Source organism: Dendrobates tinctorius, unplaced genomic scaffold, assembly GCF_039654945.1.
Source record: "Dendrobates tinctorius isolate UK_male_01 unplaced genomic scaffold, ASM3965494v1 ptg000027l, whole genome shotgun sequence".
NCBI lineage: Eukaryota > Metazoa > Chordata > Amphibia > Anura > Dendrobatidae > Dendrobates > Dendrobates tinctorius.
In genome coordinates this window covers 5,854,491-5,976,386 of record NW_027361695.1, presented here as the reverse complement: position 1 = coordinate 5,976,386, position 121,896 = coordinate 5,854,491, and the positions used below count along the sequence as shown (strand labels likewise).

General features: G+C 42.0%; 1 protein-coding gene across 1 annotated transcript; it reads right to left on the bottom strand.

Annotated features, from left to right (window-relative positions):
* Positions 1-13,846: 13,846 nt before the first annotated feature.
* Positions 13,847-79,293, bottom strand: MDFIC2 (MyoD family inhibitor domain containing 2). Its single transcript, XM_073569587.1, has 4 exons — positions 79,266-79,293; positions 79,044-79,119; positions 25,905-26,129; positions 13,847-14,106 (listed from the first exon to the last, which is right to left on the bottom strand). Exons 2-4 carry the CDS (start codon positions 79,117-79,119, stop codon positions 13,847-13,849), a joined length of 561 nt encoding a protein of 186 aa, XP_073425688.1. The 5' UTR covers positions 79,266-79,293.
* Between the last annotated feature and the right edge of the window lie 42,603 nt (positions 79,294-121,896).

The window sequence follows — 121,896 nt, the reverse complement described above, 5'->3', positions numbered from 1 at the left end:
ACCTATATAGTTGTGCCAATACCCAAACATTTACAAAATAGCAGTGAAAAGAATGGAGGAGGAAGAAAACAGAAGCCTACGCCATGGATTCAACACTGTAAATGAATGTAAGATTAGTTAGTATATTATATGCGTTGTTAGGTTCCGTTTCTTCCTTTATACTGTAAGGGGCTGGGTGGTGGAATCACTGTGCCAAAGCCGATGAAAGACCTGGAGGGGAGTGAGTAGGAGCCTCACCCAATCGGACCAAGGACACGCAGCAGCTAATGACACTGAGGTCCGTGGAGAGACAAGAGAGGTGATCCAGGTGCCACTTGGGTAGATGACGGCTGACCCCTAGGAGTGGATAGCTGGAATGGCCAAGGGGAATGTCCAACAGATGCAGGCAGGCAGCAAAGATGACAGGAACCGCAGGTGCAGACAGGACAGCCTAACAGAGAAATGAGCGCTGGCGGTGCAGCTGGCTCGGCTGCCGTTGAGGTGAGCACTGGTGCATGCAGCTGGCTCGGCTGCCGTTGAAGGAAAGCACTGGCATGTGCAACAGACTCAGACTCAAGTACAGGGACCTTAGAACTGACAAGTGTGTTAGGGACAAACTCATAACATTGCCCAGGCACCTCCATGTTGGAGGAGGCGCTTTAAATAGTAAGTGACCTCCAGCTATTGGCTATTGGACACTTTAGAGCACAGTGCCTGGAGACCTGCAAAGAGTGTATGCACCACAGGCAGGAGCAGACCCGGTAAGAGCAGGATGGGAGCCTCGACGGTGAGTGCGCTGATATCTCTGCAGGGAGAGGGGGACTGCAGGCAGAGATGTGGGCGCTGCATATACATTTATCTCTTCAGGAATTTTCCTGTTGTGAAGTCTTCAAGCGATTCAGTTTGAGAACAATTACCTGATTCTGGAATTCGGCCATGTATTGACAAACAATCAATTTGATGAACCATCCATTTCAAGTTTCCTATGTTAGAGTTATTTTTCCATTAGGCATTGCTGAGAAACAATTAGTGTGTGAGCCGGGTGCTAGGAATATCCTAAGATCTGTGCCCGGAGAGATAAAAAGACTCAATACCCAGTAGACAATTACAGAAATATAGAAATGTGGAATTCACCAGAGCACCTAATATTTCAAACATTTTTTATTTTTTATGTTATATAGGGAGACATTGCTGATAAGAGAGAACCTGCTCCAGCTCTGACGACCAACCAACCAACTAATGCTGCCAGATATTATTTTTCACCTAAGTAATCTTTTAGGTTGCCATCCAGAAATATGAAACGTGGTGTGAGGGACTCCATAGCAAAATCCAAAATGGACATTTTCCACTTGCTGCCTTGATATCTTAAGATTACAGGTCTCCAAAGCTGGTCACTGGAACCATATTGAGCAGATTGAGGGATCCTTCTGGGCCAACCCAATCGTTACTACAACTTTTGCACCTACTGTAGATACACCACCAATTTCTCTGTCAATTGGGTCATCCCATGAACAACGTTCATCACCTATCTTTAGGGATCTTACGGGTAACGTTTCTCTCTTGTGAAGAGTGACAAGCCAGGCATGGCATGCCAGTATAAGAAGGCTCATAAGCCATGCAATGCTCCTCTAAGAAATTAAAAATGCAAATTGGCTCTTAAGAGAGAAAGAGGACACGATCTCTAGTCAGGGGCGGACACTGACAGCTTGGTGCCCCTGTGCAAGAAATGTGTCTGGGCCCCTCTCCTTTTATGACGACATAGCTACATATATATATATAGTCACACACACATACATGTATATATTACATAGTCTCCTTTATTATGCATATTGCCGTCCCCTATTATACAGTGCCCTCTCTTGTTATGCACAGGTCCGTCCCTTACATATTGAATTATACAGAGCCCTGTTTTTTATTACATACCGTCCACTCTTGTTAGATATACACTCACTGGCCACTTTATTAGGTACACCATGCTATTAAGGGGTTGGACCCCCTTTTGCCTTCAGAACTGCCTCAATTCTTCGTGGCAGAGATTCAACAAGGTGCTGGAAGCATTCCTCAGAGATTTTGGACCATATTGACATGATGGCATCACACAGTTGGCGCAGATTTGTCGGCTGCACATCCCTGATGCGAATCTCCCGTTCCACCACATCCCAAAGATGCTCTATTGGATTGAGATCTGGTGACTGAGGAGGCCATTTGAGTACAGTAAACTCATTGTCATGTTCAAGAAACCAATCTGAGATGATTCGAGCTTTATGACATGGCGCATTATCCTGCTGAAAGTAGCCATCAGATGTTGGGTACATTGTGGTCATAAAGGGATGGACATGGTCAGCAACAATACTCAGGTAGGCTGTGGCGTTGCAACGATGCTCAATTGGTACCAAGGGGCCCAAAGAGTGCCCAGAAAAAATTCCCCACACCATGACACCACCACCACCAGCCTGAACCGTTGATACAAGGCAGGATGGATCCATGCTTTCATGTTGTTTACGCCAAATTCTGACCCTACCATCCGAATGTCGCAGCAGAAATCGAGACTCATCAGACCAGGCAACGTTTTTCCAATCTTCTACTGTCCAATTTCGATGAGCTTGTGCAAATTGTAGCCTCAGTTTCCTGTTCTTAGCTGAGAGGAGTGGTACCCAGTGTGGTCTTCTGCTGCTGTAGCCCATCTGCCTCAAAGTTCGACGCACTGTGCGTTCAGAGATGCTCTTCTGCCTACCTTGGTTGTAACGGGTGGCAATTTGAGTCACTGTTGCCTTTCTATCAGCTCGAACCAGTCTGCCCATTCTCCTCTGACCTCTGGCATCAACATGGCATTTCCGGCCACAGAACTGCCGCTCACTGGATTTTTTTTCTTTTTCGGACCATTCTCTGTAAATCCTAGAGATGGTTGTGCGTGAAAATCCCAGTAGATCAGCAGTTTCTGAAATTCTCAGACCAGCCCTTCTGGCACCAACAATCATGCCACGTTCAAAGGCACTCAAATCACCTTTCTTCCCCATACTGATGCTCGGTTTGAACTGCAGGAGATTGTCTTGACCATGTCTACATGCCTAAATGCACTGAGTTGCCGCCATGTGATTGGCTGATTAGAAATTAAGTCTTAACACACAGTTGGACAGGTGTACCTAATAAAGTGGCCAGTGAGTGTATATATGCAATAATGGCTGATGGAGCATAGGAAATTTGTTATCTGCTGGAGGAGCTGATGGACTGGTCGTCTGATCACCGGCTCCAAAATCAGCAGTCATTTTATAACTAAAAAGAGAGGGGACTATGTAATAAAAGAGGGCACTCTGAATAATGAAATTAACAAGAATACACTATTTAAGAGACAGCACTGTACATAACAGCAGAGGAAGCTATATAATAAGGGACGGGACCATATATAACTAGAGAGGATGGTGCATAATAAGGGACGGTGTTATACATAATAAAAGAGGAAACTATGTAAATAAGGATGGTGTTATAGAGAATTAGTGAGCACACTGTATACTAAGGGACTGTGTTATACATAATAAGTGAATACACTGTATACTAAGGGATTGTGTTAGACATTATAAGTGAGTACACTATATACTAAGGGACTGTGTTATACATAATAAGCAATAATTATGTCTTCTTCCACCTCCCCCAGTTCCTAAGTCCATTATAAGTCCACCTTCCTTCCATCCCAATCCCCCACACCCCTCATTGTCCCCCCCTGCATCTCATTATTGTCCTCTTCCCCACTCCATCATTGCTCTCTTCACCACCTCCGTCATTGCCTTCTCCACCACCATTATCATTGCTTTCTCCCCTACCACCCCATCATTCCCCATTCCACCACCTCCATCATTTCCTCCTCCCCCACCAACCCCATCATTGTCTCTCCCCCCACCACTCCCATCATTGCCCATTCCATCACCTCCATCATTTCCTCCTCCCCCACCACCCCCATTATTGCCCTTTCCACCACCACCATCATTGCATTCTCCCCCACCACATCATCATCATCATTGCTTTTTCTCCCACCACCCCATCATCGCCCTTTTCCTCCACCACCCCATCATTACCTCCTTCCCCATCACTCCCATCATTGTCTTTTTCACTACCACCACCACATCCATCATCATTGCTTTTTCCCTCATCACCCCATCATTGTCCTTTCCACCACCTCCATCATAGCCTGTTTCACCATCTCCATCATTGCCTTCTCCCCATTTCGTCATTGCCCTTCCCACCACTTCCATCATTTCCTCCTCCCCCACCATCCCCATCATTGCCTTCTCCATCACCCCATCATTGCCTTCTCCCCATCACCCCCATCATTGCCTTCTCCCCATCACCCCCATCATTGCCCTCTACATCACCCACATCATTGCCTTCTCCCGATCACCCCCATCATGGCCTTCTCCATTAGCCCCATCGTTCCCATCACCTCCATCATGGCCTTCTCCCATCACCCCTATCATGGCCTTCTCCCCATCATCCCCATCATTGCCTTCTCCCCATCACTCCATCATTGCCTTCTTCATCACCCCATCACGGCTTTCTCCCCATCACTCCATCATGGCCTTCTCCCCATCACCTCCATTATGGCCTTCTCCCCATCACCTCCATCATGGCCTTCTCCCCATCACCCCCATCATGGCCTTCTCCCCATCACCCCTATCATTGCTTTCTCCCCATCACCCCCATCATTGCCCTCTCCATCCCCCCATCATTGCCCTCTCCATCACCCCCATCATGGCCTTCTCCCCATCACCCCTATCATTGCCTTCTCCCCATCACCCCCATCATTGCCCTCCCCATCCCCCCATCATTGCCCTCTCCATCACCCCCATCATGGCCTTCTCCCCATCACCCCCATCATGGCCTTCTCCCCATCACCCCCATCATGGCCTTCTCCCCATTACCCCCATCATGGCCTTCTCCCCATCACCCTCATCATTTCATTCTCCCCATCTCCACCATCATTGCCTTCTCCCCATCACCTCCATCATGGTCTTCTCCCCATCACCTCCATCATGGCCTTCTTCTCATCACCTCCATCATTGCCTTCTCCCCATCACCCCCATCATGGCCTTCTCCCCATCACCTCCATCATGACCTTCTCCCCATCACCCCATCATTGCCTTCTCCCCATTACCCCCATCATGGCCTTCTCCATAACCCCCTTCATGGCCTTCTCCCCATCACCCCATCATTGTCTTCTCCTCATCACCTCCATCATAGCCTTCTCCCCCATCACCTAATCATGGCCTTCTCCATCACCCCCATCATGACCTTCTCCTCCACCTACACACATACAACAACATTCACCTGTCTGCACATTCCCCCGCATTCCCGCAGCACTACACATGCACGCACACCCACACACACCACCACTCATCTCTACACACACACAGCACCTCCCACCTGTCCGCACTGCAGGCACTCCCGCAGCATCACCGGCACCCGCGCTTCCTCTCTCTGCCACAACCGGCCACTGAATTACATCATCCAGTGGCGCTGCTGTCTATGTGAGAGGAAGTGTGGGCGCCGTCCAGGACAGATCGCTGCAGCTCCGCTGCTATTTTCTCTTGTAGGCAGCAGAGCTGCAGGGATTGCTTCCTGCCCGTCGAACATGAGGCCAGGGGCCGCTCGGGGCCGGATACACAGGCCAGATTGCCCTCATTAGCTGCCCTGCAGGGACCCCCCTCTACCTCCGGACCCCCGGTGCAGCTGCACAGGCTGCACAGGCGGTATGTCCACTCATGACTCTAGTGTAACTTATTGGAACTAACAATCCTAAAAGTCACTATTGACCCTTTGACGAGCCTTGCCATATGACTTAGGATAAAAGCCAAACCAAAATCTCAATCTGCAGACACATGTTTAGGGGTGTTTGCCCTTCCTCATCGCAAAGCAAGAGATCTGATCCTTGTCCGGCATCAACGTCAGAGGTGGACATAACCATTGGTGCAACCTGAGTTTAAGCAGTAAGGGGGTTCACTGTTTCCATCTCTGGTCCATGCTGGTACTCTGAGACAGTTGTGTCCAGGGTTTTGCTATCATCCTTGGCTGATACTTAAATTTCGGCACCCTGGTTGTTAACAGAGCTCCCGTGACTTTGTGGAGCGGTGCATATCCTGACATCACATGAGACTAAAGAAATAAAAATTACGGATCTTGTGTGCATTGCCAAGGTTGGGTATACCTGATGAAGGATTAAGTCAGTCTCAGTTTCCAGTTCTGCCCTCATGTGTCCAGGAACCAGCAGCCATACGGAGGAATAAACCCAAATTGGTGCTTGCATTGCAGAACCGGACTAGGTGAGAGATTTAGCCTCTATCTACTGAATCCTTAATCTGATCCACACAAGGAACGCTCTTTCTCTTGTCTTTTTTTACTGATGCCATAACATCGCCAGGGTCTTGTAGATGCTAAAGGCCCCCAGGCTCTCAGGCATTGAGCGCTAGCTAAGGACCCTTGTACCGATATGGGTCCTGCAAATGTTTTTGCTTGTCCCTAGCCACAGTAGTTTCCTAATAGCAACCCTCGACATCCTCGAAGGCAATGGATTATCCATCCAATCTCTGCCATTGCGTTTAGGTAGGGGGCCGTATAATTACATAAGGTAAGACTTGTTGGAAATCTTCCCAGACATGGTCAGACTCAGACACTTGTAACTTTGTCTGCAAATAGTTGCTAATGCTTAACTTGTATTTAAAAGTTATTAATAGACCATAAAAGTCCCAGTTATATCAGGTTATATCAAGTATTAAATTACACTCATGCTTATTTGAAGCAACACGTCTTCTACCAGGCGGAATCCGAGGCCAGCGGAACGCACCTGGTAATTATATAGTTTGTGCATATGCAACTTGCCAAAAGTTAAGTCTTATAAATAAACTTGCATCGACGTTCTCGCAGAGCGACTGTAAAAAAATGCTTGGCACGCGGAGCAGCCGCACATTTCTGCACTTTCCTAGGTATTTGGAGATTTTTTTTTTTTGCACCGCTTCCAAAGCTTCTGGCTTGCTGTGACCTTCTTACTGTAAAGGTTTAACTAAACTTAGAGAGCCGACGAGCCTGAAGTCAATCCCCCCCACCCGTTGAGTTATGGCGGAATCGACTATAGTTGCAGAATGGACGACGCAGAGTTAAAATCTCCCATGAATATCTGCAGGTACACAATAATAATTTATTAGGTGGGACGTTTTGTATGGGGCTGAAATAATCCACCATTAGTTTTCCACAATTACCTCCCCCCAAAAAAGAGCAACTATGATAATTTTACTTTAGCCGGTTTACTTTGTGGGCCTTAAAAAAATATCTAAAATTTTCTCCGTGGAATTCTTGCTTGAGTTCCAACCTTTAATGGCATATTCACCTAAATTCATCTAAATTGGCTCTCCCTGCCCCCTTCACAACAGAGATGGCTACGGGCATTGCGTGTGCTCTGCCCAGTCACTTCTATCGGAGATATGGACGCATCAAAGTCATCTGTATACACACGTGTACAATTAGCTCCCTCTAGTGGTAGCAGCAGTCAAGCAGAAATATGTCACTGGACTTTATGTTTGTGTTCAGTCACTACACTGATGGTAATCTGTGATTTTGGACTACCTTTTCTTGCTTTAGATCAGGACCATTGGCCTCCTTGACATCATAAACCATGAGAAATATTAAGTGATAGCCACTAAAGCAATGTTAAGCCAAAGAATATTACTAACATATAGACATCCTAGACCAGCATGGATGATAGATATCAATGGTAATCACTTTATAACCCCACACCATCAGGGAAAATGGATAGCAAAATGAATCCCTATATAACCCTAGACCACCAGGGAAAGTGATTAGCAATATTAATCCCTTTTTAACCCTAGGTCACCATGTATGTCAATATTAATCTTTTTTATAACACTAGCTCACCAGGGCTAATGGATATCAATATTAATCATTTTATAACGCTTCCTTCAGAGGATCTTCAACCCAATTTTGAGTAAAAGGGTTGTATAGCCAAAGAACCAAGTATATCTGATGTTGACGGTCGTGAAAACCCTGTTGTACTGACCGGGGTCAGTGAGAAAGAGACTGTGGATTGCTGTAGGGTGCCTCTGCGGATAAGAGGTAACCGAGGGCCTGTGTGGCTGACACAGGTAACGGACTGGTGTTCATGTGGTACTGACCTGGGTCAGTGGGAAAGACTGTGTTCCTGGAGGGTTCAGTGAGCAAGGTCCAGGAGGGTCAGTGTTGGGAGGATCCCTGGAGCACGTGGTATGACCTTGGACCTGGTGAGGCGTGAGTGTTGGGCAGTCTCAGGTTGAGACGGATGTCCTGAAGAGCAACAGCCATGAGGAAACCCTGATGTGGGTGAGATAATGAGCAGGCTGAAGAGCCTGTGTATGCTGGACATTGCTAACAGAGGGAAACTCTGTAATGGACGCTATGCTGTTGAAATGAACTGCATGTTATTGGTCACGGTTTATGCTGCATAATAAACCGCATGGACTGCTATGTTATGATGGAAAACCTGTGCCGGATGTGATTTGTTCACTGCCTAGCGAGAATCCCCTAACTGAATAACAACGCTACCTCACAGCAGAAAATAAAATTTTTTATAAAAGACAATAAAAACGTATTTAAAAAAAACACACAACGCGTTTTGACTTTGTAGTCCTTCGTGTGTCAGGAGAGGTTTTCTTTTGATGACTCTTCCATGAAGACCATATTTGTGCAGGTGTCTCTGAACAGTACAACAATGTACCACAACTACAGAGTCTGCTAAATCTTTCTGAAGTTTTTTTGCAGTCAAGCGGGGGTTCTGATTTGCCTCTAGCAATCCTAGAAGCAACTCTCACTACAATTTTGCTTGGTCTTCCAGACCTTATCTTGACCTCCACTGTTCTAGGTAACTGTCATTTCTTAATCACATTTCCAACTGAGGTAATAGATAGATAGACAGATAGATAGATAGATATCCTGTAGATATATACAGTTGTGGCCAAAAGTATTGACACCCCTGCAATTTTGTCAGATAATACTCAGTTTCTTCCTGAAAATGATTGCACACACAAATTCTTTGGTATTATTATCTTCATTTAATTTGTCTTAAATGAAAAAACACAAAAAGAATTGTCCTAAAGCTAAATTGGATATAATTCCACACCAAACATAACAAAGAGGGTGGACAAAAGTATTGGCACTGTGCGAAAAATCATGTGATGCTTCTCTAATTTGTGCAATTAACAGCAGCTGTAACTTACCTGTGGCACCTAACAGGTGTTGGCAATAACTAAATCACACTTGCAGCCAGTTGACATGGATTAAAGTTGACTCAACCTCTGTCCTGTGTCCTTGTGTGTACCACATTGAGCATAGAGAAAAGAAAGAAGACCAAAGAACTGTCTGAGGACTTGAGAAACCAAATTGTGAGGAAGCATGAGCAATCTCAAGGCTACAAGTCCATCTCCAAAGACCTGAATGTTCCTGTGTCTACCGTGCGCAGTGTCATCAAGAAGTTTAAAGCCCATGGCACTGTGGCTAACCTCCCTAGATGTGGACAGAAAAGAAAAATTGACAAGAGATTTCAACGCAAGATTGTGCAGATGTTGGATAAAGAACCTCGACTAACATCCAAACAAGTTCAAGCTGCCCTGCAGTCCGAGGGTACAACAGTGTCAACCCGTACTATCCGTCGGCATCTGAATGAAAAGGGACTGTATGGTAGGAGACCCAGGAAGACCCCACTTCTTACCCCGAGACATAAAAAAGCCAGGCTGGAGTTTGCCAAAACTTACCTGAAAAAGCCTAAAACGTTTTCGAAGAATGTTCTCTGGTCAGATGAGACAAAAGTAGAGCTTTTTGGGCAAAGGCATCAACATAGAGTTTACAGGAGAAAAAAGAGGCATTGAAAGAAAAAAACACGGTCCCTACAGTCAAACATGGCGGAGGTTCCCTGATGTTTTGAGGTTGCTTTGCTGCCTCTGGCACTGGACTGCTTGACCGTGTGCATGGCATTATGAAGTCTGAAGACTACCAACAAATTTTGCAGCATAATGTAGGGCCCAGTGTGAGAAAGCTGGGTCTCCCGCAGAGGTCATGTGTCTTCCAGCAGGACAATGACCCAAAACACACTTCAAAAAGCATTAGAAAATGGTTTGAGAGAAAGCACTGGAGACTTCTAAGGTGGCCAGCAATGAGTCCAGACCTGAATCTCATAGAACACCTGTGGAGAGATCTAAAAATGGCAGTTTGGAGAAGGCACCCTTCAAATATCAGGGACCTGGAACAGTTTGCCAAAGAAGAATGGTCTAAAATTCCAGCAGAGCATTGTAAGAAACTCATTGGTGGTTACCGGAAGCGGTTGGTTGCAGTTATTTTGGCTAAAGGTTGTGCAACCAAGTATTAGGCTGAGGGTGCCAATACTTTTGTCTGGCCCATTTTTGGTGTTTTGTGTGAAATGATCAATGTTTTGCTTTTTGCTTCATTCTCTTTTGTGTTTTTTGCATTTAAGACAAATTAAATGAAGATAATAATACCAAAGAATTTGTGTTTGCAATCATTTTCAGTAAGAGTATTATCTGACAAAATTGCAGGGGTGTCAATACTTTTGGCCACAACTGTAATTTCCGTAATTTTAACCATGGTTACCCAAACTTTTACATGCCACTGTAGCCTTTAGACCACCAGAAATGTCAACCGTTAACCACCAAACCACTCATCAGGGATATCTGTTACTTATAGCTACGCTACCCTACATCATGATTCATAACGGATATTATTAGTCATTCCTTGATCACCTAGACCACCATAGGTAATGAATCTCACATTAATCTCTTCGTCACCCTAGACCACCACGGATAATGGAAATCGAATAAAAATTTCTTAATCATCCTGTATAATAGATATTAAAATTACATATCAAAATTATTTCCTTTTATACACTTGATAACCATGGATAATGCATAGTAATAATAATAATTTCTCTATCACCCTAGACCAGGGTCCCCCAACTCCAGTCCTCATGGCCCACCAACAGATCATGTTTTTAGGATTTCCTTTGTATTGTACAGGTGATGCAATTATCACCTGAGCAATACTAAGGAAATCCTGAAAACACGATCTGTTAGTGGGCCTTGAGGACTGGAGTTAAGGAACCCTGCCCTAGACCACCAGGGATGATACCTATCAGCCACTAATTACAAGGAATTGATCATTAAACCACCCTTGACTTCTGCAAAAAAATGCAGCAAATTTATTCAACTGGATTAACTATTTATAAAAAAAAAAAAAAACCTCTAGGCAACCAGGAATATTAGAATATTTTTTAATATTCCATATTATTTCATGTATTTGTCTAGTAAGATGGAGCTATAATTAGCAGTTTTTATCATTTTTTTTCCCCTTTTTCCTATTTATTATTTGCCAAACACTCTGAATATATTTATTAGTAATCTAAAGCTTCTCGGGGCTTTTGATGAAGCCATCTGATTATCTAAGCAAGAATAATTACAAGTGCCATCCATTTACACAGCCTGTGAATTCCAAACCCACGAGAGATGTTTTAAGGAACATCTGCTGAAATCTCCAATAACACGATTTCTAATGCATTACATTTATTTGCTTTGCCAGAGCTGGATGCGTTAAGAGAGAGAGTGACTATAAATGTTTTATCAAGAAGTGTTGCTGATTGCTTTATTAAAGGGGACCTTTTGCGTATGTAGAGCCGAGGTTGCCATTTTTATTTGGCCTCTGTCAATAGACAAGGAAATTTTTTTTCTTTACTAGGTAAACTTGGCTTGGTATAGTCAGTGCATTCTCAGAAACCATAGGACCCCAGTGCAAAATGGACCTTTTTACTATAATTTCACCTGCAAATGAAAAAAAAAAATTGTGCTACCTGCTGCCACCACCAGAGGGCGCTAACTGCATTTGGATGTATACAGTTACAATTATTCCAAAAGGAACAGTGGAAATCAATGCAGTGAGCGCCCCCTTATGGTGATTGCACTGCAGTGGGTGGCGGTACTTGTGCTGCAAAAGATATTTTCTATTTAATTTTGTAGAGCCAAATTTTGCAATACAGACAGGTATTATGTTATCAGTGTGGTCATACAAAAATAAATTTAATGTGTAATCAGATTTTTATTTTAAATGTATTTTTTTTTACATTTGTGTATTTTTTTATTTTTCATATTACAATTTGTATTAAAAAAACATTAGAAATCTTGCAATTCTCACAAAGACCACTGGGGTTATTATATGTTCCTACCTTCAGTTGTTTCAGATAACAACACTTGTGCATTAGCAGCAACAGATTCAGACCCTAATGTTTGTACTGAAGCATCTAATCAGCAGGTGCAAAGGTCATTGTGAAGGGAGGGGGAGGAGGAGACATCAAGTATTGTGAATGGTGGATCCTGTGTTAACTACTGTATATAGAGGTATAAGTGATTGTACAGGAGGGGGAGGAGGTGAGCTGTGACATCACCTATTGTGAATGAAGGATCCTGTGTTATCTACTGTATATAGAGATGTTATCAGTCATTGTACAGGAGGAGGAGGTGAGCTGTGATATTAGCTATTGTGAATGGTGGATCCTGTGTTATCTACTGTATATAGAGATGTTATCAGTCATTGTACAGGAGGAGGAGGTGAGCTGTGATATCACCTATTGTGAATGGTGGATCCTGTGTTATCTGCTGTATATAGAGGTGTGATCAGACATTGTACAGGAGGAGGAGGTGAGCTGTGATATCACCTATTGTGAATGGTGGATCCTGTGTTATCTGCTGTATGTAGAGGTGTGATCAGACATTGTACAGGAGGAGGAGGTGAGTTGTGATATCACCTATTGTGAATGGTGAATCCTGTGTTATCTGCTGTATGAAGAGGTGTGATCAGTCATTGCACAGGAGGAGGAGTTGAGCTGTGATATCACCTATTGTGAATGGTGGATCCTGTGTTATCTGCTGTATATAGAAATGTTCTCAGTTATTGTACAGGAGGAGGCGGTGAGCTGTGATATCACCTATTGTGAATGGTGGATCCTGTGTTATCTGCTGTATATAGAGGTGTGATCAGACAATGTACAAAAGGAGGAGGAAGTGAGCTGTGATATCACCTATTGTGAATGGTGGATCCTGTGTTATCTGCTGTATGTAGATGTGTGATCAGTCATTGTGCAGGAGGAGAAGGAGGTGAGCTGTGACATCACCTATTGGCATTGGTGGATCCTGTGTTATCAGCTGTGGATAGAGGCGTTAATTGTCCATGTAATCCTGCCTGTGATGATAATGAGACTCTTGAAAAGACTTATGTAAACTACAGGAGGTATGAGGTTAAAATAGCCCTGGTGTGAATGTTGCAAGATTTCTATTTTTTGTTTGTTTATTTTTTAATACATATTGTGAATTGTGATATGAAAAATGGCAAAAAAAATGTAAAAAACATATTGAAAGCAAAACCTGATTTGTCATTTTCTTGTGATACTTTCTCTTGAAAGCTAAAGACCATTCTTGAACTCCAATTTGCTTTTACTGTACATAGGTTCAGAATTCTGTACTAATTAATATATATTTATAACTCTCCATTTTTCTAATATACTGTAGAGCTCCAAATTCTCACCTAAAGCTACCTGCGACCACCACTAGAGGGAGCTTAGGAGCATAGTGCATACACAGAATATAACGCTCCCTCTAGTGGCGGGGTTTAGGTAACAACAATCCAATCTGATTTTTTATTCTCTGTATTAAAGGTAACCAGCGTGTAATAAGACCCAAAAATGAAATACAAATCATCCAAACAGGAAGTGAGGAGGATAAAAAAAGGAAACGTTTAATAATCAAATACATTTTCAAATGGATTTATGACAAGTCAATTAGTGATAACAAACTTCCGAAATCTCCATGGCGAGTTCCAAACATTCGCTTGATTCTTGGCAAATGTCGAATATTCCGCAGTCAAAGTCACAGCTGCAGTTGCAGTCGTTATTAGGTTGCTCATCGTCGGTGGTGTGGTAGTACCTGTTAGATGGGCAGCACAGGGTGGTCACCATATTCTCGCACACTTTAGGTAACATAAGCAGGAAATCACAGAAGTGGCAGAACAAGCAGGCCAGGATTAGAGATGCACATTCCCCTGTAAGGAATAGCATACAACTACATGTATTAAAGGTGATGTCACACGGTTATCGCATACAGAAGATATTTAAAGGGAATCATAACACATGCGTACACTAGGTGGCGGTAATGAGTTACATTGGCCTAAAAAGTAGAAAAACTCTTTTTCATTGAGGTTTTACTTTCCTAGCTATTCATGACACGTTCAGAGGCCAAGTCCTAAATAACTTTAGGGGTCTCACCGTATAAAAAAAAAATATTTTGACTTGCTTTGGCCCATTAAAATGAATGGAGGGTCGGTCAATCTTGTGCTTGGCTCTCTCCATTGAAATCTATGGGAGTTATGGAACAAGACCCTCATTCTCTGATAACACACACACCTAAGTGATAGAGATGAGCAAATATTGAAAAATTCAAAACTGGCAGATCGGGATCAAATTCTGACAGGAAATTTGATTTACATCGAATTCGTTCAATTGCCGTCAATAATAGCTTGTCATCATGCTCGGAGGGCGCTCCTTTCCAACCTGCTGGATTTGCGCAAATTGATATATAGAGATATTATCAGTCATTGTACAGGAGGAGGTGAGCTGTGATATCACCTATTGTGAATGGTGGATCCTGTGTTATCTACTGTATATAGAGGTGTTATCAGTCATTGTGCAGGAGGAGGTGAGCTGTGACATCACTTATTGTGAATGGTGGATCCTGTGTTATTTACTATATATAGAGGTATTATCAGTCATTGTACAGGATGAGGAGGAAGTGAGCTGTGATATCACCTATTGTGAATGGTGGATCCTGTGTTATCTACTGTATATAGAGGTATTATCAGTCATTGTACAGGAGGAGGAGGTGAGCTGTGATATCACCGATTGTGAATGGTGGATCCTGTGTTATCTACTGTATATAGAGGTGTTATCAGTCATTGTACAGGAGGTGGAGGAGGTGAGCTGTGATATCACCTATTGTGAATGGTGGATCTTGTGTTATCTCATGTATATAGAGATGTTATCTGTCATTGTACAGGAGGAGGAGGTGATCTGTGACATCACCTATTGTGAATAGTGGATCCTGTGTTATCTACTGTATATAGAGGTGTTATCAGTCATTGTACAGCCGGAGGAGGAAGTGAACTGTGACACTTATTGTGAATGGTGGATCCTGTGTCATCTACTGTATATGAGGTGTTATCAGTCAAAGTATTCCTGCCTCTGATGATAAAGAGCATGCTGAAAACTCTTCATAAAAGGACAGGAAATATGAGTCTAAACCCCCCAGTTGCCAGTGTAAAAATAACATTACTATTATTTAGAATGATTGTAATATGAAACAAAACCAAACATAGCCAAATTGAAAAAAAATGTAACACAAGAACCTGATTTAAACATCAGGTCATTTTCTGATAATAGCTTCCTTTTAAATGCACAAAATGGGAATATCCCTTTAAAAGGGTTTCCAGGTATTAGGATAGATCATCAATATCAGAATGACGGGAACTGATGTGACCCAAGCACTCTGACACTGTCCAAACAGCGCAGCCGGTGTACAGGGACCCGCCTTTGTGACTAGGGGAAGGGTAAATGTATCCATACCTTTCCAGGAGGACTAAGGGTGGACGTTTCTCCTTGTGGACAGAGCCAAGCTGGCATAAGCAGATTTACGAGCCGGTAATTTACATATGAGATGTTATTTGCATATTCATATTTCCAGGAGGAATAACAGAGGGAAGCAACAAACACTGAATTCTAAGAGAACATGTTCCGGAATCGTTTTATCATATGGAATGCAGGTATTTGTTTACAGAAGAGGTGACGGGTCCATTTTAGGATCAAAAGAAGAACTTTGAAGGTGAGATATCTGCAGGTTCTATTATTCATATACATTTTTGCATTAAATTTTGATGTCCCTGTCCCCTGGGAATCTGAGGTAGAATAGATCATCTTAAGATTTGACGTTTTTATTTTGCATCGGGACCCTCCAACGAGGCTCAATGTTTTAATAATAGCATTGCGGCGCGCAGAGTTGTGATGGGTTGCAGAGATGCTTTTAAACCCTCATCAAGCCATACAGCATGAACTTTCCTAATGGAGGCAGCGCGTTCTATGAAATCTGCATATGTGGGCCTTTTTAGCTTGTTTTTAGAGTGGAAGTCGAGATAAATAATTGATCACGACAATTAGGCATCTATGCATTTCCATATCTGGTGAGAAAATAAGTTTACCGCAAAGAGTAATAAAAAAACTGGTAAAGTTCACAATCTTCTCCTTTCTCTTAAAAGCGACTTTTACAACTGAGAAATTTGGGTTATTGGTTTTGAAAAATGCAATAAGCGCAATGTATATAAGAAAATTTAGAGGTGTAGCTACAGAAGGTGCTCGGGAGTTCAGAATTTTCCATGTAAATTCGACCTAAAGCCACATTAGATTTTCACAAACAAGATAACAAGAAAGGAATCATCATAACGTTAGACTTTTCCATGACAATTTTCTACGAGTGGCAAGGCAAAATTCTGTGAATCTGCAGCAATACCGGATAATTTTGAAAATTAAATTAGAGTCTGGTGTTTTCAATCAATGGGATGACAATCAGGTGTGAGTGGGCGACCTGTTTGATTTAAAGAACAGGACTCCATCGAAGTCTGATCTTCACAGCACATGTTTGTAGAAGTGTATCGGTGCACAAGCAAAGGAGATTTCTGAAGACCTCTGAAGAAGAGTTGCTGTCAGGCTGAAAAAGGTTGCAAAACCTTCTCTAAAGAGTTTGGACTCCAACAATCAGAGTTAGATGAATTGTGTACAAATGGATGATATTCAATACCCTTATTTCCCTTCCCCTAAGAGATGTTGCTCGTGTATAATAGTCCTTAATGTTACAAAGGAACCCAAGGTAACTTCTAAGCAACTAAAGGTCTCTCTCACATTAGTGAATTAGCCATCAGGAGTGTGCATGCCAGAAGAAAACCACTGCCCTCCAAAAATAACTTTCCTGCCCATCTGCTGTTTGCTAAAGATCACATTGACAAGCCAAAAGGCTTTTGGAACAATGTTTTGAGGATGGATGAGACCAAATAGTGGTGGTATCATATTTTGGGCTTGATTTGCTGCATCGGGGCCATGTCGGCTGCTATCCACGATGGAACAGTGAATTCTGAATTCTATCAGCAAATTGTAAAAGAAAATGTCAGACAATCTGTGCATGAGCTGATGACCGATTCTTTGGATAGGTTTGGGGTGCTAGATTTTGTACTTTCAATCATCTGATTTTGATGACCGCTCGAGGATTGGTCATTAATATTATAGCTTTGGATAACCCCTTTAGGTTACACCTCGCTATGGTCCCAAACACTACTTTCAAGGGTTTCAGTAGTTTCTAACGTCTAGAAAGAAAAACTATAGCTGCATGTTTCTGAGAGATCATTAGTGATTGTGAAAACAAGCTACAGATCACTGCAGTCCTTGATCCACTCCTTTTTCTGCAGACATCTTCTCTCCACTCAGATTACACTTTTTTTGTGTTTTTTTGAAAGAACTGAACAAAGGGATTGTCATCGCTGCGACCACTGATTGGCTGCAGTGGTTACACATCATCCCAGCTAGAAGAGGAAGCGAGGAGATGGACGAGAAACCTGAACAGTGGAGCAAAGGAATGACAGGAGTATAGAAGATGAGTATATGTAATTTTTTTTTCTTTATAATGGAGGACCTTTCTTTTAGCTCAGATGCTAGCCCATAGAGATGCAGGAATCTGGCAAAATTTAAATATGTCAGATTTGCTCTAGTTTAGCCCAAAAATTCAATTCATATGGAATTTATTTTATGTAAATGCAATTTGCCTTACATTGCTTAGAGGACTCTCCACATTCAGAGGTAGAGTTATTTTTGTAATAGAATACATATTCCCGGCTTCCAGTCCTTACCTCTTCTAGGTGGCACCAATTCTAGGCACCAGCAGTTCTAGGTGCTGCCAGTCCTATTGTAGGTACCACCAGTCCTCTTCTAGGTGCCTCCTATCCTTTACTAGGTGCCACCCATCCTCTAGGTACCTTCTGTCCTCTTCTAGGTGCCACCAGTCCTCTTCAAGGCACCTCCAATCGTCTTTTATATTCAGTGTGGGCTTCGACACATATGGCGCTGACTAGGCTATATGATGACATGAATTAGCCACCAATATTATTTAATTTCAAGGTGTAGTCAACATCGTAGGCTCTAAAGACCACTGTGAACATAGTAGAAGAGCAGAGGCACCTAGCAGAGAACAGAAGGCAGCTAGAAGAGGACTGAAGGCACTTAGAAGAGGACAGGGGGCACCTAAAAGAGGATTGGAGGCTCCTAGAAAAGAACAGTAGGCACTTAGAAGAGTATCGGAGGCACCAAGAAGAGAACAGTAGGCACCTAGAAGAGGACTGAAGGCACTTAGAAGAGAACAGTAGGCACTTAGAAGAGGACTGGAGGCACCTAGAAGAGAACAGTAGGCACCTAGAAGAGGACTGAAGGCACCTAGAAGAGAACAGTAGGCACCTAGAAGAGGACTGAAGGCACCTAGAAAAGAACAGTAGGCACTTAGAAGAGGACTGGAGGCACCTAGAAGAGAACAGAAGGCAACTAGAAGAGGACTGGAGGCACCTAGAAGAGAACAGTAGGCACCTAGAAGAGGACTGGAGGCACCTAGAAGAGAACAGAAGGCAACTAGAAAAGGACTGGAGGCACCTAGAAGAGAACAGAAGGCAACTAGAAGAGGACTGGAGGCACCAAGAAGAGAACAGTAAGCACCTAGAAGAGGACTGAAGGCACCTAGAAGAGAACAGTAGGCACTTAGAAGAGGACTGGAGGCACCTAGAAGAGAACAGTAGGCACCTAGAAGAGGACTGAAGGCACCTAGAAGAGAACAGTAGGCACCTAGAAGAGGACTGAAGGCACCTAGAAAAGAACAGTAGGCACTTAGAAGAGGACTGGAGGCACCTAGAAGAGAACAGTAGGCACCTAGAAGAGGACTGGAGTCACCTAGAAGAGAACAGAAGGCAACTAGAAAAGGACTGGAGGCACCTAGAAGAGAACAGAAGGCAACTAGAAGAGGACCGAAGGCACTTAGAAGGGGACATAAGGCACCTAGAAGAGGATTGGAGGCATCTAGAAGAGAACAGAAGACACCTGGAAGAGGACCAAAGGCACTTAGAAGAGGACTGCAGGCAACTAGAAGAGGATTTTAGGCACCAAGTAGAGGACAGGTGGACTTTCTTTTTAGGTTACACCCTACTTTCAAATTCCTTATTAGAGTATTCTGTACAGTAAACTATGGCTGCACATTTCTGAGATATCAGTAGTGATTGGAAAAATAAACTACAAAGCATGTAGGTCATTGCTCCTCCACTCCTTTTCCTGCAGACATCTATTTTGCACTCGAAGAGAAGCAAGTGAAATCCCTCAGATTATACTGTTTATCTAGCCCTTTAATAAAGAAATCTCCACACTGTGACCACTGATTGGCTGCAGTGGTTACACATCATCTCATCTTGAAGAGGATACGAAGACTCTGATGTGAAACCTAAGCACAGAGGAATGACAGGTGACTGAAAGGTGAGTATATATTTTTTATACCATGCAGTGCCTTTTTGATTTTTATATTTTTGAGTTCAGTTGCCAGCCAATAGAAATGAGCAAATCTGGCAAAATTTAAATTTGGCAGATGTGCTAGAATTCTGTCAGGATTCAATTCACATGGTATTTTTCATTCTTTGCTTTGAGGTCTCTCCACATCCAGATGTATAGTTTTTTTAATAGTAAAATATATACTCTTCTTTCCACAGTCCTTACCTCTCCTAGGTGCCACCAGTCCTCTTCTAGATGCCTTCTCTCCTATTCTAGGTGCCCCTTCTAGATGCCTCCTATACTCTTCCAGCTTTCATGAGTCCTCTTCCAGGGGCCACTAATCCTCTTTTATGTGCCTCAGGTCCTCTTTTGTCTTCAAAATGATCTTTGACATCTCTGGAGCTGGCAAGGCCTTACGATGTCATGAGTTGGGCTCCAACGTCATGATATTGGAAAGTCTAGTCAACACCATAGGCGCATAAGACTACTGTGAACATCAAGGAGGATCGGAGCTACATACAGTGGCATGTAGAAGTTTTGACATCCCTGGTCAAAATTACTGTTATTGGGAACAATTAAGCAAGTTGAAGATGAAATGATTTCTAAAAGGCCTAAAGGTAAAGATGACACATTACCTTTGCATTTTACGCAAAAAAATAAAAATAATTAAAAAGTTTGGGCACCTTGTATAATTAGTACCTATATTAACCTTTTTCGGGTTAAAGGGTTCCCCAAAAAAATTAAGATATCCATGAATTATTTTAAAATTGCAATAATTTTTATTAAGGCACATTAAAAAACAACACCAAAAATAATAAAAAACAGGGACAAGTGGGCGAACTGAACCTCATGAATATCCAAAGGCTTTCCGGAAATCCAACTCAAATATAAATACACCAATATTTTAATTCTAGGAGCCAAGTGGGTATGGTGCAAAATAATATGTCAGTGTAGTAGTATTTTAAGCCGAGATGCCCAGGAAGGCCACGCTAAGTGGTTTTTTTTAAGTTAATACCAAAAACAATTTACAGTCAATGAAAGGACAAAAAGTTAAAAAATAGAAAGTACAATGACAATAGTCCTTTGGGATTAATGCAGGGGCAGAAAAATGGTATAATACATACAGTGGGGAAAAAAAGTATTTAGTCAGTCAGCAATAGTGCAAGTTCCACCACTTAAAAAGATGAGAGGCGTCTGTAATTTACATCATAGGTAGACCTCAACTATGGGAGACAAACTGGGAAAAAAAAATCCAGAAAATCACATTGTCTGTTTTTTTTTCATTTTATTTGCATATTATGGTGGAAAATAAGTATTTGGTCAGAAACAAAATTTCATCTCAATACTTTGTGATATATCCTTTGTTGGCAATGACAGAGGTCAAACGTTTTCTGTAAGTCTTCACAAGGTTGCCACACACTGTTGTTGGTATGTTGGCCCATTCCTCCATGCAGATCTCCTCTAGAGCAGTGATGTTTTTGGCTTTTCGCTTGGCAACACGGACTTTCAACTCCCTCCAAAGGTTTTCTATAGGGTTGAGATCTGGAGACTGGCTACGCCACTCCAGGACCTTGAAATGCTTCTTACGAAGCCACTCCTTCGTTGCCCTGGCGGTGTGCTTTGGATCATTGTCATGTTGAAAGACCCAGCCACTTTTCATCTTCAATGCCCTTGCTGATGGAAGGAGGTTTGCACTCAAAATCTCACGATACATGGCCCCATTCATTCTTTCATGTACCCGGATCAGTCATCCTGGCCCCTTTGCAGAGAAACAGCCCCAAAGCATGATGTTTCCACCACCATGCTTTACAGTAGGTATGGTGTTTGATGGATGCAACTCAGTATTCTTTTTCCTCCAAACACGACAAGTTGTGTTTCTACCAAACAGTTCCAGTTTGGTTTCATCAGACCATAGGACATTCTCCCAATACTCCTCTGGATCATCCAAATGCTCTCTAGCAAACTTCAGACGGGCCCGGACATGTACAGGCTTAAGCAGTGGGACACGTCTGGCACTGCAGGATCTGAGTCCATGGTGGCGTAGTGTGTTACTTATGGTAGGCCTTGTTACATTGGTCCCAGCTCTCTGCAGTTCATTCACTAGGTACCCCCGCGTGGTTCTGGGATTTTTGCTCACCGTTCTTGTGATCATTCTGACCCCACAGGGTGGGATTTTGCGTGGAGCACCAGATCGAGGGAGATTATCAGTGGTCTCGTATGTCTTCCATTTTCTAATTATTGCTCCCACAGTTGATTTCTTCACTCCAAGCTGGTTGGCTATTGCAGATTCAGTCTTCCCAGCCTGGTGCAGGGCTACAATTTTGTTTCTGGTGTCCTTTGACAGCTCTTTGGTCTTCACCATAGTGGAGTTCGGAGTCAGACTGTTTGAGGGTGTGCACAGGTGTCTTTTTATACTGATAACAAGTTTAAACAGGTGCCATTACTACAGGTAATGAGTGGAGGAAAGAGGAGACTCTTAAAGAAGAAGTTACAGGTCTGTGAGAGCCAGAAATCTTGATTGCTTGTTTCTGACCAAATACTTATTTTCCACCATAATATGCAAATAAAATGAAAAAAAACCAGACAATGTGATTTTCTGGATTTTTTTTTCTCAGTTTGTCTCCCTTAGTTGAGGTCTACCTATGATGTAAATTACAGACGCCTCTCATCTTTTTAAGTGGTGGAACTTGCACTATTGCTGACTGACTAAATACTTTTTTTCCCCACTGTATGACTTTTGTAAGCAGTGTTAATTAAATAAATGCTCAAAAAGTGGGATTTTAGCAGACTAATGGAAAAAAAATCCATATTTGCTGTATCCAGAGAGCATATATATATGGCACACTGCCCAAATCAACTTAATTCAGCCACTAAAAATGGATAGATATAATATTGGATACCTATCCTTCACGGATAGGACATAAAATAAGCAATGACAGTGGGGCTGATATCAGACGAGAAGGCTAAAACACAAAAAACACTTATTACCTGTGACGGTAGCACACAGGACCACAAGAGATATAAATGCTGTGTCCATTGAAAGTTACGATGGTTTAACATTTTTAAAAACCGCTTGGCCTGCTACAGTTCACAACATTTTTTGTTCCAAAAATTGACTATTGTCAACCATACAGTTTAACATGCTTTGTGTAACATTATGGTGGTTTGAAACATAAAAAAAACGCTTGGCCTGCTACATACAGGTGACCACATTTTTTTTAATTCAAAATTTGTTATTTCAATTAATCAAGGAAACTTGGTTTCCAGTTACCTAGCAATTACAAAATGCGTAAAGCATGTGGTAAGGGAAGGGAGAGTGGAAGTGCTGATGATGGTGCACACAGACGCCGAGGACATGGGGCAGATGAGACTGCGCCTGTTCCTGGAGCGCAAGTAACATGCCCATCCATGACTCATAGCTTCCTGTACCACTTTGCAGGGAGGCACAGGACACCACTTCTGAAACCACACCAGTGCGAACAGGTGGTCAGTTGGATAGCAGATAATAATTCCAGCATGCTGGCCAGCACCACCCAGTCTTCCACACGGTTCAGTCTCACCTCCCAAGAGTCTGGATCACTTAATCTTCACCCTGATCCTCCGCTGTCTTACCAGGAAGAGTCCCAGGAGACCAGTGATCTGACACTAGGACACTTCGAGGAGCTCTTTTCATCATCATTTCTTGATTGTGACCTCTCACCCTGTATGTTCCAAGGGGGACAAGAGCACATGCTGATTAGTGATGCACAAAACTTAGAGCAGCCACGGTCACAAGAAGATGATAGTGGGGATTGGCAAATTTTACCTAAGGAGGTAGACGATGATGAGCATCCAAGCATTAGGAATTGCCCTGTTTAAGTAACGAGAATCTAAGCACTTTAGTGCTCGCTCATCCCTATTGATAACTAATGGTTAGTACCTAGTAGCACTTCCTTTTTCAAGTATCACTTTTTGTAGCCATCCTAGAGTCTTTAAATTCTTGTTTAAGGGATTTTCATCCATTCTTTCTTGGAAAATTCTTCCAGTACTTTGAGATTCCTGGTACATCTTCCATGCACTGCTATTTTGAGGTCTAGCCACAGATTTACAATGATATTCAGATCAGGGGACTGTGAGGGCCATTATAAAACCTTCAGCTTGCACCTTTTGAGGTCATCTATTGTGGATTGTGATGTGTGTTTAGGATCATTTTCCATTTATAGAAGTCATCCTCTTTTAACTTCAGCTTTTTTACAGATGGTGTTACGTTTGCCTCAAGAATTTGCTGAAATTTCATTGAATCTTCCCATGCCATTGGCTGAAACGCAAACCCAAAGCAACCCCAAAGCATGATTGATCCACCCCCATCCTTAATGGTTGGCGAAATGTTCTTTTCCTTAACTTCTGTGCCCTTCTTTCTCCACACATACCATTGATCATTCTGGCCAAAAAGTTCTATTTTAACCTCATCAGTCCACAGGACTTGTTTCCACAATGCATAAGGCTTGTTTTGATGTTCTTTTGCATACTTCTGATGTTGAATTTTATGGTGAGGACACAGGAGAAGTTTTCTTCTGATGACACTTGCACGAAGGCCATATTTGTGCAGGTGTCTCTGAACAGTAGAAGAATGTACCACAAATCCAGAGTAAAAGAACAGATTAATCCAGCTCACCGCACTGCCTTGCTGGTAGGATCCAAATCCTGCGCACGGATTTGACTAGGCAGTCAATCAATAATAGAAAAAAGGGAAGAAAGTTCCAGCGCTAGGAATGGAAAATTAAAAATCCATTTTATTGTGCCAATGCATATTAAAATTCCAGCAGGTACAGCATATCAGTCGGATGACTGCAGAACAACGCGTTTCGACGCCTCAGGTCTTAATCATGTTCTCAAATCCAGAGTCTGCTAAATCTTTCTGAAGGTCTTTTGCAGTCACGCAAGCTTTTTAATTTGCCTCTCTAGTAATCCTACAAGCAGATCTTACTAAAATTTTGCTTAGTCTTCCAGACCTTATCTTGACCTCCATTGCTCCTGATTACTGCCGTTTCTTAATTACATTTCGAACTGAGGAAAGGCCAACTTGAAAACGCTTTGCTATCCTCTAACAGCCTTCTCCTTGTTTGTGGGCATCCACCATTATCATTTTCAGAGTACTAGACAGCTGCTTAGAAGAACCCATGGCTGCTGCTTTTGTCACAAGGTTAGAAGAGGCTGGATTTTTATAAAGTTGGAAAAGTTGCATCACCTGGCCTTTCCTAACGATGATAGTGAACAAGCCATAACCCTAACAGGCTAATTAAGGTCTGAAACCTTGGTGAAAGTTATCTGAGCAAACAAATCTCCAAGGGTGCTCAAACTTTTGCCTCGGCACATTTTCCTTTTTGCAATTTGCAAAATCTGAAAAAATGACTATATATATATATATATATATATATATATATATATATATATATATATATATTTTTTGCTTAAAATACAAAGGAAATATGTCATCTTTACCTTTAGGCCTTTTAGAGATAATTTCATCTTCAATCTGCTTAACTGTTCACAATAACAGCAATTTTGACCAGGTGTGCCCAAACTTTTACATGCCACCATGCAAGAGGACAGAAGGCACTTCGAAAAGGACTCATAGCACCAATAACAAGACAGGAGGACTGGGTTAGGAGCTGGGCATAAAAGAGAGTCAGAAACAGTTGAGAATATTGTAATTTAAACAATTTATTTTTCTTCTCTTTCCCGACATTTTAGAATTGGATGGCCAACATTATGCCCAATTTGCTATAAGCAAATCGTAACAAAAAAAATTGGATTTTGGCAAATCCACTTTTTTTTGTAAAATTTGAAACAAGTTTGATCTACCTCTAATCTATTTGCTCATCTCTAATGGCGAACTATCTTTTGGAGGACATCAGGGTTCTGGAAAGTATGAACTGTTACATAACAGTACAGTATGACAGAAATTAGATAATATGAAGCCGATCACCTGGAAAAATAATCCTAATTAAACTTTGAAAGGATTTGTCAAGGATTAGAAAGCCATAGCTCTTTCCTACTAAAAACAGCACCACTCCTACGCACAGGCTGATTATGGTACTGCAGCTAATCACCGTTTCATTCAATGGGACGGAGATACAATACCAGTCACAACCCCTATAAAGATGAGATGGGGTACGTTTTTCTAATCCCATCTAATAAACCAGAAGAAGGTGAGAATTATCTGTGATCACATCATATTGGTGCGTACCTTCATTATTTGCTTGGTGAGTTGTCATCTGTTTTGCCTCTTTGTAGGAGAGAATTTTGCTACACTCTTCATTTGAAGAATATATAACCAGCTGCTTTCTTGGATGGTTGCTTTCTTGGAAGGACTCATCTCCCGTGTCGGGACTTGGTGGTGGTTTATGTTTTGGAGACAACTTTTCTTTAGATGTAGATCGGTCTTCTCGGCTTCCACTGGCAATATTCTTTTCTGAAATAGAGAACTGTGGGTGGTCAAATCAACATTTATTGATGTGGAAGAACATAACATGGTTCTGTAAATGGTCCCTGTGTTTTTAGACAACTTGATCTCAGGTTGCTGTCCTGTGCCTGTTCTCAGGTCTAATCCACCTTTAGCAGTAAAAATGCCAGGAGATATTTTACCTCTCTACATGAAGTGAGTGGCAGTCTTTGTCTCTCTACAGGAAATGAGGTTGGGTCTTTGTCTTTCTACAGGAAGTGAGGTTGGGTCTTTGTCTTTCTACAGGAAGTGAGGTTGGGTCTTTGTCTTTCTACAGGAAGTGATTGCCGTTTTTTCTTTCTCTACAGGAAGTGGAATAGGTCTTTAGCTCTCTACAGGATGTGGCGGTCCATCCTATGTCTCTGCATAAAGTGAAGGTATGTCTTTGGCAACAGAAAGTAGGGGTAAGTTTTTGTCCCTCTGCAGGAAGTTTAGGGACTTTATGTCTCTCTATGAGGAGTATCTTTATCTCTCTACAGGAAATTAAGGGCCAGGTTTTGACTTTGTACAGGAAGTGGATGGATTTTTGTCTCTCAACAGTGAGAGCCTGTTATTTTTTCTTTTCACAGGAAGGGGAGGCAAGTTTTTCCTTCTCTACATGAAATGAAGGGTCTTTGTCTCTAAATAGGAAGGGGAGAGACAGTCTGTCTCTCTCTACAGGAAGTGGGGGTAGGTCTCATATTTCTACAAGAAGGTGAAGAGGGTCTTTGTCTCCCTACAGAAAATGAGGGACAGTCTTTGTTTCTCTACAGGAAGTAAGGGTGGATCTTTATCTCTCTACATAAATTTTGGACTTGTCTTTTACTCTATACAGGAAGTGGAAAGGTCTTTGTCTACAGAAATTGAAGGTCAGTCTTTGTCTTTCCACAGGAAATGGAGGAGGTTCTTTATCTACAGAAATTTTACAAAAATTGAGGGCTGATCTTGACTCTCTACAGGAAGTGAGGGTGGGTCTTTATCTCTCTACAAGAAGTGAGGGAGGGTCTTTGTCTCTCTACAGGAAGTGAGGGTGAGTCTTTATCTCTCTACAGTTAGTGAGGGTGGGTCTTTGTCTCTCTACAGGAAGTGAGGGTGGGTCTTTATCTCTATACAGGAAGTGAGGGGGGTCTTTGTCTCTGTACAGGAAGTGAGGGTGGGTCTTTGTCTCTGTACAGGAAGTGAGGGTGGGTCTTTGTCTCTCTTCACAGGAAGTGGGGGTGGGTCTTTGTCTCTGTACAGGAAGTGAGGGTGGGTCTTTATCTCTCTACAGGAAGTGAGGGTGGGTCTTTGTCTCTACATTAAGTGAGGGTGGGTCTTTGTCTCTGTACAGGAAGTGAGGGTAGGTCTTTGTCTGTCTACAGGAACTAAGGGCCAGTCTTAGTTTCTTTACAGGAAGTTAAATCAGTTCTTTTTCTCATTATAGAAATTTGGGGAAGATCTTGGTCTCTTTATAGGAAGTTGGGGAAGGTCTTTGTCTCTCTCCCCTTTCTCTGCTGTCTTTCAATTTGTATAATATCAATAATACAGACTTATTGTTCATGGCAGGCAAGTCATTAGATAATGGCTGGAGCAATAAATATCTGGAAGTGAGGGATACAAAAGTTCTAGCACCAGTAGTGCTGGCAGAATGTTAATTAAGCGGAGCAGCGTCTTGTCTTTTGGGCTTATTTTCTATAAGATCTTTCACAAAAATCTATTAGATTTTTTTTTAATGATTTGTCTTGTGTACCCAAAGATATTACTAAAGTTAACATGTTTTGTATGGAATTATTCAGAATTATTCAGAATTAAAAAAAATGAAGACAAAATAAAAGGAGAATGTGTCAAAGCATTTTCAACATTTGTCACAAACCTTTTATGCCAAAATTGTACAACTTTTGGCTATTTCACTCTGCTTTTGGCATTTTTTAAAAGTGGATGTAAAATTGGGTGTGGTTAGCGGTGCAAATAAGATTAACTTTTTTGAAAAAGAGGACGGGTGGAGTAAAAAGTAGAAAAAGAGTTTTAGCCGGGAATGTTATATTTAAAGATGTGCTGAACTTATCATCAACCACTCACTGTGTGGCAAATAATGTCAACGCCGCCACAAGCAAAGCTGACTTCTAAATGCCTCTCATGATAACAAAGCTAACCTCTTCTAAGAAGTTATTGGTTTCTCTGATTTTATTTGGTCCTATGGATTTCTAAAGCGTTAAACACTAAACCACCATTTAACCACCAAGTTGTCTCAGAGCATGCTCACAAGGGTTGGTCATACATTTTGACAATCCAACACCTGTTTAACCGCAAGATTGGAGTCATCCTGGTGGCCAATCTCTGGTTGCACCATTTCACCACTCTTGCATGTAAATGCTCTAGCTCAGTGAGTGGCTTTAGCACTTACGTTCACGGATGACTGCTCTCGTCACAGCACCAGGGATATTTTTAACCCAATAGCTCCTCATTTCCACTTGCTTTGGAGTTGGTAATGACCCTCTTACCTCTTGGGCCCCAGTGCGGTTGCACCATTGATATTTCCGCCCCTGCTCTGCACCATTTAGCTCCTACTTCCAACCACCAATATTTCTCATGAATCTTTCCCTCTTCCTTCCTCCATATTGGACAATCACGTTCCGAGCGTATGACTGATAATAAATTATATAAAACCCGGAATAATGCCGTATGTCCAAGGGTACTCAAGATTAGTGCTATCTTATGTAGGATAAGCAGCCTCCAATTACAGAAACCTTAAAGTAAATAAAAAGGATTAAACACCGCGTGAACCGGCAATGTCCATCTCCGTCCCGAAAATTGCATATTTCAGTTTTCTGACATACGAGCGCAAGGGTCAAGTTAGACACAGAACATAAATGTTTTTACTTCTTCGGCAAAGTGATAGAACCGAATGACCTTTGATAAAACACTATGCAAAATAAGCTTCCTTCTTCCATCGATATTTGCAAATTATAGCTTTCCCAAGAATTTAAATTGACTCAAATACTTGAAAATCAATGGTCGGCTGATATCCCCGTAATGAAAAAAAAAAGCATTTCTTAATGTACACAAGATGAAGACATTAAAAATGTACATAATTTAGAAGATACGGTTCCGTCTCAGTCAGATTCTATTCCGAGAGATAATTATATGTGCATATAAATATATACATTTATAATCAACACGTTAACATCAAGGAACGGTTAATGGAAACATTTACCAAATACTGTTGCCCGACGACATGGGGACGTGACCATTTCCACCAACGCGTGATATGTGGGGGAATCCGAATGTGATTACAATCATAAACAGGTTTGACTATAAAAACATGCTCAAGTGTTGTTTTTTTTATATACCTAAGAAAGCAATAGCATATCGCAAGAATTTGGGGGGGAATCAAGAAATCCAAGCATCTTTGGCATTTTTTCTTCAGCACAAAGCCAGGCTTGATGAGACACTGTGTGAAGAACAGACGCGTGGACAGGAAAGTTGTTGAGAGTTTTGAATAACAATGTCTTAAAATATGTTGGTCATTTAAAAGGGTAGACCCATCTTAAAACATATCCGCAGGAAAAAAAATCCATAAATACCTGATAGGTGCAGCAGGTTCTACATCTCTGACGCTTACCTGCCAAAATTGGAATCTAGTAATAGACTAAAAATAAGTTTTGTTTTACATGGATTTTTGTTAATTTAAAAACAAAATTAGTAAAATTGCAATTTTCACTGGCACTTTTTTAAATTCATAATTCCAGTCCTTTCAGGAAAAATTTACAGAAGTTTCTTTATCATTAGAGGCAGGATTACAATGATTGATAACACCTCTATATACAGTAGATAATACAGGATCCACCATTCACAATAGATGCTGTCACAGCTCACCTCCTCCTCCTCCTGTACAATGACAGATAACACCTCTATATACAGTACATAACACAGGATCCTCCATTCACAATAGGTGATGTCACAGCTCACCTCCTCCTCCTGTACAATGACAGATAACACCTCTATATACAGTACATAACACAGGATCCACTGTTATGATGAGTCACCGAAGGAGGAAAAAATAAAATACCAGCTAAGTCCAGAAAAACCAGAGAGGTTGGCAGCTATCGGATTGCAGACCCCTGAACCTATCCACAACAACTAGCAGTAGCCGTGGGGGGTTCCTACGGTGCCCTAGACCCCTCGATCATAGTCGGAGAACTATATAGCCTAAAGACAGAAAGGGGAAAAACTAAACTGCCCCAGAGCAGACCCCAAAGCAATAGGCAGCCCCCAACATATAATGACGGTGAAGCAAGATGAAAACACTAACACAGATAGAAAGATAGGTTGAGCAAATGATGGGGCCCAAGCTAACTACATAGAACAGGATAGGAAAGCTGCTGTCTGCCATCCGCAAAAACCCTATCAAAATGAGCCAACCGACTGATAGGAAAAACAGGCCCCGAAGTCGCTAGGCTTCAAAAGACTATATCAGCACTCAGGTATATTCTGAAGACAGAGCAAAATATCAACAGAACAGAGACAAAAATGGAGTTCAGCTCACCCCCGGCCAGGGATGGCAGAACTCCCAAAAAACAAGGCAAAACAAAAACAAAACTGAAGAGTACAAAGCAGAGCAGAAAAACTTAGCTTTGAGAAGCAGGAATCAGACTGGTCTCCAAGAATCCAGCAGGAAAATCACCAGCCAGGAAGAAGGGCGTCGGCAGCCTTATATCCAGTCCTCAGTTCCAGCCACCCAGTCATCATCTAGCTGCCCATGTGTTTGGTAATCAGCCTCACTACCTTCCTTCACCAGAGGAGGGAGTTCATCAGACCTCAATGGGAAAAATGAACTCACAACAATCCACCATTCACAATAGGTGAAGTCACAGCTCACCTCCTCCTCCCCCTCCTGTACAATGACTGATAACCCTTTGATATATACAGTAGATAACACAGGATCCACCATTCACAATAGGTGATTATTATTATTAATATTATTATTTATTTATATAGCACCATTGATTCCATGGTGCTGTACATGAGAAGGGTTTACATACAAATTACAGATATCACTTACAGTAAACAAATTAACAATGACAGACTGATACAGAGTGGAGAGAGGACCCTGCCCTTTCGGGCTTACATGCTACAGGATGGTGGGGAAGGAGACAGTAGGTTGATGGGTTGCAGCAGTTCCGGTGTTGGTTGAGGTGAAATCTCCGGTAGTGGTGAGGAGACAGCGGGGGCATTGCAGGCTGTAGGCTTTCTTGAAGAGGTGGGTTTTCAGGTTACGTCCGGTGATGTCACAGCTCACCTCCTCCTCCTGTACAATGACTGATAACACCTCTATATACAGTAGATAACACAGGATACACCATTCAAAATAGGTGATATCACAGCTCACCTCCTCCTCCTGTACAATGACTGATAACACCTCTTTTTACAGTAGATAACACATGTTCCACCATTCACAATAGGTGATGTCACAGCTCACCTCCTCCTCCAGATTACTACATGAAGTGGATACAATGCAATATAGGCAATCAAAAAGGAATTGAAGCAACATTTAATGTGAAGATGCCAGACTACCGCAGACAGTGTCACATAGTATAGGTTGAATAAAGTGCTAGTGCAATAAACATAATAGTGGCATAGATAACCCATGTAGGCGCAGCGCACAGCTGACCGACACAGACACAGCCCATTGGTTGCGCTGATACATAAAAATCCAGGGATCTACTCACTCACTATACAACCCTTTGTGAGGAATCATTGATGTGAAACGCACGTCAGGGGGTCTATTTAGGTAATTATCATGTGTTTATTTGAAAAAGATCATTATTGCTTTCTCATGGAGTTTTTTCATTTTGGCTAGTTCAATCTTTTAATCAATAGTGCCAAGGGAGAACATGTGGGAGCAGAAGTATACTATGAAGCGCCTGGCCTTCTTTCGTGACTAGAGACACTTCCGACCTTCTCAAGCTTCAAGGATCACGGCTGCTACCTCTGCATCCTCTATAGTCACACTCCCATGAATGTAATATTAACTAGGACAATGGATGGGGGTTTAGTAATGATAGTTAGGAGTTGTTTCTGGCAAAAGCTAAAAGGACAAAGTGGTTTTGGTCATGGATGGTGTTGGGTAAGTTGTTGACTATGGGTTAGGTAGATAGATCTAATTTTTTAGAATGGTCCGGTAAACCTATGGGTCTGTGGACAGATCAGAGGTGTAACTTGAAGGTCCCGGGCTCTTATACTAAATCTGTAAATGGGTCCACGCGTTGGTTGTGCCATTTATAAAACTGGTAACTTCCTATGTTTCAGAGAAGCTTCTAGGAAGCCTCAAACATTGAGGTTCCGTGATCGTTTCCCACCTCATCACCCAATATTGTAACGGCCATGGGCATAATATGGGTCAATATCATGTTCAAGCCAAGATTAGATCTGAGTCAGGGTCGGAATGGCCAGAACCTCCAATAATCAGAAGATCCAAATAATAATGCTGCCAACTTACAAAGTTTTTCATTCATTCCTAAAGTGTCTTAAGGTCATCAAAGAAGCACCACTGAAATATTCGGAGATTTGTTGTAAAATATTAACTTTTATATAAGTTCTAAATCAGATTCTCCTTTAAATCAATGTTTTATTTTTTAGTGTCTTTCTTGAGGATTTTAGTTAAAATGACAAATGTGAATCTGCTGAAAGAAAAGCGTCTGGCGGTGATTGGTCTGCAGGTGTCGTCTCGTCTTCTTGTGTCCATATATTAAATAGATGGGCAGGAAGGGTTGACAGATAGGAAATCTTTGATGATTATGGAGATTGCGGAGCTATTTACTTGCAGAGTTAATTAACAATCAATCCAAATTATCACTCGGAGACCAGACTGCGCCGTCACTCCAGCTCCTCCTGAAGAATTTCTATAGAACGGAAGAAGAGCGTGTAAGACAAAAGAGCGACTTTAACACTGAGATGTAAAAAAAAAAACAAAGCTAGTCAGCATCTTCTAGTCTAATGAAATGGATGAAATATGCGGACGGAGCAGATTGTAGATTAACAAGAATACTTAGTAATTCAAGGAGTAGATTTAGGTTGTGTTCACATGCCATGGTCACAGTGCGTTTTTGCCCCATTTTTCTGGAAAATTGCCACAAGTTAGCAAACATTGTTTTTAAAAAAATGCACTTTGAATACCCCAGAAATGATGAGAGACAGAGTCTAACAAATACCTGAGGTGTCATCAGTCATTGTAGAGGAGGAGGAGGTGAGCTGTGATATCACCTATTGTGTAAGGTGGATCATGTGTTATTTACTGTATATAGAGGTATCAGTCATTGTACAGGAGGAGAAGGTGAGCTGTGACATCACCTATAGTGAATGGTAGGTCCAGTCTTATCTACTGTATATAGAGGTGTTATCAGTCATTGTACAGGAGGAAGAGGTGAGCTGTGACAGCATCTATTGTAAATGGTGGATCCTGTGTTATTTACTGTATAAAGAGGTGTTATCAGTAGTGTTGAGCATTCCGATACCGCAAGTATCGGGTATCGGCCGATACTTGCTGTATCGGAATTCCGATACCGACTTCCGATATTTTTTCAATATCGGAATTCGGCATCGGAATCGGAAGTTCAGTTGATTGACGGCCTGACGTCATCATGATGCGCGGTGTGTGCGCATCATGATGCGCCGTCATTTCGGGCCTTCCGGGGGTCTCTGCCGGCCTGCCGGGGGGCTGTGCCGGCCTGCCGGGGGGCTGTGTGGACTGCCCGGGGTCTGTACCGGCCTGCCGGGGGGCTGTGCCGGCCTGCCGGTGGTCTGTGCACCCTGTGGGGGTCTGTACCGGCCTGCCGGGGGGCTGTGCCGGCCTGCCGGGGGGCTGTGCTGATGTCCGGGGGTCTGTGCAAGCATCGTCCGATGGGACTACAAGTCCCATCGGGCGATGCCTGCTACCATGACAGTGATTGACACATTAGCCAATGATGGGACAGTAGTAGTCCCATCATCCGGCTAATGTGTTAAATGTTAAAAAAAAAAAAAAAAAAAAATAAAAATAAAAAAATACTACATACATACTACATGCATGCTACATACATACTACATGCTACATACATACTACATACATGCTACATACATACTACATACATGCTACATACATACTACATGCATGCTACATACATACTACATACATACTACATGCATGCTACATACATACTACATATATACTACATACATACTACATACATGCTACATACATACTGCATGCTACATACATACTACATACATACTACATACATACTACATGCATGCTACATACATACTACATACATACTACATGCATGCTACATACATACTACATGCTACATACATACTACATACATGCTACATACATACTACATACATGCTACATACATACTACATGCATGCTACATACATACTACATGCTACATACATACTACATGCATGCTACATACATACTACATATATACTACATACATACTACATACATGCTACATACATACTGCATGCTACATACATACTACATACATACTACATGCATGCTACATACATACTACATATATACTACATGCATGCTACATACATACTACATGCTACATACATACTACATATATACTACATACATACTACATACATGCTACATACATACTGCATGCTACATACATGCTACATATATACTACATGCATGCTACATACTACATACATACTACATACATACTACATACATACTACATGCATGCTACATACATACTACATACATACTACATGCATGCTACATACATACTACATATATACTACATGCATGCTACATACTACATACATACTACATACATACTACATGCATGCTACATACATACTACATATATACTACATGCATGCTACATACATACTACATGCTACATACATACTACATATATACTACATACATACTACATACATGCTACATACATACTGCATGCTACATACATGCTACATATATACTACATTCATACTACATACCACATACATACTACATACATACTACATACATACTACATGCTACATACATACTACATATATACTACATGCATGCTACATACATACTACATGCTACATACATACTACATACATACTACATACATACTACATGCTACATACATACTACATATATACTACATGCATGCTACATACATACTACATGCTACATACATACCACATACATACTACATACATGCTACATATATACTACATGCATGCTACATACATACTACATATATACTACATGCATGCTACATACATACTACATGCTACATGCATGCTACATACATACTACATACATACTACATGCTACATACATACCACATATATACTACATACATACAATACATTCATACAATACATACATAGACATACAGTACATATAACATAGAGTAACATACTTACCAATACTTGTCACATTGTTCCCCGAAGCCATTGTCTTTTCCGGAATAAATATTGAATAAGACAATGGCTTCGGGGAACAATGTGACAAGTATTGGTAAGTATGTTACTCTATGTTATATGTACTGTATGTCTATGTATGTATTGTATGAATGTATTGTATGTATGTAGTATATATGTGGTATGTATGTAGTATGTATGTAGTATGTATGCAGCATGCATGTAGCATGTAGTATGTATGTAGCATGCATGTAGTATATATGTAGTATGTATGTAGCATGCATGTAGTATATATGTAGCATGTATGTAGTATGTATGTGGTATGTATGTAGCATGTAGTATGTATGTAGCATGCATGTAGTATATATGTAGTATGTATGTAGCATGTAGTATGTATGTAGTATGTATGTAGTATGTATGTAGTATGTATGTAGCATGCAGTATGTATGTAGTATATATGTAGTATGTATGTAGCATGTAGTATGTATGTAGCATGCATGTAGTATATATGTAGTATGTATGTAGCATGCATGTAGTATGTATGTAGTATGTATGTAGTATGTATGTAGCATGCAGTATGTATGTAGCATGTATGTAGTATGTATGTAGTATATATGTAGTATGTATGTAGCATGCATGTAGTATGTATGTAGTATGCATGTAGCATGCATGTAGTATGTATGTAGCATGCATGTAGTATGTATGTATGTAGTATGTATGTAGCATGTATGTAGTATGTATGTAGTATGTATGTAGTATGTATGTAGCATGCAGTATGTATGTAGCATGTATGTAGTATGTATGTAGTATATATGTAGTATGTATGTAGTATATATGTAGTATGTATGTAGCATGTAGTATGTATGTAGCATGCATGTAGTATATATGTAGTATGTATGTAGAATGTAGTATGTATGTAGCATGCATGTAGTATATATGTAGTATGTATGTAGCATGTAGTATGTATGTAGCATGCATGTAGTATGTATGTAGTATGTATGTAGTATTTTTTTTTTTTTTTTTTAACATTTAACACATTAGCCGGATGATGGGACTACTACTGTCCCATCATTGGCTAATGTGTCAATCACTGTCATGGTAGCAGGCATCGCCAGATGGGACTTGTAGTCCCATCGGACGATGCTTGCACAGACCCCCGGACATCAGCACAGCCCCCCGGAAGGCCGGCACAGCCCCCCGGCAGGCCGGTACAGACCCCCACAGGGTGCACAGACCTGTATTCCTCCGCCACTAAAAAAAAAAAAAGTCCCTAGTCTCACTTTATGCCATTGCTGCGTGGGAAATTCCCACACAGCAATGGCATAAAGTGAGACTAGGGACTTTTTTTTTTTTAAGTGGCGGAGGAATACAGTGCGGAAGGATACCTACCTTCCGTCATTGGATTCCTGCAGCCCGTAGAGAACGGCAGCAACAGCTGATGCTGCAGTTCTCTACCCAAGATCGTCGTGGGACACACTCGTGGACTGCTTCGGATCGTGGGTGAGTATTTTTGTGGTTTGTTATGTTAATATTTATTCCGGAAAAGACAATGGCTTCGGGGAACAATGTGACAAGTATTGGTAAGTATGTTACTCTATGTTATATGTACTGTATGTCTATGTATGTATTGTATGAATGTATTGTATGTATGTAGTATATATGTGGTATGTATGTAGCATGTAGTATGTATGTAGTATGTATGTAGCATGCATGTGGCATGCAGTATGTAGCATGCATGTAGTATATATGTAGTATGTATGTGGTATGTATGTAGCATGTAGTATGTATGTAGCATGCATGTAGTATATATGTAGTATGTATGTAGCATGTAGTATGTAGCATGCATGTAGTATATATGTAGTATGTATGTAGCATGTAGTATGTATGTAGCATGCATGTAGTATATATGTAGTATGTATGTAGCATGTAGTATGTATGTAGCATGCATGTAGTATGTATGTAGCATGCATGTAGTATGTATATGGTATGTATGTAGCATGTAGTATGTATGTAGCATGCATGTAGTATATATGTGTTATGTATGTGGTATGTATGTAGCATGCATGTAGCATGCATGTAGTATGTATGTAGTATGTATGTAGTATATATGTAGTATGTATGTAGCATGTAGTATGTATGTAGTATGTATGTAGCATGCATGTAGCATGCAGTATGTATGTAGCATGCATGTAGTATATATGTAGTATGTATGTAGCATGTAGTATGTAGCATGCATGTAGTATATATGTAGTATGTAGCATGTAGTATGTATGTAGCATGCATGTAGTATATATGTGTTATGTATGTAGCATGTAGCATGCATGTAGCATGCATGTAGTATGTATGTAGTATATATGTGGTATGTATGTAGCATGCAGTATGTATGTAGCATGCATGTAGTATATATGTAGTATGTATGTTGCATGTAGTATTTATGTAGTATGAATGTAGCATGTATGTAGTATGTAGTATGAATGTAGCATGTATGTAGTATGCATGTTGTATGTATGTAGCATGTAATTTTTTTTTTTTTTTTTACATTTAACACATTAGTCGGATGATGGGACTACTACTGTCCCATCATTGGCTAATGTGTCAATCACTGTCATGGTAGCAGGCATCGCCCGATGGGACTTGTAGTCCCATCGGACGATGCCTGCACAGACCCCCGGAGCCTGCACAGACCACCGGCAGGCCGGCACAGCCCCCCGGCAGGCCGGCACAGCCCCCCGGCAGGCCGGCACAGCCCCCCGGAGCCTGCACAGCCCCCCGGCAGGCCGGCACAGCCCCCCGGCAGGCCGGCACAGCCCCCCGGAGCCTGCACAGACCACCGGCAGGCCGGCACAGACCACCGGAGCCTGCACAGACCCCCTGGCAGGCCGGCACAGCCCCCCGAAAGGCCCGTACAGACCCCAGAGAGGCTGTACAAGGGCAGGAAAGGGTTTTTCTTATTCCGATACCGGAAGTCCCATAGACTTGAATGGGACTTCCGGTATCGGAATCGGCGATACCGATACTTTTTTTAAAGATCGGCCGATACCATCCGATACGATACTTTGAAGTATCGGACGGTATCGCTCAACTCTAGTTATCAGTCATTGTAATCCTGCCTCTAATGATAAAGAAACTTCTGTAAATTTTGTGTATGGTGGATCCTGTATTATCTACTGTATATAGAGGTATCAGTCATTGTACAGGAGAAGGTGAGTTGTGATATCAACTATTCTGAATGGTGCATCTTGTGTTATCATCTATACATACAGGAGTTATCAGTCATTGTACAGGAGGAAGAGGTGAGCTGTGACATCACCAATTGTGTATGGTGGATCCTGTGTTATCTACTGTATATAGAGGTATCAGTCATTGTACAGGAAGAGAAGGTGAGCTGTGACATCACCTATAGTGAATGGTAGGTCCAGTCTTATCTACTGTATATAGAGGTGTTATCAGTCAATGTACAGGAGGAAGAGGTGAGCTGTGACAGCATCTATTGTAAATGGTGGATCCTGTATTATCTACTGTATATAGAGGTGTTATCAGTCATTGTAATCCTGCCTCTAATGATAAAGAAACTTCTGTAAATTTTGTGTATGGTGGATCCTGTATTATCTACTGTATATAGAGGTGTTATCAATATTTGTAATCCTGCCTCTAATTATAAAGAAACTTCTGTAAATTTTGTGTATGGTGGATCCTGTGTTATCTACTGTATATAGAGGTATCAGTCATTGTACAGGAGAAGGTGAGTTGTGATATCAACTATTCTGAATGGTGCATCTTGTGTTATCATCTATACATACAGGAGTTATCAGTCATTGTACAGGAGGAAGAGGTGAGCTGTGACATCACCAATTGTGTATGGTGGATCCTGTGTTATCTACTGTATATAGAGGTATCAGTCATTGTACAGGAGGAGAAGGTGAGTTGTGATATCAACTATTCTGAATGGTGGATCTTGTGTTATCATCTATACATACAGGTGTTATCAGTCATTGTACAGGAGGAAGAGGTTAGCTGTGACATCACCTATTGTGTATGGTGAATCCTGTGTTATCTACTGTATATAGAGGTGCTATCAGTCATTGTACAGAAGGAGGAAGAGGTGAGCTGTGATATCACCTAGTGTTAACTGATGGATGCTGTGTTATCAACTATATATAGCGGTGTTATCAGTCATTGTAATTCTGTCTCTGATGATAAAGAAACTGCTGTAAACTGTTCCTGAAACTTCAGAAAGTTTGAGTCTAAAATAGCCCCACTGGACAGTATAAAAATTGCAGGATTACTAATTTCATTTCCTAATAAATAGATAACACAATCCCTTTAATGATGCCACTTATAATCTTTTTTCATTCTAAAAATGACTTTATTCATCAAAACTGGCTATTATTTAATTAATTCTCCATTTCCTGATGGGTATCGTAGTATTTGATGGTTTGTATGAAGCCTCCATATTGCATCTCATCAATTAAGGCCTGTTTCACACATCCGATTGTCTCCATCAGTCAAAATCCGCCATTTTGCAAAAAAAAAAAAAACCGGATCCGCCCTTTTTCTTGGCGGATCCGTTTTTTCCCCCATTGACTTGCATTAACGGCGGATCTTGACGGATGGTCATCCGTTGTTTTACGGATCCGCCAAAATTTTGGCGTCCGCTGACATGACAGGACCGACAATGAAACGTTTTTTTGCTGGCCGGATCCGCAAGAATTGCCTTTGCCGGAAATTTAACCCTAAATTCCGGTCTGGCGGCTGAGAAATTCTCTCTCTGATTTTTTCCGGGCACGGGTTCCTTTAAAATTTAGCGGTCGCCGGATCCGTCTGAACAACGGTCCGCTGCCACCCGTTTCTCTCAGTCCGCCGACGGATCCGTTTTCCGACATTTTGGCGGATAGCAACTGATCTGAAAGACGGATGTGTGAAACAGGCCTAACAGGAAAGTGTGCGCCTCTGATGGCGTAGAAACCCGATCGATCCTCAGCCTATCTCATCCTTCCGCCTTCCCTCCTGTGCAGTTACGGTATTTCCAGATGAGTTTTGTGGCTTTGTCTGCAATCCCCTATGAATGCAATGCAGGATTTGATTGTCTGGAGAGGTGGAGAGCTTCGGCTTGTCCCGTGTAATGAGTGGTTAACATCCTTTATTTTATTTCAGCCTGCGCTCCATGGATTAATAATGGCCCAAGTGCTTGGAAACACAAACGAAGCCAAATAGGCTTTTAACGAAGCATTATGTACAAATTGAAAACATTTAGTGTCAATGTTATATATGAAGCTGAAAAATAACGGCGTAATTACAAGGGAGGCTGAATGTGTCCTTACAGCGGCGACAAACACTATCAATGGTCGGCGCGCTAGCGCTACCGGCGTGCCACCAATTAAGAACACTTTAATCTTTCGGCTTGGTACGGACGTGATCGCTCTAATTTTAACCCCTTTTCCAAGGTTATGTTAGTTCTGATAATTTTTGTTCACTATTTCATGTCTTTATCAGAAAGGGATTGTTTATTATATAAGGTTCATCATTACTCGTAGTGAGACCCTTCAACTTTCTGCACAAGAAACTTCTTCATTTGCATTATTCCAAAATATCTGTATTTTCTTTAGCGGGTTTTGCATTAGGGGTTTTCTTAAAAAAAGGAAAGGTGAAAAATGCTTAATCAAAGAGAGCGCACTGCCTAGACCAGGGGTGGGGTGATGACGGGGTCAAGTTCTCCTTTTACCTGATTTTCTACAAAAAGAGTTTTGAATGGAGTGACCAGTTATGAAAGTGATGGAGCAGCCAAGTGTTGTGCGTTGTTGCTTCACTTATATTCAGGACTCCCTTGTGGTTATCTGTGGGGGCTCCATTGGTTAAATTGATCATGAACTGATAAATAAGTGAGAGGGATGAAAGTTTACGGTGGTTGAAACCATAACCACACAAGGTGACCAATGGATGAACAACTGTGCCATTGGCTACCGCATGGGCGCTACTGCAGCGTGATGACTCAACTAACAGTGGTTGGCCGGTACCATACTTTTTTTTACCAATATGTCATCCGGAGAGAAATATCTGATACTGACACCCCTGCTGTTCATCAGTCACCAGCACTGTAAAAAAGTTTGCCGATAAACAACAGCTTCATCATAACTACCGTAGCCGCGGCCAGATATTACCGATCCACCTTCTATTCTTTTGAATAGAGGGTGGACGTGCAGTACTGTAGATATGACAGATCTGATGTGTTCTGGCAATATCTGAAACCGTCCGGCCAGCCCTAGTAACAGCAGATTGGTGGGGTGTTAGGTATCGCACTCCCACCGATGAAGCATTGATAGCCTATCTTAGCCATTGGCCATCAATAAAAAAGCAAAGTTTGGTCAGAAATCTCCTTTAAGTACATTAACAGTCCATCAGCTCTAATGTAAAATTCCCAGAAAACGTTAAACTAAAATTTCAGATATGTTGTATTATGTAGCACAAGAAAAGATATGAGGCAGAGAAAAGGTTGTTTATACTAATCCCCCAGAAAGTTACAGCCAGAGAAGACAAAGTGGGCTGACAATTTCCATTGTCTTCAACATTCTTATTAGCTTTGCTGTGCAGACTGGGACAAAACCAGCAGAGGCATCTCATTGCAGTTAGAATTTAAATGGGTATTTCACATATATCAACTCTGTAAATCTTCTGTAGAATGCTGAAAGTAACACTAAATATACAATATAAGGCTTCATATACAGAGCTCATGCCCTCCCTCATGTCTGTGGGAGGGGGCTGTGAGCCTTCTCAACCTGGAGACTGTAATGGCCAATTATTATTTCCCCTATATTTTAGTATAAATTAGAAAACTTTGACAGCTGACAAAAGAAAATTTTAAAAAGTAGCCAAACGCCAATTTGAGATTCCTTTCCCCTTCCTCCTGCTTTCTGCCTCCTACACTCCTTGTTCCTCAGTCCCACCCTCCTGAATACGTTTGCATGACAGGGTGCTGTCAATTTGTAACACACAATTTGCATGTCTGGTTTCAGGTTTCCCTACACCCTAGTCTGCTAAACTTTCTGATAAGACTTTTAATTTTTCTGTGCAAAGTTCATGTCTAGAGTCTCCAAGATGGCTGTCTGTGGCTTCCAGTCCCTGAGTTACCTGTCTACGGTTTCCAGTAACAATGCTACCTTTATGTGGTCTCCAGGATGTCTTCTGTCTGTAAGCGGCTTATAGGAAACTCTGCTACCTGTCTTAAGACTCCAGGACTTCTCCTGTCTGCCTGCGGCTTCCAGTAAGTCTGCTACCTTTCAACGGCCTCCAGGATGTCTCCTGTCTGCCTGCGGCTTCCAGTATCTCTGCTACCTGTTTCCCGCATGCTACATCTGCCTTTTACACTGACGCCTATGGACTGTGTGTCCACCCAGACCTTGGCCTTTGAGGATCCACCTTACTATTGAGCCCTTTTGTGACATTAGTGACAGAACATCATGATGTCTTGCACAGGAAACTTTGAAAAGCTGTTTTTAGCGGAAGAGAGATTTACCAATTCTTCCTGAAGGTCAGGAGGTGGGAGACCTTTTCTATTGGTTCACTCCAGTTGGACTTTTATGGCAAAGTCTTGAAACCTGTGATTAATATCTGCAATCAGAAAACCCTTTCATCTCCATTGCCGATGGTGACCCATCACGCCCAGCACCCAAATAGATAACCCACCCGCCCCCCATAATTTATACAGCATAATAATTGTACTGATTACATTTGCCTTTTCAGTTGCCTGCTTTATTTGCAAATTGCATGAATGTTTCCCGTGTGTAACCGGCAAATTAAAATGATACGTGCAAAATAAGGTTTATGACTATTTGATTCCGGAATCAAAGGAATTATCACCTCGGCTCTGCTGTCAGCTCTATTAAAGCACCGTGGGGATTATTTCAGTCCCACTTTTCCTAAAATATGAAAATCTTTTATCAGCTCTGAGAACGAGATGACATAACTGTTTGCACCCTTTGTATATCCTGTTTTTCCCCGCCGTATTATTTGACATTTTGAAAGCGAACTCCACCTGTTCCCCACCTCATCATCACCGCGGCACATACACGCAGGGTGTTTTGTCTTCCTCGTGTGAACTGGTGACAACTATCTTTCTGAATGTCGAGATTAGCAGCCTTTTATCCTCCACGTGGAGCATGAAGAACGTTCTCGTTATACTATCAGGAAGCTGTTCTTATTTAAACTGTTACCAAAGCAAGTGTCAGATAAAAGGCGCCGCATCTCCGAGATGTGTCTGCAGCCGCCGGAGGAAACAAATTGCATGTGCGATATATCAGGAGAGTGTTCTTTTTTTTGTATATATATAAACTGCTCAAAAAATAAAGGGAACACTTAAACAAGGATGTGATATCTAAGGCCTGTTTCACACATCAGTTTTTTCCCGTCAGTCAAAATCCACCAAATTTTTTAAAAAACCGATCCGCCAAAAAAAGGGACGAATCCATTTTTTCCCCCATAGACATTATTGGCGGATCTTGACTGACGTCCGTCCGTCCCACCCGTTTTTGTACGGATCCACCAACATTTTAGCGGCTCCTGGGCGGATGAGACGGACCCTGCAACGTTTTTTTACTTTGATGGACCGCTATTTTGAGTTGCGCATGCCTTCCCGGGAGCCGCTAACTAAAATATCTCTTTCTCATCATGATCGAGAGATGCCCGCTCTCTTCTCGCGGCTCCCGGATCATGCCCGCGAGTTACCCGCTCTCTTCTCGCGGCTCATACCCGCTCTCTTCTCGCGGCCCCGCTACATCGGCGGTCCTTTTTTTCAGGACTGCGGTTCCTTTAACAGTCCTAGATCGGCGGATCCCGTCAAAACAATGGTCCGGTGGCTCCCGTTGGTGTTTCGACGGACACGGATCTGTTCTCCGCCTTTTTGGCGGCTGGCAACTGACTGGAAAAACGTAAGTGTGAAACTGGCCTTAGTGTTCCCTTTGTTTTTTTGAGCAGTATATATATAGAGTGAGAGAGAGAGAAATGAAAGAAAGGAAGAAGGAAAGAAAGAAAGAAAACATAGAAAGATAAGTAAGGGAAAAGTAAGAAAGAAAGGAGAGCAAAGAAAGAAAATGAGAAAAGAAAGAAAGAAAATGAGAAAGGGAGAAAAGGAGAAAGAGAGAAAGAAAGAGGAACAGGGGGAAAAGAATGAAAGAGGAACAAAGAGAAAGGGAGAAAAGGAGAAAGAGGAGCAAAAAGGAAAAAGAGGAAAAGAAAGAAAAATATGGTAAAGAAAGAAAGAAAGAAAGAAGGAAAACAGAAAGATAAATAAGGATAAAAAAAGAAATAAAGGAGAGAAAAAGAAAGAGAGAGAGAGAGAGAAAATGAGAAAGGGAGAAAAAGAGAATGATAGAAAGAGGAACAGAGAGAAGGAAAAAGGAAAAGAAAGACAGAGGAACAAAGAGAAAGGGAGAAAAAGAGAGATAAAGAAAGAGGCGCAAAAAGAAAGAAAGGAAAATAAACAAAGAAAATTAGTAAAGAAAGAAGGAAAACATAGAAAGATAAATAAGGAAAAATAAGCAAGAGTAGAGATAAAGAAAGAAGAGAATGAAAGAGAGAATGAAAGAGAGAAAGAAAGAGAGAAAGAAAGACGGTACTTAGATATATAGAACAGACATACAGTGGGGAAAAAAAGTATTTAGTCAGTCAGCAATAGTGCAAGTTCCACCACTTAAAAAGATGAGAGGCGTCTGTAATTTACATCATAGGTAGACCTCAACTATGGGAGACAAACTGAGAAAAAAAAATCCAGAAAATCACATTGTCTGTTTTTTTTTTCATTTTATTTGCATATTATGGTGGAAAATAAGTATTTGGTCAGAAACAAGCAATCAAGATTTCTGGCTCTCACAGACCTGTAACTTCTTCTTTAAGAGTCTCCTCTTTCCTCCACTCATTACCTGTAGTAATGGCACCTGTTTAAACTTGTTATCAGTATAAAAAGACACCTGTGCACACCCTCAAACAGTCTGACTCCAAACTCCACTATGGTGAAGACCAAAGAGCTGTCAAAGGACACCAGAAACAAAATTGTAGCCCTGCACCAGGCTGGGAAGACTGAATCTGCAATAGCCAACCAGCTTGGAGTGAAGAAATCAACTGTGGGAGCAATAATTAGAAAATGGAAGACATACAAGACCACTGATAATCTCCCTCGATCTGGTGCTCCACGCAAAATCCCACCCCGTGGGGTCAGAATGATCACAAGAACGGTGAGCAAAAATCCCAGAACCACGCGGGGGGACCTAGTGAATGAACTGCAGAGAGGTGGGACCAATGTAACAAGGCCTACCATAAGTAACACACTACGCCACCATGGACTCAGAACCTGCAGTGCCAGACGTGTCCCACTGCTTAAGCCTGTACATGTCCGGGCCCGTCTGAAGTTTGCTAGAGAGCATTTGGATGATCCAGAGGAGTTTTGGGAGAATGTCCTATGGTCTGATGAAACCAAACTGGAACTGTTTGGTAGAAACACAACTTGTTGTGTTTGGAGGAAAAAGAATACTGAGTTGCATCCATCAAACACCATACCTACTGTAAAGCATGGTGGTGGAAACATCATGCTTTGGGGCTGTTTCTCTGCAAAGGGGCCAGGACGACTGATCCGGGTACATGAAAGAATGAATGGGGCCATGTATCGTGAGATTTTGAGTGCAAACCTCCTTCCATCAGCAAGGGCATTGAAGATGAAACGTGGCTGGGTCTTTCGACATGACAATGATCCAAAGCATACCGCCAGGGCAACGAAGGAGTGGCTTCGTAAGAAGCATTTCAAGGTCCTGGAGTGGCCTAGCCAGTCTCCAGATCTCAACCCTATAGAAAACCTTTGGAGGGAGTTGAAAGTCCGTGTTGCCAAGCGAAAAGCCAAAAACATCACTGTTCTAGAGGAGATCTGCATGGAGGAATGGGCCAACATACCAACAACAGTGTGTGGCAACCTTGTGAAGACTTACAGAAAACGTTTGACCTCTGTCATTGCCAACAAAGGATATATCACAAAGTATTGAGATGAAATTTTGTTTCTGACCAAATACTTATTTTCCACCATAATATGCAAATAAAATGAAAAAAAAAACAGACAATGTGATTTTCTGGATTTTTTTTTCTCAGTTTGTCTCCCATAGTTGAGGTCTACCTATGATGTAAATTACAGACGCCTCTCATCTTTTTAAGTGGTGGAACTTGCACTATTGCTGACTGACTAAATACTTTTTTTCCCCACTGTATTATTGGTGCAACAGGAGTCCAAGAAGGGACCAATTTAATCTCCAAAGCAGGTGGAAATGTACATTATGATGAGCTTTGGGGCCACAAAGAGCTCTTATATTGTTCCTACACAGGAGCGTCTTCAGTCTGTGCCCGCCAGTGGGTGGTAGTAGTAATATTCTTTTTTTTCCTAATTTAGACAAGGCAGAAGGGGGGAGGCTCCTGCTGCAGCCAGTCCACTCCCAGACTGAAACACGAAAGTAAGGAGAAGAAAGGGTAACATGGCTAAACTTAGATTTGTATAAGGTCTCAATGCCAGCTGGTGTAGGAAATTATATTATATTAAACTACCTGGGAAAATAGGTCTGAAAATTTTCTCTCCTCCAGAAGGGAAACCGTTTTTCGAGTGCCACTTATTAGGGATAGCTGCCCTGGCATCTCTTCAGATGGCAAGGACACTTATCTGCTCACAAATAATTTGGATTTCGTATCCTTTGCCACTTCAGTGCAGGGATTGGGTTAGCTAGGTGAAAGCCTTTGGTGTAGGTTTTGGTGGGCACTGATTCCTCTTGGAAAGACCACTAGAGGAGGAAATTGAGGAAGGAAGTTCTGGGATTTCTTTTTTAAGGTGCATTTAAAAGTGCCAAAAAAAGTGCATTTTCTGTGTCAGGTTACACAATTATGGTCAGAATCTATATAACACAAAACTGGAGCTCGAAAAATGTTTCCAAAACCATTTTGTATTTCTCGTCGTTTGGTCCGACAGCTCTTATACCTTATTTTTTTATTTTTTAAGCCTGTTTTTTTTCAAAGTTTTTAATTCTCCATCTAATTATTAACACAATGCAATGGGCATTGCTCTAAATGTTTCCTGAAATTATGAGTGCAAGGTTATTAATTTCTCCAGCCAGTGTAAACCTAAAGCCAAGCAAGAAGTTTGAGTTTTTATGACTAATAATGACCTTCCATTACTGCAGGAGATGAGTTTAATAGTTCTGGTGATCTCTGGGGTAGTGATTCAACTGATACAATGCAACTATAAAATGTTTTATAGGTGTGATAGATGCATGGAACCGTGTACTAGTAAGAGCCTAATGGCAGCACATTTCTGTTCAACTACGGCGGCGATACAAAAAATAAAAAGACATATTACCCTAATACTGATAGGGCCGTTTGTAATAATCTTTAATGGATCTGCTCAAGGATATTGCCTGCAAACTCAGCATTAGGCTCAGTACGCTATCTTAACAATTTTTCGAAATTTTTGGCTTTTACGAACTTTGAATTAAAGGGGTTTTCCAGTTTTGAAAAACTCCTATCCCTTAAAAAAAAACAAAAAACGCCCTGTGATTTATTCATATTCCCGGGTCCAGCGCTGAGTCTCCGCCGCTGCTCCTTGTACCTGTTATTGTCTGCAGAGGTGACATCATGTTGATAGTGCTGCAGCCAATCAGTGAGCTCGGCATCTCTGAGTGGCTCTTCTTAGTTGAAGGGACAAGCCGATGAGCTCACTGATTGGCTGCAGGGCTTTCAGTGTGAATGCGAATCAGCGCTGCAGACAATAAAGGACAGCAGAAGCGGCGGCGGAGACTAAGCAATGGACCTGGGGTGGGTGTGTAAAGGACAAAAGAAAGAAAAAAAAGAGAGAGAAAAAACCCATCGGCTCGTAACAATGCCACAGGCTTTATTCGTAAATTGTGAGATTGATCAATGCTTGGATATTCGGGGCTAAAGTCCAGTAGACAGAAGAAAAATAAAAATGTTGCACCAAAACAACTAAAAATTAAAATTTTTATTTTAGCTTAATTACAAGTTACATGAAGTAAAATGAGAGTTCCAGGACATGTGACACCTTAAGCGTTTCACAGAGATAAGGGTAAAATCCGCGGTCTTGGTGATCGCTGCTGGAACGGATAAGATTAAAGATGAAAGAGACTTCCTATGTAATCTAACTTAAAAGTCTTTTTCATCCTTGGTCTCAATCGTTCTGGCACGACTCACCAAGCACCTGAGTCTTACCCTTATCTCTGTGCCATTCTGAGTCCTGGAGTCCTCCAAAGATTCGCAGAGGCCGCTGCAGGCATTGGAAGGAGAGCAATCACACCGTTGCCAGTGTTGGACCTCCCGCACAACATTCCCAAATGAATCAAACCACACACGTTTTCCACCGACACTTGTCCTGTTTCTCACACTAGGAGTTCAATTCCATTTTTACTTACCTTACACGTCTCGGACAATAATGTCTGATATTTTGATAGTTTTAGTGCCGGATTGCACTTGTTCAGGTTTTTACTGAGTAAAGGACTTTTTGTATTGCAACAGTCAGGTCAGGTGCCTTTGTTATTGGTGCCATCATAGCCTCATTAACAATAATGTAGAGGCGTTATCTGTAGAGATGAGCGAACATCGTCGGCTCCCACCTTATTCGGCAAGCTATAGCGCTTACACAGCCATGACACATGCAGCTGCGGTGCCGAACAGCTGATTATCGGGAGTGTTCCAGGTATCTGGGTTTCCGATGCAGCTCAGGGACAGTTCTTATTGGAGGGTGAGAGTGCTTGTGCAGGGCTGTGTGTGCACAGTTGAATGAATCAGAGTCCTCTATCATTGATACTGGTGCTGATTCTGAACCATCATACTAATAGCCCTTGTAAGGGCTAAATATTTGCTTCCGGTTTGTTTCAGATACATTCTGCATTTAGCCTAGGGAGGGACAGTTGCAGGAGCAGGAAGAATGGCAGAATACAGTCTCTAGGCAGGGCTTAGGGCTTTGCTAAATATATGTCTGCAGCACATACCCCATTTTATTGAGGGAAGCAGGTAAATTGACGATATTGTCATCCTTGGAGTATTACGTGTTTTGTGGTACATCTCAGTGGCCTATAACAACCAAAAAAAGCATTGAAATTTTTTTCTGAATTCAATTACTCCTCTACACAGTATTACGTGCTTTGTGGTACATATTGGTGCTACATAGCATTCAAAAAAAACATTGAAAAATGTGTCGATTCAATTACTTGTTAGTATTACATGCTTTGTGGTACATTTTTGTGGTATATCCTACTCTAAAAAAGCGTTGAAATTTTTTTATGGATTCAATTACTCACCCATAAAATATCCTGTGCTTTGTGGTACTGTCATGATACCAGTGCTGGGTGACCGGCACATCTGGGGTTAATGTTCTGATCTCAGTGCAGACTCTCACCTGCACACCTGGGACCTATTATGGTGGCCTCTCATTGGTTCTGGGGAGGCTTCTTATAGCCTCAGGAAGCTCCCATCCCCATCAGCTATACTTTCGCCCTTGGCATTGTGTGGTGACCCCTGAGTGTGTTTGTGCTGTGTTCTGGTTGCATGATTCTCTGTGTATGACTCGGTCTGTTCACTGGATATTGCTTTGGATTCTGCTTCGTACCTTCTATGTCTGTTTGGTTTTGATCTCTGCTTGGCCCTGACTATCCGTTCTGTCTCATCCCTGGTACTTTACTGATATCTTGTGTATGACCTTTGGCTTTGTCTGACCTCCCGTCTGTTTATCCCTCCTGTACCTCGCTTGCCTGTATTGTGCATGACCTCCGCTTTGCCCGACACTGAGTTTTCTACCTTCTCTGAAAGCAGGACGCTAAGCCCCGCCCCCTTGCAGTCACATGACCGTAGGTCCTGTGCCGGCTTGCTAAACTTCTACATTCATGTCCTGTGCATCTTTATTTTCCGGCTGTTCTTGTCCCCAGGGGTCCCTACGGTGCGAGTGAGTCCCTGCTTAGCGGAGGCTGTACGCCGGCGCTGTCAGCACCCTGACATTATAACTGACCATTAAGTTTTTTGGTGTTTTTTTATGCAGAGAGTTATGGATCCCATACAGTCTCTGGCTGACCAGATGAAAAGTCTGAGTCAGATGTTTCAGGGTTTATCTCTGGAGCAGCAAGTTCTGGCTCGTTCTAAGCGCAGGTTTCTGAGACAGTGCGGGGGGCTTTAGCTGATGGGTCTCTGGGGGCTAGGGTGAGTGATGTTGTTTTGGTGTCCCCAGAACCACCTGTTAAACTGCCTGACATTTTTTCTGGAAGCAAAAAGGAGTTCAGGGTCTTCATGGAGGGGTGCAAACTTTTTTTTAGTTTGAGACCACGTTCCTCTGGGGACGAAAGTCAGAAGGTTGGGGTCATTATGTCTCTGTTAAGAGGGTCCCCACAAGCATGGGCTTTCTCCCACTGCCCCTGAGAGAGTGTCTGTGAATGCATTCTTTGAGGCCCTTGGGCACATTTATGATGTGCCTGACCGAGTGCGATTGGCAGAGGACGTGGTGATGAGCGTCTGTCAGGGGAAACACTCAGCTGAGTGGTTTTGTACTGAATTCCGCCGCTGGGCCGCAGAGGTCTCTTGGAACGATGCCGCACTCCGAGGACTCTTTTGCAGAGGCTTGTCCGAGCGGCTGCAGGATTCCTTGGCGTTACATCCCCCACCTAACTCTCTCGAGGACGCCATGACCCAGGCCGTCCGGATGGACCGCAGGCTGTGGGCCAGAGGGGTGATGCAGGTGGAGACTCCATTGTTCCCCAGTGGAAAAGAGACTGCCCCTGAGCTCATGGATGTAGGCGCCCTCTCCCTGAAGGATACGGAGAGGAAACGCCGGAAGGACAAGCAGTTATGCTTTTACTGCGGTAAAACGGGACATTGGAAAAGGGAGTGTCCTGATTGCCCGTCTTCAACCCGGTCGGCGGGAAACGACTAGGTCTGGGTAGTCAACGGGGAGACTACTCAGACCCTCAGGTACCCTTTTCCTCATTTTGTAGTGTTACTGCCTGTAGAACTGTTTGTGGACGGTAGTTCTTTTTCTTCTACAGCCTTCGTGGACTGCGGATCATCGATTAATCTCATTGACTCCCAGTTGGTCACACACTGCAAGAGAGGGACAGTTAGGCTCAAGGTTCCGATCAAGGTGATGGCCATTGACTCCTCTCCCCTCACTAAGGAGGGAATTCTCTTTATGTCTGACTTGTTTTCGTTCAGAGTGGGCGCTACTCATGTGGAAAACCTAAGCTGTTTTATTCTGGACAATCTACCTGCAGGGTTGGTGTTGGGCATGCCCTGGTTATAACGCCATAACCCAGTTATTAACTGAAAAATGGGGGAGATTGTTCAATGGGGGTTTAATAATTTTAAGTTATGTGATAAATCCACACTGCTGGTTGAACCTGTTAAATCGGTGTCTGTATCATCTGTCGAGCTGGAAGGTATTTCAGAATGCCTGAAGGACTTCGAAGATGTATTCTCCGAAAGCGAGGCCGAGACGTTACCGCCACATAGACCCTTTGACTGCGCTATTGAGCTGGTCCCGGGGGCTAAATTACCTAAAGCTCGTCTGTTTAATTTGTCCGGTCCTGAGCGCTTGGCTATGAAGGAGTACATTGCTGAAGGTCTGCGCAAAGGACACATATGTCCTTCAGTCTCACCAGTGGCAGCAGGTTTCTTTTTTGTAAAGAAAAAAGATGACGGGTTACGTCCCTGTCTCGATTTTCGGGAGCTTAATCAGATTACTGTACGGAATACGTACCCCCTTCCGTTGATTCCCGATTTGTGTAACCAACTGTCAGGGGCAAAGTGTTTTTCTAAACTTGATCTTCGGGGGGCATATAATTTGATAAGGGTCCGAGAGGGGGATGAATGGAAAACCGCGTTCCTCACGACCGAGGGACTGTTTGAAAATTTAGTCATGCCGTTTGGTCTTACCAATGCCCCTGCCATATTTCAGAATTTCATCAACGTGGTATTCTCGGATCTCATTGGTCGTTTTCTCGCTATCTACTTAGATGATATTTTGATATACTCCTCCGACAAGCATTCTCATTTGGAACTGTTCTCCAAAGACTGAGAGAAAATCATTTGTATGCCAAATTGGAGAAATGTGTATTCTGTGTGCAAGAATTGTCTTCTTTGGGATTAATTGTATCCAGTGAGGGTTTTCGCATGGACCCCAAGAAGGTGCAGGCCATTGCGGATTGGGTGCAACCCCGAGATCTTAAGGGTCTTCAGCGCTTCTTGGGGTTTGCCAATTATTACCGCAAATTTATCCGGGGGTTTTCGCAAGTGGTCAAACCTCTCACGGATCTAACATGCAAAGGTGCGGATGTGAGAAATTGGTCCTCACTCGCAAAAGAGGCCTTTGCGACGCTGAAAAAATGTTTTATGTCTGCTCCTGTCTTGGTACAGCCAGATCCATCCAAACCATTTGTGGTGGAGGTGGATGCCTCCGAGGTGGGGGTGGGGGCAGTGTTATCCCAAGGGCCTGCCACTCTAACCAAACTCAGGCCATGTGCTTTTTTTTCCAGGAAGTTCTCTGCTACTGAAAGAAATTATGATGTAGGCAATAGAGAGCTTCTTGCGGTCAAGTTGGCGTTTGTGGAATGGAGGCACTTTTTGGAGGGGGCCAGTCACCAGGTTACTGTGATCACTGATCACAAAAATTTGTCTTACATTAAGTCTGCTAAAAGATTAACTCCCAGACAGGCCCGTTGGTCACTTTTTTTTCTCGTTTCCAGTTTACTATTACATTCCATCCAGGGTCAAAGAATGTCAAGGCTGACGCCTTATCTCGTAGTTTTCACCCTGTGTCTGTCCCTGAGCCACCGTCCTCCATTCTGCACCCTGGGGTGGTGTTAGCAGGGATCTCGTCTGAATTGGAAACGGGAAATTGAGGGGGCCCAGTCGCTGGCTCCTGCGGCCAAGCCAGGGGGCAAGTTGTTTGTCCCAGAGCAACTTCGCCTTAAACTCTTGCAAGAGTTCCACGAATCCAAGTTGTGTGCTCACCCTGGTATATCAGCCACGTGACTGGGGTGGCTAGGATCTTCTGGTGGCCTACTCTTGGTTCTGATATAAAGAAATTCATTTCTGGTTGTGGGGTGTGCGCTCGTTCTAAAAGCTCCCATAGCTGGCCGGCGGGGGAGCTGATGCCCTTGGAAGTTCCCGAAAGACCGTGGACCATCTGTCCATGGATTTTATTACCAATCTTCCCTCTTCCAGGGGTAATACGGTGGTATGGGTAGTGGTGGACAGATTTTCAAAGCAGGCTCATTTTGTACCCCTGTCCGCATTACCTTCTGCTGAGACCTTATCCAGATTGTTTGTGCAGCATGTGGTCCGCTTGCATGGGGTACCCCTGAATGTGGTGTCTGATCGTGGTGTGCAGTTTGTGGCTAAGTTTTGGCGTGCTTTCTGCAAAAAATTAGGGATATCTCTGTCCTTTTCATCTGCATCCTGAGAGTAAGGGTCAGACGGAACGCACTAATCAGTCTCTGGAACAAATCCTCAGATGTCTGACTTCTGCTAGACAGAATGATTGGTGTGATATACTGCCGTTGGCTGAATTTGCCTTCAATAGTCGGGTGAGTCAATCCACTGGTATGTCCCCTTTCTTGATCAACTATGGGTTCAGTCCTCATTTTGGTGAGTTTTCTCGTCTGGATTCGGGGTGCCCCGGGGCTGAGGACTCTGTTCAGCCGTTAAAAGATACATGGGCAGAAGTCCAGCGGTGTATGTCTAGGTCTCAAGGCAGGTATAAGTTTTTCGCAGACAGGAAACGAACACCTGGTCCCATGTTTCAGGTTGGAGAGAAAGTTTGGCTCTCCACGCGAAATATTAAGTTAAAGATTCCGTCAGCCAAGTTGGGCCCCAAATTCATTGACCCGTACAAAATTGTGGAAAAAATCAACCCAGTAGCGTACAGGCTGTGCCTTCCACCCTCTTTCAAGATCCCTAATGTCTTCCATAGATCTATACTGAAGCCGTTTGAAGCAGTCCGGGGAGAATCCGAGTCCGCTGCTCCTCCGGTTTCGGTTGAGGGACATGTGGAATATGAGATTGGTCACATCGTAGATTCTAGGTTGGTACGGTGGTCAGTACAGTACCTAATTCATTGCAAGGGGTATGGGCCGGAGGACAGGTCCTGGGTGCTGGCCCGGTTGATGCATGCGGATCGTCTGGTTCGGGCTTTCCATGCTAGATACCCGGGCAAGCCTGGGGGTCCTGAGGCCCCCCGTTGAGAGGGGAGTACTGTCATGATACGTGCTGGGTGACCGGCACTTCTGGGGTTAATGTTCTGATCTCAGTGCAGACTCTCACCTGCACACCTGGGACCTATTATGGTGGCCTCTCATTGGTTCTGGGGAGGCTTCTTATAGCCTCAGGAAGCTCCCATCCCCCGTCAGTTATACTTTCGCCCTTGGCATTGTGCGGTGACCCCTGAGTGTGTTTGTGCTGTGTTCTGGTTGCATGATTCTCTGTGTATGACTCGGTCTGTTCTCTGGATATTGCTTTGGATTCTGCTTGGTACCTTCTACATCTGTTTGGTTTTGATCTCTGCTTGGCCCTGACTATCCGTTCTGTCTCATCCCTGGTACTTTACTGATATCTTGTGTATGACCTTTGGCTTTGTCTGACCTCCCGTCTGTTTATCCCTCCTGTACCTCGCTTGCCTGTATTGTGCATGACCTCCGCTTTGCCCGACTCTGAGTTTTCTACCTTCTCTGAAAGCAGGATGCTAAACCCTGCCCCCTTGCAGTCACATGACCGTAGGTCCTGTGCCGGCTTGCTAAACTTCTACATTCATGTCCTGTGCATCTTTATTTTCCGGCTGTTCTTGTCCCTAGGGGTCCCTACGGTGCGAGTGAGTCCCTGCTTAGCGGAGTTTGTACGCCGGCGCTGTCAGGACCCTGACAGGTACATTTTGTGGGTATATAACACTCCAAAAAAGTGTTGAAAAAAATTCTAGATTCTATTACTCACCCATAGAGTATTAACTGCTTTGTGGCACAATTTTGGTGGTATATAACACTCCAAAAAACATTGATTTTTTTTCTGGATTTAATTATCCATAAAGTATTACATGCTTTGTTGTACATTTCTGTGGTATATAAAAACAAAGGTTAAATTTTTTTTCTGGATCCAATTACTCATCCATATAGTATTAAGTGTTCTGTGGTACATTTTGTTGGGATATAACAGTCCAAAAAAGCATTGAATTTTTTCTCTGGATTTAATTACCCTTAAAGTATTGTGTTCTTTGTGGTACATTTCTGTGGTATATAACAATCCAAAAAAGTGTTGAAAATTTTTAGGAATTCAATTGCTCATCCATAGAGTATTAAGTGCTTTGTGATACATTTTGGTAGTATATAAAACTGTAAAAAAAAGTTGAAAAATGCAATATTACGTGCTGTGTGTTACTTTTTAGTGCTATATAATACTCAAAAAAAGCGCTGAAATTTTTTTCTGGATACAATTACTCATCCATATAGTTTTACGTGAATTGTAGTATATAGCAGGATATTAAATGCCAAAAAACGGCTTTGACTGCTGCAGGTGACTTTTTTCTAATTAAAAATAAATTTGGTTTCAAGAGACCTAGCAATTAGAAAATGTGTAAGGCGTACGGTAAGGGACAGAGAAGTGGAGGTGCTGATGATGGTTTACACAGATGCGGAAGATGTGAGGCCCGTGCGACTATGCCTATTGCTAGAGAAAAAGAATCATGCACATCCACAACACATAGTTTCCTAACAGGTGGTTGGTTGGATAGCAAATAATGCTTCCAACATGTTTGGCAGCACCACCCAGTCTTCCACAAGGTACATTCACAACAGCCAACAGTCTGGATCACTTAATCGTCACCTTGATGCTCCATTCTTTCACCATGTAGAGTCCCAGGACACTAGTGATCTTACACTAGGCCAGTCGGAGGAGGTCTTTACAACATCACTTCTTGAACGTGGCCTCTGACCCTGCATGTTCCATGAGGGACAGGAAGAGATGCTGTTTAGTGATGCACAAAACATAGAGCAGCCTACTTCAGCACTGATTGGGTAATAATGAGGAGGTGGAAGCTAAGAAGGAGGAACAGAGGCTATTACCCACACAAGATTAGTGCCATCTTTTCTACAAGGATGGGTTGAGGAGGGCAGTGAGGAGGAAGAGGAGGAGGAGATGGAGAGTAGCCATCATGGTGGAGACAAGGAAATGTTTGCTGTAAGGAGCTTGGCATATATGGCAGACTTTATGCAGCGTTGCCTTCTCCATGACCATTGCATTATATTTATCTTGACTAGAGATGGGTGAACCAAAACAGTAAAGTTCAGGGTCTGTAGTGAACATCTAGTGTCCATGCATGGACCACGAACACAGACTTCTCCAGGAAGTCTACGCTACTGTTTGGGTTCGGCACCCCGAACATCGACTGTTTCCTACACTGTCATCTGTGTGACAGCACGAAAAACAACTGTGGCTCTGATCGGCAGTAAGTTAGTTGCTGCTGGCCAGAGCGCTGCGGTTCCCATGCTATCAGATGACAGCATGAGCCAACAGCTGTGACCATTGTTAAAAAGGTTACCGCCAGTCACAGGCATGGGCTAATGAGAGACTGCTACCCTCATTAGTGTATGAGTGCTGTCGCTGATAGCAGCGAGAGCAGGAGCCGCTGTTGGGAGTATAAGTGCTTCAAGTATATGCTTTTAAAAAATGATGTTCTATTTTTGATAATCAGGTAAAACCGACAGCTTCGGGCTTCAACCCTCAGCTGTCAGCTTCATCATGGCTGGTTATTAAGACTAGAGGGGTCGCACTTTGTTTTTTCAACTATTTAAATAAATAATTTAAAAAACGAAGTGGGGTATTCCTGATTTTGGACAATCAGCCAAGCTAAAACAGACTTCTGGGGGCTGGTATTCTCAGAGTAGTAAGCAGCCATATATATTGGCCCCCTAGCCTAAAATAGTAGCACGCATCTGCCCCAGAAAAGGCGCATCTATTAGGTGCCCCAATTCTGGCGCTTTGCCTGGCTCTTCCCACTTACCCTGATGCAGTGGCAAGTGTGGTGTTATTTGTGGGGTTGATGTCCGCTGTTTTATGGCAGCTGACGTCAAGCCTACAGGTTAGTAATGGAGAGGTGACTATAAGAACTAATGAAAGCAGTGCAGGAGACAGCATGCAATTTGGGGCTATGCTGGGATAGCAAGCACCTAGCTTTGATTGATGACTGGCAAACCGAGATCTTGTGCCTGCATAGTAGCCTCATTACGACGACATCACTATGTGCTTGCACAGTGCTGTTTTATGCTCTGCTCACAGTAGGGCAGAGCAGAATGCGTCTGTGTGGTCCTGTGATGCTACTATGCTGGTGCAAGATCTTGGTTCGTTATGTGGACAACGGGTCACATCAATCAAACCAGGAGGCAGACGTCATAGTGAGGACGCCCATGGGACGGGACATTTACATACAGCGCGGGAGCATATCATATGGTATTTTGGGGGGTATACAAGTGGAGACAGGAGCTGACAGACCTTTTTTGGAATGCAGCACAGCAGCAGTTAAACTTGTTGGCATTTGTTCATAGGTTCAAAACTGGTGACAGGTTCCCTTTAAGGGTCCAATAATGGAAATGGCTTTGTAGAAGTTAGGATTGTTGGGCTGTGAGTCATCACCACTTCTAACAGGTGCATTCATGACTGTTCATGCAAAGCTCATGCTCATTCCAACCATTGTTAACAATATCTGGAATACATCTCATAGGGTTGAAATCTATCCACCATTGGTTATATGGCTTTAAGCCCAAGACTCAAACTCATAAAGATGGCTGTGCACAGCAGTTTTGAATTCAAGTATGGGAAAGGGGCTGTAGTAGTTAGGAATTTTGGACTGTGAGTCACCACCACTTCTAAGAGGGGCATTCATGACTATCCATGTGAAGCTCATGCTCATTCCCACCATTGTTGACCACATCTAGAATACAGCTGATAGGCTAAAGGTCTATCCAGCTTTGGGTAGATGGCTTACGGCCCATGACTCAAATCCACAAGATTGGATGCTTACAGCCCTTTTGAGCCTAAGAATGGGAATATGCAAAACACAAGCCGCGGAGACACCATCACATGTTTCTTAACGCAAGCAATGACTAGCCAGGTCTTTCCCCGGGAAGTAACAACCACGAGAAGGGCAGCCTCCAATGAAGGAAACCACCTATGCCAAAACATGGTATCCATCCACAGACAGCTGTTTCGGGGTATTGCCCCTCATCAGTGTGGAGTAGGAAACTGGCCAGTAGGAGCAATGCCTAGTAGAAGACTGTGAAAAATGAGGATGTATGAACTCATGGAGAACAACATCCAACACTGCGGAGACACCATCACATGTTTCTCAATGCAGTGATTCTAGAGCAATGCCCCCATCCCTTATGGGAAATATGTAAAACCATGCAAAACACAAGCCGCGGAGACAACCACTGGAAGGGCAGTCTCCAATGAAGGAAACCACCTATGCCAAAACATGGTAGCTGTCTGTGGATGGATACCATGTTTTGGCATAGGTGGGTTCCTTCATTGGAGACTGCCCTTCCCGTGGTTGTTCCTTCCCGGGGAAAGACCTGGCTAGTCATTGCTTGCGTTGAGAAACATGTGATGGTGTCTCCGCGGCTTGTGTTTTGCATGTTTTTACATATTTCCCATAAGGGATGGGGGTATTGCTCTAGAATCACTGCATTGAGAAATATGTGATGGTGTCTCCGCAGTGTTGGATGTTGATCTCCATGAGTTCATTCATCCTCATTTTTCATAAGAATGGGAATAGTCCTGTAGAAATTAGGAGTGTTGGGCTGTAAGTCATCACCACTTCTAAGAGGTGCATTCTTGACTGTCCACGCAAAGCTCTTGCTCATTGGCACCACCATTGACCATATCTAGAACACAACTTGATAGGGTGGATAGACTTGGTTATATGGCTTACAGTCCAAGACTCAATCTCAAAACCATGGCTGCTTACAACCCCTATAGGTCCAATAATGAGAATCTTCCCATAGATGTTAGGAGTGTTGAGCTGTGAGTTATCACCATTTCTAGGAGATGCATTCCAGACTGTCCATGGAAAGCTCTTGTTCATTCCCACCATCCTTGACCATATCAAGAGCACAACTGATAGGGTTGAGGTCTATCCAGCATTGGTTAGATTGTTTAAGGGCCAATGAATTAGGAATGGTCCTATAGAAGAATATTGAGAAAATTTGAATATCGTAAGCTTTAAACAACAATGGTCTGAATCTAGAAAATTAGAGGTCAAGATCATCTCGTGCCCACTTCTGCCTTGAGTTATTACGGAACAATATTGAATGTATGATAGGATACATTGTATTTTAAAGCCTTGTAATACAAATCGCTCCAGTCTTACGCGGCAGCATAGGTGTTAAATTTTTAGTGATAATTCCACGTTCTTTTCAAAATGATCAACTCAAGCTGACACACTTAGTTTTGTCTGGGAATCACTCTGCCTTCATGACACAAAAGACGGAGATGGCAGGGAATGAATGTCAAATAAAATCTTTAGATTGCATCTTTTTACATGATGATAACATTTGCCAGCCACATGGGGTTCATTAATTTTGACTAAATGCAAGAGGTTTTTTTTTTTTCTTTGCAATGAATTTCAAAAAGTAAAGCACTTCATCTGAAAATGTCAGTCTATGGGTGTCTGATAATAGATCTTATAAGTATACATTTGTAAAATATGGTGTATTTTTTCTACTTAAGGTGCAACGATGTTAAGATACGTATGGAATTTTAAATGATAGACTTGACATTCAATACAGTTTTATCTATGAGTATTTTCTTCCTCTTTTTTAAGGGTGGGCACCTATTTTATTAAGAATTAAAACACATTTCACTTTTAGAAAATCAATCATTCCAGTTCTTTTATATATATTTTGAAAGCGATTTCAGCAAAACCTTCTTAAAACTGCAATAAAAAAGGTTAAAAAGTTTTATTTATTATTTCAATAATACATACATATGGTATGTGATTCCGTGATGATATTATGATGGATCTTTGTCTTGAATTATAATGGAAATGTCTTACTCTTTTTTAGTGTTTATGTTGCTTTTATTTTAGATTTTTAAAGGCAAAAAAAGTTTTTATAGTTTCTATGCTTGTAAAAGTTAAGCAACTGTGGAAAACAAAAAAAAAGTAAAGCAACAAAAAAAGGAATAAATGAAAAACATTCTACTATTTTTCATTTACAGCTTCTGCGTAACCCTTTTTTATGTTAATTATAATGTAACAATTCAGAAGAAAAAAACATTTCCATCTAGACTCTAAACTCTAGAAGAGACGTAGATTTTCTATACTATATTTCAAAAAGTCTCATCGATATTTTACACTTATAACTTTACATGATTTTAACCCTTTAATACACCCAAGTTATTTTTCTCTGAATATCTAGATTAATTTATTTTTTTACTGCATGTACTGTTCAAACATCAAAACTTTTGGCTAATTTTTATTTTGCTCATTTTTTTCATTTTGCGCTTTGAAATAATATTTTACTATAATAATACCTGTTTGTATTTTAAGTTTCATATTTTACATTTTTCAAATTCCTTTTATTCCAAATATTTGGTTTATTTAATCTCATTCAATTATTTTTAACCATCGGCCAATGTATATTTTAATATTTGACGGGTCTTCTCGCTGGTGGGATTTTTATAACACTTTTTGATGCTTTTTTACATTTTTATTGGACAATATTGATTTTTGCAATATATATATTATTTTGTAGAATTTTAACTTTATATATTTTTTTACTTTAGACAAAACCCAAGAAATAAAAAATTAATTATATATATATATATATATATATATATACCATATTTACATATACTGTATTTATATATAAGGCTGAGCATAGACCCTACAGCAAATTAATAAGTAATTGGTAATAGTACATGAAAATAACATAGGGTACTTAGTTAATACTAGAGACAGGTTAGGCTCATTCCATTGGGTACACCTTGATGTCGTAGGATGGCTTTTACGCTTTTTTATGTCAAAATAGCGTTAACTAAGTACCGTATGTTATTTTCATCTAGTATTACCATTTACTGATTTACTAGTTGTAGGATATATGCTCATTTCTGTTTTGGGGATTTTTTTTCTTGGGTTTTGTCTATGAAATGGCCACATTGTGAACATACTCTTAAACTTTGCACATATATCAGCTCATAGTCCAGCTCAGTTTTTAGTTCTTTCCTTCATTCTATTAGTAGACTTTGTATTAGATTTTTTGTTTTTACACAGCTGTCTCTGTCAAGGCTGTGATAGGTCTAGTTAGTGTCGCTATTACATAGTGCTCATACAGTTAGCGGGAAGTAAAGGCTGCCTTCTGGTTGAGGGTTCCTGGCGGCCTCTGACACCACGCTGCATGACGTTCCATCCGGCTATTTTACTAGGGAATGAAAAGAGGTATTGGCGGTCTTAGGCCAGGGTCAGACTTGCGAGAAACTCGGACGAGTCTCGCACATCAATACCCAGCACTGCTGCTGGCACTCGGATCGGAGCGAAATACATGCAGCCGCACACACCGGTCCAAGTGCCGGCGGTAGTGCCGGGTATTGACGAGCGAGACTTGTCCGAGTTTCTCGCAAGTCTGACCCCAGCCTTAATGGGGTTAAGGGACCACACTGATTGGTTATCTCCCGATACTTTATCGCTACTTAGATTATTGCATTTTACCTGGGGTTGGAGAATATATTTCCAGCCATTAACGAATCTACAAGGTTGCCCCCAGCCTTTAAGGCTTTATTGACACTAACAGCAGTGAGTGATAGCTTGTAGAGCATCAATTAGTCTGGATGTTCCTTTGTCTGTGTCTCACGTAGGCTCCCAGGACCGGGCTGTCAGACAGCCACCTCCTCTCTTTGGGATCAAACTGTCAATGCAACTAGGCTTTCTTTTCATTTCGAGCTAAGACACCCCCAGAGAGTGAAAGCTTTCAAAAAAGCTTCACACTAAATTACATGATACTAGCTTTAACTGAGCAAGCTGACAGACCTTTAAAGAACAATTACAAAGGTTTGTTTTGAACGACTTGTTAACTGTAATGAATAATTTCTGAAAGCTTCAGAAGTAAAGACTAACTTACATTTGACCTTAGAAAAGTAAATCTAATCTACCTGAAGGTACGCGAAGCACAATATGTTCGGGGAGAAAAATACTTAAGTTTTGATGCAAAGTCTTTAATTTCAAAGGAAAGTGTCATTCCGGTAATGAATTGTAGACACAAGCCAAGGAGCAATAATTCCACGACTCCGAAGAACGCCTCTAATTAATGCAGGCAAGTAGCATGCTTTAACTCTTTGGAAGCTATGGATAAATTTGGATAAGGTGACATCCTTTATGTGAGAGGTTTGGCTCAGTCAGGAGGCAGCAACACACATCTTCAAATAAAGATGTGTCCACCATCACCTTTTCGCAAGAAGTGACCGGAAAATGGATTCCGGATTGGGACAAGTTTTTATCGGAACAGAATTCTGATACTATCCCAAATCTATCCCAATACTATTTCATTTAGATCATGGGATCATACAAGGTAGATTTGAGGACTTTTTTTGTGCTTGAAAAAGACATCAAGCTGTGCTCTTACTAAAGTTGAGCCAATTTCCCGAAATTTATTTCAGGTAGACTTGATTCACTCCAAATAAAATCAGTTCAAATTGACAGTGTCCCGAAAGTGAAGAAAAGTAATTTATTATCCTCTTAGATCTTGCCAGACCCAAGAGCATCATAAATGGAGGGGCCGGAATAGGTAATAAAACACATTACACTAACCAGTCCTTACTCTGCTGCAGATCACTGGGCCACCAATTTCTTCAACATTGAGGCCATTGATTGGCTTCATGGGATCATATGAGGGGACAACATATGTCAGTTACATCAATTACACGCGTCACCCCCACATGTTGAAGAAATTTGAATAGGGACAAAAGCGCATAGGCAATACCGTAGGGAAAAGAGTGGGGTGAAAGCAGAGATATTGCTCAGCAGTAGGTGTTCGAGGCACAACATCTAAAAAAGCATGGAAAACTGATGATGATTTCGGTGTAAATTTACCAGAATTAGATAGATCACCATGAGCGCAATCAAAGTAAGATTTTGTATTAATAACCAACATGTTTCGGCACAAAGACTGAAAATGGTGCCGAGAGTAGTGAAAAACTCCCCTAAAAGGGAGGAGAAAAGAGGACAATAGAAAAAATGATGGAAGGAGGGGAATAGGATAGTCAATAAAGTAAGAAAAAATTGAAGAGAAAAAATAAAGGCACGGGAGGATAAAGAATATATATACTATTTTTTTTAAATCTTTTTCTTTCCTTCTTGACTATCTCATTCCCTTCTCTCCATCATTTTTTATATTATCTCATTTTATCCTCCTTTTTAGGAGTGTTTCTCGCTACTCTTGGTGTCCTTTTTAGTCTTTTTAAAGCTTACTGGTAATGTATACTGAACACATGTGACTTTTTTAACTGGAAAAATATGCCGGTCCGGCACCGAAATGCGTTAGTTAGTAATAAAAAATCTTACTTTGATTGCCAAGGCTCCTTCATTCTCGTGACCGCATGAAGTCAATCAATGACCTCAGAGCTGGAAGGGAGCTCTGGAAAAAGGAAAGACTGGCATGGATGACCGGGAAGCAGTGGCGTGGCAGTGTAAGGATAGAGGAGAGCCTGGAATAGATGAGGATAATGTACATTATTATATTAATCCCTTCCAGGCTCTCTAAACATTATACCAACATGGCTGTCAGGTGGCCACAATATTGTTGTATTTATGAGGATACTGAAAATGTAGGATTCACCAGAATATGACATTTTTGAGAAATTAATTGGTAATGATTTTTTTTTTTAATATAAAGGTCTCAGAACATAGAGTATCACAACTTGCTATGTATAGTGCACTAATTATAACATCCCAGGCAGGTGATTTGAATGATTTGGCTTGAGAGTAATTTATCCGTCGAAAAATTGCATTTTCCCCACCTTGTAGAACCATTTTGCCCCAACTTTTACTGCACCTATAAAAGTTGCAAAACCTGCTCATCCTTCAAAGGTGAAAAAGGAGGGAAAGGGGAGATGCAGCTGCCGATTCTCTTTCAAACATAGTTAAACATTGGAAAGCATTATAACTTAATATTCACTCTTAAAAACAGCTAAAATCTATCTTATTCAAAACGAGACAGGCTGCTGTTGTGAATTCCCTTGCTCGGATTTCTGAGCCGAAGCTCCCTCTGCTCCCTTTGGTGGTTACTGAGAGTAGTGGAGCTGGCCAGGTTGATGGAAGTTCCCCACCTAACGACGATAATTGGGAAACTGGGATTACTGGCTGGGAGCATATAATTGAGCTGGCTGCTCTTGAAGGTTGCTGGTGATTTTCCTCCTTGTGCATTTGGAGTTCTTTTGTCCCCTGCCTGATCTGCATGGTTCAGTGAAGTGATTCTTTTGCTAATACTTTGCATCTAACTTGGTTGTGCCTTTTTTTGCTTTCTGCTTTGTTGCTAGGGTTCAGTGTACCCCCTGCTGGGGGCAGCGCTGGGCCCTGCTCTGTATATTACAGCTTGTGTCAGTTTGTTCAGTCCCCTGTTATGTTAGTATCTTTTGCTGTGCTTCCAGTTTATACCAGAGTGCTGATCTAGCGGGAATGAGGTTGTGTGGCCTCGGGTTTTTTGTATATCAGAAGGGTTGGATTTTTTTAGGGTTTTGTGTGTGATTGCAGACAGTGTCCTTTCTGTCCTGTCCTGTCTAGACAGCTTGGGCCCCACCATTTGCTCAGTCTGTTTTCTGCCTGTGTTTGTGTCTGATCTTTTCTCACCGACAATATATGTTTGGGGGCTGTCTATTCCTTTGGGGATCTTCTCCGGGGCAGTTTAGATTTCACCTTTCTGACTTCAGGCTTAGTTAGTTTTCTGGCTGTGAAGAAGCGTCTAGGGCATCGTAGGAACGCTCCACGGCTACTGATAGATGTGTTGATAGAATCAGGGGTCTGCAATCCGATTAGTTACCAACCTCTCTGGTTTTCTGGTGGCTTAGCCTGTTCCTGCCATCCTCCTCGGTGACCCATTCATAACAGACTGCCAATTTACTGATGGATCAGATTACAGCTACTTGGTGAAGTTTATGGGGAATAGGGACATGGTAAGTAAGAGAAGAAAGGAGAAAGATCATGCTACCACTTTCTAGTTAGTGTTTATCTCACCTTAGAGCTGGATTCACAGCTGCATTGTTGTTACTTCTGAACATGAGTTATCTGTTGTGAGCTCATTTTCGGGTTTGCCTCTGGCTTCTGGTGAGGGTTATGGAGCTGGCTGTGCTGACAGAGGAGTAGTGAGTTCTCTATCTGGACTCCCTCTGTTGGTGAAGGGAGGTAATGAAGCTGATCTAAATGGCAGAAACTGGCCACCTGAGGAAGAGGACTGCGATTGGGCATCAGTAGTTTCTGATTGGATTTAAGGCAGCCGACTCCCTAGTTTCTTGCTGGTGATTTTTCCTGACTGTGGCTTCTGGTTTCCAGTTTGGTTCCTGCCTTCCTAAAGCTAAGTTTTCTCTGCTATTGTTCATATGAGTTTTTGTCTGGTTTACTTAGTTTTTGTGTTCAGCCAGCCCTGGCTGGGACTGGGCTGAATCCCCATTTTGTCTCTGATCAGTTGATCTCTTTTGCTCTGTCTTCAGAATATACCTGAGTGCTGATATAGTGATTTGAAGTCTAGCGACTTCAGGGCCTTTTTCTATCAGACGTGTTGGACATTTTTTTTGGCAGGGTTTTTTTGCGAGATTGCAGACAGCAGCTTTTCTTTCCTGTCCTTTCTAGTTAGTGAGGGACCCATCGTTTGCTCAGCCTATCTTTCTATCTGTGTCTGTGTTTTCATCTTGTTTCACCGACAGTGCGTGTTGGGGGCTGTCAATTGCTTTTGAGGTCTGCTCTGGGGCAGTTTAGATTTTCCCTTTCTTTCTTTAGGCTTATTTAGTTCTCCGGCTGTGACGAGGCATCTAGGACCACCGTAGGCACGCTCCACGGCTACTGTTAGTTGTTGTGGATAGGATCAGGGGTCTGCAATCCGCTAGTTACCAACTTCTCCGGTTTTCTGGGCTTAGCTTTCTTTTTGTTTTTTCCTCCTCGGTGATTCATAACAGTTATCTAGACACAGGGAAGCAGGAATCTCTCAAGTCTGTGTGTGCTGTGTATGGGAGACATCATAGCCAGTCTCTAACCACTAGCTCAGAGACAACTGGAAGCTAGATCTAATGTCTGCAGAGCGGAAGGCTGTTGAAAAATGTAGGATATAATGATCAGTGATGAGGTTGTACAAGTGACAACCCATTCTGAAAAGTCACCTGATCAAATCAAATCATTACCTCCAAAGCTAAAAAGAAAATGGACTGCCAATTAACTGAAAGATCAGATTACAGCTACTTAGTGCAGACTATGAGGAATGGGGCATGGTAAGTGAGAGAAAAAGAGAGATATATCCTGTTACTGTTTTCTAGTAAGTGTTTATCTATTGCCAGAGCTGTATTTACAGCTACATTGATGCTACTTCTGAACTTGTGTTACATAGAAACAGGAGAGCAGGAATCCCTCATTCCTGTTTGTTGTGTGCAGTATATGGGAGACATCATAGCAGCTAGTCTCTACCCACTAGCTCAGAGACAACTGAAAATTAGACATAGAGACTGCAGAAGGGAAAATTGATGAAAAATACAGGAGACTCATTATATAATGACCTGGGATGATGACTGCCCGTTCCTAAAAGTCATATGAAACGTTAGTTGACAAAATCATATCATCATTACCCCTAAATATAAAAATAAGTCTCCTTTAATTTTCTTAAAAAAAATCCTTAAAAGCTCCTACTATAATTTGAAAAAAGGATATAAGATTGACTGATGAAAAAAACGAAAATGACAAAAATAATATACTATCAAGTTGCAAGTCTCTTCAGGGCAAATGCAATTAACTTTGAATAATATGATCAAACTGATGGCTGAAAATGCATTTTTTTTTTTGAACAATCGCAGCCTGAATGATTAGGGTCTCTTTTGAATGACGTTTGTGTTAGGTGGCGTACATTAAAATATTATTTCTTAAATGTCTGGCGGTCTGAAGTAGAGAACGCAATTAAAAAAATATGCATTCACAATTGTCAATCGGTATTTTGGCTATGATATTAGTTTTAATATCCGCAGCTACATGATCTAATCAAGAATACGGCCGGTCAAGTTGGGGGGGGGGAGCATTTTGACGCAGCCGATTCACTCGCACTTTTGGGATTTAAAATTACCGAGAAGGATGCGGGTTACAGGTTGAAGAGGAGAAGTTATTATTGAAACACAATCTCAATTTCTAGCCTTTAATGGGTAATTTAAATTGTTCATTTAGTAAAGGACTTGCCTATTTATTAATTCTCCAATAGGCTTTAAATCTTGGGCTCTTTAATAATCCTATTTTAACAAATTATTTCATTTTCAGAATACAAAAAAAAAATTAAAGATTTTTAAAAAAAAAAAATAAAGATGCTACCGGCAATGACGTTCTTTAAAAAAAGAAAAGAATGAGTTTTATTTCTGAAATCCTATCGAGGGTTTTTAATATTCCAAATAGCGCACGAAGGAGCCGACTTAATTTTTAATTGCGACCTTCACTAAAGAGGCAACAGTTTTATGAGTGTAATTGAGATAATGTATGAAGAAGCGAAAAACACATAACCGTTTATTTATTTATTTTTTTTAGACGTGACGGAGGGTACAATTAAAAAAAATGACAATGATATACAACGATATGAAGAAACTATATGGAGAAAGGATATGGGCTTCTATTATAAAATTGAGGATTTTATCTGATTTTTGTATTTTATAGTGATTTAATTTTTATGTCTTAAAGTAATACAAAAAATGCATTTTTAAAAAAAAATTGGAAACAATTACATTTACAAATATTTATATTATATTTTATATCATTTTATTTAGTCCCATCAGAAGTCTCTGGGCAAATTAAATTTGCTGGTGACATTTTGGCTTCTTTCTACATCTTGGGGCGTTACCCTTTATCACATCGCCCATCCCTATACAGATACCAATGGTTCTTATAATATTTGGGGCCCATATCACCTATTAGACTATGTTCACACTGCAACTTTTTCTTCAATTTTTTTTTTGAGAGGAAAAAATGGCAGAAAAAGCTCTAACAAAATGATCAAAAGAACGGTCCTATTTATTTGTTTGGGAAAACGACTTGTTCATATGTATGGGCTTCGGAACATCTTTTAAATGCTTTGAGCATTCCAAGAAAAGTTAAAACAGGTGATAAGTCCATTTTTTTTTTAGGTTTTCCTTCGCAATACTAAACTATAAAAATCAATGGAAAAGCTAAGAACATGACCAAATGTTGTTCTGAGCATTTTGTCAGCGTTTTTCCGTAAAAAAGTCAGTGTTTTCTTCATTATTAAACAGATTTTAAAAAAGTCCAGAAATTGACAGCAAAAAATGCTAAAAATATACATTTACAAAACTCTAGCCTGCCAGTAAAAGATGCCGTGTGAACACACCCTTACAGAGCTAATGGGTGTTAAGACTATATGAAATATGTTTTCACTGGGAGTCCTGACAGTACCTTTAACGCTTTGATGGTAAATTTTAATAATTAAAGGGTTTGTCTCATGATAATAACTCCTGTCCAGATATCCTAGGTAATATGAACATCAAAGAGAGAACTCCAGCTCAGGACATCTTTATGAGATAGATTGGAAAACATCCCGTATATAGCTGAAACATGGATCTCGGAATCATTGTATCATTATAGATGGAGCATGAATCTGTGAATCATTGGATCTTTATAGAGGGTGGATCTCAGGATCATTGGATCTTAGATGGAGTATGGATCTCTGAATCAGGGGAAGACACTGACAGCTTGGGACCCCTGTGCAAGAAATGCCACACACACACATGTATATTACATCATCTTCTGTATTATGTATATTGCCGTCCCTTATTATACAGTGCCCTCTCTTGTTATGTACAGTACCATCCCTTACATATTGGATTATATAGAGCCCTGTTTTTTATTACACATCGTCCTGTCTTGTTAGCTGTATAATGCAATGATGGCTGATGGAGCATGGGAAAGCTTCTTTTCTAATACAGGAGCTAATGGACTGGTCGTCTGGTCACCAGCTCCTCCATCAGCATTTTAGATCTAAAAAGAGAGAGGACTATGTAATAAAAGAGGGCGCTGTGAATAACAAAATTAACAAGAATACACTATGTAAGAGACAGCACTATACATAACAGCAGAGAAAACTATATAATAAGGGACCATATATAACTAGAGAGGATGGTACGTAATAAGGGACGATGTTATACATAATAAAAGAGGAAACTATATAACTAAGGATGGTGTGATACAGAATTAATGAGTATACTATATACTAAAGGACTGTGTTAGACATAATAAGCGATAATAATGTCTTCCTCCACTTCCCCCTGTTCCTAAGTCCATTATAAGTTCCCCTTCCTCGCATCCCAATCCCCCACACCCCTCATTCTCCTCCTCCCCCGCATTCCATTATTGTCCTCTCCCCCACCCCATCATTGCCTTCTTCGCCACCTCCATCATTGCCTTCTCCACCACCACTATCATTGTTTTCTCCCCCACCACCCCATATCATTGCCCTTTCCACCACCTCCATCATTTCCTCCTCCCCCACCATCCCCATCATTGCCCTTTCCACCACTTCCATCATTTCCTCCTCCCCCACCATCCCCATCATTGCCCTTTCCATCACCCCATCATTGCCTTCTCCCCATCAGCCCCATCATTGCCCTCTCCTCCCCCTACACACAGACACACACAGCATCATTCACCTCTCTGCACATTCCCCCACAGTGCTACGCATGCACGGACACACACACAACACACGTACACACACATACATAGAACCTCTCACCTCTCCACATGCTCTGCCGCAGCATCACTGTCGCCTTCCTCTCTGTGGCACAGTCGGCCACTGAGTGATGACGTAGGCAGGAAGCAGGACAGATCGCTGCAGCTCCGCTCCACTGCTATTTTCTCTTGTAGGCACCAGAGCTGTAGGGATCTCTTCCTGCCCGCCACACATGAGGGCAATCTGGCTAGTGGCCAGATTGCCCTCATTATTTGCCACCCTGCAGGGGCCCCCCTCCACCTCCGGGCCCCAGTGCAGCCGCACAGGCTGCACATGCGGTATGTCCGCTCATGGAGTCTGAATCATTGTATCCAGATAGATGGAGCATGGATCTCTGAATCATTGGATCTGTATAGATGGATGGTGGATCCCTGAATTTTTGGATCTGTGCAGATGGAGCAAGGATCTCTGAATTATTGGGTCTATGGCAAAAGCAAAGAAATTATCCGCACTGCTGCAGAACCTATGCCCAACACACTTTACTTTGTCAGTTCAACGCTGATTGCATCTGTATCCGGGCTCTCGGGTGCCAGCCCAATATAAATGAGTGATCCATGCAAAGTCCATGCAAGGGGGACACTCACCATCCCATTAAAAAGACCACTTTATTGAAGTTGCTTAAAACATACAAGGCAGGAGAGTCCCATGTGGAGCTCAATGGACGATGACCATTTTGCGCATTATACCCTTGCCCTAGAATTGAGGAGTCGGACCCATAGAAGTGCACAATGCGCGAAATGGCCATTGTCCATTGAACTCCAGGTGGGACTCTGCTGCCTTGGGTGTTTTAAGCAACATCAATAAAGTGGACTTTTTAATGGGATGGTGAGTGCCACCCTTGCTTCTTTTTGCACTCAATTATTGTATCTGTATAGTTGGAGGGTGGATCTCTGAATCATTGGATCTGTATAGATGGAACATGGATCTCTGTATCATTGGATCTGTATAGATGAATTAGTGGTCTCTGAATAATTGGATCCATATAGATGAAGAGTGGAGCTCGGAATCAGTGGATCTGTATATGTGGAAGGTGGATCTCAGAATCCTTGAATCTTTAGACAAGGAGAGTTGACCTTGGAATCTCAATCATTGGATCTGTATAAGTGGTGGGCAGCCCTCAGAAGCACTAGTTTTCTCAAGGAACACTCTAATAATATTAATTAATAAGAAATTCTGATGAGTCTCACGTGACGTCTGCACCAAATCACTGGACTCATCGATCATGTGACAATCAAGACCAGTCTTTGGCTGCAGTGGTCACAAGCATCAATCAATAGTGCCGGACAATTCACAAAGACTGACGGGACTGAGTGAGATTTATTTTGCTTTAATTATTGTATTATTTTGAACGTGGTTTCTTATGACTGTTGTGTATGAACTGTTAAACTGTAAAGCGCCGCAGAATATGTTGGCGCTATATGAATCAAGATTATTATTATTATTATTATTATTATCGGGTGAATATAAATACATTTATTATTTTAATATTTTGTGACCATTTTTTAAACATATTGAAAAATCTCTTTAAAAATCATCAAACTTTCTTTTAAAGACACATTTAGTTAATAAAACCACAATTGTTTCTTACCATACAAAATTATCTAGGGTTTTTTTTTACTATTATATTTTTTATGAAAGATCAATGAATTTTGCTGTTATAATTTTACATGTTTTTTTCCCATCATTTCCATCCCGGGGACGTGTCCATAACGTGAGATCTTTGTTTGCTCGCTTTTTATATATTTACAGTTGAATCATTTGTAACTGCATTACACAGATACGATATCACCTGTGAATAGAAGCCAGATTTAAATATTGAATTAAATGCATCATACGAGCGAAATGTGAAATATACATTCCTTTTAGAATGCAGTTGTAAAATATTTATCACCGGGAAGGAGACATGCTGAGTATACACTAATAAATTTCCCATTGTACATAAACAATATAAGCATTATGCAACTATATATGAGCTTTATTTACAGGTCAGGAAAATGTCTCTATTCGGTGACAGCAAAAGAGAAATCTAAGCGGCTCTGAAATAATATTAACAAAGGCGTTTACATAGAGCAAAAGTGCCAAAGAAATCATACAGGTATCAATAAAATGTAAGTCTGAGACCATTTAAAGAGGACCTGTCACCAGGTAAAAAGTGAACAGCTCTTGCTCTTATTTTATTTCCATTGCTCCCCTGAGTATTCTGCTTTTTTTCCTCTTTAAATCCTCCTCATGGCACCAGAGATATGGACCCATTTATTTAGTGCTAATTTCTATGGGCTTTACCAAGGGGCGGGGCTAACAGGATCCTCTTGGGCGTGTCTTTAGGCTGCTCTGCATTATAACTCTGTGTGCAATGCCCCATTAATAAAAACCATGAGAGTTAGCACTAAACTAATATTCCTATATTTCTGGAGATGTGTGGCAGATTGAAGAAAAAAGAAATGGAAAACTTAGAGAAGCACTGGGGATAAAATAAGACCAAGAACAGGACAGATTTTGGTAAAAAGTGGTGCTCTTACTTTATTGCTGCTGCTCCCCTGAGTATTCAACTTTTTTTTTCTTCTTTAGATCCGCCATAAAACTCTAGAAATATGGTCCTTTTTATTTAGTGCTAATTTTTATGGTCCTTAACAAGTGTGCGGTGCTCACAGGATTCTCTCATACCGCCCAAACAATGAGGGGGGACATGTATTCCAGCACATACACAGTAATGAAACTCCCACTGAAGCCCGTTTGTGTTCTCATCAAATTCAATACTCTTTTAATGGCACCCATCAGGGGTGTGTCTACCGCGGTCGCAGCGGTCGCAGCTGTGGTGGAGCCCGGAGTACTTAGGTGCCCGATCGTGGAGCTGCAGCCGCTCATTGGCTGTGCAGCTCCGTGCTTTGACTTGCTGCCAGGCTGCAATTGGTCTGACGCGATGGCTGCTCTGTGCGCACAGGACCTGTGATGAGGTCACAGGAGAGGAGGAGTCAGGGGTCACATGATCAGGGGCCTCGGTGTATGCATGACTCTGCTGTGCTGGTTGTCATGGTGCTGGATGAGGGTAAGTTTATGTGTGGGGTCAGGAGGGGGTTACAGAGTGGATGTAGCAGAGCCGCATGTGTACAGGGTGTATGGAGCGGAGCCATGTGTACGAGGTGAGCAGAGCGGAGCCGCGTGTGTACGAGGTGTACGGAGGGGAACCGCGTGTGTACGAGGTTTACGGTGCGGAGCTGCACGTGTACAAGGTGTACGGAGCGGAGACGCGCATGTAGGAGGTGTACGGAGTGGAGATGTGCATGTACAACGTGTGCAGAGCGGAGCCACGTGTGTACAAGGTGTGCGGAGCCACGCATGTATGAGGTATACGGAGTGGAGATAAGCGTGTATTTTGGCATGGGGGGGCCCATGTGAAAGTTTGCACCGGGGCCCATAACTTTGTAGTTACGCCACTGGCCCCCATAAAATGAAATGCACCCCCCCAACGTGAAATCCCCAAACAATTTGTCCCCAAAGTACTCCCAAGCAAAATAAGATGCTACCACAGTGCTTCAACACACTATGATACCCTGATAGTACCCCTAACCCAGCAGGATGTCGGTATAGCGTCCTCAACACAATATGATGTCACCACATTGACCCCAACACAATATAATATCCACCAAAGAAAAATGCCTTCCACTCAGCATGATGTCAAAAACGTTCTTCTGCACACAGTGTGATGTGCTCCACACATCGTATCATGGCCCGCCACTCAGGATGATGGCCCCAACAGCCCCCTCTCAGTATGATGGACCACACAATAGGTTAGCCTCCACAAAGTATGATGATTCTCACATCCCCACACAGTGATCCTCTACAGCCTCAACACTGTATGAGGACCACCAGAGCATCCTACTCACAGTATGGTTCCACATTCCTCCACAAAGTATGATGGTTCCCAAAACGCCCCACACAGTATGATGCACCTACATAGTATGATGTGCCCATAGTTCCCCCACACATAGTATCTTGGCCCCACTCACAGTTTGATGGCCTTGACATATGATGCCCCCCTATTCCCACAGACAGTATTATGGCCGCATATGATGACCTCTACACTGTATAAATTCCTCCATATCTCCCTGCAAAGTAAGATGTATCCCACACACAGTGTTAGGGTCCAAACAACCCCCCACAAATACTGACAATAAAAAAATTAAATCTACTCTGCTTGCCCATTTCCCATGTTCTGCTCTATTCAGTGCATGGACCGAGGCACAGAGGCGCAGGCGCGATGGTCACTGTTGCACAAATATATTCCACAGTATCTGCATCTTGGTGATCCAGTTACCACTGAAATTGTAACAACAAAGAGTGAGATTGGGGGGTAGAGCCGCTCGGCATTAGGTTTCTCTGACTCATTGGCCCCAAAGCTGGTCTATAGCTATGGGTGCTGCATCTCTGGTTTGAGACTACGGTCTAAAAGCATTAGATAATAATAGAGTTTCTAAACCACTAAGTAAGAATTAGTAAATAGGAATCTTTATAGAATCAATGATTCTATAAAGTATTTGATTATTTGAGGATTTTACTAACTATATGACCATCTGGGATCAAATGGCTACACTGGATCATTGGAAATTGTGATATTAAGGTGCCAGGAATTTTTAGAAATAAATGACCAACAAGGAGGTTATAACGCACTCACTCACCAATGATATTGTAACCGTTTGGTTGTATATACCATTTAGCCAAGCATTGTATTAACCAATGGACCAACAGGGTGTTTTTTTATCATGAAGGATCACCAGGCATTGTGTAACCCATAGGCTCGGACACCAGTGATTTTATTCCCCATTTCCATCATGGATTTTATATGACTTTTAATGGCGATTTTAAAAACCACTTGATGAACATGGAACTTATACCCTACTGAATCACCAAAACTTGTACAACCAATTGGATCACCAGTGATTTTACAAACAAATGGAAAAACAGACTTAATATGACCTACTGGATCACCAATTATCACCACCAATAATAAGAGGCAATTTTTGATTGTTACTTTTGCTATAGTATAAGTGAAGATCTGAATGACTATGGGGTAAATTATGGAAATTTTTGGCTATGCCAATCTTGCGCAATTATCTTAAGATCCAACTTATTGGCAAAAATAATGGCACTTGGTAGAGATAAAGGAAAACAAAGAAGAAATGGATCAATAAAAACACAGAAATTATAAGGATGTGAACTGAGACTTTTAATAGAAAAAGTTGGCATACGGTTGGATTTTTTCTGATGTGGTCCCATAGATGACGTTTGTATGTTTACTACATGGATGACTGCATTTATATAGTGGCAAACGTTTTAACCACTGGGAAATCTTTTGTCATGGTTGTGGACAGGGTTCCTTCCCTGTCCTCTCAGGGTTAATTTTGTATGGCCTCCTTTTGGTTTGCCTAGGGCTATATTTACCCGCCTTTGTCTGGGGATCCTTGTCAGTGATACATCTGTGCTGGCTGTGTGTCTGACCCCCTGGTGTGCTTGCATTCTGTGTAGTCTGTTTGCCTTCTCGTGTATGATCCGTTCCGTGTTCTAGATCTGTGCATTGCTTTGTGACTCTGGGCTTATTGTCTGTTTCTGGCTCTGACCTTCGGCTTGGTACTTTTACTTATTTCCTGTCTGCCCTGCTTGTACTGCACCGCTATCTTCGGCTACCTGACCTTTTGCTTCGTCCTGACCACTCTCAGCATCTCACTCTTTGGCACTTCATCAACCTCCTGGCATGACTTCGGCACGTTCAGACTACTCTCCGGTTTTGCCAGCGTCTGGCTCCACCTCCGGCCACTCCCCCAGTGGTCACGTGTCTCAGGTCCTGCGCTCCGGAAGGTAAGCTTACCGCAGCGCTCCCCTCACCTCCTCTCCTTTTGTATCTCGTGCACAGACTCCTGCTGTAAGTTTGCAGTAGGGTTCTTAATACCTTTGTAACATAAGGCTCAAAGAGAAAGTGACCTAATCTATCACTTTGGGTGGTGGGGTGAAGAACATGAACACAAGAGGACACCCATTAAAATGCAGTGAACATACAAACTTCGCATAGAGTTGAATTTGAACTCAGGACCTCAATAATGCAAGTCAATAGGGTTTCCCACTGAGCAACCATGCTCTCCTGCACGTCAAGGCTGAAATTAAGAAAGTGTACGTCCAGTTTGAGAAAGTTTTTCACGTGATGTCGAGAAATATCAGAACTTGCCATCTTAAGGTTCCGGGCCTTCAAACTCCAACCATGCACTAGAATGAAGCAGAAAGCTCTCAGCACCTTTTACAGCGCTATAAAAGAGACTTGAGTTTGTCTTCCATTTCATTTTATCAGGCCAGCTAATTGCTCTCAAGAATAATGCCTGGGAAAGCCAACAGAAATTGAAATTGCTATGACCTCCCATGGGACCTTTAACAGCTTCATTCTAGAGCAGTTTTCCCCAGCTCTATTCCTCAGGAACTACCAGGATTTCCTTAGTATTGAACAGGTTTTTGAACAGTCCTTGGCCCCCTTCTCTTCTCTCTCTACACAGCCCCAGTTGGACAGACCAGCAGCAGATTTGGCTTTCAGTACCATCTTTATGCTGATGACACACAACTATACACTTCATTCCCCACCTTACCCCCTCTATACTACAGAATGCCAGTGACTGTCTGTCCGCAGTCTCCAATATCATGTCCACTCTCTATCTGAAACTCAACCTCTCCAAAACTGAACTTCTTCAGCTCCCGCCGTCTACTAACCTCCCTAAATCTGACATTTCCCTCTCCGTGTGTGGCACCTCAATAACACCCCGGCAGCAGGCGCGCTGTCTGGGTGTTTTGTTTGACACCAATCTCTCCTTCACATCCCATATACAATCTCTTGCCCACTCTTGCCGCTTACACCTAAAGAACATCTCTAGAATCCGCCCTTTTCTCACCATGGAAACGACAAAAACCCTCACTGTAGCATTGATCCACTCCCAGCTGGATTACTGCAATGCTCTATTAATTGGCCTCCCCGTCACTCGACTATACCCTCTCCAGTCCATACTTAATGCAGCAGCCAGGGTTGTCCATCTGGCTAATCGGTACTCGGATGTGTCCGCTCTTCGTCAGTCATTACACTGGCTGCACATTCATTATAGGATCCAATTCAAATTACTTGTTCTCACCCACAAAGTTCTCCACAGTGCAGCACCCCCCTACATCTCCTCCCTCATTTCTGTCTATCGGCCTAGCCGATCGCTGCGCTCCGCAAACGCCTTTCGACTAACCTCTGCACTAATCCGTACCTCCCCCTCCCGACTCCAAGACTTCTTCCATGCTGCTCCTATCCTCTGGAATGCTCTACCCCAAGAAATTAGGACTAACCACAATTTGCACAGTTTTTGGCGCTCCCTCAAAACACATTTGTTCAGAGCGGCTTATCACGTTCACTAATCAAAGTCATTCTATGTGTAAGGGTACGTGTGTAGCCCATTCATTATCTCCATCCATCTTTCACTCCCTCAAGATGGCTGGACCATCATTATAAATACACCATTGTAAATACACACCTGTACTCTGTATCTCCCCCACCTCATTGTAGATTGTAAGCTCTCACCAGCAGGGGCGGCTTATTTCATCTTATTTTGCTTTAATTATTGTATTGTTAATGTTGTTACTTATGACTTGTGTTTTGAAACTGTTAAACTGTAAAGCGCTGCGGAATATGTTGGCGCTATATAAATAAAGATTATTATTATTAACAGGTGATGCAATTCCTGGAAACATGATCTTTTGGTGGTTCTTGAAGACTGGAGTTGGGGAACACTGGTCTAGAGAATGATGGGAGGCTTATTCCACCAATGAAAACTTCTTACTTCTATAACTTTATCAACTTGAGTTACTTTTTAATTCTTTTAATTTTTTTTTACAATTCTAGGATAATATGAGCTCTATCAAATAGAAAAAAAACTCCATTGTGCTAACATCTGTACATTATTTAATTTACCTTTTGACAAATTTTTGACAATTGAATTTATCGACTTTTATCTTTGTACCTTGGATGATAAGATGCATTGAAGAATAGACGGATTAAAAAAAATAATATTTTTTCAAAATTGGAGTCTTAGACAATTCTACCATATGTTAACGGTTCCACCAAATCCACCCAGTTTTATCATATACCCAAAAACATAGAGCTGCATCTATCTACTGATCATCAAGCTGCTCAATATGCATCAGAAGTTGTTGGAAGCAAATCCAAAGAGAGATATAAACTTATCAGTTAGCAAATATGGATGGAATGACATCAGCTTTCACAAGAAAGGCAGTATCAAATATTTATAAAAAATTCCAAATTTTTTAATTTTCAGTTTAAAATGTCCCACTCCAGTTTGACTATTTTTCAATAAACCGGTAACTTTTTCGATACAGATTCATAGCAAGAGTTAAACAGTGCATGATCTAGTCTTACATAAATAATTTGCATAGAAATGGACAAAAAAAAAATGTAACCTACCTCCTGCCAGCCAAGCGATGGTTTCCTGCTCATTTTGGAATATCTCTATACTTTTTTTGGTCTTGCCTTCTGACATCTGAAGAACAATAAGTATTCGAAAAGTATGCCTTAAACACTTAACAAAAAAATCGAAATTCCGAGAATAGGATGAAATGTCACCATTGAGAATTTAGAAATATTATGACTTTGCAAAAAAAAATAATGTAATGGACGGGACTTGACCTGCTCGCGGAGCGGATTTGCTTGTGTGTTGTTGTCCAGGCTCTCTCATACTGACAGCAGTGAATTGATCAGGAATGCACTCACTTCACAGTCCCAGAATTGTCTTAATGCCAGGGATCATCTAAGTTACTACCAAGGGGATTTTGCAGGCAACATTTGATGAGATATTTAAAATCAACTCAGCACTTGTGAAGCTTCCAAAGCAGAAAAACACCACACGGCACAATATTATTAACCATCTCAGCAATGCCAGGATTACCTAGAAAAAACGTGATGATAAATACATGCGAAATACAAAAATGGCTTCTTATCTATTCTTTGTATAGTCTGGAGAAATTGACCACTTCAGTCTCTGTCCATACTGAATAATGTTATTTTTAATGGGGAGTATGATGATGTCATCACTCAGACTAGAAATGATGTCACTCATTGACTAAAACACAAACAAAAAGAACAGCTGATATTATAAATATTTTTTAGTAGCGTTGGTGAGAATTAATTCGCATGACCCCGGCCATTGACCACATGAGTAATCTACCGCCATTGGATGGGAGCCTTGGGAACCATCTCTTACCTGATGGCATATGTGGCTCCTTGATTAGCCGGCATGAAGCAACATCACACTGTTATGATGACAGCACACCAGGACCAGGCCGGCTAATTAAAGAAGAGCCAGGTAAGAGGTGGTTATCATGGCTCCCATACAGTAGCCACAGATTACTGACGTCGCCGATGGGCCGGGTCATGAGAATCAATTTGCACCAACTCTACTAATGATACCATGAGACTATAAATGATATATTAAAAGTATGATCTAAAAATTAATTGGTAGATCGTTAATAATAGTCCTGGGGTATATTGCAATACTGCAATTTCAGGGCATTAATATGACTTAGGGCTTGTTGATATGACTGAAAAAATTGGACCAGTGATATCCGTCAATTTGACGGACTACAGTCGCCCCCACGTTATTCTATTGGGCCGTGCATATGTCCAATTTTTTCCTCGGACGGCACTCGGATGATATCCAAGTACGATCCAATTTTCATGGACAGATTGAATGGAGAAGATGGAAAAAATGTTTTCTCTTAATCCGAGAAAATCAGATCACACTCTGATCGCACTACAATCAGAATCCGATCAGAGCATGATTGGCATAATTGGAACAATTTTGTCGGATGAGAGAAAAATGGTTGTGTGACCGTAGCATTGCAGTCCGACTTGAATGACTCCCAACGTCAACAAACACTTTGGGGGGAAACTATCATTAGGGGAATATTTAAAATTACTTTTCCTTGGGCTTCCTTTCACAATATTTGCCTTCACTTTATTAAAGTGTTGCACAATGTTTCACAAAATCGGGCATTTTTACATATAAATATTTTACATATAAAACTTGAACTTATCTAGATATATTTTCCCACTACTTACTTCATCACTCTACGGGGTGAAGTTACAACTTTTTATGCAACTTGTTAAAAAAGTCACGATGTATAAATTTGGTTTAACCTTTATTTGTAGAGATGAGTGAATCGATTCACAGAAGCCTGGCCCATGGCCACATCAGTATTCCATGGCTGTCCGACGGGAGCCTTGTGAACTGCCTGCTACATACAGGCACACTGTTGTGATTAGCTGGCCTGGTGACGATGACGTCATGCCAGGCTGGCTTATCAAATGAGGAGTCGGGGGTACTGTTAGATGAGAGATGTCCGGTGCCCATGGAATACTCATGTTGACCCTGAGCCAGGGTTCTGAAAATTTATTTTCTCATCTCTACTAGTGATGAGCGAGTATACTCGTCGCTCGGGTTTTCCAGAGAATGCTCGGGTGTCCTCTGAGTATTTTGGGGTGCTCAGAGATTTAGTTTTCGGCGTCTCATCTGCATGATTTGCGACTTGTAGACAGGCTTAATACATGTGGGAATTCCCTAACAAACAGGCATTCCACACATGTATTCAGGCTGTCTAGAAGTCGCAAATCATGCAGATGAGACAACGAAAACTAAATCTCCGAGCACGCCAAAATACTCGGAGACCACCTGAGCATGCTCAGGAAAACCCGAGCAACAACTATACTCGCTCATCACTAATCTCTACTTATCAGCATAGCTAACCACCCTAACTTTCTAAAAGTGGCTAGAGCTGCGTATAATAGTAAAATTAAAATTTCCGCAAAGACTTGAAACATTGGAGGCCATACCAAAAAGTCAGGCTTTGACCTGTAGAAGAGGTGTGATCGGACTAGCAGTCACATGAGCTGTAGTCCAGGCAGTGATAACCTGATGATGAAACCTTCATTCATTCAGCCTAATAAATGACACATCTCTGAAATCTAGGTCTCAACCCCTAGCTGATGCTGCCCTCAGATTACATAGCAAAACCTACTGACAGATTCCATTTAAGGATTTTACACCAGTTGTTTAGCATACCAAAAAGTTGCACATTATGGCATACACTTTCTTTCCAAAAGTCGGTGTTTAAGTCTGAGCGCTTCCATCAGTTGTCTCCAGCTGTACCATAGAGAATGAATAAATGAAACGTATAGGCTAGGGGAAAATGAAAGGTCAGCTCACCTGTCTCAGCAGAAATCCAGAGTCTGTCCACGCAAGGAGCCATCCTGATCAGAGGCGTAGTCCAAGGCAAAAAGGTAAGAAAAAAAGGGTGATATCCAGCGTGAAAACTTCTTGAGATAAAATCACAATTTTTATTTGAAAAACATTAAAAATGGTAATTGTTAAGGTACATGGTAGATATGGGGTCCCTGGTGTTCCAACTGATGCGTTTCGACCATTAAGATCTTCTTCATGGTAAGATCTGAATGGTCGAAACTCGTCAGTTGGAACACCAGGGACCCCATATCTACCATGTACCTTAACAATTACCATTTTTAATGTTTTTCAAATAAAAATTGTGATTTTATCTCAAGAAGTTTTCACGCTGTAGATCACCCTTTTTTTCATATAGAGAATGAATAGGGTCAATGGCGCTCATGCATGACTGCTGGTCTATTCTGAAGGCGCATTTCAGAGCCCCGTTCACAGGAACGGTGTTGGTCCTAGCGGTTGGACCCCCCCCACTAATCTGCAAGTTATTACCTGTCTTTTGGAGAGGTGATGGCGTTTAATGATGAGAATAACCCTTGATTATGTACTATCTCTTACAAAGAATGGATGGCTGGCCTTTTGTGCAAATCAGGCACTTTTACCTATTGTGTCACCCCTATTTGCATTTCTGTTAATGTATTTTACTGGAAAATTCTCACCATTAGCAAAAATAAGACCGGGTCCAACTTACAGAAAACACTCACTCACTTGGAATGACAGTTGGCAATACATCGAGTTTTATAAAAGCTTTTCACTTGTTTTCTAATTAAAATGTTTACCGACAACCAGAAGCTCGTCCGTATCAGCGGAAAATTCTCCTTCCTGGATATTGTATTTACCAGAGATCACGGAGGCATTAATCTTATAGAATATTAGGTTCTGTTCTACTTACCTGCACGATCAAAACTCACTTGTGCACCAAAAATATTTAACTTCTGGCTCCTTTAGGTCTACAAGGGCCTATAATAAAAAAAATAAATTAATTAATGTAATCTGAAAAAAAAAAGTTTTTAAACTTTTTTCTGTGTTTTTTTATTTTTTGCATTCTACACTAATCCAACCACACATTGTGTATGAATTAGGATCATTTACCACTAGTGTTGAGCATTCCGATACCGCAAGTATCGGGTATCGGCCGATACTTGCTGTATCGGAATTCCGATACCGACTTCCGATATTTTTTCAATATCGGAATTCGGCATCGGAATCGGAAGTTCAAAGTTGATTGACAGCCTGACGTCATCATGATGCGCGGTGTGTGCGCATCATGATGCGCCGTCATTTCGGGCCTTCCGGGGGTCTCTGCCGGCCTGCCGGGGGCTGTGTGGACTGCCCGGGGTCTGTACCGGCCTGCCGGGGGGCTGTGCCGGCCTGCCGGTGGTCTGTGCACCCTGTGGGGGTCTGTACCGGCCTGCCGGGGGGCTGTGCCGGCCTGCCGGTGGTCTGTGCACCCTGTGGGGGTCTGTACCGGCCTGCCGGGGGGCTGTGCCGGCCTGCCGGGGGGCTGTGCTGATGTCCGGGGGTCTGTGCAAGCATCGTCCGATGGGACTACAAGTCCCATCTGGCGATGCCTGCTACCATGACAGTGATTGACACATTAGCCAATGATGGGACAGTAGTAGTCCCATCATCCGGCTAATGTGTTAAATGTTAAAAAAAAAAAAAAAAAAAATACTACATACATACTACATACATACTACATGCATGCTACATACATACTACATGCTACATACATACTACATATATACTACATGCATGCTACATACATACTACATGCTACATACATACTACATATATACTACATGCATGCTACATACATACTACATGCTACATACATACTACATATATACTACATACATACTACATACATGCTACATACATACTGCATGCTACATACATACTACATACATACTACATACATACTACATACATACTACATGCATGCTACATACATACTACATACATACATACTACATGCATGCTACATACATACTACATGCATGCTACATGCATGCTACATACATACTACATGCTACATACATACCACATACATACTACATACATACTACATACATACTACATACTACATACATACTACATACATACTACATGCATGCTACATACATACTACATGCATGCTACATGCATGCTACATACATACTACATGCTACATACATACCACATACATACTACATACATACTACATACATACTACATGCTACATACATACTACATATATACTACATGCATGCTACATACATACTACATGCTACATACATACCACATACATACTACATACATGCTACATGCTACATACATACTACATATATACTACATGCATGCTACATACATACTACATATATACTACATGCATGCTACATACATACTGCATGCTACATGCATGCTACATACATACTACATACATACTACATGCTACATACATACCACATATATACTACATACATACAATACATTCATACAATACATACATAGACATACAGTACATATAACATAGAGTAACATACTTACCAATACTTGTCACATTGTTCCCCGAAGCCATTGTCTTTTCCGGAATAAATATTAACATAACAAACCACAAAAATACTCACCCACGATCCGAAGCAGTCCACGAGTGTGTCCCACGACGATCTTGGGTAGAGAACTGCAGCATCAGATGATGCTGCCGTTCTCTACGGGCTGCAGGAATCCAATGACGGAAGGTAGGTATCCTTCCGCACTGTATTCCTCCGCCACTTAAAAAAAAAAAAGTCCCTAGTCTCACTTTATGCCATTGCTGTGTGGGAATTTCCCACGCAGCAATGGCATAAAGTGAGACTAGGGACTTTTTTTTTTTTAAGTGGCGGAGGAATACAGTGCGGAAGGATACCTACCTTCCGTCATTGGATTCCTGCAGCCCGTAGAGAACGGCAGCATCAGCTGATGCTGCAGTTCTCTACCCAAGATCGTCGTGGGACACACTCGTGGACTGCTTCGGATCGTGGGTGAGTATTTTTGTGGTTTGTTATGTTAATATTTATTCCGGAAAAGACAATGGCTTCGGGGAACAATGTGACAAGTATTGGTAAGTATGTTACTCTATGTTATATGTACTGTATGTCTATGTATGTATTGTATGAATGTATTGTATGTATGTAGTATATATGTGGTATGTATTTAGCATGTAGTATGTATGTAGTATGTATGTAGCATGCATGTAGCATGCAGTATGTATGTAGCATGCATGTAGTATATATGTAGTATGTATGTAGCATGCATGTAGTATATATGTAGTATGTATGTAGCATGTAGCATGTATGTAGTATGTATGTGGTATGTATGTAGCATGTAGTATGTATGTAGCATGCATGTAGTATATATGTAGTATGTATGTAGCATGTAGTATGTATGTAGTATGTATGTAGCATGTATGTGGTATGTATGTAGCATGTAGTATGTATGTAGCATGCATGTAGTATGTATGTAGTATGTATGTAGTATGTATGTAGCATGCATGTAGCATGCATGTAGTATGTATGTAGTATGTATGTAGTATGTATGTAGCATGCAGTATGTATGTAGCATGCATGTAGCATGCATGTAGTATGTATGTAGTATGTATGTAGTATGTATGTAGCATGCAGTATGTATGTAGCATGTATGTAGCATGTATGTAGTATGTATGTAGTATATATGTAGTATGTATGTAGTATATATGTAGTATGTATGTAGCATGTAGTATGTATGTAGCATGTAGTATGTATGTAGCATGCATGTAGTATATATGTAGTATGTATGTAGTATGTATGTAGCATGCATGTAGTATGTATGTAGCATGTAGTATGTATGTAGCATGTAGTATGTATGTAGCATGCATGTAGTATGTATGTAGTATGTATGTAGTATGTATGTAGTATTTTTTTTTTTTTTTTTTTTAACATTTAACACATTAGCCGGATGATGGGACTACTACTGTCCCATCATTGGCTAATGTGTCAATCACTGTCATGGTAGCAGGCATCGCCCGATGGGACTTGTAGTCCCATCGGACGATGCCTGCACAGACCCCCGAAGCCTGCACAGACCACCGGCAGGCCGGCACAGCCCCCCGGCAGGCCGGCACAGCCCCCCGGAGCCTGCACAGACCACCGGCAGGCCGGCACAGCCCCCCGGCAGGCCGGCACAGCCCACCGGAGCCTGCACAGACCACCGGCAGGCCGGCACAGCCCCCCGGCAGGCCGGCACAGACCACCGGAGCCTGCACAGACCCCCTGGCAGGCTGGCACAGCCCCCCGAAAGGCCCGTACAGACCCCAGAGAGGCTGTACAAGGCAAAAACAGGGTTTTTCTTATTCCGATACCGGAAGTCCCATAGACTTGAATGGGACTTCCGGTATCGGAATCGGCGATACCGATACTTTTTTTAAAGATCGGCCGATCCATTCCAATCCGATACTTTGAAGTATCGGACGGTATCGCTCAACTCTATTTACCACCACTTTGACACAGGTAATGACTACTCCCAGTTGGCAATTTAAATTATACATATGGATGAGGAATAACAAAATGGTGCAGCACAACACTCTAAGAAACTATGCTCTAGGATTGTTTTTCCATCGGGAATTTATGCATTTACTAAAACAGACCTATCGGGAGATATGGCAGGTCCCGTATGAAAAATCTCTCCCAACAATTATCTAAATATGTATGCAGTGTAGTTAACTTACTTAACAATCGTTGTATTCTCCAGTTTCCATCGCTGCTCCAATTTTCTTTTAGACCACGTTACCACTCAATAGCTTTCCCAGCTGTGTGAGGACCACTTACTTTCCTATGTGGCTGAGAACGAGGCTCTATAGACCTACATTGAGAAAACCATTTCCAATCATCACTTAAACCCCTGTGTCAGCCGGCTATTCAAATGTAAGGTCACATGATCAAGAAGAGGAAAGGAGCAGCGCTGGAAACTGGCGAAGATGACAATCGGTAAGTATTTCATTGCACTTATACTACACTGTTCACATTTTTATGAAGGATTAAGGAAAATAAATGCCGGGAGAGCTACAATTATACATCAGAGTAGCTATTGTATTCATATACTATATGTTTATTACACATTGACCAGGTTTTGACACATAGTTCCAGGATTGTATCATACAGTAGCCAGATAATTCTGCATGCTGCCGAGATACATAGTTCTATAAGCCTCCCATATATTATAGATATCTGTCGGCCAAATGATGACCAATCATCCCCCCGATTACCCCAGACTGTATGCACCTCTGATTACTCCATTGTTCTCTATGAGAGCCTCTGCCAGACGTCTCTGACGGTGGCCTCTCTCTTTGAGAACAAAAGTATTGGCTGTTCAAAATCAGACATGCTGGATCCTTAACTCACCGACAATCAACTGTGCCCCCGCATACATAGTAGTCTATACACCAAATCCATTAATATTAGCAGCTTTGGGCGACATTAGTCTAATGTGAATGGATGGACTTTACTGTGTCAAAAAGTGTCACCCAATATTCAAATAAGTAGTTCCAGTCTCATTTGGATCATGACCTTATGACTCTCCTCTGACGACAGATGTCGGTGAAAGAAGGATCGGCATTTACATTTCAACATGCTAGATCCTTTTGATATTACAAGGGATAAGCCAATCCTGGAGATATCTAGTGCCAGCGTTCCCCCTATGTAGAACATATGCACACTCGTGCAAATCGAACATGCAAATGAATGGAAAAATCAGAAGAAACAGGTTTTGGCCAAACGAGCATTTCGGCACTCGATATCTAATGTGGATGGCCATCCTTCCATTTTCACTGATCCTTAGATTTATACTTTAGTCCTGGGAAGACACTCGTAAACATGGTCTATAAAATATTGGGTTCCATTGAGGTGCGTGAGTCACCTGCTGTACAGTGAGATCTACATGTTTTTACGAATCCAACAAAAATATATACAGTGTATTGGATGCGCCATCGAACTCTGGAAGTAGAAGAATTTGACAGATTGAAGTTTATGATAAAGCAACTAGAGAGGTCTGCATGAGCCATAAATGTAAAAAAATGCCCCAAAACATTTCATACCACCCTCCTAGCATAAAACGTATTCTCCTTTGGGCATGTGTGGATGGCCGTAGGTTCTCTCATTGGAGAGAATCGGGGCAATACAGATAAGAGTGTGATCCGTATAACTCTGACGAGAAGAAGGTGGAGAAAACTATCTACTTCTCCATTCTGTCAGGGCACAAAAATTGGATTGCACACAGATGTCATCCGAGAGTAGTCCAATGATTCCCATGCACCCACTGACTTGCATGGCCGAGTGTGATGCAAATATTGGATGCAAATCGCGCATGCTACAAATTTTTCCTTATCCAAGGAAAACAATTAGACATGTCCTTGACCCCATAGTCTATCATTGGTCCGAGTGTGATCCAATGCTTTGTTGGATCGCACTTGGACTACTCTCGTCTGCATCTGCCCTTTTTATTAATGTCCTTCTCCAAAAAAAAATATTCCCAGATTTTCAGCTTAAAACTTATAATTCCAATTGTTCCCTTCTTGTGCATTGCCTAGTAACACGTCCACACTAGTGATGAGCGAACATGCTGAGATAAGGTGTTATCCGAGCGTGCTCCAATAATATGTCCGATTGCCGCGGCTGCATGCCTCGCGACAGTTCGACAGCCACAACACATGGAGTGGTTGCCTAAAAAATAGGCAATCTCTGCATGTGTTGCGGCTATCGAACAGTCGCGAGGCATGCAGCTGCGGGAACTGGAACATATTTTTTGAGTTTGCCAAAGACACTCAGTCAGCACGCGAGCATGCTCCGATAACACCTTATCCCAGCACGTTCGCTCGTCACTAGTCCACACATTGCGCCGAGTTGATTTCCGAGTCTAGAAATGTTATTATTTATATAGATTTGAAAAGCTGCTGGTCTGTGCCAAGATATGCAGAGATGAATGATTTTCCTCCTTTCTATATATTTGGCTTCATTTTCCCACTAAGTGATGAAAAAAAACATAAAAAATCCCTATTTCCTTGCATTTTCTTACAGACGTGACCTCAAAGATCAGTGCGTACGCTACACATCGTCCGCGTTCCGCTTTGCTTGTCTCGTAATCTTCAATAATGCATGGTAATTCCGCGGTGATGTATATTGATGTTGTAGGATGAGGGATTCATCTTTACACAGTGATCTCCCAACCTTTCTAGATTATTGTTTAGAGTGCATGATCAACATCTTAAGAGTAAATAAATGCCGGCTCTTTCAGTCAACTGATTGATGGCAACTACCAGCTCAATTATGTAATTGACTGCAGCTTACAACTGCTGTAAACGGTCTACAGAGCCGATCATCTCCGAGCCTCTCAGATGAATGATTTTCAGCTGCTCAGCCGCCGAGAAAGGCAAAATGCTGAGTTGGCTTCGCATCTTTATGTCCCTTGAAACAATAAGAAAACAGAAGGAATTTCAAAGCTTTATTCTGGGCGTTAAATGACATTTTTGACAGTAGAAGACCTTATTTTGTCATTTTGGGGAAGCTCAATATGATATCACGATGTCTTATGTCTACTGCATACGGCACAACCTACACGTAGAGTCCATACAGTTGGGCACCGCTCGAGCCATAATATGGTGCCAAACGTATGGCCATGCTCACTCCCAAAACTTCTAGAGAACATACAACATGTGATGGATCAAATAATTTCCCATCACATAGTATAGGAAGGTGCAATTCTGGCTCATTGGATGCCAATGTATGCACAGTATAGGCCAAATTGAGGAACATGAAGGTGCAATGTGGGTCCATTGGATAAGCATGAAGGGACAGTATAGGCCAACAGGAGGAACATAAAGGTGCAATTTGGATTCTGTCCTTCTGTCTGCAGAAGGTCGCAGTTTGCTTTGCAGACTAGTGGCCAACTCCCCCGGTACTAATGACCATACCTGGACCTGGATATTTATAACTCCCTACTTCCTGTTGGGAGTTGTGGGTGTTATTTCCTGTTTGCACTTCTCTATTGAGGCTTGGAGATGTAGCAGCCTACTAGCATCCTCTTGGAGTTCGGAGGGCATTAGCGTTTCTCTCTGAGTCTACTCAAGCTCAGCATCCCCGTGGTTCCATTTATCCTTATTGTCTTTAGTGTTAGTGGGATTGGCTAGCATTCATCCTGTCCTTCCCGATGCAGGACTTATCGCTATGGTCACACAGGGACTAGGTATCCTGCTTGGCGATAGGTGCGGAACCTATATATGGAAGGTAGGGCACACAGGGTGACGTTAGATCAGTCTAGGGGTCTCCACTTCCCCCTTCCTTACTGTTTGGTCCCCTTCCCTTATCCCTTTGTGTTCGCTTAGTCTGTCCTACACTGTGCATGACAATTAGATACATATAAGTGACAGTATAGGGCATTTTATACACATGAAGAGATATTATGGGCCAACTGGAGAACCATCAAGTTACAGTATAGGCCTATCACATCTTGCTTTAAGACTATGTGACCCAACGGCCTTTCCTTTAAACTTTACATGCAGTATTTTGGGAAATTTTTGCAGATTATAGCACCACTTATGTAGACAACACAAGCAACCACATAGTAAGTAAAAAAGTAGAGAAGATTTATAGAGAAGATTACTCTATTATGCAACATCTAAAAGATCCAGAAGTTATCCGTTACATGGTATTCAAAGGTAGAATATTGGCCAATTGGATACACATGTAGGGACAGTATAGGTCAACTGTAAGACCATGAAGAAACAGTATTTGACTCAATGGCCTTTTACATGGGCAAAACACGCAACCTCATAGTAGAGGAAAAGCAGAATATGAGAGTCATCTCAAGTCTCATTGACTACCTGAAGAACAGATCACCTTTAGGCTGTGTGCACACGCTGCGGATTAGGTGCGGATTCATCCGCGCGGATTTTGTAAAATCCGCAGGTGAAACCGCAGGTCAAAAGACCTGCGGTTTTACCTGCGGATTGCTCTGCGGTTTTGCCCTGCGGTTTTTCATCTCCTCAATGGAGGAGATGGCAAACCGCAGCAGAATCCGCAGAAAGAATTGACATGTCAATTCTTTCTGCGGATTGAAAACCGCAGATAATCCGCGCGGAAAATTCCGCACCATCTGCATTGCGGTTTTTGATTCCCATAGGGAATCATGGTACTGTACACCGCAGCAGAAACTGCTGCGAGTCCGCAGCGGCCAAAACCGCTGCGGAACCGCAGCAATATCCGCAGCGTGTGCACACAGCCTTAGGCTAATTTCTCACTAGGGATGAGCGAGTAGTGAAGTAATCGGACTCACTGTACTCATTATGAGTACCTCCTAATACTCGGGTACTCATAACGAGTCCATTGTAAGTCTATGGGAAATGCGGGTAATGGGCTGTGTGTGTGTGCTGGGCTGGGCTGGGACTGTGCGAAGACTGTGCCGGGCTGTGCGGGACTGTGCTGGCCTGTGCGGGACTGTGCTGGGCTGTGCAGGTACTGTGCGGGGACTGTGCTGGGCTGTGCAGGTACTGTGCGGGGACTGTGCTGGGCTGTGCGGGACTGTGCTGGGCTGTGCGGGACTGTGCTGGGCTGTGCAGGTACTGTGCGGGGACTGTGCCGGGCTGTGAGGGACTGTGCTGGGACTGAGCTGGGCTGTGTGGGACTGGGCTGGGCTGTGTGGGGACTGTTTAGGGACTGTGCTGGGCTATGCGGGACTGTGGTAGACTATGTGGGACTGTGTCGGGCTGTGCAGGACTATGCCGGGCTGCGCGGGACTGTGCTGGCTGTGCGGGACTGTGACAGGCTGACAGGCTGTGCAGGACTATGCCGGGCTGTGCGGGACTGTGCTGGCTGTGCGGGACTGTGACAGGCTGTGCGGGACTATGCCGGGCTGTGCGGGACTGTGCTTGGCTGTGCGGCGACTGTGCTGGGCTTTGCGGGGACTGTGCGGGCTGTGCCTGATATTGTGAGGTGAGTAGTGAAATACTCGCCAGGATTCGAGTACCGCGAGCACCGCATTACTTGCCGAGTACCGAATCCTAACGTGTATACTCACTCATCCCTATTCCTCACCCTATGGATAGTCTCTTACCACCTGGTGGAAAAGGAAAGGGAAACAACAAGGACTGGACCTACCTAGTTCATTGATCCTACAGCAGCCTCTTTCATAATTATGCCCATGGTAAGCATGAAGTATCTGGAAGAGGAAGAGGGTCATCCACAGCTGAGGTATCCATGATATGGAGTAATTTGCTCTCACCTATAAATTATTAAAGAACTGCTGGAGCCAGTATTGCATAGAAGACTTACATAAACGTATAGATGACAACTCTCCTGAAATATCTAGGAGGCTCTCGGAAAAAGAGGCTCTCCAAAGAAATGGCAAAAATAAGGCCTGCCAGGTTTCCGGAAGAGGTGGCAAGTCACCCCACCACCTCAATCATGACGCGAGTGGAATATTGAGCGGGCAGGAACTGTGAGAGGTCTGAAGAAAGGGAAAAGCGTTTATGCAAAAAAAAATATTTGGCAAGTTTGAATAAATCCTCACATGCTGATGTGCAGTATTTTTGCATTGCCATGGACCTCCATGCTTATATTGTTATCACTCATGGTTGAGATGTTGGGTAATATATCCCTTATATTATGAGCTAAGTAAGGCCTCTTTCACACATCAGGTTTTCGCCGTCAGGCGCAATCCGGCGCTTTTGACAGAAACCGGATCCGGCGAAATGCAATGCCGGATCCGGTTCCCCCCCATTGACTTGCATTAGAGCCGGATCGAGCCAGATGGCCATGCGTTTCATCCGATTTTTGCCGGATCCGGCAATGTGACGCGATCCGGCGTCTGGAAAAAACGGCTACTGTAACGTTTTTTGTTTCCGGTGAAAAAGCCAGACACACCGGATCCGGCGTGTCCGGCTTTTTCATACAATGAAAGCCTATGAGCGCCGCAATGCGCCTGATCCGGCGACAGCCGGATCCGGTGGCCGGATCCGTTTTTTTTGGTCTGAGCATGCTCAGTAGCTCTGCCCACAAGACATATATAAAAGCAAGACAGTGGGACCCTCAGCCACACCCAACATGTCACCCAAGCCAAGAACCAGGAGCAGGAGAAGGCAGCAGACATCTGCAGCAGCAGCACCATCAGCACCACCCCAAATGGAGCAGCATGCTGAACAACGGGAGGGGAGTCCAGCAGCAGATGAGAGACGGTAATTATCAAATCCCCCATTCCTCCAAACTAGGGCTATTGAATATCAAGATATTGATTGGCCCTTTGTTTCTCTTTATTCAACAGCCGCCCAATAGATGCAGCAGCAGCAATGGCAGCAGCTGGAACACCACCCACAGCCAAGGAGCCTGGCCACCAGGAAGACAGCACATCATCTTCTGGGAGCCCTCCCTCGCATCGTCAGCGTTTGACGGTAAGTTTTTATTTCCAAAATCCATCATCTCTGTAATATATGTCTATTCATTGCCTTTTATTTCAAAACAGGAATCACAAGATGAAGAGGAGCTCCCAGAAGAAGAAGGAAGGGGTGGACAGACACTTGGAGTGGGCTCACAATTGGTAAGTTTTTTGCATCAAACGCAGAAACACAACATCACACTACACACAACACATAGAAAACAATGTTCTGCAGACCACACACAGCAAACAAATGCCTACATCCAAAGACATAACTTTTTTTGTTTTCTTCTCTAGTCTTCCCAATCTGGTGCTCGGCCAAGAGGTCCTCGCAGTGCCTCCCAGGGTCGTCGGCGACAGCAACGCGGCGGTCACCAGCGTGTAAGTATAAATATTTTTGCTTTGTTTTTTTGCACTTTTTATTTCATTTCTTTTGTGGAGGCTAATTATGTTATTTTTGTCTTTTTCTTTAACAGCCTTCACAGCGTGCTCCCGACTCTGACGGTGAGGATGGAGGACTCGATGTGGACCACCTCATCGATCTCGTCAGAGAAAGGGAGCCGCTCTGGAATATGGCTGACCGCCGCCATGCTGACCTTATCGTTACCCGACGACTCTGGGAGGAAATCTGTTCGCTCCTTGTGGACCGCTGGGAGGACCTCGAAGCTCGGGCCCAGATTAAAGAGCGTAAGTATATACAGTACCGGTTGCTTGATTTAAACCAGTGTTTCCCGAACTCCAGTCCTCGTGGTCCCCACGGATCATGTGTTCAGGATTTCTATTTACTTTGGAAATCCTGAAAACATGACCCCTGGGGACCATGAGGACTGGAGTTTGTGAAACACTGATGTTGTATACTAACCACTCCTTTCTCGTTTCAGGGGAGAGAATTGTGAAGCGGTGGTGGTCTGTGAGGGATCGTTTCAAGAAGGAGTTCAATAAAGAGATGCGGGCCCCGAGTGGATCTGGAGGACGCAGGAGCATGTACAAGTACGCACGAGCCCTGTCGTTCCTCCGGGAAACAATGCTCACCAGAAGGTAAATATTACACACCACATGTGACAAAAAAATGTTTAGATGTAACTTTTTTTTTTCAGCCAGGGCCATACCATGTCACTATTTTAATTGTTTTTTTTTCTCTTTATTCCACAGCACGGTGAGCAGCACTCGGGAGCCTGCACAATTGGACCCTTCTGAGGCGATCCCTGAGGAGACCGGCACCGAGGGACACTTCGACCACCCCGGTACATCTGCACCTTCCCAGCCTTCCCTCACATTCGACCCATCTGTCCCATCCACCAGCACAGGAGCATCGTGGCCGCCTACATTACATGAAGCTGCTGGTGAGGAGATCGCTTTCCCTTTACCCCACCCTTCTGCCCCTGCCACCTCTAGTACACCTGCGGGTACTGGGCGGCAGCGGCAGAGGGGTCAGGAAAAGAGTTATGCACCAGAGTTCTTGCATCTGAATGCATCTTTCCAGAACTGTCTAAAAGTCTTGTCAGAGCAAATCTCCGCAGGCTTTCAGCAGATCAACTCCAGCATTCTGGAGGTGAAGACACTTCTGCAAACCATGCATTCAGAAGCAAGATCTTCGCCAAACCACACCTTTTTCAGGTCTGTTGTGGAGCGCATGGCAACACTATCTCCTACCCAGCAGATGCATGTAATGCATTCGTGCCACGGTGCTCTACAGCAGGTTACCTCCCAACCTCCACCTCCCACCACTGTAGTTCCTCCACCTGCACCCCCTCCAGCCACTTTCCATCCTCCCCCTCCTATTACATCTGCACCCCCTCCAGCCACTTTCCATCCTCCCCCTCCTATTACATACCAGCAACCTCCCCAGTACCAGCAACCTCCCCAGTACCAGACATCTCCCCACTTCCAGCAACCTGCCCCATACCAAACTCCTTCCCCGTACCAAACTCCTTCCCCGTACCAAACTCCTTCCCCATACAACTTTCCATCAACATCATCTGCTCCTACAGTCCCTGCCCAACCCTCCACTCCACCGCCCACCACCTCTTCTGCCTCCCACATGTCCACCCATTCTGTAGCTTTTTCCACACCATCACCTCTGTTCCTTCCCCACCACGATCCCAGTCCTCTCTCCACACTCCCATTGTCGAAGTGTCCCGCAGCCCCTCCAGCAGTATTTCTACCCCACACTACACCGAGTTATAATGTTTTTTTTGTAATAAAAATGCCCAGTTGGTTTCAAACCTTTATTAAAAAAGTTTTTTTAACTTTAAAAACAGTTTACAAAAAAAAAATATTTGAAATAAAAGTTAAATTATTGTTTACACTGGTTAAGAAATATGTTTAAAAAAAAGGTTAAATACAGGGTATTTAAAAGGTAAAAAGGTATTCAAAACCAGGTATATAACTGTGGGTAAATTTTAGCTTTTTGCCACAGTTGTGTTCCTGGTTGTGTTTGAAGCAAAGTATTTCACCTGAAAAGTTGTGTTTATTGTTGGTGATTTCCTAACAATGTACACAACTTTTGTTAAAAGGTGAAATACTTTGCATAAAACACAACCAGGTACACACCTGTGGCCTAAAGCTAAAAATAGAGACCATGACAAGATAGCCAACTTTGGTTGGCAAAGGTATATACTGTTGGTACAGAAGGTACACAAGTTTGGTTAGGGCACAAATCTTTCACACTCTGTCATCCTGCCAGTGTACTCTGCCATGAGGTGACATAAAGTATAGTGCAAAATTGTCCCTCATTACTGAAACCGTCACAGAACTTCTAGTGGTAATGTCATGGTAATCTTGCAAGGTGGTTTCTTCAGAGGTGTCCTCAATGGAAATGGGTTCCTTGCATATAACAAAATTGTGGAGTACCACGCAAGCTTTGATCACCTCGTCCACAGTTTCTGTCTTGAGGTTGATCGCAGTCAATAGGACCCGCCATTTGGCTGTCAGAATACCAAAGGTACATTCAACCATTCTTCTTGCTCTTGTGAGGCGGTAATTAAAAATGCATTTTGGTCTTGTCAATCCTCTGCTAGAGTACGGTTTCAAAAGGTGTTCTGACAGCTGGAAGGCTTCATCCCCTACACAGACAAATGGCATAGGTGGACCAGATGTTTGCGGCAGCGGTCTAGGTGGTGGGAACTGGAAGGTGTTTCCATACAGTTTACGCCCCATGGCAGACAGTTTGAAAACTTGAGAGTCATTGAGCGGCCATAGGCCCCAATATCAACCGCAATAAATTTGTATTCCGCGTCAGAGATGGCCATGAGGACAATTGAAAAATATTTCTTGTAATTGAAATATTCTGATCCCGATCCGGCTGGCTTTACAATGTGGATATGTTTCCCGTCCACAGCGCCCAAGCAGTTGGGAAACTGACATATCTGTTGAAACTTGTCAGCAATTTCAATCCACCTCTCTGTTGTGGGCTCTGGTAAAAACTCTTCAGCTAAGGAGTCCCACAGTGCACGGCATGTGTACTTCACTATTCCAGATATGGTGGAAATCCCGAGTCTGTACTGGAAATGCAGTGACGAAAGGGATTCTCCAGTTGCAAGAAATCTGTGGGGAATTAAAAAACAATAAACAGTTTTAAATCACAGCATTACATACCAAAACTGAGCTATAACACTTGGAGATACAAACTACCACCAACAAGATTGCAGTGAAAGTGTGCTCTGATGCAATCACATCCAATAAATGTGGCTTACCTTAAAGTCACCATCAGACGCTCTGCGGGTGAAACGGAGAAGCGGCAATAGGTGTCCGCTTTTCTTATGAGGTGTGCAATGCGCTCTACCAAGTAATCAAAATTCTCCATTTTCATCCGAACATATCCAAAAAATGTATCCGGGTTTCGTCGAAGGTCCATGCAGAGTGTAGAATAGACCCCACGCGTCATTCTCTTGGCTGTGATGGGGTGGATCCACAAATGTCGTCTACGATGCCTGATGCGCTGCTGTCTCGCTCTCTCCTTCTCCAGAACAATCACCCTCAAACGATTCGCCTCCGCTATAAAATCCGCCAAATTCTTCAAAATATTTCCAATGACAACATCCATCTTCGCCAGTAACTTGCTCTTCTCTCCAACCTGCACTTTCTCCTCTACAACCTGTCAAAGAAGGGCTGTAGGAACATGCTATATATAGTTTTCCAGTAGCCAATCCCGTTCGGAAGGCCACAAGGGTCAATTTTAAAAACCGGATCCGGCGTAATCCGTCGAAAAACGGATAGAAAAACGGATGAACCGGATGAGACGGATCCGGTTTTGTCTGTCAAGAACAAGACGGATCCGGCAGAAAACCGGATCCGGCACATCAGGTTTTACAAAACATTTGCCGGATCCGGCATTCCGGCACGACGCCGGATCGTGCCTGACGCCGAAAACCTGATGTGTGAAAGTAGCCTAAGCTATGCTTGCAGTAGACTCTATCAGACTCTACGATCTGATCGACTGAGATGTTACGGACTGGTAAAACTTTGAACAAAAGTCTGTTTCCCGTAGATAAAAGTCTCCAACCTTGGGTGCACTTTACAACTTATAGTCTTATTTTTCCTTTTTCAGAACAAAACATAATAAGGTTCTTTATAAATATGAAGAATATAGAAATAAAATAGAAGAATAGAGATGTTAGGATACTATAATTTTCTGTCTTGACATAGTTGGAGACCAACTGTGGACAGTAGAGTCGGTCTCTCTCTGCCTGGAGCAACACAAAGCCGGGATCATTGTGTAATTATAAGTACTTACCTTCAACAACCATTCAGCTATTTATGCTAAAAATACAAAAAAAAAATACAGTACCGGACTCACCAAGAGGTTAATCTTGAAAAGGGATTTGTGGGACTGCATCTTAAAAAACCATTATTAAGAACGTTGCATTTTACCTCCGAAACAGCTTAAAAATGCTAACTATGCTTGACTTTACTGACAAGATTATTCATCTACTCAACAATAATAGATAATTGCTACATAATATGTATCTTATTATTATTACCCACACAGTCACTTGTGCTAAAAGCTACAAAAGACTGCTAGAGAAAATTATAGGAAAAATACTTTTTTATAATAAAGGAGAAATTGATCCGGTTAATTTCAAAGTTTCTCTTGAATCTTCATCTTTCCTGATGATATTCCTGTACGAGGTTCTCAAAATTCAGTTTTGGTATATGTATTTACGGTATAATTTACAGATGTCGATCATAGAAAAGTAATATGTCAAGAGACAGCATGGATAGGGAGGTCTACCTACTGATTTCTAAATAAAAATGCTTCATATGGAACCCAAAAACCTTAAAAAACTTCAGCCCTCCAAAACCTTCAGAGACTGTTTGTAAACTCCATCACAATGCTTGTTTAGTGAATATCATGTAGACCTATTCTTCATGAATCTCAAGGCCAATATTAAATTAATGTCAGCTGATAATAGCGGATATGGCTGATGGTCTAATGTGAATGGAGGTGCCGGCCGACTGATGGTCGAGAGTCATGTTGATCGTGCATATTCAATCTCGGACTGCTCATGGCATTGTTCTACAGGAGATAAGCAGCCAACTAACATGCTCCTTTCTTGCAGAGAACACAGGAGCACTCAGCCGAGCAAGTCCTCTTGTGTATACGAGTGTCAGCTCACATGGCTGTTGGCTTAATGATCAGCTGAAGCATCGTTTGGCTGACAGCCTTCTAATATGCATGTCCGATCTTAGAGGTTCCAAGGTGGGACATCTCAGAATAGTCGCAAAGGTGATCTTTTCCACCTTTAATGATGGGATTTGGTGATATAGTCTCTAACATGCTGTCTTCAAGATATTTCTGAAAACAAATGGGTTTTGGAATAGCGGAAGACATCTAAAACTATGAGAATTGCCCTACAATACACTTAGGTCTATGCCCAATGCTACGATGTCTATTAGCTTATCTGTTCCATCTTCTAGTTCAAGTGTTGGTCAAACCAACTAAAGATGCACACTGCACACACATATTCAATTACTGCCAGGAAAATGATATTCCTCTTTTTTTCATGCACATTGTTAGCAACAAGCGTAGATGGAATGAAGGACTTATTACGGAGTGTCAAGATAGAAAGCTCAAGCATGGGACTGCTACTCAACACAATGAAGTCAAAGGTATTGACCACTGCCAGGTACAAAGGTATGACCAGGATACATTTGAGATGGACAATGAATAACTGGAAGTTGTAAAGGACTTCAACCTACTTGGATCAATGATCACTCAAGATGCAGCAAAGACACCGAAAGACAATAGGAGAAAAGCTATGAGCAAATAAACAATGAAGTCTTTGGACAAAGTCTTCAAATCGACACGGCTCTTACATGGTTTGGACTTTTCTGTGGTAACATACGGATGCAAAACATGGAAGAAATAAAAACAAGACAGAAGAAATTATGCCTTTAAAATATGGTGCTAGAGAAAGATGGCACGAAGAACAAATAAATCAGTTTTGGAACAAAGCAAGCCAGATATGTTACTCGAAGTAAGCACCAGCAAGATACAACTTTCCTATTTTGGACACATCATACAAAGACATCAATCACTGGAGAAGTACATCATGGTCGGAAGAACAGAAGGAAAAAGGTGAAGAGGAAGAATAGCAATCTGATAGCTTGATACTATCAAGATAATGGCGGAGGAGACCCTGGTGAACTTATGTAGGCTTGCACACGATTGATCTTCCTAAAGAGCTTTCATCCATTAAGTCACCATGGCTCAGGACCAAGCCAAAAGCCCTTAAGAAAAAAAAAACCATAAGATAGTCTTCAGATCACTTTGAAATTAGTAAATTCAGACAATTTTTCTCTTATGTCTATGGACACCTTTTTGCTGCCCATACATAGATCTATCGACAATCTAAAAATTTCAGAATGCGTTCCAAAATCAACTGATGGGTAAAACAATAGTTAGACATCTTTGGTCTCAATATGACTAACATTTTCTGAGGGGTATGATAATGTTCTGTCCATTGACATAAATCCTGACACAGTTAGGCTGCCCATAAACTTAAGCTAGCTGTAAGAATACATCTATCTCTCCGAACTCACCCATAAGCATGAACACTTGTCTTGGCTGAGCTTTCTTGTGTTCTAGAATGGGAAAAATGAAGAATTTGTAGCCAAACTTCCATGGCAACTGTATTTGAAGTCAAACTGATGTTGGTGGACAACCGGGAGGTTCCAATGCACTTTAAATGGTCAACCTTAGCGGGACCTTTCTAGCAGCTGCATTTGACTTGTAACTGAGCGTTTGAATTCAAGCTAATGTCAGGGAAGAATGGAAGACCCTAATACACATTAGATGGTCAACTGCTCCTATGAACTCTTTAGCTTCAGCTGACTATATTCTCTCGAGAATGGGGCCTGTAGGCCAATTAGGTGATGGTCACTGAGCTAGTGTTTCGAGAAGTTCAAGGGACTCAATGGGTGAGGTAGATACTCTAAGGCCAAGGTCCAGGTGGGCACATGGGCTATGGTTGTTGGAGCAGCAGGTTGGTGAGTAGATGGACTGAAAACTGTAGGTAGACAAATGGAGGGCAGGAAACTACAGGCAGGCGGACGACATCAGAAAATTACAGACAAGGAGGTGGAGTGCAGGAATTGGCAGGCAGCAGGTGGAGTGCAGGAAACCACAGGCAAGTGAAGGACATCAGGAAACCGTAGACTGGTAGTGCAAGGTTGAAAACCGCAGGCAGGTAGTAGATAACACTCTGGAGTAAAGGGAAAGTCAGCAACCAAGGAAGCTGCACACAGCCAGGAAAACTGCAAGAGAATGTAAGAAGATAAACCGGACCAGGGGTACCTCTTTTGCGCCGGTTCCGGAACTGTCGGGACTGTCACCATTGTTCCATGGGGGAGAGCTTTCTGGCCTGGAGCGACCTATCCACTTGTCAGCAGGGGGCAGGTCTGAGATAAAAAGGGCTGTGCACAGGAAAGAGACAGGAGTCCTGGCAGAAAGACAGAGCGTGCAGCAGGATGAGGTACAGGCCTTGTTAGCAGAGCATCGCATAAGCACAGGCCCACCTTGCACATCCCATATGATCGTGTCCACTGCTCGTGGACATCAGACAGCCGACGTCCTCCGTGCCTGGAGGTGACTCACATGCGAGACCAGTGACTGCTGTGTGTGTGCGGCCTAGCCGAGAACAGGAGACTAGACCAGAACATTCCAACTCCTCACCCGCATACACCGCTGAGCAGAGTCACGCTTAGGCAGTATCACATATAGAGCTGAAATCAGTACAAGAGAACCACGGGTACGGGAACCCGCCTAGTACAGCAAAGACTCTCAGTCTGCATCGTGGAACCAGACCTCCGTCTACCCCGAACATCCCTGAGACATCACGTGCTGCTGTTGTTGGTGCCACCGTTGGAGACCGAGACGCTGCAATCAAGAAACTGACAGACTGATAAATTTACTCTTTTTCTCCCTTGAACATTCACCTAGCCCCTTTTCTTCCTATTCATCCCTTCAGTTCCAGTATTGTTATATACCCTTCCTCCCCTATTCACTTTCTCCCTGCGTGGAGTATACATCTGCTAATAAATTTGTTAACTCTTGATCTGCCTCCTGTCCTTGATGACATCTCAATCCTTGCAATTCTACGTGAACACAAAGAAAAGGTCCAGAAGCCCTGGGGACAGGTAGCCAACAGAACTATGGAATCACTAGAAGCCACAGACAAGCAGGTAGAGGCACTAGAAGTCGCTGGTCTACAGGAGATGAATGCAGCCAGCAGCCAGGCAACTGTTCACACACAAACTGCAAGTCAGACTCAGATTCAATACCAAGGTCTGGGTGTGTGTCTTAGAAGACCTTAAATAGGCCCAGATAGTTAATCATGAAAGCACGCCAGGCCACCTGCAAAGCCTGACATGGAGCACTAGAAAGTTAAATGGAATGGGGCAGATGGAGCAGAGTTCAGACCAGGGACAGGAGTGTACCAACTACAGGAAATATCAAGAGGCTACCTTCTCGATTATTACACAAAATGTCTGTAAATATGGTACATATCATGTGGTACCTGTTGAATAAGTTGTTATTTTCACTGAGCGGGAACCTGCCGTCAGGATTTCATACCTCAAACTAATGGCATGTATGTCAAGGCATTTTATTACTGATTAAATCCTTACCTTGCTTGTGGAATTCTGTTTTGCATTTTTGAGAAATCCATCTTTTGGAGAATATGCTAATGAATTGCAGGTGCAGCAGTATTGGACATTGCACAAGAAACTCTCCGCCTGCCACCTGCCTCCTGTCTCTGACTGACAGGTCACTCATATTTAACTGACATGCATGCCTAGATTGAGATCTCATGCAAGTTGCATCATTGCAGGGGATGACAAAAACATTGGGTCTTGAAACATCATGAGGACCTTAATGGGCATAAACTGCCCCAGGCACTGATAGCGCCTACAAGAGATTTTGGTCAAGGAAAGCAGGTCACTGAAAAAGGAGTGACCTGTCAGTCAGAGAGAGGAGGGAGGCGGAGGGTGTGGAATAGGCAGTGAGGCAGCAGTGTTGCAAGTCCAATCACCAACCGTGCTGCAGTTGTGACTCACTGACATACAATTTTAATTATGGATTCCTCTAAAATGGCAAACCAGATTTCTACAAGCAAGATAAGAATTTACTCAGCATTTACATGCATGGTGAGACGACACAGCATGTAATCTTAATTATCCAGAAGTAAATTCAGTAGGCCAGGAGACATTCTATTATCTTAACGTTGACTTTTGAGTTTATGGGTTTTTCTTTGGTTGGTCAAGAAACAGACTATTGTGCGTATAAGCATTTAAGGATGATTTTTGAGTTGATGTTTGTTGTAACTTATTGTCTGTTATCTTGGATGACAGGGATGCAGGGTAATTGAACAATATATGTTTGTTAATATGTTGATTAAACATTGTACCAGAAGAGATACTTTGTTGACCTGCAAAGCAGAGGAGGAAAAACTATACAAATTGATTAAATACTCAAACAGTGAGAGTTACACTCATCCCACCTCCCCACTGATGACCTGAAACACAGATGTTGGCAAAAAAAGGATTTCTATCATTCTGCAAGGTGAATCAGAATCTCTTTACAAAGCCACAGCCAAGAACCCTCTACAGGACATCAGGCAGGACATAATGGCTCCATCACGAGGGTTACAGAATTGACATTCTACAGGATGCCACCTTAGGGGACCACAGCCCCAGCTGGAAAAATACAGGTCTGCTTCAGTAACTATTACAGAACCAATGGATATGTTTGGAGAAACTAGGTTGGGACCATCCGGTCACCTAGCTCCATGGATACGTCCGGGGACGCCAGGTTTTGACCCTCCAGTCACCTGACCACGTGCCTCAATAGACTGTCAGCTTTCTATGCTTGTCGTTACTTCCCCTTTGTATGTGCCCACTAAAATCCTGGTGCTACCGATGGGGTTAGTTGGCCTGGAAGCTCCGGAGTCGCAGCTGCTCAAATACTGGCTAGTCAGCGGAAGGGTGAGACTCTATAATTTTGCATCATCTTGGGTATTTTGCTGGGGCTGTTCTATATGTTATTTGTCAGTTCGGTAGATCAGTAAAGTATTGCCACACTGTTTTACCCACACCCTGTGTTGTCTGACTAGTGTTATTCCCACAGGAAAGGAGAGCGGGCGTTTATTGGGATGAGCCATGGTCCATGTGGTCTCAGGACAGCGGACGAGTTCACCCGCTGAAGCCCCATATATCCACACATGCCATTAGTTTGGAATATAAAATCCTGATGATCGATTCCCTTTAATACTGGAATGTCATCCTAGCGTCAAATCATTACAATTTTTTTGGCTGTTAGTCAACTAGCAGGAACATGGTGTACTTGTAGGAGAGGTAGCCGTACTTGTACCCTGGTGATTTATGTTCCTAAATGCTCCTTTGGCACGTAAGATATACTAGTATTCTAAATGGCATATGGTAGATGGAGGATTTGACATTTGGGGCAATAGCTTTTAAGTTATACCTATGGGAAGAAACCTCCACTATCTGTAATGTGAAAGGAAGAGTTTAGCGATTCCTAAAAGCACTAAAAACTCAATGGGGTCCTTAAGATTTCCTAGATACAAAAGAGACAAAAATGGCACTAGGTGGGTGTTATAGGATGTCCATGCCTGGCTCGATAATCTTAAGCTCTGAATGTAGACTTTACATCACATGACTGTCGTGTGTACAGGACACCGTGGACTTTGATAAGTTACCTGCAAGTCTCTGCTTTGACTTACAACTAAGAAAGCATTTACCGGAATATTCAATTGGGGGCAAATTTCCAGCAAGCCTGGCAGAATCTCTCCTCGCATTCACTATTATACAATTTATATAAAACACTTTTCTTTGTCTTGCTTTTTTTAAATTACAATAACAGAATACACAAGTCCCGGATTGTGCCTGTTATAAATGAAGTGATAGAAAAAGGTTTGCAAGCCAAAAATGTAGAAAAATTCAGAATTCACTTTCTCTTTTCTTACTTTTATAAACTGTTTCATTCTGATATGTGTGATTGCATAATACACCCTACTCAATAAATCTAGTAATATTTAATCTATTCCGTTAGTTAAAAGGGAAACTCAAATGAGAAACCAAAGTTCTCCATTGCAAATCTAATTTAAAGGGGATGCCTTGCTTTACTAAGAAGATCACCACTTTCAGAGAACAGGGACTCTCAACAATCAGTTATAATATTCCATATCAGAACCTGATCAGTCATTGAGCAGGTGTTTGATTTCCCTGCAGCGCCTCTGCAGGAAAACTGAGGCATTACACTGTTTTTATTGAAATCTATAATTTTTCCATGTCCTGGATCCTCATATTATTTGAGTTTTCATCCTGAATTTCTCCATCTTACTTGTGGATTTTATATCTAAAATTAAATGGCTGTCCGATGTATAGAATATCTACTAGTCTGACACCAATGAGGTCCCATTTAAACTGGTGTAAATTATTTAAATTTAATTTCTGATAACTACAGGAAAAAAAACCTCTAGAAATTTATTTTGGGCAGATTTCCTCTAAACGGTGGCAAATTTGATTTGACCCAAATAAATTTGGTCAGAATCGAAAGTGCTGTTTCTTATTCTTTCAGGTTTCTCCAGAACCCAATGCATAATAAATAGAAGACTAGAAGGGTTACAAAATAATTAGGATAAAATATAATAATAATTATACTCACCTATTCTACGCCTGCCCCACACCTTTACTGCCACTGGACCTCAACGCTCTTCGGGTCTTCAGTCTTCTCTTTGGGTTTCTCCTCTTCAGGATCTTTGGTCTTCTTTTTGGCTTTCTCCTCTTCAGGATCTTCAATCTTCTGTTCTGGTTTCTCCTTTTTGGGATCCTCGGTTTTCTTTTTGTTTTTTTCCTCTTTAGGATCATCGGTCTTCTCTTTGGGTTTCTCCTCTTCAGGATCTTCGATCTTCTTTTTGGTTTTCTCCTCTTCTGGATCTTCGGTCTTCTTTTTGGCTTTCTCCTCTTCAGGATCTTCAGTCTTCTCTTCAGATTTCTCCTCTTTGGGATCTTCGGTCTTCTTTTTGGTTTTCTCCTCTTCAGAATCTTCGATCTTCTCTTCAGGTTTCTCCTTTTTGGGATCTTCGGTCTTCTTTTTGGCTTTCTCCTTTTTAGGATCTTCGGTCTTCTACTCGGTTTTCTCCTCCTCAGGATATTCGGTCTTCTCACCCTCAGTCTACTCCTCTTCTATCTTCTGTCCGGGATCTTTTGGTCCTTACAATGTGGTCAGATGGTGCGCGTTGCGGATCATGACATTTAGCTTCAATAAAGAAAAGAATAAATGGGTTGTTCTGTGCTGCCATGAAGGAAAGGATGAAGGATGCCAATCCAATAGCAAGCGTTTTATTTTTCAACGAGTTTCAAAGTATATAACTTCTTCATCAGGACAACCACCCATTTGTTTTCTTCCTTTATTCATGCTTTCATCTCCCTGTAGGTCTGCCACAGCCTGAGTGCTCTCAGTGGTTGTGTGCACATAATCCAACCAGTTGAGCACAATTTGTGCATTTCTTCTAATTTTGTTACCCAGATTAGACCCTATTTTGCGATTTGTCTCCCTCCAGTCTTTCTTCCTTTTAGGGAAGCTTTGTCAGCACCAGAAGATACTGGACAGAAGATGGGAAGAATAGAAGAGCGAAGACGAGAAGTCTATAGACATTAAGACCAAAGACTTAATGCATACGCAGGACCAGGCATGGAGCTGTAGCAGCCGGACAGGTGTAGATTAGGCCGAGGACAGGTAGGTATAATCGCTTATGATTTTTTAGCCCCTTTCCAAACCAAATAAAGAGCCCAACAAAATGGAAATCGTTAATCATTTTGTTGATCTCTACTGACAAAGAAAATTTTAAGCATGTCAAATTTTAAACTTCTGCCCAGTTTAGAAAGTCTAACAAGACAGTTAAAACATGCATCTTTTACTCTGGAAATCCCATTGGTTTTAATGATTATGTAATACTTAATTTCCCCAGTAGAGGTGCTGCAGGCAAACCGAACACTTACTCCCAGATTCCTCAACAGTTCATTACTGATCGCTGGAGGTCCCAACATGTGGCCAATTTGTAAATACCTTATTGTCAAGGGAACCTTCTAACAAGTCGTCCACAGGAGAGGACCCCTTTAATTTTTATCTGTATTAAAGACCTGTATCTCAAGATCAACAGATATGGTGGATTATTCATGTATTTATGGTATAGCCAGAAAATATATGACACTTTTCTAATATCTTGAACCTCCCTATTCAACCAGCCAGGATTCCCGGAACTTTCTCCATTGAAGTCAATTGACTATAGAAACAACTCCAATAGATTTTCATGGAGATCCACATTTATACATGGCCTTGTCTCCATCCTGCTCCTACCTGGATGTTGCCGCTAGCCTCCTTTATTGGAGGAATGAGGGTCATTCAAGGTGAAGTAATCTCCAAATGGCGTATCCTGTATATAATGTCCGCGACGAGACGACCCCTTAAAGTGATAATGGGAAACTGACTTTATGCAACATTTTTCTAAGCAGATAAATCAAACTTTATCCTTTCTTTTTCAATTTTTTTTTTCTTTTTGGAAAGAACTAAAAAAAAAAAATCGAAGACAACAGCCTCGAGAAAAACTTTTGTTGAAGACAAGATCATCATCGTCAGCAAAGTCTTTAAAGAATTCATTATTCTTGCTTGGCTGCCCTCTGCTGGAATTTCTGAATTATTAACTTTAACAACTGAGCACAGAAGATGAACCAGAAGTTTAAAACAGGTTTATACGGACAGTAAAACTAAGCTATCCATACCAACCGGGGCGTCGGGAGGTATTTATGGAAGCAAAGTAAAAGTAATTGAACATCAAGGGAGAGGAGATATTCAGATTTGATTTAATTATCCATGAAAACTGGTAACACTTTCCGCGAATTGGAGAAAAATAATTATACAGGAGGAAAAAAAATAAAATAAAATAATACACACATACACACTGTAACGAAATGGAATGGCCTTTCTATGAAGCTAATAGATAGACCAGGTAGCAAATGGAGCAAGGAAAGATTTGTGTTATATAAACACACTGTTACATTTGCAAATGTGGAAGTATCTGGAATAAATAATGAAGAAATAATGACGGCGTTAAACAAACCATTTTCTCTGAAGATTGGTAAATGCATTTCTGAAAGCTGAGTCTTAAGAATCTCAGCTTTATTAAGGGCTAATTCAAAGAAAATAGACTCGATTTACATTTACGATTTTGATTTTCGTCGGGTCACATCTGAATTTAAAGCCTATATATGTACACTTACAAACATCATTTTTTTATTGTTCATTTGCTTCCTAAATGCAAAGTTAAGCAACTTTCTAAACTGTCTTTGATACAATTTTTCTACCTTCTTGCTCCCGCAGAGTGTCTGCAAGCAAGTTTTTATTACCTAGCTGAGTTTATTTGCAAAACTGATAAAAATCTGTCAGAGCTCCTGCTCCTGATTCTGACTACTCTCGCTTCCTTTCTTTCAGTGTTCGGCTATGTTCCATTGCCAATATTGTTGCTTCCATTTTTAGGAACAAATTTGAAATAGTTTAAAAAACACATCCATTACATAACTGAGGCGAAAGGAAGCCGAGAGACCCCTTTGATTATTATGCGCCCCGCTTGGGTTCTGTGCATTTGTCTTTATTTATTTATGTATTTGTGCTTTGTCTTACGTTCTGAAAGTGGAGACATAATAGGACAATTACCAATATGGTCCCACTGCTTCCGTTTACATCAGTTATGCAATGGATCTGTTTTTTTACATTAATTTCACTTGTCTGTTTCTCAAATTTCAAAATGCAAGAGTGAACATGTACTTAGAGATATCAGGATAGAGGGGGAGGGGATGTACATAGATCTGCAACGGAGAGAGGAAAAAGTATGTGTGACATCTGATAGAGGCTGCAGGCTCAGAAAGGATACCTCGGACAGACTAGATGCAAGCTACTCCACCTTACACATTCTCAAGGAATCCCAGCCTTGACCCTTAAGCCACTGTACAGGGATCTGGACTTAAAACAGGGTCCACTGGATTGATTCCATGTAGGGGTTGCTGTCTGGAGGAGTGAACCAGAGACAAGAGAAGAGTTGGCTAGCCGGGTCAGAATCAAGAGGTTGGTGTAGGGACAAAACCATAAAGATTGAGAATAGTCAAAAAACAAGCCAAGGTCAAAAATCAAGAATGTCCACTGAGAGAATAGCAAGACACAAGCGACACAGAAGAAAGTCAAAATATACCTGGATTTCAGGATCTTCAATAGCTTGCAGGTCCCACCAAAACCACACAACAGATAACTCAATAGATCCCACTATGGATGGGGCTACAAGTCCCAGAGAACACAAAACTAGAACGGTCGACCCATGTCAACCGCAATGAGAATGTGGGGCGGCCTAGTGACAGAAGTAGAGGCAGGAAGGATAGGCACCGATACAGATGTCACAGTACCTAAAGTCTTATAGAGAGTAGAGAAAAGCTAGCTAAAGACAAGGAAGAAAGCAAATGGAGAGGATAGCTGTGGTGATACAGGAAAACAAGTTGAGATAACAGCAATGTGGATAAAAACTGATCTCAAATCCAACCTATATTACTGGGAGAGACACTCCCAGAAGATAAAAATCTGAAACTTGAATACGGCTCCAGAGTGTATAAAAATAAATGAATGGATATTTTTTAAAAACAGGCTCAACACATACCATTAGAAACAAAGTCTAACCTCAGGAGTGGAGCTGCAGTAAGGGTAGCTATGCCCATGAGGTGTTGGGTGCTGATTTGGTGCAACATGACACCTTTCCTTGGCTATAGTATAGATATATATCCAGGGCTAAATTTTAAAGAATATCTAAAGGCCCTTTGAGTAATAACCTGAATAAAAGATTGCAGACTGAAACTTAGTGCATCTGTATTAACACCAAGATCTGAGTGCATATAGTCCTCTGCACCCCTACGACGGGACTTGCATGCAGCTGTTGCCATCGGCCACAATGTGCACATTTTTGAAGTTCCAGGAAACGGTGGAACTGCTGATAGTCTCCACATCTAAGCCAAAAAGTCAAGATTTTTTTTCGAGCATCTGGAAAGCTGCAGGAGCCCTGGGATCGGTGAGGAATTAAGAAAATGGAAATATCCTATTGTGGCTATATTTGTAATGATTGGAGCTATTGTTGTTGCTTGCTGATCAGTCTGATTTGCTTAATTAACGAGCTGAAAAAAAAAGCCGAACTTGGAAAGGAACTGATTTCACATCTCAATGTTTAAGATGTTTTTACATTCTGATATTATCTTAATTAATTGTTTGTGGTTTAATCTGTTAACACGACAAACTGGGCTGCACATAACAGCGGGATAATGAAATGTTATTCGGTAATAAACACTACGAAGCGGGAATACATGACTTATTTATTTGTTTCGCAATTAGGAATTTAATTTTATGATTAAGAACTAATTGTATTACTCAAAATGAGATTGATATTTAAAGGGGAACAACCATAACAGTATTTATGGTAAATCCACAGGATGGGTTCAAATGTTAAATCGGAGCAAGTTCCATCCTTAGGACACTGACCTAACTCCCCAATGGGGCTACGTCCATATCCCCCCAAGTAAGGTGGCCACCAGCTGCTACATACCGGTGGGGAATGTGGTGGTAGCATTCTTCCTTGGATGTTTCTATATCTTTTATGGTAATGGATGTAGAGAGCTATGAACATGAGTTGTCATCAACATTTATTGCTGGAGAGATGTGATATAGGGGGCGGAAGCTCCACTATGTCATGCATTTATTAGAGATATTTTAGTCCCGACCTGTTTCATGGGAACATTTGGTTTTGGTTGTCCCATGAAGAGCTTTAACATGAGACTTAATCATCATTATAGGCAATAGAATTTTACATTTAAAGAGTTTCCCCTTAAAATTTCCATAGATACCACTTCGAAAATTATGAAATAAGGAAAAATACAATACTCACCCTACCGATCACCCATCATTCTTGATTGAATGGTTCCTGGTCCTCTGCCAGACTCTGTTCTTTTGTGTCTAGTGATGACATCTCGAGAGATATGTGACTACTCACAACTGAGATCCGTTCATCCTTGGGTTTATGTCAACTCAACCCATTTTCACCCAGGGACATTCATGAACTTGATGGGTTTGTTTCCAAAAAAAATTAAAATTTTTAATTCATGGTTGGAAAAAGTCTTGTCCGCAGTCACTCCACCTGAAAAGCCCAAAGGAAATGGGACAGTCCATGTCTGGTCATGGTTTATTTAATCCAAATCAGTACTTAACTGAATTGTTTAAAAAGAAAAAGTGTTGTTGGAAACTATGAGATAGGTGGGCACTAGAGATGAGTGAATCTGCCAAAATAAGATTTGATGCAAATGCTGGAAGCTGAGCTGGGTGTAAAGCCAAGAGATAGGATACACAATGGGAAACCAAATGGACTGTAGATGTGGTTTTAATCGTCAATGCGTTTTGAGGTGATCCATCCTCTCCATCAGGACAAACCACAATTAAATTTGTCAGATTCCTTTCAATACAGGCAGGAAATTAGATTTGCATTTTTTTTCAACAAGAGTAAAAAAAGAACTAGCTCCAGACCCTAGAACCTAATAAAAGGAGGGATTAAAATGTATTATATTCACCCTGTTCCTTACCAATCCTGACACCGGTGCTCTGTTTACTCATTTTCTCGATCCAGTTCCATTCTTCTCTTCTGTCTTCAGTCTTCTTCACTCTTTGGAGCCTCCTCCGTTGACTAGGCTGTCTCATGAAATCGCTTGAAGATTTGTCACTGCTGGAGGCACCAAAGAGTGAAGGCAAGACAGAAGAAAGGACTTGGAAGGAAGAAGGGAGACAATAGAGGAGGGCAGGGAGATGTGACATAATAACTTGTGAGTATAATGAACTTTTTTTAAACCTCACCTTGACCTCAATAACAACCAAGCAAACTGGTGTCCATTTTGCTTGATTCATCCCATTCGAATTGCACAAAAAAATTGGATTTACGATTCAGAATATTTTGGGAAATTTTAACCAAATTTGATTAACCACAAATTGATTCCCTCATCTCTACTGGGCATCTTGTAGATATGCCAAAAATCAGAATGATGGGATTAAGTATGAAATTAGAAAAACAAGATCCAAAAGGGTTGAGACCAACCGGTGATGACTGTTTTCTACTCAAGTCCCTACTGTTGGCCTCTATAGTAAACAGTGTATGACTGTGGTGGAATTATATAATTTTTCAAAACAGGCTTTACATGTACTATTAGAAACAAAGTCTCACCTCAGGGGTGGGGCTAAAGTAAGAGTAGCTACACCCCTGAGGTGCTGAGTGATGATTTTGTTCAACTTGCCACTTTGTCTTGACTGCAGTATATATATATCCAGTATGACTGATAGTAGTTTATTGATGGCTAAATTTATAAAGATTATATGATGACTTTTCCAAATAATGACCTGAATAAAAAGCATTCTTTCTTCTCGCTTGTGCATTAATATGGTCATGGACTCTAATCCAGATATTACCCCATATACAGGACCTGATAATGCTATAAAATTCACTAAACGCCTAGACTTTGCTTACAGATATACAAAAAAAATCTTTGCTTACCGACATGTCCTGATAGATGCAAAAATGTTGTGAAAACATATTACAATAATATACATAGTATCACATTACATTATACATCTGCCAGCCCATTACATGAGGTTGTCGTAATTTACGCTACATTCAAAGCACTTTCAGCAAATTTAAAAGCGTGCAATGAAAAAAAAGAGAAAATAAGAGGTTGGGGGCTATTTTTTTTTGCATAGATTTCACACTTTCCGGATAATGATCAGCTTGTGCAAAATTATAAAATAAAATGTTTCGGGAACAAAAAATAACAAACAAAGCCCTTTTATGTAGAGGCGGATTTCCAGCATGCTTTAGGCCACGCTTGGTAAGCAAAATTAAGAGTCACTAAAAAAGAAATAATTCATTTTTTCAGGCAATGAGTAATTATTGAAGAAGCAGTTTAGCAAACAGCAACACTCCCGTGAGAACACTGGTAATCCAAAATGAATATATTATTTAGCTCTGTTACCCGGAGTAAAATATGCCAGTCTATTAATAAATCAAACTCGCAATTACTACTAAACAAATTATTGGGTTATCCTGGTGGTAACTCATTCAAAACCGTTCTAAAGGAAAAAATGTTCATAGAAGACTTTTACTACTAATATATTGGGTGAGTGTGTTAAGCAGGGGCGTATACTTGAGAGGGAGGGGCATGTGAGATGTTAAAGGGCCAGTACCGAATTTAGAAATTCAGTGATTCTTGCACATGATGTAATTCAGCTGCCTCTCTACAGTCACTTTTCTTTAGACTCTTCCTTAGTGGAATGGTGTGGTAGAAACTAGATTTGAGAAAATATCTGAATTACCGTAATCGAGAATCCAGTTTGGTTTTCTGTTTCTCTATACTGAATCAGGTCAATGTTGACTTCTGCACCTGCAATCCTCTGCCCCACATCCTTGGTGCCTCTACCTTTGACTAGACCCCGGTGACTCATAGTCACTAGGCCTCACATATTGTCATGACATGCGTTCTGCCACTATATCATGACGTTGTGGAACCTAATAAGTGTGAGAACCACCCAGGGTGCCAGTCAGAGGATTGCAGGTGCATAAGAGAACACCGCCTTGGTTCAGCTGCCACAGAGAACCCAACTGGATGTCGGACCATTTTTGCTCATCTCTAGTACAGGCCTCTTTCCATGGGTTATTTCTAGAGATGTGTAAATCCATTCAATGAGAATTTAATTTTAAGGAAATTAGCTGATCCCAACAAATTCACACAATTTGTTATTTGATTCATGTGAATACAAATAAAAAATGCCCCCCACCATTTCACAAAGCAAAAGGCTTCATGAGCCAGACAAGACACATATGACCTGCGTTGGCTTCAAACTATAGCTAGATGCCTTGCAGCTATCACATCACATGGCATTACATAGCTTAGCAGGATTAATTGTCATAGCTTGTATAAAAGTTGAGGCAGGAAAAGTAGCGGATGTTTTATAGTGAATCTGAAAAATGAGAGGACATCACAACTCACAGTGTAGTAATAGAGAATGTTTTAAAACAACGAATACACCTTACAGATAATGAGTGATAGCACAGGCGAAGGAGCGATAGTGTGACGCTGAGTCACTACTCACGGGTAAGCCATAAGATATTGTTGTCAGGAGCTCTGAGTTCAGACACCAGGAGGGCTCGAAGTACACAAGGGGAAATCGAAGGCATGATCAGGAAACAGTTCAGGGTCAAATGCCAAGAATGTACGTGAAAGCCAGGGAGCACAACAAACGGATAGTCAGAGACCAATTCCAGGGTCAGATACCAAAATCTGAGAGCTTCAAAAGTAGAAATGGGAATCCACAAGAGAAGTCATGACAAATCCAAAGTCCAGCAACACGGTTAGAGGAAAGAGACACAGAGCTAAGAACACACATCCAGCTTAGGCAAAGCTACAACTGACATTGACTACAACAGCTAGCTAGCTAGCTAAATAACTTGCAAATGACTAAAGACAGGAGACACCTCTGAGGAAACACCCGCAGACTAAACCAGATAGAGCAGCATGGGCTTTCACTCAAGATACTGACAGCCCAGCACATGCCAGGATCAGAATGAATGACTGGACTGTCACTTAGGGTCCCGTTACATTTAGCGATGCACCAGCGATCCTGACAATGATATGACCCGGTCAGGATCGCTGGTGCATCGCTACATGGTCGCAAGTGAGCTGTCAAACAGGCAGATCTCACCAGCGATGCAGCGAGGCTCGGCGGTCGTTACTTACCTGTCACACGCAGCGATGATGACGACTTCCGCCCACGTCCATGTGTCGCTCGTCGGCGCCAGCAGGAAATGGACCATGACGATCTCGCGCGATCAGCGATATACAGCGGGGGCCGGTCAGAGGTAAGTGTCACATGTAGCGAGATCGCTAGCGATATCGCTGTTGCGTCACAAAATCGGTGACGATTTAGCATAAAAGGCCCTTTACACAACCAACAGTCCAGGACATTCCAGATTCCAAAAGGTGGCTGAGCTGTTACTCACAGCGTTCCTAGGCCACAGTCAGTTATGAAACTGTAACAGTTAGCATTCGTTTACCCATAATCAGTTATGTTGAGGTTATTTTTACATTAGTGAGGCTGTGCTTTTGTTACAGATCTTTAAAAGGGGTTGGATACAGTTCTATGAGACCTCAGAGTGTTACATGTGTCTTTTCAGGGCAATTGGTGGCTTTGACATAATTGTTGCAAGTCAATGTTTGTAAAAAATTCTATGAAGCTGGCAAATTCAGATTTCAAAAAATTTGCTCTTCTATAATTCATTTTGATGTTCCAAGTCTCAATCCATTCAGTGGCCAAATCTTCTCTACTTGGTCATCGCCATCATTCTGCCGTCTCAGAAGTCCTGATGATATGACTTGTCGATTGTTGATGTCTGCACACCAAGGTTGCTGCACCATACCTTACATGATCTGTCCCGCTCTTTCCAATACCGTTGATGCATGGTTAATTACTACATTGCTTCTAGATGTATGTCAATTGGAATTAGCGAAACTGATAGTGCTATAATGGAGGATTTGAGAATTTTAAGACCAGGTAGCCTTCTTAGCACTTAGTTGCCATAAATTGACCTAAATACCCAGGCCGAGGCAGAGTGTTGGGATCCAGGAACATGGCTCGAGTCCTGCCAGACCCCCTATCTCTGACCCTCAACAACAACTTTGAAATAAATATGATTTGGTGATACTCTGCTAGGAGATGTTTATGCTATCTGTGTCTCTATGGAATGTGGTTATGATACGAGTTGCAGAATATCAAGGGTTTTTGATACATGGAATTGTTTAATGAAAAACTGAATAGACCATAAAGAAATTAATAGAAAGTTAAGGGGGTAAAGAACTATATGATGAAATGATTTTTAGATTTTCTTCACTTCTGTCTTCTTTTGTTGGTCGCCTCGAAAAATATCCCTATCTACCATTTTTAGGCGCAAGTCGTTTAGACCACACATGATCTTTTCCACCATGTCAAACAAAAAAAAAAAAAGCTAGATGACATTTTTTTGGCAAGTTATTTAAAACCCATTTAGCTTTTTTTTATGTTGCGTAGATTTTATGCCTTTATGTGGCTTTTTCCTTCTTCGTTAGAATATGCCAGACCTATAAATCATGTTACATTCTTAAAAGCAAATTAACAAAGGATCTTGTAAAGAAAATGGCTCTACCCAGTGATATAATTTGGAAAATTATTTATTATGGAGAATGGAACATTCTGAGGAAAATCTGCTTGACCTATATGAATTTACTGTATCGTAAAAAGGTTATTATGCATTTGCATCAAAATTATCTCATAAAAAGCTTAATTTTTTATCATTCTGGTCGTCAGATGTCTCGGAGGTAAATTATTCATTGCAGCCATTTTAGTTGCAAAATTGAAGCTTCATGTATATATTTACATGGCAAAAGGGATGAATAAAATTAGCTCTTTGTTGGTAACTAGGGTGCGCGGACAGCTGTGTATTTCTCGGCTTATTGTCTACATTACCTTGAAATTTGACAAAATTTTTGACAACTGAAATAACATTGTCAAATATTACTATCATCTTATTATTTTTTTTAGGGAAAGTCAGAAAATTCAAATAATACAGGACCGGAGTGCTGCCCATCCTCCATCTGCCCACGAGCCAAGTAGAATTGGCAATAGATAGAAACGTGCTAAAAATTTTTTTGGGGTAATTGAATTCTACTCGAACCTTACAAAATGCAGATTTTTTGGCAATTCGCTTCTGCGCGGATTCGGCAAAATTCTATTTTTTGGAATCTTAAAAAAATTGAAATGAAAAAGGAAATCCTTAAACTCACATTAACGCCCGCATCAATGGCCCCTTCCACTCTTCATCGTCACTTGTCTGGTTCTCGTCGCGTTTTCAGATCGACGCCACTCAAGTTGAATTCCCCAGGTGTCTCTTGCTTCCAAGTTAGATTATAAGATTATACAGGGGAAATGTTCTACACATGCTTATGTGAAGTCATGGAACTTGTGAAGCCTGGGCTCGACATCAGAAGCACAAGGATTTCAGTGAAGCTAGCAGTGATCAGAAGATGTGGCAAGGACCAGATGAGTGTCGGTAAGGAGCAGTGAGGTGAGAATAAGGATTCTTTTTTAATTTTTTTTACATATTATGTTTATTATACTCTGGGGTATGGTGAGACCACAGAGCATAATAAGAGATTAAATTAGCAGAAAATAACTTCAGACCTAAGAGAAAACACATAAATGTAACAGAGATTCACAGTAGAAATGTAGTAGAGCCCAGCGATGCAACAGAATTTAGTAAGTTAAGAGACTCAATGAAGAAATGTAGTAGAGCCCAGTGATGTAACAAAATTGAGTAAGTTAAGAGACTCAATGTAGAAATGTTGTAGAGCACAGTGATGTAACAGGATTTAGTAAGTGAAAAGACTCACTGTAAAAATGTAGTAGAGCCCAGTGATGTAACAGAATTGAGTAAGTTAAGAGACTCACTGTAGAAATGTAGTAGAGCCCAGTGATGTAACAGAATTGAGTAAGTTAAGAGACTCACTGTAGAAATGTAGTAGAGCCCGGTGATGTAACTGAATTGAGTAAGTTAAGAGACTCACTGTAGAAATGTAGTAGAGCCTAGTGATGTAACAGAATTTACTAAGTTAATAGACTCACTGTAGTAATGTAGTAGAGTCCAGTGATGTAACAGAAGTAGTAGAGTCCAGTGATATAACAGAATTTAGTAAGTTGAGATTCACTGTAGAAATGTAGTAGAGCCCAGTGATATAACAGAATTGAGTAAATTAACAGACTCACTGTAGAATGTAGTAGAGCTCAGCGATGTAACAGAATTTAGTAAGTTAGAAGATTTACTGTAGCAATATAGAAGAGCTTAGAGATGTAACAAAGTTGAGAGAGTCAGAAGACTCAAAGTTGATGTAGCAAAGCCCAGAGACTTTGCAGAGCTCAGTATTTCAGGACAATCACTCATGCAATGTTCAGTAGAAAGGAACAGTAGAATATTCATAAATAGTGGCTGGAATGTCTACTACTTGAATACTCATATGGCATTCACGACCTGAGCTGGCCATGGAATATTAAAATTGAGGTGCTCCATGATAAGCCAACATGCAGAGCAGAAAAAACTTGCTCATGGAAGCCGACAAAGTCAACTCTTCAACTGGGACAGGTGGGTAGCACGAGTTTCTCTATAATGTTGAGAGAATGAAGTTACTAAACCTATTAGAATGTTGGGGATTTGGAGGAAACCTGGAAAAAGCCAAAGTATAGAAAGAACATACAAACTTCTTGCCGATGTTGCCCTTGGGGTTTGAACTCCGGAGGACTCCAGGTTATTCTGTTCAATGCAGCTTCACAGAATAGTTTCCGGTAAATGGATTCAATGTTGGGTGAAGCCTTTGTGAAGCCACATATCACAAAAACTGGGTGGAGTCGTACAGCAGAAACATCTTCCAAAAAAGTAGCACAAAATAATGTGGTTTTTTTTTCAAAGTTGGTCATTGCGTGCCACCTGGTTCAAGAAATGCCGGGCCAGGATAAGAACGGACACATCTGTGCCTTCAAACCTCAAGATTTGTGCTCTGTATTAACAATCAGCTAGGACAAAAGGGCCTGGATTTTGTTTCTCCTTGCACCTTTACACCCTTTGGCCATTTCCTCCTCCACTTCCCGGTGCTCCACACAAGATTTTGGTTCTTCCAGTGCTAAGACCAGACAAGGTCAATCAAGGTCAAAAGGTTATCTTACTTTTTTACATCTTTTAAGAGACATGTGTGAATCACTAGGGATTGTCCGGTCATAGAAGAACCTACCTACTTTCTTCCAGAAATAGCGCCACCATTGGTCGTCTTTGGTATTGCAGCTCTCTTGAAATGAATGGGGCTGAGATGCAATATCACACTAAACCTGCAATCCAATGGGGTGCTGTTTTTTTGGTAGAAAGCAGCACTAGTTTTCCTATCCTGCACAACCCCTTCAATTATAGCACCTATGTTTTATATGTCTAAAGTCTATGCCAATCTTGCAATCTCCAGTAATTGTTGGCCGAGTTGTTAATTACCCGCACAAGGTTATGTGGAATGACCCTGCAATTGGACCAAAAATGTTTAATTGTACTTAACTGGAGGGTTTATTTGAAGGGCTTTTCCTAAATCTGAATTAGCATCGAGATGGGTAGGTCTCGCGGGAGGAGATAATCACTGCTCCCAATTAGGCATGAATATCTATTAAGCATAAATAGCTAGCAAGCGGCAAGAGTGAAAACTCTGGGGATTATGTATGTACTCTTCATTGTTAAATGAATCTAATAAATTAAACGAGATTTATTCTATTGATGATGTCTGAAGGCAGAAGCCAAAGTGTGATTGCTTTTATTACTGTGATTTATATGTTTATTACTTATACCCTAGCATCAAAAATCAGTCCTGATTGATAGTGGAGGGCTGCGGAGAGTCACACATGAGGGGTGCATTTGATGAATCTGTGAAACTTAGCAAATGGAAGATGATTAATGCAAATATATCAAGACATTTTCCCATAGTTCTCCATCCATGTATTTTTTCGCTTTACTGTGATGAAAAGTACCATTTTCTATGTGTTTTCTGTTTAAAGTGCACTCCGTATAATAAATATAAGTGAGAGATAAGCCCGGCCCACACTAAGGGACTGGAAACTCCACAACATGTGATCCGGTTACGGATATACCGCACTTATTTACATGTCATTTCTAAGCATGATTATCACTGGGGTCTACAGATCCCTCACTGTGGGGGCTTATGACACACAGAGACCCCCCGAGTGCTGCTCCAGTCAGACAGAACATCAGCCCACTCAGGGTTAGAAAGACGCACGGTTCAGGCATAGAATCATAGAATCATAGTGTTGGAAGGGACCTCCTGGGCCATCTGGTCCAACCCCCTGCTCAAAGCAGGATTCGCTAAATCATCCCAGTCAGATGTCAGTCCAGCCTCTGTTTGAAGACTTCCATTGAAGGAGAACTCACCACTTCTCGTGGCAGCCTGTTCCACTCATTGATCACTCTAACTCATAAACAGAAACAAACAACTTCTCTGGAGGGTTCCTCTCCAGACACTGACAACCTCCTGTCTTTGGAGGCCAGCTATTTAAGCCCCAGACCATGCTACCTCTCTGTCCATGTGACTGATCTTTTAAGGGGGCTTTACACATAGCGATATCGCTAGCAATATCGCTATAACATCACCGATTTTGTGACGCAGCAGCGATATCGCTATGTGTGATACTTACCTCCGACCGGCTCCCCCACTGGCTATCGCTGATCGCGTGAGATCGTCCATTTCTCGTCAGCTGCTTCCTGCTGGGCTTCCTGCTGGCACCGTGGAGCCGGGCGGGAGGACGTCATCATCGCCGCCTCTGAAAGGTAAGTAACGACCGCTGCTGCGTCGCTACGTCGCTGTGAGATCTGCCTGTGTGGCAGCTCACTAACGACCATTTAGCGATGCACCAGCGATCCTGACCGGGTCATATCGTGGTCAGGATCGCTGGTGCATCGCTAAATGTAAAGGGGGCTTTAGACTGTGACATCACATGGGTTCTGTCAGCACATGGCGGTGTTGGCTCTGCTTCCCACTCACTCTATGGATGTCCACATAAAACCAGCCCATTATGCAACTTTGCTTAAACTTCACAGCAAGTAGTGTGCTGGAGGAAAATACTCTGGGGTTTTATATCACTGACTCCCATCCAGTACTTTACTATCTACCTAAAAAAAAAAAAAAAAGGCAGCACTCCAAATTAACTGTGAAAAAAGTGGATACTTTACTGATCCTCTGGTGGCGACGTTTCGACGGTGACCCGTCTTTTTTTAATTTTTTTATTTATTAATTTGGTTGTTTGGACACTGCTGATTAGGTTTTGCACCAATTGTATTATTTTGGTAGTGTTGCCCTTTTTTTTATTTCTCTATCTATCTATCTATCTATCTATCTATCTATCTATAGTCTATCTATCTTATATCTATCTATTATCTATCTATATATCGCTCTATTATCTTTTATCTATCTATCTATCTATCTATTATCTATCTATCCATCTATTAACTATCTACCTATTATCTATATATACAGTGGGGCAAAAAAGTATTTAGTCAGTCAGCAATAGTGCAAGTTCCACCACTTAAAAAGATGAGAGGCGTCTGTAATTTACATCATAGGTAGACCTCAACTATGGGAGACAAACTGAGAAAAAAAAATCCAGAAAATCACATTGTCTGTTTTTTTTTCATTTTATTTGCATATTATGGTGGAAAATAAGTATTTGGTCAGAAACAAGCAATCAAGATTTCTGGCTCTCACAGACCTGTAACTTCTTCTTTAAGAGTCTCCTCTTTCCTCCACTCATTACCTGTAGTAATGGCACCTGTTTAAACTTGTTATCAGTATAAAAAGACACCTGTGCACACCCTCAAACAGTCTGACTCCAAACTCCACTATGGTGAAGACCAAAGAGCTGTCAAAGGACACCAGAAACAAAATTGTAGCCCTGCACCAGGCTGGGAAGACTGAATCTGCAATAGCCAACCATCTTGGAGTGAAGAAATCAATTGTGGGAGCAATAATTAGAAAATGGAAGACATACAAGACCACTGATAATCTCCCTCGATCTGGTGCTCCACGCAAAATCCCACCCCGTGGGGTCAGAATGATCACAAGAACGGTGAGCAAAAATCCCAGAACCACGCGGGGGGACCTAGTGAATGAACTGCAGAGAGCTGGGACCAATGTAACAAGGCTTACCATAAGTAACACACTATGCCACCATGGACTCAGATCCTGCAGTGCCAGACGTGTCCCACTGCTTAAGCCTGTACATGTCCGGGCCCGTCTGAAGTTTGCTAGAGAGCATTTGGATGATCCAGAGGAGTTTTGGGAGAATGTCCTATGGTCTGATGAAACCAAACTGGAACTGTTTGGTAGAAACACAACTTGTCGTGT

What these genes read in the sequence shown, in the direction of transcription:
- MDFIC2 (XM_073569587.1), bottom strand. Translation starts at nt 79,119, where the DNA reads ATGTCAGAAGGCAAGACCAAAAAAAGTATAGAGATATTCCAAAATGAG. An exon ending in CATCGCTTGGCTGGCAGGAG is followed by an intron (nt 26,130 to 79,043) that starts GTAGGTTACATT and finishes TCTCTATTTCAG; the next exon opens with AAAAGAATATTGCCAGTGGA. An exon ending in TCACCAAGCAAATAATGAAG is followed by an intron (nt 14,107 to 25,904) that starts GTACGCACCAAT and finishes TATTCCTTACAG; the next exon opens with GGGAATGTGCATCTCTAATC.